We start from the raw sequence: 144,179 nt of genomic DNA on the forward strand, positions 1-144,179 counted from the left end.
ATATATAAAAGGAATTCAAAAAATATATAAAAAAGGATATATATATATATACGTAATGTAACTTTTTGGCTAATCCGCTCCTGATAGGGAGCATGTGCCCAGATTGTTTGTGCATAAATTTTAGATATTTTTTTTAATTTTAATTATATCATTGACATTTTTGTAATTATAAAATATTAAAGAAGCTCTTTACTAGATTCTCTAAGCATTATATATAACCCGAAAGTCCCACGTTGGAAATACTTCTATAGAATAATTAATTAATGCAACTAATAAGGATAATTATAATACTATTATTTCAAAAAAGAAAATATCTGAAGTCAGAATTAAGTTGGTAATAAAAAAAAAAAAAAAAGTAAGAGTTAAGTAACAAAAGAACATGGACACGTACGTCATGGAAAAAGGAATCACGGAAGAGGTAGGGTCAAGTCAAATAACTTCTCGCCAGCTCCGATTATATATGGTATCTAGTGTAGTGTAGTAGTATTAAAATTGTTATGCGCTTCGTTGCTGTCGCAGAGTAACTGTCTTTACTCTGTGAGTGAGTGCGTCTTTGATGTTACAAAGTTTTTATTAAAATAAAGACTTTTCTACCCGTACATGGCGAATTCTTCAGGTGAAAAAGGCGAAATGATCGAACAGCCTTTGCTAGATGCTTCTGAAACTCAAAAGGGTGGCTTCAGAACCTTGCCTTTCATACTTGGTATGTCGTACCTGTAACATAATAACCTTATTTCCGTCTATAATTTCTTGATAAACACCTGTAATTGCTCTTTACGGAGCTTAAATTTCATAATATTTTTGTCCATGGAGATTTTAATGAAATAGTTAGTGAGACGCATCTAAGGGTGTGGGGGAGGGAGAACCATGAAGTTTCGGGCTCGAAGCCAATGGGGGCAGAAAAAATACTTTCCCCTCTGCCTAACTGATGGGCAAGAGTTACTCGGTAACTGTGTTGGCGTGAGATACCAGGTACCTGGTAGAATAGTTGGCCTGGACACCATGGTCATATTAAAAAAGAAGAAATATTTGGGGAGTCCTATTCTCTGTTTGATCTTTTATTTTTTTTTTCATTTTAGTTAGGAAATGCTGCTTTGATCAATGAGGCGACTTTTGCTCTTTATCAAGCTTGAATTTGCTACTCCTTTTGTTTCAATTTATGTGATGCACATACATTTCTACATTTAGAAACACTTTAATTGTGAACTTCTCATTTTACCTTAATGAGATGATTTATTTTAAAAGTTTTTCGTTGTTTCTTAAACTCGTGCAACTATTCCTTATTTCTTAAGCTCGTGCCAAGTGAAAGGCGTCAAAGTGCATCACATAAAATGGGACGATGGTAGTAATGTTTTTGTCCTTGGAGATTCCAATGAAACAGTTGGGGGTCCTCTAATTCTCTGTTTAATCTCCTAGTTTTGATTTTGGTTAGGAAATGCGTTTTTTATGAATGCGGCGACTTTTGGTCTTTAACTAACTTGAATTTGATACTCCCTTCGTCCTCATTTATGTGAAACACTTTCCTTTTGAGTGTGTCTTAAAAAGAATTATCTTTTTTAATATTCAGAAATAATTTATTTTTAAGCTTCCCATGTCACCTTTATGAGATGATTTATCGCAGCACATATCTATTATGGCTTGTTTTAGATCACAAGTTTCAAAAGTCTTTCTTTCTTAAACTCCGTGCCCAGTCAAAGTGAAGTCAACCGGCGTCACATAAAAAATGGGATGGGGGGAGTAATTTTTTTTGTCCTTGGAGATTCCAGTGAAACAGATGGGTAGTCCTCTAATTCTCTGTTTGACCTTTTGTTTTTCTGATTTTGATTAGGAAATGTGGCTTTGATGAATGCGGCGACTAATGCTCTAACGCCTAATCTGATTCTGTATTTGATGAATGAATATCACATGGATATGACTACTGGGTCCAATATTCTCTACATCTGGTCAGCAACTACCAACATTGCTCCAGTTCTTGCGGCCTTTCTGGCAGATTCTTTTGTGGGTCGGTTCAAGATGATAGGACTGGGGTCTGTTGTTACCCTTGTGGTAAAGTTCATGCTTTTTAATTTCTTGTTGCTGACTATGATCTATGATGAACCTTATGGAAACTTCTGGACCTTTTATATTTGTATACTAGTGTTAGTCACTTACGGGAACCTTTCATTTGGCATTGCATACCTCGTGAGACCTGTCCTTCCCGTCCATTAGTTTTGTTTACCACACTTTCATTTGGATGAGGGCGACCACTATGGATGTCCGTATATAACTCATTTCCTCTCTTTATTTTGTTTCAACTACAAATAGCTTGTATTTCACTTAATGTATTTTCCCTTTTAAGACTTTAGGAAGAAGGTCCTTCAGATGAGATCGTCTTAGTGAACTGCAGGTCTTGTGATTTGAATGTGATAGCTTGGTCTAGTTTGTCATTGTGGTGCGCTAACTGAGACAGTATCAGTGAGGCTTAGAAAGCTATTAAGCTAGACTCTGGTGCAGTCCTCAGTCTAAAACTGGGATGTACGAAGGGCAATATGTAAGAAGTTCCAGGAAGTAACCATTTTAGCCATCACTTTTAGGTCCTAATCCTAATTATATTCCCATAATCTTTTCTAAGACACTAGTTTCAACCTTGGAGCTCTAGGTGAGATATTCTATTAGTAATATTTTAGAAAATTTGTACAAAAGGGAAGGAGACCTTTCCTCCTCTATGCCTCAAAGAGAAATGGACAAACCCCAATCTCTTAACAAATAAATGCGTGTACATGTAAGTAAATGCAAGAAGGAAAGGATTCTTCTGTGCAAAAAATTTGAGTATATTGTAAAGAGAGACTAATGTCCAAGCTTAATGAACCTAAATACGGGAACTTGAGAAGCATTTGAACGAAGTAGACTTAGCAAAGCAGCTATTAGTACACTTGCCAAAGACAATTCAGACTCCACATTCAAGGAGCACTGTTTAGCTAAGTAACTATTACTTCGATTGGCCTCACCATAACAATAATTCAACTTGTAGGTTAGAAGGCTCAGTAAGTATTTAATCTTCAGCACAATATCTTGTATTTGCCTTTGTATGTTTGCAGCACCTTGTATGACTGTAACAAACAACTTAGGGTCACATTCAATTATCCACCTCTGATACGAAGCTGCGATTAACATGAATAGCATGTAGTCTCAGCAAATGTCATTCTATGTTTACCCGAAGTTTTAGAAATAGCAGCCATAAGCTTACCAGCATGATCGCGCAAATAAAAGCACAACCTGTGTTCCCATTTGATGCGACTGAGTCATCAGTTTTTAACTTGAGGGAAGGAGGAGGTAGCTAGCAATCAACATTAATTGCTTGATCCTTCACAATTTGAGAATTGAAGGAATCATTATCACCCATCTGTTGCAAAATTGTAATATAAAGAATCATAATGATCTGCTTAAACTTGGTAAATTTACCGATTATAATTCTAGCTATTCAATGTGTTTTGAAGGGGATGTTTCTGTTTTGGCTGACATCAGTGATTCCGCAAGCAAGACCTCCACCCTGTATCGGTTCCAACAACATTTGCAGATCAGCAGAGATGTTCCAACTCTTCTTCCTGTGTTCCTCTTTGGGCCTCGTTGCCATTGGAGCAGGTGCAATCAAATCTTCATCTTTAGCATTTGGTTCAGATCAGTTGAAACGGGAAGTATATCAAGAAAATGCGCGTGCAATAGAGAGCTACTTCAGCTGGTACTATGCCGTGTATGCTTTGTCTGTCCTGGTTGCTCTCACGTGTCTTGTTTATATCCAAGTTAACATGGGGTGGGCTTTAGGTTTTGGAGCTCCTGTTTTGCTGATGTTGTTTTCAACTCTTTTAATTTTTTTGGGTACTCCATTCTACGTGAAGCTGAAGCCTAAATCGAGCTTAATCACTGGGTTAATTCAAGTGATTGTAGCCTCTTACAGAAATAGATGTCTCAGATTGTCGTCACAGTGTGAAGATATACTATACCATCAGAAGAAAGGATCAGTGACAGTTCTTCCTAGTGAAAAACTAAGGTAAGTTCATTCTTACCAATTGTTAGCTTTTCTGGTGGTCATCTTACTTTCTGTATATGCTTGAAAAAGAACCTATCAATATGGTAAATTTATATTTTGGTTATTTTGCCTATATGCTCTTTCGTCCTGAACTAAACTGTTATGTGATCCATCATTTTATTGCTGTTGCACTTCTCTTGCCTCTATAGGAAATTGTGAAGTTCATTGCTTCGACCTGTGTCAGCTGATGACCAATATAACTCAATGTGCTCCTGTCTCCAGCTTTTATTGTTTAAGGGTCCTAATGTCATGCTGTTCGATATTCATAAAGCTACTGGATGTTTTTTTGTTCCTGATATACTTGTTTGTATTGTGTTTTATCTTCAATTTATTGCCTTTAGGTTTCTGAATAAAGCTTGCATTGTCCAAGATCCTCAACTGGATTTGAGCCCAGATGGAGAAGCAACAGATCCTTGGCGTCTTTGCACTGTAGATCAAGTAGAGGAGCTGAAAGCACTGCTCAATGTTGTTCCAATCTGGTTGACGGGAGCTATCATGAACATAAATATAAGCCAGCCCTCTTTTCCAGTACTTCAAGCGACTACCATGGATCGGCATATAGGTTCAAGCTTTGAAATCCCAGCTGCCTCCTTTGGCATCTTTGCTGTCATCGCTGCTATTATTTGGATTGTCCTCTATGATTGTTTGGTTCTTCCCATAGCATCAAAAATGACTGGAAAACCTGCTCATTTCAGCACGAAAGAGAGAATGGGGTTTGGGATGTTTCTTTCCTTCCTGTCAGTCTTAGTGATGGCAGTTGTGGAAGGTGTCCGGAGAAGTATTGCAATCAAGGAGGGGTACTCGGATGATCCACAAAGCGTGATACCTATGTCAGCAATGTGGCTACTTCCCCAAAATTGCCTTGCTGGCTTTGCAGAGGCCCTAAATGCCATCGGCCAAAACGAATTTTATATTTCAGAATTTCCTAGAAGCATGTCAAGTGTAGCTTCTGCTCTATTAGGAGTTGGTATGGGAGTGGCAAGCTTACTAGCGAGCTTTATAATGAGTACTATCAACGAATTGACGGGAGGAGGAGGGCAGGAGAGTTGGGTATCAAGCAATATAAACAAGGGTCATTTCGACTACTATTATTTGGTTCTGGCAGGATTAAGCGTGGTTAACCTACTGTGTTATATTGCTTGTAGTAGAGCTTATGGTCCATGTAAAGGAGAGAACAGGGAGATGATTGAAGAAGACTAGCCATGAATGGGAATAAGAACTTCTTAGATGTCTTAGCTTGAAAGGCGACACAGTTGCCAATCCACGTACTATTACTAGTCTATATCATGTCAATATTATACACGAACTAAATGCGAAAAGGGGAGGGATTAGAGCGGGAATAAGAACCCGTAGCATGGGGATAAGAACCTGAGATCAATTATGTTTTTAGGCAATGATGAGTTATCAGTGTGCATGCCTTTATTTTGAGCATGGCTGATGCTAATGTATGTATCAGAAGATAGTTTTAGCTTGGATTATTAAATGATTTGAAGCTTTATATACTTATCTTGTTGTACAGCTTGTCTGGGTTACACATTGACACCATATTTTATAACGTGACTATGGCGGATTATATCCTCATTCCTCAATATGGAAGTCCGCAGAAAATACTACTTAGGCAATCTATATTTGTACAGCTGAAGTTATCAAGGAAAATTAAACAAGATGTAATATTTATTCTGACAGGATCATACCCCAAATATGAATGTCAATCCATTACTTGGATTTCCATTTCTCCCTTTCCCCTCCCCTTCTTTGTTCCCAATGAAATAATTTGTCTTGGTTGATTGAATCCTGTATGCTTTTTCTTGATGATAGAGAGGACAATATTGGTGTTGCAGCTTTGGATAGTCATGACATCAGAGATAGAAATGAGACTTTTGAATGTGCTATTAGTAATATTTGGAAGACTGTCGAGATTTTATCTGGCCATAAGACAGAAATGAGTAGCTCTTTCATGAGAGAGAAGTGTCATGGGAAGATATTTGGGAGCTAACCAACTTGCTTGATCATATTGACTTTGTATATAATACTAGAAGTTTGAGCAAAAATAGCTCATAGTTTAGCTAGATTTTTTATTCCTGTTGGATTGTACAAGATGCTAAAGTACATTTGTACAATGTGTTATGCTGACGCATTAATGTAAAATTACCAATTTTCGAGAATAATTTAGCAACGAATTAGATATGTTAGGGAGTTAATAATAAAAGATAAAAGAATAGGGTACATTATTAAAAAGGTTGCATACATTAGGGTGCAAAACGCAAATAACTCTCACTTTTGTAACTGGGTCAAGCTCTAAAATCTAATCAAGCTGGGTGCCTTAGATTTCTTCCCAGTTGAAGCTGGATCATTGGCATAAGCAAAAGCTATGTCAAAGAACAACAATGGCGGACCGTGTGTTCAACGAAATCAGGAACATACTTACGATCCAGTGAGATCGTTAAATCGGATGGTGTCGGAGCCTTACTACCTATTTCACTTGCTCGTTTTCTTCTCCTACATCCCCATTCGATTCTCCGCTTCTCAGCTCCTCTCTCCTGCTCGCAACTCTTTCCTTCTTAAACGAGTATTTGCCCTTTCTCTACTTGACTCTCACTTTATTTACATAAGTTTTTATGTATGTGCAGCCATATTGATACAATACAATAGATGATGAGAACGATTTTCCTATGTAATATACTTGTTTGAAACTTTTTCACATTGACTAACCTACCGGGTATGTGCTACCTCCCATCGGCTGCACAAGTACTGGGTAACTTGCGCGCCAAGCTTTAGGCATATATGAAGAAATCACGACTTCGCTAGGATTTGAACCTGAGACGTCTATGGTTTTCTCCCACTGCATTAACCACTAAGCCACACCCTTGGGTAGTTTCAGTTTGTTCACTCATACTTTCATTTGTGCATATGCTGACAATTTGCCGTTTCATTGGCAGGAAATTCAAGTGTTTGTTGCATACTGCGTCTTGGCTGTTGTGAAGGTAAAATTGTGACCTGAAAAGGAGAAATCTATGTATACTTGTTGAATTGACATTGTTGTTTTACTTTTATGCATGACAGATTGTAAAGACAGAAAGCTGGGAATCCTTCATTCATGATACTTTATTTTTTGCTAAGGTTATATTTGTTCTTTTACTCCCTTTATCTTCATATTATTCTGCTATCTGTCATCATGATGCATAATATGTTTTCAAATAACTGAATATGACTCAATTTTGTTCAGAACGAATTACTCCTTGCAAAATATTTTCCTTTTTTGATAACTTGATTTGCAAATCTTTAACTTACTAAGTTTGTGCATACTTGAACATCAAATTTATTATGGGAAATCTGGTTTTAAGTTTTATTACCATTTGCAGCCAAGTGTTCCTTTATAGCTTCCATTAAATTCTTATTATTTATGGTAATATTTAACTCAAAATTGCTTCTTTACAGATTTTCCTTACTGCCATTGCTTTAGTTTTGGATTATCACTTGGCACTCTGGTACACATTGGCATTTTTAGGTGGGTCCTACTCTAGTTTTCAGTTTCCGATAAATCTAGCTGAAATTTGATGGGAAGGTTAAAAAGCACTATGATTGTTGTCATAATGTGATCCATGTATAAGCACTATGAGGAATCTATTTAGTAGATGGATGACTTACTGACTTTCTTAACCTTTCCAATTTCATTGTTACGCTTATTTGATAATATGATGGAGCTAAGACTCGGGTTAGGACAGTAGGAGGCGACTCTGAACACTTTCCAGTTATTACGGGGTTGCACCAAGGGTCTGCGCTCAGCCCATTCCTATTTGCCCTGGTGATGGATGCACTGACTCATCATATTCAAGGGGAGGTTCCATGGTGCATGCTATTTGCTGATGACATTATTCTAATTGACGAGACAAGAGGCGGCGTCAACGAGAGGCTAGAGATTTGGAGACATGCTCTTGAGTCTAAAGGTTTCAAGTTGAGTAGGACGAAGACGGAATACCTCGAGTGCAAATTTGGAGTTGAGCCGACGGAAGCGGGAGTTGAAGTGAGGCTTGACTCTCAAGTCATTCCCAAGAGAGGTAGTTTCAAGTACCTTGGATCGGTTATTCAGGGGATCGGGGAGATTGACGAGGATGTCACACACCGTATAGGGGTGGGGTGGATGAAGTGGAGGTTAGCGTCGGGAGTCTTGTGTGACAAGAAAGTGCCACCGTTACTAAAAGGTAAGTTTTATAGAGCAGTGGTTAGGCCTGCCATGTTGTATGGAACTGAATGTTGGCCGGTAAAGAACTCACACATCCAGAAGATGAAAGTAGCAGAGATGAGGATGTTGAGGTGGATGTGCGGGCATACAAGGATGGATAAGATTAGGAATGAAGATATTCGAGAGAAGGTGGGTGTGGCCCCCATGGAGGACAAGATGCGGGAAGTAAGACTCAGATGGTTCGGGCACATTCAGAGGAGGAGCACTGATGCACCGGTGAGGAGGTGTGAGCGACTGGCTGTAGTGGGCACGCGGAGAGGTAGAGGAAGACCTAAGAAGTATTGGGGAGAGGCGATCAGACAGTACATGGCGCGACTTAGGATTACTGAGGACATGACCCTTGATAGGGAATTATGGAGGTCGAGCATTAAGGTTGTAGGTTAGGGGAGAGTGTGAATATTTCTACAGCACAATAGAGTGAGACTATCCAGTTAGGAGTTAGACTAGGAATGTCATTGGTCGTCTATTGACGCAGGGCTTTACCTTCTAGTTGTATTATACCAGCCATCTATTTCGTATTTCGTATTTCGTATTCTGTATTTCATATTTCATATCTCTTATATATTGTTGTTATTTTTAATACGCATTTTTATGGTACTAATATATCATCTCCTATTGCTTTTTGAGCCGAGGGTCTCCTGGAAACAGCCTCTCTACCCTTCGGGGTAGGGGTAAGGTCTGCGTACATATTACCCTCCCCAGACCCCACTTGTGGGATTATACTGGGTCGTTGTTGTTGTTGTTGCATCTTAACTTGGTAATTTTATCTAATTCTTTCATTGTGTCGATTTCTTCCTTCCAGTTATACACATTATAGCGCAGCAGCCTCCATATGAAGGACTAGGTACTCTTGCTACTCCAATTGTTTGGTTTACCATACTTGGATAAGCTTCCTGTAAGGTTACAATAGTTTTTTCTATAGTTATCTTAGCATAATAAGGTACACGGTGTGTGCTTATAAAAATAAAATAAAAAGGCACACTGAGTGTTAATGTAAATGTCCAGGTTCTTCAAATCATTTGACACCATTGCAGTTGGAGACTTTGCTTACTGAAGGGAATACATCACGCTTTTGGCTGGTTGGTTCTCTGCAGTTTTTTATCGGTATTTTCTACTTAGTGTTGTGGCCCTCTGAAGGTAAAAAAACATAAATGTTTCTATTTTGGTGATTGTGAATGCTTAGGAAATTTGGTGCATACTCTTGAAAGGTAGTTGTGTGAACAGAAACTTACAAGGCCTTTGAAAATCTCCTGTCTGCTATATAAGCTTTTGCGTTATCCTGTATTCCTTGAGTAGTTGAGCAAACAAACTTTGAATGTTCTTGGCTCTGTAATGTTGTCAGCATTATGTTTTTAGCTTTATTCTTGTCGTGCCCAAGTGTTCTCCGTCAATTCATACTCTTTCTTCCATATATCTATTATTTTTTTCAGATTCTTCCGCGTATCTAATACAGAAGCAAACTAGCAAATTTAGTTATAATTCTTTCAAAATTACAATAAATGAATGCGTAGATGGTGCTAAATAGAGCAAGCATGCTGCTTGATTAGAATGTATAACTAATACAATCTCCGTATTTGTTCCCTCTTATACTTTACTGATAGTCACCTTTGGCAGGTCGAATTTCGTGCTTTCTCCACACCGGCTTGTGTATGCACAAGTTCCTTTTTCCCAGAACTCTCAATAACGTGAGTGCTATGCTCCATTATGATCAAAACTATCATACAAACTTAAGAGAGGCATTTTATGAAGTGAAGTTAGTTATTTGCTCACCCAAATTTGAACTTTTTGAGAGCTTCTTTTTTGGTTGGAAATGCACTTTCTTATATATTTTCTTGAACAGATACTCAAACGCAAATTTATCTTTTGGGACTGTTGATATTGGACTCTTCCCTAATGCTGCTGAAAAAATTGGCATTCCTCTTGGTGTGTGATTGTTTACTCTACCGTTACATGTGTTAAGTGAGCTGGATTTATTGGTTTTGTGGTGTTGAAGTGCTAAACCTGTTTTGTTTGACTTTTCTATTGACTGGTTCATTTGGAGATCTAATGCAGGAAGCTTGAACCAACTTCCAGTGTACATTCTATTTGAGAATGCTATAGAGGTTGCACGCTTTCCAGAGTTTGATTCTGAGCCATATGTTTTTGGTCCTACCATTACAAAGGTATTCTCTGCTACCATATTGTGCAACAGTTTCGTCTGCCTTCCTTTTCTTTTTCTAAGCGGATCTCATATATCCTATTGCATATTTAAACTGTTTGCTTCCAATTTGTGCCTTTTTCTGTTTCCGTATATTTGACGTTTATAATTTGTGTCATTGAAACCATCTCCGGCTTGGATGATAGATTGAACCTGCTAAAGACTAATCTTTTCTTCTATAACACATCTTGCACAGTTCTGGATATAGTAAATATGCACAACTGATCAGCGAAATTCAATTGGCTCCCACTATTTTCCCTTCTTTTTGTTCCTGCATCCCCTTATTGCTTTCCTAGTCTTAGGACTAGCCAATGTTAGCCTAAGTCCAGTTCCCTACAAAAAGCTTTCATACATGACTCGTATAGTGGACCCTTCCTTGAGTAAGCCTGGGAACCCGTAAGAAGATAAGTAGAGTCACATTCTCCCGGTTAACATCTGATCACAAATTAGGTAATTGTGTGCTGGTGAAGATTTGGGCTACTTTATAATCTGGTCCAACTAATTTTTGCCGCAACAATATGTTAAATAATTCTTCTCTACTCAGGACAAGGCAAGTAAATATTCCAAGTAAATACAGAATATATCTGATATCCTAGTTCAATGAATATAAGATGTTTTTTTTTGGTAATAAAGATAGATATGGTATTAAGCAAACATATGCGTACAGAGATGTTGGTGCCCAGGTAGCACCATATTACAAACTAAGTCATTACTAGTACTAGCTATATTGTTTGTAGTATCCCTAACGAATTTATCATTACAACAGCCAAAAAAGTTTGAGATTATGTGAGAGTTACTCCTTTCATGCACTGCAGGTCATTGATCTGGCAAGGCCCATGCACTAAGCGGCAGTGAGCATGTAGTTGATACACCTTGCTTGTCTTCATCCCATATTTTTTTAACAAAATGTGGTGCTTGTTCAAAAACCTGTATTGTAGAATTCCCTTCCAAAAAGCTTCCTGAATTTGCTAGTTGATCTACTAATCTATTTTGTTCTCTGTACGCATGGCTAACTATTGGATCATGTAGCTTCCCCAGCAGGTGCCTGCAGTCAGTCAATAGATTAGCATATATTAAATCCTTAGAATCAATCTCCTCGTGAAGTGGCATCAGGTTGTGTAGTACCGCCAATGTAAGTCCCTGTAATAATGCATATATTTCTGTGGCAATAGTCGATTGAGAAGGTATGTTACCTGAGAAACCTAGAATCCAGTTCCCATTTTGATCCCTAATTATTCCTCCAATACCATTTCTATTGGATTCTGATGAGTGTGCCCCATCAGTATTTAGCTTATATATGTTAGGTTTTGATGGTATCCATTTTAGGGGAACCCTGACACGTCGTTGTATTTTATGTTGTGAAGCAACTAGGTAATAAAATTCAGTTGCTTGTTGTGTAGTAAATTGAAGATTAATAGATTTATGCATGCCTTCATGAACATTCTTGTTTCTGGTGATCCAAATGTTCCACAAACTTAAAGGTAAATAAGTACGTGGATTTAGATTGTACGGTAATTTATGGTCTTTGTAATTAACTAAAGGAAATAGTCATTCTTGTGGTGTATTGAAAGTATGCAAACTATTTATATATCTTCCCATACCCATTTCATTCCAGTAATTTTTCGCATTAACATAGGTTAGAAATAGATGACTTAAAGATTCGTCTGCTTCAGGACAGTACGCACATTCCGCGTTAGTAATAATGTTGAGATGTTGCAGAAATTGAAATGTTGGTAGCCTATTATGATTAAGTAACTAAATGAAATATCTAATTTTGGGATGTACAGATAGGTCCCATATCCACTTGAAATGAAATATTGCATTATGGTTATCAGTGGGTTGATTTTTCAAGGCTTTGTACATTGATTTAACCATAAATTTTCCATCATTTGTTAAAGCCCAGAAATACTATCAGCTTTTTTATTGTAAGTGGAAATGTAAGGAGTCATTATTAGATTTTTTATGTCATTTGTAAGTTGAAAAGGCAATACAAGTATTGGAATTGTAGATTGACTCAATTTTTATTTTTTGATGTGTCAAAGGAAAAGGCCCGCTTATTAATGAACGAACAGTAAGCCCAGCCTTTACCCACGTGTCGTCCCAAAAATTAATGTGTGCACCTGTTCCAATTTGCCATTGTAATCCTAATTGACAATATTGCCAACCTTTTAGTATGTTACGCCAAGTTGTGGAGTGATTGCTAGAGATGATAAATGTACGAATTTATTGATTAATACTTTTGCCCAAAGATTTTGGGGTGAATGGAAGACTCTCCATGCTAGACTTGCAAGTAATGCCTTGTTCTTTTGATGAAGGCTCTGAATTCCTAAGCCTCTTATTTCTCTAGGTGTTGTAATTTTCCTCCATTTTACAAGATGCATTTTTTTTCCTTGTTGTGGTAGTTCCCCATAGAAAATTACGCTGGTACTGTTCCATCTTACTAAGAATGGTTGTAGGAATGTGAATATATTTCATAATGTGATTTGGCAAGTTATTGAGGGTTGAATTGATTAGTGTAGCTCGTCCTGCCATAGTAAGGAAATTGGTTTTCCATCCTGCCAGTCTAGATTTAAAATTATCTAATAGGAATTGAAAGTCAGTCTTTTTTTTTTGGCGTGATTGGAACATTGAGAATCCTAAATACTTACCAAAATTTGTTCCTTCCTTTACTTGGAAGCATTCTATTGCAAAGTTTCTATCATTTATTGTACAGATTTTTGAAAAGAATAATTTTGATTTCTCAAAATTTATTCTTTGGCCTGAATGTTTGCTAAAATGATTGATTACATCTATAATAGCATTGCAACTTTTAGTAGTAATTTTTTAAAAAAGTATAATATCATCTGCAAAGAAAAGATGTGAGAGTTGTGGGCCTTTTTTTGCAATATTGATTGGTTGCCATTGTAGATATTCTACAGACAAGGTAATGCTACGTGAAAACATTTCCATGCACATTATAAACAAGTATAGTGATAACGGATCACCCTGTCGAATGTCTCTGGATGGTGAGAAATAAGGAGTACGTGATCCATTAATGAGAATTGAAGTTGAGGTTGTAGTAACGCAAGACATGATTAACTAAATCATAGATGGAGGGATATTAAAGTAGAGGAGTGTTTTCCTAATAAACGACCATTCCAGTCGATCGAAAGCTTTTTCAAGATCTAATTTTAGTAGCATATAACTATTTTTCCTTTAATTTTCGCAAAATGATTTAAAGCTTCTTGGACTATTATGGCATTGTCAGAAGCTCGTTTGCCCTGTTGAAAACTAGTTTGTGTTCGTCCTATTATTGCAAAGATAATAGGCTTAAGTTTATTGACAATGATTTTAGTTATAATCTTGTAAGTGGTGTTACAAAGACTTATTGGCCTAAATTGTTAGATGGTCTGTGCATGCCTCACTTTTGGTATGAGCATATGTATGTTTGATTTAGTATTGGTGGTATAATCCTAGTATTAAAAATTTCGCGACAAAATTGTTTAACCTTGTTACCTACGTCAGGCCAGTACTTTTGATAAAAGAAAGGATGAAGTCCATCTGGACCAGGTGCTTTATAGGGACCAAAACTAGGGACCAAAACTGAATATGGCCTAAGTAATTTCATTGTCTTTGAGAGGTTCGTCTAGAGTCTGATGGTCTATAAGATTTAGTAAATTAGAGTTTGAGTCAATGTTAACAGTAGTTGAGTGGTCTTGCTCAGTGGTGAAAGATTCTTATAATAAATGAGTATATGTTCTTGAATGTCCTTTTGGTCATAACTCCATTTACCTACCGAATCTCTCGGGGAAGTTATTCTATTTCTCCTACGTCTATGTAAAGTAGACATATGGAAAATTTTTGTATTGGTATCCCCTTCATTAAGCCATGTCACCCGTGATTTTAATTTCCAAAAGTCTTCCTTTATTCTAAGGATACTACTAAATTCAGTAGTCAGTTGTACTTCTAAGTTTTGTAGGAAACAACTAGTTGGATAGTGGATAGAAGATTGTATTCCTGCTAGCCTAGCTAGTATTTTCCTCTTACGATTAAAAATGTTCCCAAAGGTAGTATGATTCCAAGATGTGACTATTTCCTGGAATTTAGTAATGGTTTCCATGAGGGGCGGTGTATCAGCCCATGTGTTGTGTACCAAATGATGAAATTGTGGGTGTGACATCCGCATGGTTTCAAATCTAAAGATTTTATTAGAAGAATGTCTTTTAGTTTCTAAAGTTATTAGTAATGGACAGTGGTCAGAGTATGTTCGAGGTAAATGTTGCACTGTAGCCTCAGGGTACATATTAATCCAGTCATAATTTGCAAAAAAGCGATCAAGTCTTTCTAGAATTGTATGACCATTTTTACGTTTATTTGTTCATGTGAAACGACTACCTCTAAAACCTAAGTCTATTAACTTGCAATAATTAATACAATTTGCAAATTTGTCTGCCCTAGTAACACTAATAGGAAGCCCTCCAAACTTTTCTCGTGAATATAAAATCTCATTGAAGTCTCCCCCTATTAGCCATGGATAATTAAAATTTTCATGCAAATTCATTAAGTTGTCCCAAAGCAAATCACGTAATTGGTAAGAATTACTAGCATAAATTGCCGATAAAAGCCATTTAGGTTTAGTGGGACATACCTGGACAAGGCAGTGAATTTCTTGTTCAGACATCCTCAATTCCTCAACAACAATTAAAGCTTCATTCCATAGCACAACCAAACCTCCTACGAGGCCATTAGCGGACACCTGGGCCATGTTAGTGAAATTGAAAGTCTGACGGACTTGTCGTGACCCCGGTTCGCCCTCCGTGAACCATCGTGACGGCACCTAGTCTCTACGACTAGGTAAGCCTAAAATGCGGAAGATAAACCAATTTGCAGAAGAAAAACAATTTAAAACAGTAATAGAGTAATAAAACAGCGTTTAAAAGTGCCGCTCGGCATACATAATATTAACTCTCAAAAACTAATACTTTTTCCCAAAACCCGGAAACCCATGAATCACAAGCTACGAATATAATAAAAATGCTCTAACTCCGGAATGTCTACATCAACAGAAAAGATAGAAGGGCTATCACTACAAGATAGAATGGAAAGGGACTCCTTGGTCTGCGGACGCCGCAGATATACCTCGAAGTCTCTGGAGCAGTCGCCTCGCCTCAAGGGTGATAGGATTGGGTCGAAGTACCTGGATCTGCACATGAAAAACATGTGCAGAAAGGGCATGAGTACACCACAACGGTACTCAATAAGTGCCAAGCCTAACCTCGGTCGGGTAATGACGAGGAAGGTCAGGGCCCTACTGAGATAGAATAAAAATATAAGGTATGACAGAATAAGATAAGCAGTACAGTTGAAAGCTAACAATAAGAATTTAATACAGGAAAATAAGGAACTCAATAACTGAAACAGAGGCAAAAACAATCACAAGGAAATACCACTCTTCACAAGGATAATAATCGGGAATCTCTCAGTATCCCGAGGATCTCTAAGTACCCTCAATATATATACCAGGGATCTCTCGGTATCCTCAATATATGCTAGGAATCTCTTGGTATCCCGAGGATCTTTTGGTATCCTCAATATACGTGCTAGGGATCTCTCGGTATCGCGCACCTCAGCTCAAATCATAAATTCGTGCAAGGGATCTCCCGGGATGCCGTCCCGTAGTCCCAAAGTAAAACATGCATCAACAACACAAGGAATACTCAATTAAGCTCAATTTCGTACCAAGTAAACAGATAATTCTAACCTAACATGCTTCACATAATGCAATTAAGGCCGTTTAAGCAATTTAGTCAATTAAACATGCTTTTCTAAGCTAACAACAGGCTTAAATTGCAAGTAGTATAAAACAGGAAAAGGAAGACAATTGAAATTACTTAAAAAAAAACGGGTTTTCAATAATTAGCTCAAGTACGCACTCGTCACCTCACGTACAAGACATTTCAATTATCAAATATACCAAATCCTAAGGGGAAGGTCCCCCACACAAGGTTAGGCAAGTCACTTACCTCGAACCAGCTCAAATCAATCTGAAACCACGCTCTTGCCACGAGTACTCGACTCCAAATGGCCCAAATCTATTCAATACAATTGCATAATGTAAATAACACTTCAAGTAACTGATTCTACAATTAAATTCTGAGCTAATACGCGAAATTAGGTAAAATGACCAAAATGCCCCTCGGGCCCACGGCTCGGAATCGGGTGAAATTTACATTTTCAGAAACCCCGTACTCTCACGAGTCTATACATAACAAGAACACTGAAATCGAAGTTCAATTGGCCCCTCAAATATCCATGTTAAGGTCTCTTAATCTTAAGCCCTAATTACCCATTTGTTTCAAATTTTTCACCACTAATTAGGTCTTTAATCATATATAAACGAGTTATGAAGTCAAAAATGTTAGTGTGTTTCTAGAAGGATTGCTAGAACTGCCCTATAATTATCTAACACAGATCTAAAATGGCGCCTAAGCTCTGGATTGTGAGAACCCCTACAGTTCCAGACTATAAGATTCATGATATTAGAAATGTTGGTCGTGACTGGTGGAGTTGGAATCAGGGGATTGACAACAGTTGTTGTCATGTGATCCTGATACTCCATGACGGGAGGAAGTTGACGAAGAGTCGGAATTATCACCATCGAATATTTTCCTGCTTCGCGATTTGTTGTTACACGAAAGTTCAGTCTGCATGAGATCATTTCTGGAGGACACTTTAGGATGAATTTTTTTTCGTACTGTTCCTTTAGGTTGTAGAGATGAATTCCTTTTAACCATAAGAACTCTGTCCTTGTCTCCCCCAACTCCGCCAGAATCTCCGCTAATTCCTGCCTTGTTTGCATGTCTAGTTCGTTGGGAGATAGAGGTAGAGTGGATGGTGAACTTTCTTGTGGTGACAGTGTCTCGCTCGGGCTGCTGGGACTGGAGTATGGAGAAAAAGGGTTGAAGGAGTTGAGGTGTTGGAACCATGGAGCATAAATCTGCCACATGTGATGTGGAGGTAAAATGGCAGTAGATTGGTCATTGAGGTGGGAATCGGAATCTGGGGATGCATGGGGTAATTCCACTAGTGGGGATTCGATGTTGATGCTTGATGCTCTAATAGCAGTGGAGTTTGAGTGTTGTACCATTGATTTTGAGCGTAACCCTCCATCCCCAATCTCATCCCCTCTGTGACTATTTCCGCAAAGTGTGTGGGATTCTGAACAAGGAGAACAACTTCCTGATTGTTGAGTTCCATTGTGAACACAAGAGCGTAGCCCTGTAATCCCATCTCCAACCACGATTGAAGCGGAAGATCCATCGTGTTGGGTTGAGATGTGTAGACTAGTGGTGTGTTTATGTGTGGGAGTTGTGGGCCTTGCATATTCAGGTGTGGAAGATGAAAGAAGTGATTGTTGTCTAGGTTCCTTAGGTAAGTTGGGTTGTGATATGCTGGGAATGTTGGTCGTTGCATTTTGATTTAGTGTAGAAAGGGAAGGTGGTGCAGTGATAATATGAGGTTCTTGGCAGTCGTGGCAGTGTTATTTAGAGAAGAAATTATTAAATTAGCAGAGTTATTTTGTGTTTTAATTATGGGATCCTGGTGGGTATCACATGCAAAGTAATTATTAGGTTTGTATGGGAAATGAGGTAGGCTAGGGGCGTAGGCTACTGTAGCATGCAACTCATTGTTGCTGCTATCTACGTGGATCCTAGAGGGCTCTTTTATGGCTTGTGAATAGGAAGCCTTGGCTTCTGATGATTGATCAGTATTGCTATGATGTGGAAGGTGTATCTGATGTGGCGTGTTTAAGTTAGTAGGCGTGCTCTGATCTTTAATGCCTAGTAGCGATATAGGAGATGGATTATTATGGGAAGATGTAGAAAATTTGTTATTGGAGGGTATGGTCTGTGGCCCTATGAGTTCTATTGAGGAGTAGGTATTAGTTTTGTCGTGTTCAGATTTAATAGTGGTCTTAGTCCGTCACTTAGTGGGCTTGTTGAATTTATTTTATCCAAGTCCATATAATTACCCATATGATTTTCTAACTCAGTTAATCCATTGAATTTGTTACTAAGTAGGTTAGTATTTTGTGATTGTTGGAGGGCCACTGGAGGCCTAGTAGCGAAAGTAGACTTACCTGTAGTCATTTGTTGCCCTGGCTTCACCGCCACCTGCGCCGCCCTATTGTTGACTGTGTTGCGACTGTTGGTGTGGCGTTGCAAAGGTTTCTTTGGAATACTTACTATTTTCCACTCTGTTTCTTGAGTTGAGTCATTTTGGGTTGATGTTGAAGAGTTGCTAGTAGGTTGAGTTGGTGATTGTTGTTGTGTAAAAAGACAGTTATAATTTGCATGACCAAACTATCCACATCTTGTGCATAATAGATTAAGTTCCTCGTATAGTAGCATCTGCTTGTGATGTCCTATGAGGATATGGGATTTGAGTGGTTTTTCTAGTAGAACTTCGATACATATACGCGCATACCTGCCCCTAGTGGTAGATGAGGTGCAGGCATCCACCTTTAATAACTGTCCCAACTTAGATCCCACCTTTTGTAATATTTGCTCGTCATAAAACTCAGTAGGAAGTTCCGGTAAACGAACCCATATGGCTGAGTATGTGAGTTGTGTAGATGATGCTATGAATTTTGGCTCCCATTGTCTAACTGATAGAAAATGATTTAGAACAAACCAGGGACCTCCATGTAGTGCCTAAGCATGTTCTCTTCTTTTTGAAATTTAATGAGGAAGAAGTCAGAGCCTAGATCAATGAGGGGTAGATCTTCGGTTGGATTCCATAAGGCAAGAAGCTTGTTTTGTAGTAGGTGATGTGCTATCTTACTACCAAATACCTTAACTATTACTAAGTATTTCCATGGTGTATATAAACGGCATTTGTCTTCCGTAGTGATCGGTACAAAAATGTCGTCATCTTGATTGCTGTGAAGGCTTTCATCCAATAGATCCAGTGCGTAGTTCATACTCTGTTGTATATGAGGAGTTGTTGTGGGGTGTTTATTAGAGATTAGGGTTTGAAGGAAAGAGGGTGAAGGTGTGATTGGTGTTGTATCATCAATTTGCATCGAGCCTATATCTGGCGGTTCATTTATTGTCTTGTTGTAAGAAGCTTTTGTTGTAGAGTCATTCACTGCTGGTTGAATTTGGTATGTTTGCTGTATATGATTATAGTTTATGAAGAAAAGCAGTATAACAGGAAGTAGTATTGGAGTTTTAGAGAGAGAAACTCTCACATCTTTCTAAAGTTTGTGCAGAGCTGAAGGAAAAATGAATATAAGATGTTATGAATCTCAGATACATTCTAATATATGACTTCATTAATCCTTTTGACTTTTAATAAATTCTACTAAAAGATCAAACACAGCCACAATATGAGGCTTTCTGCCAAAATAACTCTTCATTAATATTTTTTCTCCTCCACCAGTGCAATTACGTGGAATGGAACAATGGAGCACTTCCCTCTTCCTAGCCTTATACCACCTTAGATCTCCAAGTGATTCTTTTATGCGATTGTTGTGAATTTTTTATCAAAGAAATATTTCTCTGGGCTTGTTGACCTACTAGCACACTCAATCCATCAGCATTTTATATATGTGTGTTTACTTTGAATATTTGGTTTTCAAACTTCACAATTAAATTATTTAAAAATATTTTGATAAAAACAAATTGAATTAACAGAAAGAGATAAACAACTAACAAATAGGAAAGTAAAGCATAGTGAATAAGTCATACACAGTTCAGCCTCGTGATTGTTAAATTTAGTGGCGAGAAAACAAGGTTAGTTTTGCTCTCCGAGCTATATTTGTTTGTTCTGAAGCATGATACTTAGCAATACCGTATTCCTTCTTTAGTGAAAATAGAGGTACTTGAATTTGGCATCTTAGAATCAGTTTTAACTTTTCCTTCTCGAGATTTCAGTTATCTGTATTCTGTTAATGCTGGAATTCTGTGCTGATGACATTTGCAAGTTCTTTATTGCAGAAACTTCTTTGTGGCCGTTTTGAGCTTGACAAAAGACTTCTGGATTATGTAAATGGAAAATAGGTAACGATGACCCGCAATTGCTTGAGAACCTTAAATAATGTAACAATTATTCTCAATGCCTCAACTTACATGCTCTCCATCACTGTGTATATGTAATCTTCTTTGCTGCTTGTGTTCGTTCTCAGAACCTTCTAGACTTGTTGAACATAATGTTTTCTTGGATTCTTCATGCCTTGGTACAATTCTCGTGATACTGCTTCCAGAGGGTGTATTTCTCATACTTCTAAAGCTTCATGCTTCTGTCTCTTGTTAAGTGGGTTATAAGTAGTCATCTTATAGATTTGAACAAACACAAATTTTCACCTATTAATTTGCATATACTATTTGTCTGCGTCATATGTCAGACTGAAACTCGCTCATGAAAGTGCTAGGTAGCTATTATCATGAAAAGAAAAACACATGTAGACCCTACGACACAACGTCAAGTAGTTCCTGCTCTTGCTTTATTTTGGGTGAAGTGAGAATTGTATCTTTGCTTGAACAACATCCCTATTTATTTGAAAATATATAGTTTTGTCTCCATCCAACGCATATTATCTAATCCCTTGCATAGCAGTAAGTTCAAATCCGCTTACTTCCTGAACCCTTGGAACAACTCAATATCTTGTTTGCTATCTTTTTTCCTTGGAAGCATCTTTGTTCAGTGAAAAAAATATGTTACCTGCTAGAGAATGCATTTTTGACCTCTCTTCTTCACCCTGTTCTCATTTGATCATCAAAGTTAGGTACTTGTATGGGGGGACTTTGTTCATCCAATAAAATGTAGTAGACCTATATTGTCATTAAACATAGGAACTATCCCCATTGTGTCGCATTTTACCCCAATGATAGAATGAATTGCTTGATTCCTTGTTTTATGTGTTTCATGTTTGGCATACTCTGGAACAAACAATTTAGGTTATCATTTGTCAAACATTGTTTCTCTAATTCATGGGGTTGTGAAACTACCATTTGTTATGCTCTGTAGATATATTTATTACCTTTAGCCTGAGAGAATTACTGCTTCGCAGTTAGGAATGAGATATGCTAATTTTAAGTTTATTCATGTTTTAACCCTTGTAAATGAATGTTTGGTTAACCAAAAAATGCATGGAACATTCCTGCAGGTCAAACATGAACAGTATTTGCTGTCTTCCTTTTGTTTCATCTGAGCGTTGGGCTTTTGACCTTCCAACCCCAATAGAAGATGTTATTCATTCTCATTCGGTTTCTCAAGCTACTTAATCGCTTCTGTTCTTCCTTCAAATTTCCTGTCAAAACTGTAGGCAAACATGTTAAGGGTGCTGGATCAGAGATATGATTCATACTTGACATAGTTAAAAGAGGGAAATGAGAACCTTATTATGCTGCAGTCATTAGGTCACTGGTTTTGGATTTGTACACTGCAGTTCAAATAGTGCCTTTTTGACCACAGGGAAACAATTTTTTTTTTCTCAGTTTTTCAAGTTCCTTTGATTCGGATGCATGCAAGTGAATGACATAAAACCTGCGTCTGGAAGTTTTCTATATATCTATTGTTTGGTTAAAATTATTGAACTGGATCGTATTTGCTTCTCATTTGGCTAGTATTGGATCTAGTGCCGAAAGAAGGTGAAATGTCAATAATTCTATTCCAAATTATACAAAACGTTATAAAAAACAAGTTCAAACAGAAAAACAAAAAATGTTCTTTTCTATAGTTCTAAATTTTCACTTCACAGAAACAAAATGTGTAATGTAACTCCTATCGCCTTCCCTTTGTATTTAACTGTTGTTCATTAATAATATTAATTAGTTATTGTATATTGTATAAAATAACATTTATTAGCGACTGTATTTGGATTCAAGTGTTGTTCATTAGTAATATTACTTACTTATTGTGTATAATGGAGTAACATTTAGGGTGAATTACACTAAATACCCTTGTAATATGAAGCAGTTGCAATATATCCTTATTTTAAAACCAAACACTTGGCCCAGTTGGTTTGGAGGGCATTCATCCATACTGTCATGGACTGCTTTCCAGACACGCCCCATGACCCCTTGGTCGCGCCCCATGGCGGCCTAGCAAGTCTCACAATGCCTAGCGCCATGGTCGGCCCCGTGGTCTTGGCTGGGCCAAGTGACAAGCGCGCATGCGCCTCTGTCGCCCTACCGATGCCTCTCGCCAGCGGCTGGCCAATGACAACAGCGTCGTGCGCACTGACAATGTCGAGCGCACAGATCCTGATGCCTCGCTAGTGCCCAGCTGCAGGCCCATTCCAGCAGCGCCTCGCGCACAGACCCTGATGCCAAGCACCAGCGCCCAGCCTCAGGCAAACACAACAAGTGTCGTGTGCGCCAACAACACCGCGCGCGCAGACCCTGACCCGCAAGACAAAGTTGCTGCCATCGGACTTGTTTCTACATTGTAATAAACTAAGTCCTTTTCATTGTAATTATAGGCTAGTTCACATCATTTTCATTCAGTGTGCTTCTACAGCTTTATTAGGACTAGTCATGTAACTTTGGTTTATTTTTTTTAAGCATTATTAGGGGGGATCAAGTAATCAATTTTTTGTACTGGTGTCTCTCCCCCTCGACACTGCATCTTTTGTAATCAGCTTTCATTTATCAATAAAATCATCATCATCATTCAAACTCAATTCTCTCTCAGCTTCCGCAATTGCTCGTGATATTGATTTTCCCGTACGGCACTAACAATCTAGTCTAGCGTGTGGAGGGGACCTCATTGGCGGACAGCAACCGCACTGACATCGGTTGCTTAGTCTTACGTTGCCCTTCCAAAGAACATCAGGAAGACACCGCGTAACAATACATATGATATGGGATCAATCCTTCCTCAATACTTTCTGGGTCAAGCTTGTCTTACAGGGCCCTGCCTAGTGCGGTTTACATCCCTGGTGTGATTTTTCTTGAGTTTCAAAAAAAAAAAAACTTACACTCTTATAAGAGTTCTTGTCTTACATAACTAACCTCTCGAATAAGAGAGTGTCCTCTCTGAAATTTTGGGGTTTTGAAGAAAATGAAGAGAAAATGGTTCACGTAGTGAAAGAAAAGTGGAGTGGTGGATGCAAGAACTTCAGAAATTATTGTCCCTTTTGGGACAGTTGTCTAGAGATGACCATTTTTTAATTTCTAAAGATTCACTTGGAGCAAATTAAAAATCTTATGAGAAACATTAGCGACAATTTGAAATTTTTATAAGTTATTGCAAACATAAGATGACAATCTAATACTTCATTTGTAAGATTGATCAATATGTGAACAAACATTAGACCTAAGCCTAAGATTGTCTAGAAGGGTAATTTTTTATAAGGGCTATGTTTGCACAATGTTTTTGAAAATAAGGGTAAAATCTAAATAGTAATGTTGGAAACAGACATTTGCGTAAATTAGCGTAAGAACTTGGACAGGAATTTTGTCAAGTTACTATTTTGTTCAAACAAGAGAATGCTTATTTACTGTTTCTAACGAATTTTAATGTGTTTATGTCATATTACACTACTATTTCACTCGGGGCGGTCCTTTCATAAAACAAGTAAGGATGAAATTCAAAAATAGCCAGATTTACAACTGGTCGTTCAAAAATAGCTCAATTTTAAAAGTAATCGAAATTTATGCATTTTTCATGTAAAGATAAATCTGAGTGAAAACACTGTTCAAAACCCGAAAAATACGCCAGTATATTATGCTGGAGTTCCAGCATAAGTATACGTGAACTCCAGCATATTATACTAGAGTTCCAGCAGTACACTAGAACTCCAGCATAATATACTGGAGTTCCAACAAGTATACCGGTCCAGCATAATATACTGGAGTTTGGAGCACCAGTGCTCCAGTCTCCAGTATATTATACTGGAGCCAGCAAAGTATATCGGTCCAGCATAATATGCTGGAGTTCATACACAGGTGCACCGAACTCCTGTATATTTTGTTGGACCGGTCTCTGTTGCAGCAAAATAGTGGCTATTTTTCATTGACTTGGTAAACGCTGACTATTTTTGAATGACCAGTCCGAAAACTTGCTATATCGTACTATTTTTACAGAAAGTAAAGCAACCGCTTTAGGCCCCATATTTGTGGGGGCCCCATTTTTTGTTACACCTAATAGACTATATATAAGTTTAAAAAAGAGTTCTGTAAAGTTAAAAAGTTTGATTTCTTTCTTTAACAAATATGGAGAAGAAGAATTTGCAACTACTATGATTTCTACCAAGGAAATTGCACTTGAAATGAATATCTAATCGAAATTTCGTAAGAAACGTGTGATATATAGGAAGTAACAATTTGATACGAATGTTGATAATGAAATCTCAAAATCTTTCGAAAGGTCCTTTAGAGTTGATTACTTTTATACATAATAGACAAGGCTATTTTTTTACTTCAAAATAGATTTGAACAATTCGAAGCATATGAAAATTTTTAGTTTTCAATTTGGCAGTAAAAACTAAAATCATTAGATATTGAAAATTTGAAAAAATATTGCCTTAATATTGTATGTTCCTTGAAGCATGATAATCAATTCGATATTGATGGTTTAAATTTATTTTCTGAATTAAAAGCATTAAGGAAAATAGTACAATTAGAACATAATAGTTAAAATTATACACTTAATCAAACAAAAAGATTTAGTTCTTTTCCAAATGCCTAAATTGCTTATGGAATAATGTTCATAACTCATGCTACCGTTGCTTCAGCGGAAAGATGTTTTCAAAATTAAAATTGATAAAACCTTACTTAAGAACAACAATGTCAAAAGAAAGGCTAAATGGATTAGCTATATTGTAAATTTAGAAATACTTATTAGGAGTTATTGATAATAAGAAAATTATTAATAACTTTATATCTAAGAAAAACTAAAAAAAATAGACTTCAAATAAATAATAATAAAAAAAAAAATTAAGCCCCTCATAAAATTTGGCTTTAGCCCACAAAATACGTCGGTGGTACCTTATTGCACTTCGAAAATTCTAGAGGTTAAACTTAGGTTTAGTTGACAAAAGAGTACAAATTTGAAGTACATACAAAAGAACCACTTATCTTTGCCAACCGCCACGCATAACCCCACTGCGGAATACAAACCAAAAGCCCTGATCGTCACAAGTAGTTTACTCGAGAAGTTAATGAATAAGAAATTTATATTTATATCAATATCTATATCTATATTATCATTATTATATTATTAAAAAGAGAGAAAAATGCCTTCTTCTTAAGCTAAGTGGCAGCTTAGAAAAAGTCTCATGGCATAAGTAGTTTATAATTAGTTATTTAGTTAATAATTACTTATTGGTTATTGTTTTTGAATGTATATATCTATAAAATAATAAAATAAAATATTTTATCATAGAAAACGAAATTTTAAAAAAAAAACTGTCCATTCAAATTGAGAGAAATTTCAAGTTGGAGTTTTTAATATATTTTAAAATAAAACAAAAGTTACCATATAATAAAAAACTGAGAAATTTAAAATTTCTTTGTTTTTTAAATATTTTTTGTTTTTTAAAACGAAAAAATTATTTGTTCTGAAATATTATTGAGAATAAAAGAAAAAAATAAAAAATAAAGAAATATGTATCTTTTATTATATTATAAAAAGAAAGTAGCATAAAAAATTTAAATAAAGTAATATACTACTAAAAGTTTTTATTAACAGTGCAATAATACTAAATATTGGATAATATAATAAAGAAAAATATAAAACAAAAATGTTATTCATTGACTATACAACTCTCTTTAATTTAATAGAGATTTTATTCATTAAAATTCAGATAATATTATTGAGAACAATAGGATAAAATTTAAAATAAAAAAATATTTCAAGAATAGTAAAATATATATCTTTTATTATATTACAAAAAAAAGTAGTAGACAAAAATATTAAATTCAGTAATATGCTAATAAAAATTTATATTAACAATGCAATTATATTAAATATGGGATAATATACATAACAAAAAAGTTTTTCTATGAATATATAAGTTCCTTTAATTTATAGAGATATTATCATTAAAATTCAGATAATATTATTGACAATAACAGAATAAATTTAAAATAAAAAATATTTCAAGATTAATAAATATATATATCCTCTCTTATATTACAAAAAGAAAGCGAGCAAACAAAAATATTAAATAAAGTAATATGCTCATAAAAACTTCTAATAACAATGTAAAAATTACTAAATATTGGATAATAGAATAAAGAAAAATATAGAACAAAAAAGTTATTTAATGATTATATAAGTCCCTTTAATTTAATAGCGATTTTATTATTGGCTATATCACATTGACAAATAAGATGACAATTGAAATTTATTAAATTAATACGATCTAATTTGTTCAAACATGTCCGATCATAATTTAATTTAATTAATATTTTTTAATATTGATCGCGCATCGCACGGGTACGACTACTAGTAGAGGTTAATGAGAACTCAACGGGTCCGCATAATAAAACCTCTTTGAGTGCACAAAATAATTACTTCTTCCTTTTTAGTTGTGGAGTATATTTTTCTTTTTAGTATATTACAAAAAGAATGATATATTTTTAAAAATGAAAATAGCTAATTTTGTATTTTTTATCTTTGATGAAAAGATTTTATAACTATATAAATGTTATCACATATTAAAACCATAATTTTAAAACCTTATAAGCACATAAATATTATATAATTTTTATCATAAATTTTAAAAATAATTATAATATATGCTAATTCAAACTATATATTGTGCTTTTTTTAAAAAAAATAAGGTTAGGGGAGGGAAATGAGAGAGGGGATTACAAGGAGAAAATTACCTTATAGTTAAGGTAGCCAACTAACTGAGGTACCAAGAGCCCGTTTGGAGTAGTTGATTTGAAGTAGCTGATAAGCATTATTAGGTGTTGAAAATCACTTTTAAGTGCTGAAACTGATTTAATAAATAAGCAGTTACGTATTTGGATATAAGTGTTGAAATTGATGATAAGGTGTTGCAGTATTTGATAAAAAAATACTAATAAGCTATTTTTATGTTAAAACGACTTGAATAACCTTAGAACTGTTTACACTTATAAGGGCATAATTTATTCATAATTTTAGATTAGAGATCGATTCAAATACAAAATATCTTTTTTGTCATTTTATTTTAAATACAACTTTGTTTAGATAAGATAATTTTTATGATAAATATAATTTTTTTTATGATAAGCATGTAATCATAAGTTCTAATAATTAATAAATTGACAAAATTTTCTCAGTAAAAAATAAACCTAAATAAGATAAAATATTTAAAGAAAAACACTATCTTCGTCACCACAACACTTAAAAAGCAATACATCAAAAATTTGATATGTTCTCGTTTATTACATACAGATCAAAGATTAATATACAATCACATAGATACAACTATGCAAAGGAATTGAGAATTTGTTTACCTCAAATAGTCAATAAGAATCGTACAGTTGAAAGGGGGAGGGTTGAAAAAATAAGTGAGGCAGTGAGTATCGATGTAGGAGTTTTATTTTGAAAAATAATATTTTAGGGATAAAATAGTAAAAATCTTGGTCAAACTTAAAGTGCTTATAAGCTAAACATTCATAAGCCGGGGTGACTAGCTTATGACTTTTAGCTTATTTTTAGCTTATAAACACTTTTAACTTTACCAAATGCGTAGATAAGCCAAAAAGTGCTTATAAGCTTGACCAACTTATAAGTTTAGCCAAATACCTTCTAAGTTAGAGTTTGAATATAGATTTGGCTTGAAATTTCTTTGAAGATAAGATAAAAATAACAATTTTAAAAAAATTAAAATTATATTTAGACATGTATTTTACTTGAAAAGAAGTTAAATTACTTTTTGAAACTTAAAAAAATCATCCTTATAACCAAACAATATTTTCAATTTGTTTTTTTTGGAAAAAGTGGAGAAAACTTATGGCCAATTGGAGTAATAAAATTAAAAGAGTAATTAAAAAGGGAAACAAAATAAAATTATAAGAGTAATAAATTTACAAAAATCAAAGAGAACCACCAGAATTTGCCTTCTCTTTGTTCATCTTCTCTTTGTTCATCACTTTCGTCGTCTCTCTTGAGGCAAAGCACGTTGTTTTGGAGCCATTGTTTTCATCATCTCTCTCCACAGATCTCCTAAAGCTTCAATTTCTGTAATTCCGATTATACATCGAAGATCCGTTGGTGGTGGTGTGAGGTAGTGGAAGATTCTAGAAGTTCGAAGGCAGCCTGATTGATGAAGGTCGATTTAGGGTTTTGTCAAGTTGATGGATGATCGATATGCCTCAACTGCGTAGTGGAGTGCGCAGAGGCCGTCGACCGATCGAACCAGAACCTAACAACAACAACAAGAGAGTTACAAGGCGAGCGACTGTCGCACGGACTACGAGACAGAGGCGAGCGCCAGGAAATAGAGTAGGAGGAGGAAGGACGAACAAAAATACAAATAACGAGGAGGTTAAAGAGGTAATTTTACCAGTAGATGATGAGAATGCTGTAAAGGAAACAGCGTCTGGCGGTGAAGAGGATAAGGAGACGAAGGAAGTAGAGAAGGAGGAAGAAGAAGTAGGAGAAAAACAGATGGATGAGTATGATAGTGGAGGCGGCCAAAGCGGCGGCGATAAGAATTTGGCTGCTGAGGATGAAGGGAGCACTGCTCCATTGCCTGAAAGGGTATTTTATTTTATTTATGCTCTGTTTTCGTTAACAAATTTGTCTCTTAAGTTAGATAATTGTATTGTGTATTTTTGGGTGTAATTTTAAGTTTGTACTCTGCATGTCACGAGATTGCAGATTGGGTCCGAATTCTAGTTTATAGCTTTAAAAAAAAGAAGATCCAATTTATGTGAACCTGTTTGACTGGGCACGAAGTTTAAGAAAAAAATGAATACTTTTGGAATTTGTGGTCCTAAACAACCTCAAAAAGGGCCCCAGAGAATTTGTGTGGTTATAAGAGCTTCTCATTAAGGGTAGAATTGTAAGTTTAAGCTAAATTGTTTCCAAATTTAGAAAGAGGTCATTCTTTTTGGAACGTACCAAAAAGGAAATAGGTTCACATAAACTGAAACTGAGGGAATAGTTTAAGTTATATGCAGTATCAGTATAAGTAAGTGTTACGCTATTAAGTCACCTTTACCTATTTTAGCAGACCTGTCTTGTATTAATGATTGCAAATCCCACATTTTAAGGTGGCTTACCTGTAGATATCCATTAAATTGACCTTGTAATTTTCAGTTTGTACTCTGCAAGTCACGAGGTTGCAGATTTCTAGGTCCGAGTTCTAGTTTATAGCTTTTTAAAAAGGATTTTAAGTTATATATACTGACAATGTAAAGATAGTGAATTTTAACTTGTGAAATTAGGTTGGTTATCTTTTTTACTAGATTATGAATTAATGCTAGTTAAGTGATTTACCTGTAATTATCTAAAAGTGACTTGATTGTCTCATTATTTTTTGCACCATCAGTGCATTGAACTTCTATCTGCAATTGGTGCAGGAAGTTTTGCAGTAATATTGTGTTTCTGTGGAAAGATAGTCTTTTAGGGTGTATTTGGGACTGCACTTACTTAGATTACTGGTTTGTACCTTGTGTTTGTTCTGCCTCCTTTGAATTTCATCATCAGTTTTCTCAGTGAGAATTTGTTGTTTTGAAAGTTTTGTTTGGGGTAATTGAAGGATAGGCTGAGTATGGGCTGGGTCGAGATGCTTTGGTAGGGTCTAGCCTACTGAGTGCAGGGAATGGCCCCTAGTTTGGGTTGTGACATCACACACACAAATAGACACATATTTTTTCTATTCTATTAGTTATTAGTCACTAACTTTGGTTCTGATATATTTGTTTGTGGTTGCTGGAGTTATTATACTGTTTTTCTTCCAGCTGTTCACTTCCCTGGTTTTACATTGAAACATTTGATTTGATTGTTGTATTACATTGTTTCCTTTTGCATGCAATAGGTCCAGGTTGGTGGATCACCAGCCTATAGGATTGATAGGAAACTTGGTAAAGGAGGATTTGGTCAAGTGTATGTGGGTCGTCGTGCAAACCCACCAAATCCACATGAAAGAACTGGCCCAGGAGCTTTCGAGGTACAACATTACTTTTTCCTATTATTTACTGTTTTATTTGTTGTATGCTGAAGATGATTCTCTTAATTATGCATATGATGAAATTATCATTTCTGGTTCTAGGTTGCCTTGAAATTCGAGCACAGAAGCAGCAAAGGTTGTAACTATGGACCACCTTATGAGTGGCAGGTCTACAAGTATGTGGTCATTTAACACATGTTCCTTCTGTTTGTCTTCTTATATTATTGATATCTGGTAACAAAAGATTTTCTAAGAGTTGATGCCCTTTGCTGTTGCTTCTAGTGCCCTTGGTGGTAGTCATGGTATACCACGTGTACATTACAAGGGACGTCAAGGTGATTACTATATTATGGTATGTCATCTGCAGTGTAATGGGATTATTTTATCATTCGTTTCAAGTTGCAGTTGATTCCTATCTCCATTTGAACTGCTGAATTCCTGTAATCAAATTGCAGGTTATGGATATGCTTGGTCCTAGTTTGTGGGATGTTTGGAACAATAATTCCCATGCGTAAGATCTATTTCTTTATTTATTATTTATAGTATTATAGAACATTCTTATCTTTAAACATATTGCTGTTCCTTGGACCTCAACGCCAGCCTTTTTGGTTTTGTTTTTGATTTAGGATGTCTATTGAAATGGTAGCATGCATTGCCATTGAAGCAATTTCCATACTCGAGAAATTGCACTCCAGAGGGTAAGTACATCATGCTTAGGTCAATAGTTTCTTGCATACTACATATAGGAAGCTGTTTTCTATCTTTCGATAGATTACAAATTCTGGGCATTATGGCTTACACGGTCTATTCTGACCTCCTCGAAAAGAAAAACAAAAAAACAAGAGGCACAACAGGTAAACAGTGTTTATTGACCTGATTGGTTTGTCTCACTGATATTGTTTTGAAGGTATGTGCATGGAGATGTAAAGCCTGAAAACTTTCTTCTTGGAACACCTGGAACTCCTGATGAGAAAAAATTGTTTCTTGTTGACCTTGGGTTAGGTGAGTAAATTAAAATTAGAAAGAAGAATTTTGTCTTTCGATTTGGAATCTTCATCATGCTCTATTCTGCATAATATGGTCATGCTGATCTACCTGTTTGAATGCTCCAGCAACAAGGTGGCGTGATACTTCTACTGGCTTACATGTGGAATATGATCAACGGCCTGATGTTTTTAGGTACAATATTCAGTACTTCTATATGTTTGGGTACATTTGTTTTGTGTCCGTGGCCACTGACGATCAAGAGAACCATTGCCTCAGAGGAACTGTAAGGTATGCTAGTGTGCATGCTCACCTTGGAAGGACTGGAAGCCGGAGGGATGATTTAGAGTCGCTGGCTTACACTCTCGTCTTTCTTCTCCGAGGCCGGCTGCCTTGGCAGGGATACCAGGTTTTCATTTTTCTCAACTTAATAGCGGCATTTTACTTGTAAATATCTCCTTGCGATGACACCATTTTTTTTTGTGTAGGGTGAGAACAAAGGTTTCCTTGTCTGTAAGAAAAAGATGGCAACTTCTCCAGAAACTCTTTGCTGCTTCTGCCCTGCTCCTTTTAGACAGTTTGTGGAATATGTTGTGAACTTGAAGTTTGACGAGGAGCCTAACTATGCTAAATATATCTCCTTATTTGATGGAGTAGTAGGTCCAAATCCGGACATCAGGCCAATCAACACTGATGGTGCACAGAAGGTAGGTATTTTTTGCATATATCTTTATTGCAAGCTTCTCTATATGTTGAAGAATCAGCAGCAGAAGTAGAATTTTGCTAACGTGTTTTTCATTTTCTAAAGCTTATATACCAAGTTGGGCAGAAAAGAGGAAGATTGACATTGGAAGAAGATGATGATGAACAGCCAAAGAAGAAGGTTCGCATGGGAATGCCTGCGACACAATGGATCAGTGTTTACAATGCTCGTCGCCCAATGAAGCAAAGGTATATACAGTTTGGCCGAAATATCTTTGATTTGAGCTTGTGAACAATGCAGTGGCACTGTTTGGGCTTGCAGGTATCACTATAACGTTGCTGATATGAGGTTAGCTCAGCACATTGAGAAAGGAAATGAGGACGGACTATTTATCAGCAGTGTGGCATCTTGTTCGAACTTGTGGGCCCTAATCATGGATGCGGGGACTGGGTTCAGTGCCCAAGTCTATGAACTGTCACCTCTTTTTCTTCACAAGGTCTCTCATGTCCCAAAGAGTGGTTAATCTTGAAGCATGTTCAAATTAAATTATGTTGCGTTTTTGCATGTCTAATGTGCTATACCTATAGTAAACTTATGCATAATTCAGTTTACTCCTTCAGGCTTTAGCTAATTCCCTCTGTTTATGTTTAAACATAGGAATGGATTATGGAGCAATGGGAGAAGAATTATTATATTAGTGCCATAGCAGGAGCTAATAATGGGAGCTCGTTAGTTATCATGTCAAAGGGTTAGTGTATCTCTGATAACATGCTATACATGTTTTGCACCATAATCTGTGAATTAGAGCAGACTAAACCTAGTTTTGTTGGTAATATGTCAGGTACCCAGTATCTGCAGCAATCATACAAAGTCAGTGAGTCTTTTCCATTCAAGTGGATAAACAAAAAATGGAAAGAGGGGTTTTATGTCACTGCCATGGCAACTGCAGGAAGTAGATGGGCAATTGTTATGTCTCGTGGAGCTGGGTTCTCTGATCAGGTTTTTATAATGGATTTTATTTTTATTTTTTATTTATAGGGTCACTTGCTATTTTCTTCAAATTTGGAGTTGGGTATATTTATGCTTTATATAATTTGCAGGTCGTGGAATTAGATTTTCTTTATCCTAGTGAAGGGATCCATAGGAGATGGGATGCTGGTTATAGGATCACATCGACTGCAGCCACATGGGATCAAGCTGCTCTTGTTCTAAGTGTTCCAAGAAGGAAACCTGCAGATGAAACACAAGAGACACTTCGTACTTCTGCTTTTCCTAGCACTCATGTCAAGGTTGTTTATTTAATCAATTATGCTTTTCTTGACACGTTCCACTCCTTTTGTCATTCTCTCGTTTTTTGGCCTCCTGGTTACAGAGTTAACCATTGATTTTGCTCGCTGCAGGAGAAATGGGCAAAAAATCTTTACCTTGCATCTGTCTGTTATGGGCGTACTGTTTCTTGAGGCACCAAAGTTTGGTTGGTAACTTTTCTGGGTGCCATGACATACCCTTAATGTGCCTTCAGCAATTTCCTGCTTATATTTTTAACTAATGGAGAAAATAGACGACACCGTTTCGTGCTTATCAGGCTGGCTTTTCTCCTTGTTTGGAGAGGCTATTTTCAAAATCCATTGCCATCAATGTATGTGATTATTAGCATAGGCAGTTCATGAGCTAGGATGGGAGTAATTTACATATTGGTTAAAGATTGTACAGCTTGAACAATAAATACTTTTCTTAGGCAAGTATATTTTGTAGTATTATGAACCCTGCAATTTAAAGTTTTATGAAGGAGTTTGAACACTGGGAGTCGATCTCATTTTCTATTTCTATCTTTCTTGCCCCTCTTCCTGGTTTGGTCCCATTTCAGTCCGTATATTACATTGGTTGAGTTTGTCCTGGAAATGAATTTTAACTTACCTGTATAGATCCTGTTGCTTTATATGTTAGCTCTATCACTCTTTATGTGCATTCATGATCATTTTGGCACTTTGGTCGCTGGAAATTATAATTTGTTCAGCACAGGTCTCTCTCCTCCCTGTCATACCTCTACACTACAGTAAACTCTTATCCTCAAGTACTCTTTGTTAAGTTTTGTTTCTTAGCACTGCTAAGTCGCGACCTTCTTGACACTTTGGTTACCGGACAACTGTTAGTGCATGTGTCCCCTCCACCCCCCACCCCACCCCCCACCCAAAAAAATTGCCATTTGGCTTGGATATCTTAATTAGTTGATATTTTCCAACTTCTGTCTCAGAATATGAACATAATACAGAATTGTTGTCTATCTCAGAGTACATCTTACCCGTTTCGAATTATTGGATATATATACATATAATTGTTTTGGCTTGGATATCTTAATTAGTTGATATTTTCCAATTTCTGTCTCAGTATATGAACATAATACAGAATTGTTGTCTATCTCAGAGTACAAATTACCAGTTTCGAATTATTGGATATTTAAGTTTCTGAGGCTGTCTTATAAACTATTAGCCTCGGAAAAGGGGTGGTTATCTCCAGATATTCAGGTGGCGTTTGGAATGAAAACAATGTGAAAAGTTGTTGGCCAGGACTTCTTTCACCTGGTTTTCCTTCCAAGCGGGACCTTTATTTGTTTCCTAGCAGTTCCAAAATTTCCATTCTCTTGTTAGTTGTTGTTCTGTCTTCATTCCCTTCATTTAATTTCAGGATATGAAGACATTAGCATGCATTAGAGTGATGTAATAGGCATGTCCGGTACATTTGCCTGCAAGTGAAGTCTTTGCAGGTGAGAAACTTCTAACAAGTACTTGAGGTACCATACTGAAGTGTGTACTCAATAGTTTATCTTCTGAAATTTGCAACATGGTTGCATAACTGGAGCTGCAGAAGATTGTCTATTATCACATAGCAACACGAGAGTCACTTAAGATGTGTAAGTTACCAGTCTGTTACAACTAATTGGATTTTGAGTATCTAAGGCTTTTTCAGAAGCAACTATTCTGGTGGAAGGTTGGCCTCTTGCCCATGTTACTTCTTTTTTAAACAGTATCCAATATTTCCAGCTGTTGTTAGTTTCTGTTTTGTTGCCATTCCCTGTGACAAGATGTTTAGAGTTAATGTCTATCTTTGACATGAACTCTATAAAAGTATGCGGACTCCTTTCCAGCTTATAAGCGTTGCTTGATGATGAATGCTCAGATTTTTCTTACTTTAGTTCCTTGAAAATATAAGCTCCAATAGGCTTATTGCACTTCTCATTTTATTGTATCTGTGACTCTGCACGGTATCTAGAACACTGTTTGTGTCTGGCTGGCTTTGTCAAGGTCAAATATGTAGTTAACTGATTAATTTGAATTTTCCCTGCGCTTGTACACCTTGTTGGTATTCATGGTATCTTTAGAGAAGAGAACAGATTGTCTAAATTCACGTGAAAGTGATCAGCTTAACATTGATTTTTAAGTTAGGCTAATTCAGGAAATGACAAACTAATCATGACTGTGATTTCAAGTTCTCTCTTCTCCAGGGATGTTCTCTTGATCGGCTGTTGCTTGCTTGTCTCCTTAATTACAGTCAAACATCTCTATAACAACCTCATCTGTTCCAGATTTTTTTGGTTGTTATAGCGAAGTGCTGTTATAAAGAACATATATTATAACATAGCATGGAAATTGGTTCCAAAGAAACTTGGCTTTTATAGTGAATGGTTGTTATATAGCGATGCTATTATAGAGAGGTCTAACTTTAGTAGTTCCTTAGGATTGTTTTTCACTATCAGATCTTTGTTTCAAACTGATATTACCCCTCCATATGGATCTAAAATTTTCTTGTGATTCTTGGTGGTGATACCAAGGATTCTGGGATCTGCTGAGTTCCCATTGGAGCTGTAGTCCTTTTTTGGCAAAATGGAAGTAAGCTTTTTCAAAAAGATTGTATCAGCTGGTCAAGCATGTGGAGTCCAGACTCTGTTGACTAGGGGTTTTTAGGTAATGCAAATGGCAGTTGGTTGCATTCTTTTGTTGCAGGATTTGAGAATTCTGCTGTCAATAACTAGTTCTTTTTTATATGCTTATGCTGTCTGCAGGATATTCTATATTCTGTAGGTTATATTTAGTGTGTCTCGGTTATAGACCAAGAGATTGCAGAAAATTGTGGCAACATTGCGATGTAATATTTTTTCCACAGTCCACTAACTTACCAATTTTATTTGGGTGGTGGGTGTTTGCCTGCCTGTGGCGTAATGTGGGAATGATAGCTGTTAATCCGATGAGATCTGTACTTGTGGTTGAACTTAAAATTGTTACCTGCTGACCTGTGTTTTGTATGAAGGTGGCCCTGCTTGCAAATGCAATCCTTGGCCCCTGTAGTTTTGTGGTGTATGTTTTTGTTATTGGGTGACCCAATGCCAAATATGGTACGTGCTATTCTGTGGTCTACATAGATCCTTCTCCAATCTACGTATGACTGGTTTCCTCTGTTGAGCAGAATATTTTCGTGGGTCAAAGTAATTTCCGTTATACTTGCGGTGAAGGATATGGTATCATAATATGGATTTTTTTATCTGATACTTTTTTTTGCCTCAACTCAATGTGTGGACACGCTTTGATGAGCTATGATCAATTGCTATTGCACTTTGATTGTTGAGTGGTAAATGTCTTTTTGCACCAAATGGTGGGGGTTAGTGGTTAATGAGGTAGATGCAGAACTCAGAGATCAGGGCTCAACTCCTAGCATAGACAAAGGTGATTATTTTAGATCTTGGTGGGAAAAGTTACTTGTTACTTGTGCTGGTGGGAGGTAGCAGGTAGTCGGTGGAATTCTCCCTTATTAGGAAAAGGGTTTTGAGGGGTTGTGGGGTGGGTGGGGTGGGGGGTTTAATGTCTTGTGGCTAGCATGTATTTGGAAACTTTGAGCTAGGTCAATAACCAGGATAGGCAGCTTAACATTCACGTTCAACTCACGCTTGATTGTACAAGTTTTGACGCCTTTATCTACGAAATATGGCTACAGACAAGTATCGCAAGGGTATTACAAGTGATTTTGATTATGTTGACAAACTCCTACAAAGAAACAGAAACATTTGATTAACATGTTGGATCTAAACTAAACTGTCGATATCAACAGATAAGACTAGTCACGTAGGTTGTAAATCCGGAGTTATTAACTTAGCTTTTGCTAATGGATTTCTAAAGTGCTTTTGTATTGCAGTTTAGTTTGACAATCGCCAATATGAGCGTTACCTGTATAATCCCAGTGGCATATAGTTCTGTGCAATGGAAAAGACATCAGGTGACATAGTTTTCCTACTCTTTTCACCTGCCAAATTCAACGTAATCATCTCAGTCCAACGAGAGAATGTTATGGTTAAATAAGAGATCTATAACCCTGCAGGCTTTCCTGATTTAATATTGCTTTTGGTTGTATACTTTTCTTGTGCTCTCCTATTTGATAGGCGGACCTAGTAAAATTATGCCCATCTTAAGTTACCAGAATCCAAATTCATCATCAGTAGCTTTACTCCCTCTATTACGACCACGTGCACTTTTGAGTTTCGTCTTGACAACTTATTCTAGGTTTTGAAACATTTGTACAAGAAAAGCAATATGGAAAACTAAAAGATCTCAATTGTATGATATCTTTTACTGTAGTAAAGTCCTTTTCCCCTAATCATTTAAAATATTTATTTAGAAACTAATTAATCGCATAGTCTGCTAAAGACTCACGTAATCTTTTCCCTTTGCTAAAATGTTTCCTCAATAGATTTTTCCTGGTAAGCTTTTCATAAGAAAAGCATTACTCGCACAATACTCCATAAATAGCCTTCACTCTTGCTGCTATACTCCATAATCACATTACTCATCATAACATCCACAACGTCAAGGTAGAAGAGTTCATGTTGTACAACGAATAGTTCTACAACCACCCAGTAAAATCCCACTAGTGGGGTCTGAGGAGGGTAGTGTGTACGCAAACCTTAACCCCACCCCGAAGGAGTAGAGAGGCTGTTTCCGGAAGACCCTCGGCTCAAGAAAACAAAAAGACAAAATTCTTGCTACATCTATCCAAACAACGAATAGTTCTATCTATCCAAAATTCTTGCTACATCTCTCAATATGTCTTGTTGTAATAATGACAAATACCGCTCCAAACATTCAAACCTGAGGTCCTGATTTCTAATATGCAAGACAAGAGTCAACTTTTACCCCCAACCAGAATTAGGAACATATTTTAAAGAAAAAACAAAATGTTATATCCCAGATTGGCAAGGAAAGAGCTATTATCTAAGTACAAAAGCTCTACATGAAAAGTTGGCTTCCAAATTTACAAGACTAGCTAAAGAAATAGCTATAAGTAAACAACACATTATAATTTTAATGCGACTCTTCTGCAACTTGAGAACTCCTAATGCCCCAAAATGACCTGGGTTTAAGCTTCTTCTTCGTAGCAGTAAACAGCCATCCCAATTGAGTTTCACAAGAGGCACATTCAGCAATTGACCAGGCATACCTACAAGAATATCAATTCTTACTTATCAAATCTCTTCACACAGAGATTGTGTGATCTAGCAACCGACATATCATATCTTATTGCAAGGGTTTTAAGCAGAAACCAGAGTATTTCCTTCTTGAATAAGTATGAAGACATGATTGCAATTTACCCTTAAAAGAACAAATCCCCATACTTCATTATCGATATCCGGCAGAAAGATTTCCAATAAATGCAGGAAGGTAGTCCTTATGAGTGAACAAGAAGCTATAAGCAAATGATTAAGTTTAAGGAAAGATGGCTCTAACTACTGGTTACACCTCACAAAAGATGTTGGGCACTGATGTCTTCAAAGTTGCCCCCATTTGACACCTTAGTGAGGATTAGAAACACCCATTTACTCATGCATTCTGGTCAAACAAGGTCCAATTATGGAAATAATTGACATGATTGACTGGTAAAATCAGACAACTGAAAAAACTTACCCAGGAAACCAGCTGTATTCTTTAACAGGATTGCCAATAACAGCCAACCCATTTGCTTTAAACAGTGTCATTATCTCATGCACAAAACCATGTGGATTAACGTAAGCTCCGAGAGGACCCTCACTAGACATCACCAACATATCGGTTCGTCTGGCAATTAGAAGCTACAAGGAGGAAAAGAAACAAGAATTGGCAACACAATATTTAGTTATTAAAACAGCAGAATAGCATTAGTGTCATTTTCTGCATTACCTCACAAGTTTTACATCGAATGCAGTCAAAACTCTCAAGGAGTTCAATTTCTCGTCTCAGTCTATAAGATATTCCATCAATCTCCAAAAGCTCTTGCCTTGTTGATACTGACACGGGCATCTTACTTGCAATATGAAATGAAAGAAGATCTGGCTTCATTACGTAACTGTCCATGCTTGGTGCCCTAACTATCTGTTTCCATCGGCCTGCAAAATTTCAACTCGATGTACTCAAAACCGTTTCAATTCGACCGAGAATCTAACTTCTTATTCAAATGATCCACTGGAATCAAAGACAGAAAACACCAGAAGAATAAAATTATCGAAGTGCAATTGAGACCACAAAAGTACAGAGATAACAGAGAGAAAACAGTTCAGATTTTTATAGATCAGTCTAGCCATGATTGTTGTGAAAAATCAGGCGATTACCATCTAAGACAAGTGGATAGCTCAGCGAGTCAGTGCTAAGCAAAGAGGAGTCCCTCGCATGAATAGCATAAATCACATACAGCATGATGTAAATTTCAATTAAAATACCCATCTTTTAGCCTATTGGTCTTTTTTCTAAACTAATTTTAACAGATGAGGAGAAAGGGAAGCAAGGATTTTTTCACCCAATATTTCAATGTCATAGAACAGCTATGTAGAATCCAAACTAGTGTGATCCAATTTGGAACATTAATCATCCATAATTTACTAAACAAGAGAAAGTGAAGACCACACGACCTGCTGCCCTTTGAGCAAGAGAGTATGAATCGTACATCTGGTAAACCCAACTGGGCCAGAAGGCCCTTGGAACTTCACGAAACTGGTTTAAAGAACACTTTTTCCATGTGTCATTCTTGTGAGTTGGCATAGACCTTTTCCCTAAAGCCAGCCTCACACCAACAGCCTCTCTGTTTTTTCCTGTGCCGAATGACCGAAAATTATCAAAAGGAGATCTTGCAGGTTGAATATGAGACTGCTGCTCAATATTCTCATCATCACTGCTTGTTGAGTCGTCAAGCATATCACAAGAAACAAGAGCAGACTGGTGCAACCTCCTTTCTGTGGGTGAAAGTTCACTCTCAAAACTTTCCTCGGACATTGCATCCGAATCATTTTCATTCCCAAGGCCATATTGGTCAGCTCGAGAGCCATTTATCGGTGGCATTTGATTATGTACACCAGATCTAAGGATACTTAATGGTGGCAATCTTCCCACAGCCTCCCTGGGTGTTCTCAATGGCAAATCTTCGTTGATGATTTGTATCTCCCCACAAGGCTAGATAAAAAGGTGCAACAGAACATGAAATTGTTAGGATTTAAAGATAAGGATATCCTATTTTTCATAGATATTATAGTATTCGCTGTACACTTACTGATCCCTCCACATCCATCCAGCGGCGCCTCAAACGAAAACGCTGTTGCCCACGAGTTACAACATTCACTGAACCATCCTCCAAGTGCCGATATTGCCTAATCTAAAACAGTATAAACATAACTACCCAGGATCAACGTCATAGAATAAGCCATCTTTCGATGTGTTGTTGAAATATAAAAACATTAACTCTCCATACAACGCACCTACTCTTTTTGCATGTCAATTTGAAAGGGCATGGTGATTAAGAAATCAACTTGACTAACATATATTGGTAGTAGGAAAAGAAATAATTCTTCTGGAAACGTTGGACTAGTACCAAAAACATCATGTCATAGTGACAATGGTCATGAATTAAATTGCATAAACATGAACTTTAAATTTATGAGTCATATAAAATGTACTGATTTCCCAATGGACATCAAGCATTTTACAGTGCATGTTACTGATCCATAAACATAGGCATAAATATTACCAACAAGATGCCAATCGTATAATACAATTTAGATTTCAACCAAAGTCACTTTGACAGGAACAAACATCATGTACAGGACATAGCATGCTATTTCAGATCTCAATTTCATCATTGTCATGTTTCAAGGATACATAAGGCAAACAACCATACTATTTTTCTCTGCTGCACACTTAAAGAGTGGAAATAATTTCATCACTTATACGTGACAAAAATCATTATATCAGCTGATATCATCATGTCTTATGTTCAGAAAGCTGAAATCATCCAAATCAGTAATGCATTGACGCCGGTTCTTGACAATATTTGACCAGGTAGTATATGGTTAATTTTCCGCAGGCTTTCTAATAGCAAATTCTATTTCTAAAATAGGATCTCTAGTATGACTCTTGTACTTAGTGTTTTTACTTTCGTAAAGTTTTCTGTTTTTTTTTAAACCCCTCCCAAATTAGGAGGATCTATAGTGTTTCCACACTTCCCCTCCATGGTGACTCGAACCCAAGACCTAACGGTCGTAGGTGGAGGTGCTTTTACCAACTGAGCAAGCCTCACTTGTCATAAAGTTTTCTGTTTATCAAGTACTTTCTCAGTTAAAGGTTTAAAAAAGAAGTTACGGTTGAGCTAATACTCTCGGGTTGATCATCTTGCTACTCAATAATGAATGTAATGCAAAGTCTTCATCCCGTAGGAATGTTATTCTCCTCCTCGGTGAAAGAAGGCAGAACCGTGGAACGAGGGTTTGTGAGAAAGAATCTAAAAGGAACTAAGATATTGTCTACCCTTAATTCTTTTTTGAGAATTAAGACAACAAGTGCTACCAAGAAAGCATGTTCCACTACAACGACAAGAGACAAATGTAAAAACTTAGCAATATCTTAAACTGAGAATTCCCAAAAATTAACGATACCTGTGAACTCAGAGCAGCACATCAAGCAACAAGGTCCCTATATATCAAATCAATTCCGTAATGGAGAAACCTTATTGTTGTATTAAAACTTACCCTGTATCTGAACTTACATTCATTCTGTAACAGGACAAGCTTATCATAGTGTCAAATTCTAGCCGGGGGCAGCCAAGTATATACGGGGCTTAAAGCCAAAGTTTAATATGAGGCCTAAAATTTTTAAAAATAGTTATAAGACATGTTTTTACTTAAAGTCTATTCTTCTAGCTTTTTGAGATACAAAGTTGTTAATAATCCTTTTTATAATCGAATATCTCTAATAATTCCTTTTCAATTGATAATATAGCCAACCCATTTAATCTTTCTTGAGATATTGTTGATTTTAGATAAAATTTTATAGAGCAATAGAAGTATAGATTTATTGGAAGCTTAAATTTCTTGGAGGAAGAAGGTGAGTAGAATATATAAGAGAAAAACAGAAAATATGTAAGGGTTTGTGATATATGAAATATTGAAGAAAAGAAAGAATAACTTGGACAAATTAAGAAAAGGAGAGTAAAATTTTTACACGTTATCTAATGATGGAGTAAGAAGTGAAAAATTAAAACGTCGGAAAAACTATTCATCTACTCATGTTTAAGTAAGTCAAATTATTACTTTATTTATATCTAAAGAGTTTTCTTTCCTTTTATTAAAAACTCAACTTCTGTATTAAAAGTACTACGTAAATAATTTTTTTAAACACCTATAAACCTATTATTTTTAAAAAATAGGGTCTCCCAAATTTGGGGGCCTAAGGCACAAGCCTTACTACTCAAACCATTAGAGTCGGCCGTGATTCTAGCTATTTTTAGATCATAATTGTGGCAATGCTCACCCCTTCTCTAACTTGCATCGCTTTCATAATGGAGCACCGTTTCATAGTCCCAAGGTCATACTTAAATCATTTCCACGTTCCGACATGCTTAACATTTTGTAACCCACATCTAAGACTAAGCCTAGTTGACCCGTTTCCGGACCGTCCCAGACCGGTTGAAACCCGGCCCAGGACCGGTAGTTAGGGGGCTGGGTTAGGGGGCTAGGGGTTGGTCCGTTCACCTAAATAGATCCGGTTAACCGGTCCGGTCAATCCCGGTCAACAAAAATTACTGTTGAACCGGTTAACCGGCCCGGCCCGGACCAGCCAGGACCGGATTAACGGCTAGATTTCTTAATTTTTTTTTAAACGTTTTATGACTATTGGCAATGGTCAGCTGCCTTTTGGCCGTTGCCCAACGACTGGATTGCACAAATATCCCTTTTATGGGCATTTTTTTAAGAAAAAATACTTCCTCCGTTCCAATTTATGTGAACCTGTTTGACTGAGCAGGGAACTTAAGAAAAAATGAAGACTTTTGGAATTTGTGGTCCTAAACAAGTTAAAAAGGGGTCCAGAGTATTTGTGTGGTTATAAAAACTTCTCATTAAGGGTAGAATTGTAAGTTTAAGCTAAATTGTTACCAAATTTAGAAATGTGTCATTCTTTTTGGAACGAACTAAAAAGGAAATAAGTTCACATAAACTGGAATAGAGGGAGTAACACTTTTTGTAATTACTAATTTAGCCCTTTGAAAAACTATAAATACACCCCACCCCCCTCTCCTTCATTTCTTCACTCATCTCTCATTTCTCAAACTCATATTCTCAATTATCATTCTCTCATTCTTCACCTAAAGTGCAATCAACTATTTGGCTCTCATTTTTTTTGGAATTTAATGTATTGTATTATTTATTATTTGAAGTTTGAACAATTGACATTTCTTCGTGGTAACATTGGAGTTGTGAAATCATCAAGTGTTCAATTTATTGCCGAATTCGGTGCACTTCCTCCAACTCTTTCTCTTATTTACTATTTTATTTGCATATTTAATTTTTGCTAGTAGTTAAATTTTTACAATATGTTTAATGCTGCAAAAAGAGTTTGTAATAAAGTTACTAATTGGGGTAATCGGGGAAATAGAAAAAGAGGTACTATTTCAACATTTGGTAGTAATTTAAATGATTCTACACATGTTTCTAAAACATTACCTGATAATAATATAGATTATGAACAATTACAGGAAGATTTCGGTATAGAAGATAATGAATTAGAAATTGAAGATGAGACACCACTTACACCTAGTAGTGTTGGAGTTGGTAGCAGGGGTGGTGGTCGTGGTGCTAGTAGTAGACCACCTATAGCCTCGACTACAATTTCCTATTCTTTCCGCTATGGCTCGGGACGTGCTGAATGTGCCAATATCAACTGTTGCACCAGAGAGTGCATTTAGTCAAGCAAGACAACTTGGAGACACCTGTCACTCATTGGGAAGCAATGCTTTGGAAGTTTTAGTATGTTTCAGAGATTGAATTAGATCAGAACGAAAAAATCAGGGATGTGAAGAAGTTGATAGACCAGAAGACGAGGAACTTGGAGATATATTAACACATGGTAACCCATCTGAATTTCACACGCAAGAAGATGGCCAAGAAGTTCATATTGATTATGAAGAACTTACTAAGGCAATGCAAAACCTTTGAACTTACTCTTTTTTCGTTAATTTACTTGTTGTTAAATGTAAACTTCAATTTGTAAGTTTGAATTTTGAAATAAAAAAGCACTTGCAATTTATAAGTGCAATTTTTTTCCATCTTCATTGTATTCTATTATCTTAAATTCTTAATGAAATATTCAAAATTTCAAATATAAAGATTTTAAAGCCTTTGCATCCTTTTATTCAAACACTCTTACGGTTATATTACTTTATATTAATATAAATTACGATAGTTATACAAAATACAAAAAAAAAAAAACACTAACCCGGCTTGGCCCGGCCCTTTGGATCCGTAACCCTTACGGTTCATTTTTTACCCGGATGGATCCGGACCCGTTAAGTCCGATTTTCATTAACCCGTAACCGGCCCGGATTGGAAACCGGCCGGTTACCTTGTTTCCCAACCCGGCCCAGCCCGGCCCACCCGTTAAACACCCATATCTAAAACTTCACCACACAAAACAGCTTTCATCTGAAGGATGTACATCCTTCAGTTGTTTCGTTTAGATAAAGGCAGGATCATCTTTGATATACAGATATCCTTAAAATCTATCTATCTATCTCTCTCTCTATATATATATATAAATGTGGGAATGAGAAAAGTAATGCGGCATCTCTCATTAGCTAGGAATTGTATTTATCTTTTTTTTCCTTTTTTTGGATTTTTCTTCTATTATAATTATTTACCTCATTAATTGAAAAGGCACCAAACCCACTTAATGGTTTCTTCCTCTTACACAAAATTCAATTTCAATCAAGTAACTGTTTCATTTCAACGGTTTATCGAGGAAGCCTATCAATTTCAATCAAGTAACCATTTCATTGTGGATGAATGTAGTATTCAATTGATTGAATTCAATGAATCATAAATGTGATATATTCATTCTGAATTTATAATGTAAATTATGTAACTCTTATCTATACAATAACATCCAATATTATCAATACGGGAGTTACATATGCCTATATAAATTATCCATGAAACCTGAGGCATTCATGTTCCCTACCTAATCTCCAGGTACTTTCTTTTGGTTTTGTTTGTTTCAGTGGAAGAAGATTAGCAAGTAGAATTTGTCGAAACAATGGATGACTTACATAATGCAGTTTCAACTTTTAGTTGTTGATTAAAAGGATTTTCGAGAATTCGTTCAATCAAGGTACTATTTTTCTTAATTTTGCTTAAATATTTTTGGAATATAAATTGACTGAAAGCCGTACTATTTCATCCAAACAAAAGGTACTATTTATTTGATCTTTATTTATTTATATATTTTATAAGTATTTTAGATATTGGATATTAGAAGACATTTAGGTTCAATGTTGCTGATCTCAATTTTAATTCATTCTACAAATAGTGTATTGGCTAAATTATATAAGAAATAAGAAGCTAAATAGAAAAAATTATAGGATAAAAAATTAGTGTAGCAATTTAAATGAGATCACAAATCCATGTGTTTTCGAGTAAAAATTCATGTACTTTGGAGAACATTCTAATTATATGTATGAACAACTTCCTTCTTCAAACTTTAAACTCAATAGGGGAAGAATTAGCATAGGCAATGCCCCGAGGAGGTTGCCGAGTTCTTATTTTGAAATTCATAAACGCATAAATAAAATGATCGAATTTCATTTGATAGTAGCTTCATTCACTTAGACATTTCTCTAAGTTTTTTTTATCCCTTTTTAATTTGATATTTCATAACATTGACCTTCCTTAACCGTTATTCCCTTTATATATGAGCATTTGATGAATAAAAAGCTTTAAAACTTTGTAATTTTTAGTCTCTACGAGTTACTAATATATTTCTGGAGAAGGCACTGGGGTCGTATATTTATGTATCATACTCTTAAGGAGAAGTGAAATGACACATCTTTTAGACCAGAAAAACTTTGGATCTTTTCTATCTCTCTTTTTTTTTTTTTTTTTTGCACTTTTCTTATTTTGTTATTACCTTATCCAAAAAGTCTAAAAGTGACTAATACAAGATACGAGAAAGAGTCAAGATCATTTATAATGTTGCAAAGCTAATAATCACGGTGATATACTAATGTTATAATAACTACCTTTATTGTAAAGTCTCTTTTACTATTCTAATATTGGATATATAATGTACATTGTATTTGATAATGTGGTATTTTTTTTTTTTTTGAATAAACTTTTGATCTCCCCTACTCTACTTTAATTGTCAACATTTGGCATGATTTCTCTATTTTTCTGTTTCTAGGTTATGAAACCAAATAGGAATCTTGATCAAGTTGTGGATGAGATTTGATAGCTAGAGTGATCCTGGCTTCTACAAGAACTCTGAGTTCTATGAAGTTACTTTATCCGATTTTATTCATCCATATAGTCGTTGGCAAATTCTTTTAGCAGAAGAACATAGTGACATATTCAAAGGACCTTAGAGCAAGTTATTATATTGTATATGAGCAATTTGAGAATTGGTTCACCTCTTCATTTGCTATTTTCTAAAATGGTTTTATAAAACTGGTATTACTATCACCTTATGGGAAGATGGTAGTGGAATAAACATTATGAAGATGCTAGAGACGTTTCATAATTTTTTTTTTGTCATTTCTTCCTTTCACTGTAATGGTTTATTTTTTATTTTTTTATGCAAATATTTCATGTCGCATTTACTATCAATTTTGTCGTTTTAGTACGTATAAGGGATGAAGTGTGGATTCTAAGTTTAAATTGTAGTCACAATAATATCTCTTAGGAATTTGTTGCATGAGCTCTATGGGGTCATAATTTAAATAGTTTTTTTTTCTTTTAAGATGCTTAGTTGATTATTGATCAAGTTATATCAAGGGATAAATAAATTATGTTTTTATGTAATAGCAAGTTTAACTGATTATTATAGAGTGTGGTTTTCTTTTAAAAAAATTACATGTTTAAATTTATTTTAATTTTTTTTATGATCGCGCAAAGCGCGAGCAAGTACACTAGTTTCTAATATTCTCCAACATTGAATGTCTTGGTTGGTACCTTGGGGCTGTTGGAAACATTTACAACCTCAAGGAAAATTCATCAATTGATCACACATCACCTTGAATATTATGTATGGGATCACTTTTAGTCCCAAAATAAATAAAGAAAGAAATTGTCTCTCCCACCAATCTCTAGCTAATGTAGAGGGAAAAGAAAAACACATTTCAACTCTTAGCTTAAATATCCCAAGCAACCATGAGTTGCAACATTGAAAGCCCAAAGGAAATAACAGAAACAAATAGAACTAGCTCATGCAACTAACATACAACAGAAAGAAAGAACTTTAGACATTGCTTTCACCATTTTGAACTTGCCATCAAGAAACTGTATGCACCTCATTAGTTTCAACTAAGTCAGAAAAGGATGTATTACCAACAAAAAGTTGACAATACAAATTCAGTCTGCTTCTAGAGCATGTCTTTTTTCAAAATTCAAATAAACTAAAACAGAAAGCTTTCTCCCTTATGTTTTACTTCAGATTATGTAGAACCAGAAACTTTTGAGCTTTATAACAGTTTTGGGAAATAAATGGACCTGAATTCAAATATCGTAACAAGATGCAATGCCACAAAAACCCACATGAACTTTCTTCTTCTTCTTCATCAGAAACAGTCAAAATTCATGTCACTTATTACTTTATCAGAGAAATATAATCTACTCGACTAGGTATTCAAAAAAATAACTATCAAGAAAGGCAGAGGATTCAAGTTCCACACCTCAGCAGTTGTACCAGTGGTTGCTAATTTTATCCTTCCATTAATTGGATCCTTGTGAACTCGAATCTGGAAAAAAAATTTACCAGCAATCGCACTCAAAAGTCAAAAAGAGAAACAAATTCTAGGGAAAGAGAACAAAATATCAGAGCCATTAGGCGTCCACCTACCACGCCGATAGTGTAAGGAGCATCAACTTGCCTCAGTGCCTTTTCAACAGCAGCTATGAAATTAGGCTGAACAACTCGCAGAGGAAGTGTAGCCTCGGGAAATAAAACAACTCCTAAGAAGATGAGTAAAATAAAGCACATAAGACACTATAATGAATGTTAAACTACCCAAGGCAAACCCACACAATTAATATTTGCTGCCTTTTTTTTTAATTATGATAAGGAACTTAACATATGCTGCCAAGAAATCTGAACTCTGAAGTAATTGTTGAGCTGAAAGAAAAGCTTACATGCTAATTTGGGAACAACTAATCAAACATACCATAAAATTAGCTGGAAAAATAGCATTTGACCATTTTACAGCTCTACTAGTGCTAACTGAATGAAAGCTTAAGATATTACTCCATAGATACCATCTAGAATTAACTTAAAGTTGTCAGTATCAGAAGGAAATGAAATGATTTTTTTTTTTTTTTGAGAAGGTTACAATTTGTATATTAATATAAAGACTTCACTGAAACTGTGAAGTCACCCATAATACAGTGTTGAGTGTCCATATAAAACTACACACAAAAAAGGACACTGTTCCTCCTAGTTCTTCTTACAATGAACCTAGGGCATCTAAGATGGATTCATGATCCTCCAAAGGTTTTCCTTTACACCAAAAATAAGACAGAGCTACACATTTCATCTTTATCTTTTGGATATTGTTGCACTTTCCTTCAAAGCATCTTTGATTTCTCTCTTCCCATACCGACCACCAAATACAAGCTGAGACAATTCTCCATCTCTCTTTATCTCTCGAAAGAAATCTCTCTTTATTCCAGCTAGTTAGAATATCAAGGATTCTTCCGGGCATTGCCCATGGGATTCCCCTTAGACTAATGAAGATCCTCATATCTGAATAGTGAACTTGCAATGCAAAAAAAGATGGTTGATTGTCTCTGCTTGCTCCCCACATAAGTAACACCTAGAGCACAGTTGAAATCCTCTTTTGTTAAGTTATCTTGTGTTAGGACTGCACCTTTTGCCAATAACCATGTGAAGCAAGCAGCTTTGTATGGAATTTTGACTTTCCATATCATCTTCCATGGCCAACATCCGATTTGATTGTTTGCAAGGTTGTATTCTTTGTACGCACTCCTAACTGAGAACTTTCCTTGCCCATTCCCTTGCCACATGATAAGGTCTTGGTTTGTATTGATTCCAGAGAACTGTTCCAAGACCCTATAGAACTCAGTCAATCTGTCAATCTCCCAATCGTTTAGCATTCTCCTAAAAGTAAGATTCCATCCCTGGGCAGTCCAAACCTCTGCTAAAACTGCTTGTTGTTGCTGATTTATTTCATGAATGTCAGGGAAGAGACCCTCCAGGGTTCCTTGTCCTAACTAGTTGTCATTCCACAGAGACACTTTACTTCCACTTCCTACTTTGAACTTTGATTTGTTAATCACTTTTGGCCAAAGGTTTCTAATTGATCTCCACAAGCTGACACCATATGGGCTTCTCTAGATAACTAGAAAATGGTAGAGAAACCACTGTCATGAATCTTAAATTAAGTATTTAGGGTTTCAAACTTCTGAAATGGTTAATCTAAATAATCACTAGAAAATCATGGTTAGATATAAAAGACACACGAATTTAAAAAAAAAATTAAAAAAGGAAAAGTGAAATTCATTTATGGTAAAAGACTCATGAACTGCAGCCACTTCTCAAGAAGAAACTGAGACAGCATAGGATCTAGTTGAACTTCACAAACATCATATAGTAACATACCTCACATCAAGAATTGCACAACTAAGACAGCGAGTGTCAAACACTTTGTGGTCATATTTCCTTCTCCTCCATAAATATTTTTTTTTAATAGAAAAAAGGCATAGCAACAAGGCAACCAAATAATACAAGTACCTTCAAGATAGAATAGAGGAACATTTAAGACAGCTCCGCCGTCCAAGAAGGCCAGCCTGTTATGAGTATCCTCGACATCTGACACAAGAAAATGTAAAAACAATAAGTCAAACAGCATGGAGAAATACATCATCCTGAAAAAGTAATTGAAAAATGAAAATTGAAAAGTAGAATACACCTACCACCAAGGTAAGAATGTAAGGCAGCCAAAGAGGTGTCATAAGTAAATCCACCAGATGCGGATGCTCCCGCCGAAGTACGATAACTATGATCAGCCGCCAAGTACAAAAAAAGATCATTTCATAATTGGTACTTTTGGTAAGGAATTTCTTAATTGATACTTGTAATGAGATGAAACTTCATTCGATCACATAGCTGAAAAATGTTACTCACTCTGTTTCATTATATGGCACTCGTTCCTTTTTAGTCTATTCCAAAAAGCATGGCAACTTTCTTTATTTGGAAATTCTTTAATTTTAAACCTCTCATTCTACCCTTATAAAATGTTCTTATAGCCATAGAAATATCATGGCATGTTTAAGACTACAAGTTCCAAGGATACTTTTGTTACGTGGGTTATTAAAAAAAGGGATACTTTTGCTATGTGCCAAAAGATCTTTCTTAATTTTCATGCCCAATCAAGCACCATCATTTTAAAAAATAAGAGACTGAATATATCGATCAGCACATTGGGACTATGTCAGAAGAATCAGATTGACTGGCCTCCAACTCAGATTTGAACATAATAGTGTTTGGGACAACTTCCACGCACCTTAACTATACAAACGGGTACCTACTATTTCTCACCAGCAAATCTGCCGAGTAACTCTACCTACCAAAGCTTAAGTAGATAGGACAAAATCACTTGGCACTTATTTGTCTCTGCTATGATTTGAACATGATCTCCTATGGTTTTCATCCCACTTCATTGACTGCAAAGCCACACCCTTATAAATTTTCAAATTTCTTATAAATTTCCATTTTTTATTATCAATATAAGTTTGAACCAACATAACTAATACGAGAATACATTAATGTACTTATTAAGACATGAAGCTGTGCGGGTAACATGAAAAATGTGTCCGTTTTAAAAGATCTAAGAAGAGCTAAAAATGTATCTTGCCCCCATGGCTTTGGTCTAGTGCTAAGAGCTCAGCGCATGGATGCGTTGGTTAGGCGCATGTCACGGATTAGAATTCTACCATAGACAAAATCCTAGTATTTAAGCTGAGAATGGTAGAACGGCGGGCCCATTATCCACCGAGTTTTGAACAGTGCAACACAAGCCCTCGGGGATTTCTTGGTTATAAAAGGAAAACAGCTAAACATGTATCCCTCCATTAGGTTTGAAGAATTGTGTAGCATTAGAAAGACAAGTTTATAGGTGACAAATTTAGAGGCAAAAAGAGAAGTGACTGAATAAGGCACAAAGATCCTCTTGCATTCTTCTACTACTACGATGATACCTACCATCCAAGTTAAAACCTATTCCCAAATACTCCAAGAGAGTAGGCATTCTTCTAATTTCCCAAGTCATCCAATTTCCAACATTTTCACTTCTCTCATTTTATCGAGTAGCCAAGCAAAGAACATAATTTAAAGGAATTCCTTAGTAGGAAAAGTTATTCGATACTTGTGCTGTTAGGAGGTAGCAAGTACCTGTGGAATAGTCTGAGTGCACGCAAGCTGGCCCAACACCCCATTATCAAAATATATATATAATTTAATGGAATTTTCAACAAAACAAAATTATCAGCTTCATATACTATTCCTTTCACTTTCCGTTTCCAATTTGCAAATAAATGATATAAATCTCAAAAACAAAACCTAGACCCATCTGTCCAACAACTTCCCTTGGACTCTCCAAGCACAACGATTACTCTAAACTAAAACCCCTAAATCAAAACTTTAATGACGCATCGAAATTGAAACGGAAAATCAGAGTACGATAAATAGTAAAATTTTACGTTAATTCATCGTCTGATGATTCTTCTTCATCCACTTCTTCAACTTGCAATTCCTCAGATTCCAGCTGGCGAATCTGCTCCATTTGGTACCTTTCTCTCTCTAGAATTCTATCCTCCATTTTCTTCTACTGTATTTCGATTCAATCAATTCGTGAGTCTTTTATACGAGTGGTAAAAATACACTACTACTAAGCAGCATCCGAGAACCCGCGAAGAGCAGGAGATTTGGCCGATGGATCCACAAACGACGGCGTTTTCGTCAACACACAAGTAAGTAATGAATCGAGAATTTAACGTTTAACTCGGTCAACATTATTGGACGCACATATATCATTTTTATTTAAATAGTAATAGTATTTGGTTTCTTTAAATTGCTAAAAAATAATTAATTTGATTTTCTTAAGAAGACATGATTTTTTATTACAAATCTTATTACTATCTTTCATTTTAATATCCAGATATTATTATCATAAATAAAATAAACTCCAGCATCATATTTTATAAGTTTATAATGTATATATAAATTTTACTACAGTGAAATTCTACGAAATAGTATTTTATAATTCAAATGTATTACATTTTATAAAATAGTATTTCAGTAATTGTATTATAAACTTATATTGTCTTATATATAAAAATTGTACTTTTTGGATTTACTCTTGACCTTGTCTTTTCTTTTGTTGCAATTCAAACATATCATGTAATTAAACGTATGCTTATGCAGATCTAATAATGTTTGATTTAGGAGGTTACTATGCTTTCATCACATCAATTCTACGGAATTTTAACTTTCTAGATGTATTACTTAATTGCACCAAAATAAAATATAAACTTATCAATTTAATATTTTGAATTTTCTGAAACAAAGTAAATTATTACTTAAGCCCGTCTTTTTCAAGGAATTTGATATTTTCTTTCTTTTAAGTTAATAATTTTCACTAGCTAGTTATAAAAACCTTTTTTTTTTCTTTTCAATTGAACCACCTAATTTTAATCCTAGAACTCCAGGTGGAATGTCTTGTAATTTTTTATTTTTTAAAAACAATTACTATGTCATAAGTACACCCCCACAGCAAACAAGCTCATAAGCTAACTCAAACTTCCAAAAACTCCAAATTTTGGACTCCTACTGTGTTTTTTTTTTTTTTTTTTTTGGGTATCTTTCGCTGGTTTAAGTAAAAAAGAAAATATTGAGTATATATATGTTGTATTGCCTATCATCCAAAGTTCTGTACCGAGATTCATATTAGAGATATACTTGAATTCAAAGCAATAATGATGTGATGATTCAATTTAAGGAAGGAAGGCACAAGTAATAAAAATGACACAAACAAAATAATAAGGGTAACATGTTTTATAAAATAAAAGATAAATATAATAATGTTGAACAACCGATAGAGACAAGAGATAGAAGGGAGAATGATTTTGGTATTTCTCTTCTTGGTGTGTTTTCCATAGGGTTAAAAATTCCCTATTTATAAAGGTACAAATACATTCATGTTATAAATAATATTTATTTATGGTGAATGTCTATATTTTACCCCCCCCCCTCTCTACTTTTCTCTACAATACCCTTCTTCTTCTTTTATTGTTTTATAACACGTTATCAGCACGAGACTCTAACTAATTGAGTAGCAGCTTTGGGATTGAGCATAATGATTGTCAATTGTTCCATAAACTTCCTTCCTAATTAAATTCTGAATTTAAGGTAAGTATTTTACTTTATTTTTCTCTTTCAAATACTTGAAATTCTATAATTTGATTTTAAATACAAGCAAATACAATAAATTTTGATTATAACTCTAATAAAAGTTAGTAAGAAATTATAACCACCCGAAGTGGTAAAATTTCTATGTCTTGTCATGATCAAATTCATATATGATTATCAACACAAAAAAATGGAAACCTGTCCCATTGAATTTGCTTCATTCTCATTCCCTTAAAAGAATGTGCTAGCAATATGTGATAAGTCTGAAAGATGACAAAATTATTACCGTAAAGGTATCAATGAATGTGGAAGTGGCAATAGACGAAATTATAATCGGCATCATTGTGGTGATGAGAACAATAAGAGTTCTCAAAATAATCCTTCACTCTGTGAAAGTAATGTTTGTCATTGATTTGATATGAGATTTTGTAAAACACATACAGATGATTATGGCCCATTCATGATTTGAATGTGATAACATGTGATTTATGAATACATATTCATTCCCGGAAGAATATGAACGTGCTAGTGGTAGTGAATATGTCACACTCACCTCTAGAAAGAGGTTTGAGATAAAATAAGAAAATAATTTCATTATTATGGCATGAATGGTCATTGATCACGTACCTATTGTGATTAGCCAAAATATTATGGCAATGCGATTATTGCATGGCAAAAGTAATAGAAGCAACATATCTTGCCTATAATGATTTTGACCATGACCATAATGGTATAACTTTCTACTTGAAAGAGATATTCACCGTATGAATATTGATGAATATGTGATAGTACCAAATTAATTGAGAGCTCTAGAAGAGCCAATTATTACTATTTTGGAGGAATAAAATTGATTATCAATAAAACATTGTGTTGTAGTAAGTCTCAAAGAAACTTAATTGAGTTTCTAAAGTATTTGCGAAAGCGGTTGGTTAAATTGAGACTATAAATAAAGGAAAGATTTAATATCTTTTATTACTACAATTTGTAACGGGGTAATATGTATGTGAAAAGCTACCCGCTTTATTCTCCAATTTGTACTACACAAATAAAAGAATACCACAATAAAGTGGATGTTTATTGATACAAAAACTCATATCATAATAAACTTGGAGTATTTTTATAATTGCACACATCATGGTGTAAACCTAAAGTTTATCAATATTGATAATTTATTCAGTTCACACAAACTGGTTTAGCCATGTTAATTTAAGTATGGTGTGCAAAAATTAAAGAGAATTCACATGGGTAAATACTAAAGAACTACAAAGTTCTTTACGAATTTTCTTACGTTGCTTGTTCTCATTAACTAATAGACTAACTAAAATTGGGATTAAATACCATGAATTCTGGAAATATCAAAAGTGAATATGGGCCCATTCACCTGCTATGTATATCACATAAGATGCATCTATGGGATGCTTACACGTGCGATTATTATTAACATGCAACATGGTGTTTGCCAGATAACTTGCTCAATAATTTAATTTAGAGCATATTCCAGATTTTTTATTCAAGATAGTTCATCTTAATAAGTTGGTTTAGCAAAATGATTTATTGAGTGCCTCCACTTAATAGCTAAACTATTACTTATGAGAACAAAGTTGTCTATATCAGTTTGATATACATTATATACGAAAGTATATTACATTCTCCTCTCACAAGTGGTTCAGAGTCAGGAACCAAATAATTTCATCTTATTATGAATAATATATGGTGCATGTTTTTATTAACACCATAATGCACAAAGATGAGTTCCCAAAATTGGGAAAGAAATTAACATGAGTGGAGACAAGATAAACAATTGAGAAAAAGTCACGTGGAATGAATTATCGTTTGTATATATAGATCCTCGAATACGATAATATGAACTTAAAGTTCATAAAAAGATAATTCATCTGCAATATATTGCAAAGTATGCTGGACGCATTTGCTGGCCCAAAGAAAGTAACTATATTCTCAATGCCTACAAGTTCCAAAAGCTTAAGACAACTTTAACTATAGCCCCAGTATCGATTGCCTACAAGTACGGGGTCTTATACTGTTTATTGTGATGCCTTGAGTATTGGCCTTGGAGCAGTATTGATGCAGTACGGTAAGGTGATTGCCTACACGTCCAGACAATTGAAGGTACATGAGAAGAATTATCCTATCCATGATCTCGAGTTAGTTGTTATTGTTCACGCCTTGAAGATCTGACGTCATTATTTGTATGGTGTTCCTTGTGAGATTTATACTGATCACCGGAGTTTGCAGCATCTATTCAAGTGGAAGGACCTTAATTTGCGCTAGATGAGGTGGTTAGAGCTGTTGAAGGACTATGATATCACTATCATGTATCACTAGGCAAGACCAATGTGGTGGGCGATGTTTTGAGTCGTCGGGCGGAGAGTTTAGGGAGTTTGGCTTATCTACCAGCAGCAGAGAGGCCTATGGCGATAGATGTTCTGGCCTTAGCCAGTCAGTTTGTGAGGTTGGATCTTTCGGAGCCTAGTCAGATTCTAGCCTGTGTGATTTCTCGGTCTTCCTTGTTCGATCATATCCGAGAGCGTCAGTATGATGACCATCATTTGCCCGTCCTCAAGGACAAGGTTCTGCATGGTGATGCAAGAGATGTGACCATTAGTGATGACGGGGTATTGAGGATGCAGGGTCGGGTATGTGTACCCAATGTTGATGGGCTTCAGGAGTTGATTCTAGAGGATGCCCACAGTTCGCGGTATTCCATCCATCCGGGTGCCGTGAAGATGTACCAAGATTTGAGATAGCACTATTGGTGGATGCAGATAAAGAAAGATATACTTGGGTTTATAGCTCGGTGCCTCAACTGTCAGCAGGTAAAGTATGAGCACTAGAGACCGGATGGTTTGCTTCAGCAAATAGAGATTCCGGAGTGGAAGTGGGAGCAGATCACCATGGACTTCGTAGTTGGACTCCCACGGACTTTGAGTAAGTTCGATCCATTTGGGTGATTGTGGATCGGCTGACCAAGTCCACGCATTTCATCCCTGTATGTACTATATATTCTTCAGAGCGGTTGACAGAGATTTATATCTGGGAGATTGTTCGTCTGCATGGTATTCCAGTTTCCATCATTTCAGATATAGGTACTCAGTTCACATCATGGTTCTGGAGGTCCGTACAACATGAGTTGGGTACTCGGATGGAGTTGGGCACAACATTTCACCCCCAAATGGACGGACAGTCCGAGCGTACTATTAAGATTCTTGAGGATATGCTCCATGCGTGTGTGATGGAGTTTGGAGGTTCTTGGGATCAGTTCTTGCCACTGGCGGAGTTTGCCTACAACAACAGTTATTAGTCTAGCATTCAGATGGTACCGTATGAGGCTTTGTATGGTAGGCGGTGTAGATCCCCGGTGGGCTAGTTCATAGATTATTGGGCACAGACTTGGTTCAGGATGCCTTGCAGAAGGTTAAATTCAGGATAGACTCCGTAAAACCCAGTCCAGATAGAAGAGTTATGCGGACCAGAAGGTTTGCGATGTTTCCTGTCACAACCCAAACCGAAGGACCGCAACGGGCACCCGGTGCCTTACTCAATCGAGTACCAACATAACATATCTTTCTTATTATACTATCTTGAGTAAATGAGCCAAAAACCCGTCATGAGATAACAAGAATAAAACATAAGGGAATACTCAACATATGACGACCCAACATGATATACAAACTTATACATGTGACATACGGGCATATAAGGTCGGCATGGCCATTTGTAAACTCAACACATAGGCCAACAAGACCATACAAGTATCCATAAACCTGACATCTGTCTACAAGCCTCTAAGAGTACATAAAATCATAAAGGTCGGGACAGGGCCCCGCAATACCAATCAATATATATCCAAAGCATACTGACCAAATAGGCAACTCCGGAGCAAGTGGAGTGTACCAACACCTCCGCTGAGCTGATAGCCTACTCGGAGGAATGTCAACCTATCAATTGGGACCTGCATGCATGAAACGCAGCATCCCCAAGTAAAAAGGACGTCAGTACAAATAAAGTACCGAGTATGTAAGGCAGAAAAGAATAAACAAGAACAGTAATATAAAGAGAGATAGAGGAGATACAACCTGTAACATCTGCGTGCCTCTGGGGGCTACTGACATGAAATGCATAATACATATATATACATAAACTTTTAAAAACATACGCCTCTGTAGGCATCATCATCATCATCATATTGTACTCGGCCTCAAAGAGGACTCAGTAAAAACGTACCCGGCCATCATAAGGCTCGGTAGAATCGTACCCGGCCACGCGGAGCTCGGTAAATCCAACTGATCAGTGGTTGCACAATAGGTGTCGTACCCGGCCTACTATAGCATGACTCGGTAGAGTAAAATAGATACTATATATAATGCATGCTAGACTTATGGAATCACGTTCTAAACCTTTTGGAGTGGCTTAAGGTCGTTGCACCTTTGATTAACATTATGGATATCATGCCATCAATATGAGTTTCTATAGGATTCAAGGATCATACATACTTGCTTAAAATAACTTTATAAGGAAAGAACAACATGGGCAACCTTAGTTTCTAGGAGTAGATCCATTATGAAATAGCGTTTTCATTTCACTTTAGATCATGCCAAAAGAAATAAGGAAGTTCCTTAACATACCTTAACCATGGTGAGTCCTTAATACCTCCCAAGCTACTCTTCAAATAACTCAACTCAATCTACCTTTGCATAAGGAGATTCAAAATCAGTGTTGAATAAAGGCTAAGTCTGCAACTTAAACTTGTAGCTCGTTTATATAAATTCGGGCAGCATCTCCCCTATAACAAGAGCCTCCTCCAATATCATATACCAACAATAATTACCAGAGATATCCATCAATACATAATTATCAATAACAAGACACCATAAAACAACAACAAGTCATAACTATTTTACGACGAGCGACAAGCTCCAATTGGAATTCGTATACCCCATATCATCCCTTATAGACTTTTTACTTTAACTTAATAGTATCATTAACATGATAATGAAGTCATTCATCAATAATTTCAGCCTTATACCATATATCCATAACATAGAAAATGATCCACAACTCCAATTATTCTTAATTAGCAACTTTATTCACTAGTTCATGTCTAGTTCATCCATTTAACTTAACCAATGCCAAGATAACCTTAAGAACCTGTAGGAACACAATATAATTATCTCATATAGTAGATGCAAGTCGAAATCTATATTCTATTTAGCTTACAACAGTCCAACACATCCCACTCAATTCATACCAAAAACGACGACTATAGTAGCGTCCAACACCCCGAAAATATTACAAAGAATGACTAATCCATCATTTTGCCATTATATGGTGTTTCTCCACACCATTTATCCTCCAAAAAATCCATTAAATAGCAGCAAAATATACAGCCCAAAAGCTACACAAAACAGCCCCAAAACAGCCCGAAACAAGTCGAATAATTTGAAATCATGGCTTCTGATCACCGTCCCGTGAGTTCTAGCTATTACAAAATATATTTATCAACCTTCCTTCATATTTAAAAGCTTAAATACCGAAATAAGACATTTTCTTAAATATTAAATATCTTCCAAAACTCAAACTACAAAGAAAAAAAGAGGCAATATAGCAATACTTACGTCATGGGGATCGTTTTAATGTTATCGCTACTTGATTTCGTGCCCCGGATGATAATCTTGTTGGAAACCCTTGTGGAGAGCTTGAGGGGAAGGTTAGGGGTGTTATTTGGTCGTGCTTTCTGGAAAAATAGGGAAAGAGACAAGATAAGGGATGTAAATATCCCATTTTGTTGAAAAGTCAAAAAGGTGCTACTTGGCACCATCTCATTGGCCCTTTTTCAAACACTTATATCTTTTTATCTGGTTGTTGCATAAACGAGCGGTTAATAGCGTTGGAAACTACATTCCAAGACCTTTAATTTGGTATATAATATGTCCCAAAAGACCTCATATAACACACAAAATTTATTACTCAAAAAGCTTCATTACAAGGCAAATCCTTAGTCGGTTTTTTCGCAACTTAAATCCGATTTTTCTCAAACTTTATACTTCATATACAAACATCATATATAGTCATATCATGTCTTTAAACTCATTTAAATCATGATTAAAAAGTCTCATATTCATATTAACTTGCTTAACACTTCGACAAACCTTTCTTGTCCTTGTAGAAGGATTTCATCCTTTTTGAGCTTACATCAATTGACTCACGACGTACTTTCAGGTACAAAAACATGAGTTGTAACATTATTCCTCCCTTTGGAACATTCGTCCTCGAATGTTGACTGATGCGCTTCTCATTCTCATACCATATGGCTCTTATGAATACTTTAATATTGTCCTTTGTCATCTAGGTAATTGTTCTGTGAATAAATTTAAAAACCGGGGCATTCCCCCCCTTTGGGCCTATTCTCACCTCGCGAATTATGGCCGGAGTTCTTCCAGTATCGTAACTTTGACTACCTTCTATGATGTATCCTATATGACTATGTCCTTTTATGCACGACTTTTCTCTCCTTTTTCCTCTAGCTTTTTGCCAATCTCCTGGCTTCACTTTGTGAATACATATATAGAACTATGACATGATGTCCCTCTGGGCATATATAGGTATACTTAAGCTCTTCGCTTGGTACTTTGCTGAATGTACGACTATTGCTATATTTCGTTTTATAGCCTTGGTATTATTACCGAGGTGTGCTACACAACTCTAGGTTACTTTCTCATTGTTTGTCCCATAACCTGCCGGCGCAACCCTGCCACATTAGGAACATATAATCGACCTTGATATCCTAGTACTCCATCTCACCCTGCCACATTAGGAACATATAATCGACCTCGATATCTGAGGACTCCATCTCCTGTAATCTCAAATAGTGTCTTCTCCTTTTGAGGGGTTGCATCTCTTTAATGATCTAGCATATGATCTTCATAGTGGCATTCCTTCACTCCAGTTACTAAAGAGGAGGTTTCTATGTCCTAAGTAGTAACTCTGGTACCACCTGCATCTAGTAATCGAATTCCAAGATTAGCTAGCAGATGAATCTCACAAGCTATCTCACTTTTTTATGCCTGTAAATATGATAGGCTATGAGGGCGTTGACTACTACATTCGCCTTCCCTGGATTATATAAAATATAAACATCATAGTCTTTCACTAACTCCAACCATCACCTCGGATGTAATACATTGTCACTAAGGCTCGCGTCTCATCGGGGAAGATCTGAAGTGATTTTCTTGATGCACCTAGGGACAATACTATACTTCAATAACTGCATTTTCATAACATCCCAACGTATTCATCTTACGGGGTCATTCTAATACCGTGCCATCCATGAAATCCCTTTTCTTTAAATCATTACTCAATTGAAGGCCCAAACGTCATTCTCTTAACTATCACAATTACACCCTTATTCTACTACCAGGGCAGTATTCCATATCTTCTAATTGCTCCTGTTCTTAGACTCCTCTGAGTTCATTCAGAGTGTACCGAGCTTTTTATAGCTCATGGAGAGCATCAACCCCTTTGTTTTTACGGGTTTAATCCTAAGACCTTGCCTATTATTGTCACCTTCTCACTCATATTTACCATACTTACCTTTAAATCTCGCACCGTATCTTCTATCGATTTCATAACCTCCCTTCTACATTGGTGGAATTCACATCCATACCTTAAAGCTCTACTGTAATACTTGCAACCCTGGTGCATACACAATCTGGTGGGAGCTTCATATTAACGTCTTATGAGGCTGGTACTCTTCTAATTGCTTTATCGTAGAGCTTTTATAGAATATGATTGTTGCACTATCTCTTTTATACCTATGCTATTAAAAGTGTTCCTGCTATGGTTTGAATCATGATTTCTATAATCATCTAGGTCTAACAATCGGACTCATGATGTAACTTTCGAGCTTCCTCTTCCTTCTCAGCCTTTAATTAAGCTTAGGCTATCCTCCAATCTTCAGTTTAGGGTATTAGCTATTACATTAGCCTTTCATGGACTCTATGTAGCATCCATGATATAATCTTCTAACAATTCAAGCCTTTATAGGTGACGTGGACTTAATTCTCTCTTAACTTATACCAGAGTCTCATATAGCTGTATGAATGTCAACATATATGCTGCATGGATATAACTCTAAAGTCTTAAGTGCATTCATAACGTAATTGACTCTGGATCATTGATTGAATAATTCCTTTCGTGCCTTCTCAGTGTTCTTTAAATGTAAGCAATCACTTTTTCCTGATCGTTATGCCACTTGTTGCATGAATACTTGGATTATCTTATTGCCCACCAATACTTGAATTTCCTATAACTCATATGATCTCAAATATCACTTTTGACTTCCCGTTCATTAGTCACGATAGGTGTCACTTTCTTATGGAGTGTATACCATATTGTAGTGAGACTGTTGTTACAAGACCATTTCTTCTTTATATCGTTATGCTTAAGTTGAAGCCTTCTTCCTTATTTCCTCAGCTAGTCTTTCTTTGTAGTACTTAAGGAGACCTTCTGGTTCTTGTAAAGTTACGATCTTGTTATACTATGTACCCGAAGGAATTTTCGATGTTCTTACTCGCCTATAAACATCCTTAGTTACATACATTCATGCCCTTGTGCTCGTAGGGTTACTTCTAAACTCAAATTTTTGATTGTCTCCTTAGTGGCACTCTCCATTATTTCCGTAACACTTATACGGTACCTTTAGTAACCCAACTCCTAGCTGAATATTTCTCAAGGTTACGACATCATATCTGCGAGACTAAATTTACTAGATTAAGATTCACTATATTTATCTTGCATGATCTGCTGATTTGCTTATAAGCTCTTGTATAGCCATAACTTGGCTCTTCCTAAATCAACTACAAACCACTCGTTGGTCCATTATCATATCTATATTCCGTGTAATCTCTCTTTAGTTATTTATTTTGTCTTAAGATACCTCTCGCACTGGCTCCTTATGTATCAAGCATTCATTTGCACTTATTTATCAATATCATCGGGTGCGTAACCCTTACTGCTTCTCTCTGACGTCATGCTTGCATACTGTTCAGGAGTCATATCATATCTATAGGATCTGAATAGATGCAATCTCATTCAATTCACCCTTTTACCGGTTCCTCATTTACTATTCCATAGTTACCTCTTCATCTTGGTATTTTTTTAACATCTTTACTGACATCTTACTCGCCTTGCGGTAACCTCTCTATACTAGGGATAATTGAATTTATTACGCACAAGGGTGACACTTAATGTAACTGGCACACTTAGTCCCTTAAGCTTAACTTTGCTCCACGTGCTTGCTTTAGGGAAGCATCTTCCTAAATGAACCTTAAAGGTTATTCTTTTCTTGTCCATTCTATTATTGTCGGAATGTTATCTCTGAAATTCACATGATATCAACTATTATAAAATCCTTCAGTCCCTAATTCATGTTCGGTTTATCTTGTTCACCAGCCCATACTAATTTCTACTACTCTGGGGTCTAACCTTTCCTCCTGGTAATCACGTTGAAGTCACCAACTCATTCTCGAAATAAGGATATGACTTTATGGCCTATACTCATTTATTGCCTCAAGTCCTGCCACCTCTTGTATTTTCCTTCACTCGACTATAGACTCTATCATCGTGTCATATTTTGATTTACTGTTATCACCCATATATCATATCTTACTCATGATGCTTCATTTACTCTCTTCTTATTCTCCGAATAGTATTTTTGTCTATCACTTTATTCTGAAACTTGAACAAAATGTTCTTTCACTTTTATCTCCCCTTGCTTTATCTCACTGGATCTTCGGAATGCCTAACATTCTTCCTTTTTTTTTACTCGGGGCTAGAGTCATACTAAGGGAAATATTTTTCCCTTCTAGGATCCCACTACCTATCTTCTAAAATTTCTGAATATTCTAGTATTCATATCTGATTGTACTATTCTAAAGTTCACCATCTAGGTGTCTCATAAGGAGATCTATTACCACATTTGCACTTCCTTTGGATATATTAGTTAATGATAACAATCCATCCATAATTTTTGGTTACTCTAACCCGAATTGAATCTTGATATCACCTTCTTCTTTTAAACTATATTTGTTAGCTCCCATATGACACAACTGAGATGGGTGTGGTCAATTGTATATATCACCGTTAATATTGAAGGTAACACCAATACTTACATTTCTCCGCCTGAATTGTAAATACCGATAATCTTCATTAACTAGGTACCTCGTACACTTCGTCATCTTGCTTGTTTTACTTACTGAAAATTGTGTCTACTTTTCGATTCACTTATTCATTTTTACTATACGAGTGGATAAATATTCTTGCCTTAGGGCTCTTTATCAAGAAGCTTACACATCTTAGAACACACATGATCTGCTGAATACCCCACATTTGCTCATCATAAGCATGATTCAAAATCGAGTTCCTCTGACTCAACTCTTCCACAACCACATTCAATCTCATACCAACTGTTTATTTCGATGAGGTATCGTTGTATTACGAACACAATAGAATTTAGAAGTTTGAATTCTTACAATTGAGCTCCACAACACGATCTAGAGTAAGAAGAAAGAGTGACAGTCCTAAATGCCCTGTAGCCTCCTACTTATAAGTGTGGTCCACAACACACCCATAAACAAGACTCTACTAGACACGGCTTGTAGACTCCCTGGGACAAAACTGCTCTGATACCACTTCTGTCACGACCCAAACCGAAGGGCCACGACGGGCACCCGGTGCCTTACTCAACCGAGTACCAACATAACATATCTTTCTTATTATACTATCTTGAGTAAATGAGATAGAAACCCATCATGAGATAACAAGAATAAAACATAAGGGAATACTCAACATATGGCGACCCAACATGATATACAAACTTATATATGTGACATACAGGCCTATAAGGCCAGCATGGCCATTTGTAAACTCAACACATAGGCCAACAAGGTCATACAAGTATTCATAAACCTGATCTGTCTACAAGCCTCTAAGAGTACATAAAATCATAAAGGTCAGGACAGGGCCCCACAGTACCAATCAATACACATCCAAAGCATACTAACCAAATAGGCAACTCCGGAGCAAGTGGAGTGTACCAACACCTCCGTTGAGCTAATAGCCTACTCGGAGGAATGTCAACCGATCAATTGGGACTTGTGGGCATGAAACATAGTATCCCCAGGCAAAAGGGACGTCAGTACAAATAAAGTACTGAGTATGTAAGGCAGGAAAGCATAAACAAGAACAATAATTAAAGAGAGATATAGGAGATACAATCTGTAACATCTGCGTGCCTCTGGGGGCTACTGACATGAAATGCATAATACATATATATACATAAACTTTTAAAAACATATGCCTCTGTAGGCATCATCATCATCATATTGTACTCGGACTCAAAGAGGACTCGGTAAAAACGTACCCGGCCATCATAAAACTCGGTAGAATCGTACCCGGCCACGTGGAGCTCGGTAAATCCAACTAATCAGTTGTTGCACAATAGGTGTAGTACCCTGCCTACTATAGCGCGGTTCGGTAGAGTAAAATATATACTATATATAATGCATGCTAGACTCATGGAATCACGTTCTAAACCTTTTGGAGTGACTTAAGGTCGTTGCACCTTCGATTAACATTATGGATACCATGCCATCAATATGAGTTTCTATAGGATTCAAGGATCATACATACTTGCTTAAAATAACTTTATAAGGAAAGAACAACATGGGCAACCTTAGTTTCTAGGAGTAGATCCGTTATGAAATAGCGTATTCATTTCACTTTAGATCATGCCAAAAGAAATAAGGAAGTGCCTTAACATACCTTAACCATGGTGAGTCCTTAATACCTCCCAAGATACTCTTCAAACAACACAACTCAATCTACCTTTGCATAAGGAGATTCAAAATCAGTGTTGAATAAAAGCTAAGTCTGTAACTTAAACTTGTAGCTCATTTATATAAATTCGGGCAGCATCTCCCCTATAACAAGATCCTCCTCCAATATCATATACCAACAAAAATTACCAGAGAAATCCATCAATACATAATTATCAATAACAAGACACCATAAAACAACAATAAGTCACAACTATTTTACGACGAGCGACAAGCTCCAATTGGAATTCATATACCCCATATCATTCCTTATAGACTTTTTACTTTAACTTAATAGTATCATTAACATGATAATGAAGTCATTCATCAATAATTTCAGCCTTATACTATATATCCCTAACATAGAAAATGATCCACAACTCCAATTATTCTTAATTAGCAACTTTATTCACTAGTTCATGTCTAGTTCATCCATTTAACTTAACCAATGCCAAGATAACCTTAAGAACATGTAGGAACATAATATAATTACCTCATACAGTAGATGCAAGTCGAAATCCATATTATATTTATCTTACAATAACCCAACACACCCCAATCAATTCATACAAAAAACGACGACTATAGTAGTGTCCAACACCCCGAAAATATTACAAAAAATGACTAATCCATCATTTTGCCATTACGTGGTGTTTCTCCACGCTATTTATCCTCCAAAAACTCCATTAAATAGCAGCAAAATATACAGCCTAAAAGCTACACGAAACAGCCCAAAAATAGCCCGAAACAAGTCGAATAATTCGAACTCATGGCTTCCGATCACTGTCCCGTGAGTTCTAGCTATTACGAAATGTATTTATCAACCTTCCTTCATATTTAAAAGCTTAAATACAGAAATAAGGCATTTTCTTAAATATTAAATATCTTCCAAAACTCAAACTACAAAGAAAAAGAGAGGCAATATAGCAATATTTACGTCATAGGGATCGTTTTAATGTTATCGCTACTTGATTTCGTGCCCCGGATGATAATCTTGTTGGAAACCCTTGTGTAGAGCTTGAGGGAAAGGTTAGGGGTGTTATTTGGTCGTGCTCTCTGAAAAAATGGGGAAAGAAACGAGATAAGGGATGTAAATATCCCATTTTGTTGAAAAGTCAAAAAGGTGCTACTTGGCACCATCTCATTGGCCCCTTTTCAAATACTTATATCTTTTTATCCGATTGTCGCATAAACGAATGGTTAAGAGCATTGGAAACTACATTACAAGACCTTCAATTTGGTATATAATATGTCCCAAAAAGACCTCATATAGCACACGAAATTTATTACTCAAAAAGCTTCATTACAAGGCAAATCCTTAGTCGGTTTTTCTGCAACTTAAATCCGATTTTTCTCAAACTTTATACTTCATATATAAACATCATATATAGTCATATCATGGCTTTAAAATCATTTAAATCATGATTAAAAAGTCTCATATTCATCTTATCTTGCTTAACACTTCGGCAAACCTTTCTTGTCCTTGTAAAAGGATTTTATTCTTTTTGAGCTTACATCAATTGACTCACGACATACTTTCAGGTACAAAAACATGGGTTGTAACATTTCCTATATGGTTGGAGAGCGAGTTTTGCTTCGAGTTTCGCCTATGAAGGGCGTTATGAGATTTGGGAAGAAAGGAAAATTGAGTCTGAGGTTTATGGTCCTTTTGAGTTATTGAGGCGTGCTGGGGAGGTTGCATATGAGCTTGCCTTACCTCCCAACTTGGCAGGAGTTCATCCGGTATTTCATATTTCGATGCTCCGAAAGTATCACAGTGATCCGTCACACGTGTTGGATTTCAGTTTAGTCCAGTTGGACAAGGATCTATCTTATGTTGAGGAGTCAGTGGCGATATTGGACAGGCAGGTTCGAAAGCTTAGGTCAAAGAATATTGTTTTAGTGAAGGTTCACTAGCGGGGTCAGCGGGTCGAGAAGGCGACTTTAGAGACCGAGCAAGATATGCGTAGTCGTTACCCTCATCTTTTTACCATTTCAGATATGTCTCTATGCTGGTTCGAGAACGAACTAATGTTTTAAGAAGGGAGGATGTAACGACCCGGCCGGTCGTTTTGAGAATTTACGCCTCGATCCCCTAATAGTTGTTTTCCCCGTGTTCATTTCTACTATTATGATTTGCCGGAAAGATTGGTTTTGAGTTTCGGAGTGTTTTGGGACATTTAGTCCCTAAATGAGAGCTTAAACTTTAGAATTTGAACCATAGTTGGAGCAGTGTAAAGACGGCTTCGGAATGGAATTCTGTCAATTTCATTAGCTCTGTTGGGTAATTTTTGGCTTAGAAGCATGTTCGGATTGTGTTTTGGAGGTCCGTAGCTTATTTAGGCTTGAAATGCCGAAAGTTGAATTTTTGAAGTTTCTGGATCGATAGTGAGATTTTGATATCGGGTTCGGAATCATATTCCAAAAGTTGGAATAGCTCTGTAGTGTTGAATGTGACTTGTGTGCAAAATTTGGGGTCAATCGGACATGGTTTGGTTGGTTTCGGCATCGGTTGTCGAATTCTTGAGGTTTCAAGTTCATTAGGCTTGGATTGGAGGGTGATTCGTGGTTTTAGCGTTGTTTGATGTGATTTGAGAGTTGGACTGAGCCCGTGTAATGTTTTAGGATTGGTTGGTTTGTTTGGTTGAGGTCCCGGGAGCCTTGGGTGAGTTTCAGATGCTTGATGGAAGTTGAATTGGACTTAGGAATTTCTGAACTTTGCTGAACCTGTTGGTTTTGCACCTGCGGAGCTAGGACCGTAGGTGCGGTTCCACAGAAGCGGTTTGGAACTCACAGGTGCGGACTAAGGCTTATGGGCAATAGGTCGCAAATGCGGCTCAGGGATAGCAGAAGCGGGAGCGCATCTGCGAAGAGTGGAGCGCAGGTGCGGCTCCTGGGCGTTTAATGAAATCTCACAGGTGTGGGTCCACAGCCGCAGAAGCAAGACCGCAGATGCGGCCCCATGATCGCAGAAGCGAAAATCGCTCGACAGATATATGAAAAATCGAAGGTTTGAGTTCATAACTTGAAAAATCAAATTGGAGCTCTGGGGAAGGCGATTCTGTGGGGATTTTGAAGAGAAGACCATTGGGTAATGATATCATTAACCCCTTTTTGATTGTATCCCATTAATTTAAACTTAAATTCATCAATTAATTTTTAGATTTGGGGTGAAAAATTGGGAGAATTGAGGAAAAGTTCTTGGGCCGAGTTTTGGGATTTTGATCGAGGTTTTGATATCGAATTTGAGTGATTTTGGTATGGTTAGACTCGTGAGTGAATGAGTGTTCATAATCCATAATTTTTACCCAATTCCAAGATGTGGGACCGGGGAGAATTTTTGAGCATTTTTTTTCCAATTTCTCGTTGTAGCTTTAAATTCATTAGTTAAATTAGTTGTTTGTAGTTTTATTTACGTTATGCTATTGATTTGGTTAGATTTGGGCCACTCGGAGTTGGAAACTCGTGGCAAGAGCGTGAGATCAAAATTTGAGTTGGTTCGAGGTAAGTGGCTTGCCTAACCTTGTGGGAGGGAGGGGGAACTCCCCTTAGGATTTGATATTGTTGTTATATGAATACCGTGTACGTGAGGCGACGAGTGTGTACACGTGCTAATTGTTGGAAAACCCCATTTTTATTAAGTAAATATATGTGTTTTCTTTTTGTTGAACACTACTTGTATTTTAAAGCCTACTATTTAGCTTAGGAAAGCATGCTTAAGTGACTTAGTTGTTCTATCTGCTTAAACTGTTTAATTGAATTCTATGAAGCATGTTTAGAATTGAAATCTTTGCTTTCTTTGTACAAACTTGAATAGAAATGTAGATTCTTTCTTGAGATTGTTGTGTGTTTACTATGGGATTACGAGACAATATCCTAGGAGATCCCCATGCATGTTTACTTTGGGACTACGGATCGGTATTTTTGGGAGATCCCCCTGCACATTTGTATTTGGGACTACGGGGCGACATCCCTGGGGACTCCCCTGTACTGGATATTTACTTTGGGACTACGGATTGGTATTATGGGAGATTTCTCTGTATATTTATGATTCAGACTACGGGACGATATCTCGGGAGATCCTCTACACATTTATGTTTGGGACTACGGGACGACATCCTGGGAGATCCCCTGTTGCTATTTCTGTGTACTAAGTTATATTCTTTCTATGATTTTATTCTTATCTACTGTTAGTATTTTAATTATACTGTCACATTTCATTCTGTTTTACCTTGTTATATATATATATATATATATAACGAGTAGGGCACTGACCTTCCTCTTCACTACTCGACCGAGGTTAGGCTTGGCACTTACTGGGTACATATATATATATATATATATATATATATATATATATATATATATATATATATATAACGAGTAGGGCACTGACCTTCCTCTTCACTACTCGACCGAGGTTAGGCTTGGCACTTACTGGGTACCGCTGTGGTGTACTCATGCCCTTTCCTACACATATTTTTCATGTGCAGATCTAGGTTCTTCTGCTCATCCGTTCTATTAGTGAGGCGGGTGTTATCAGAGACTTCGAAGTATATCTGTCGCGTCCGCAAACCTAGAAGTCCCTCTCTATTCTCCCCTTTAGCTTTAGACTTTCCTGTATTTACTTTTGACTAGACATTCTGGAGTTAGAACACAATATAGTTTTCTATAGCTTGTGATTTCATGAGATTTCGGGTTTTGGGAGTTTTGATTCAGTTTTGAAAGTGTGTATTGTATATGCCGAGCGACATTTTAAACTCTTTTATTATGTTTAACCCGCAACTTGCTAGTTTCGTATTTCATTTCTTTTTTCCGCAATTTGTTAGGCTCACGACAGTTCACAAAGAGAGAACTTGGGTCGTGACAGTAATGTCTTACTGAACAAATCTGCCAGATCATCATTTTGAATGGATTTGTTGAACATTTTGTCTCACCATTTTTTGAATATTATATGTGAAAAATAACTTTGGTGAAATGTGCTTTGTTCTGTCTCATTTGATATATCTTCTTTTTAGTTGAGCAATGCAATTGGTACCATCTTTATACAATATTGTTGGAGTCTTTATTTTTAAAGAAATACCACATAGTTGTTGAATGTGTTGAGTCACTGATCTCAACCATACACATTCTCGACTAGCTTCGCGAGTAGCTATTATCTCTGCATGATTGGAAGATGTAGCAACTAAAGTTTATTTTGTTGAACGCCATAAAATAGACATGATTGGAAGATATAGCGGCTAAAGTTTGTTTTGTTGAACGCCATGAAATAGACGTACCTCCACAAATAAATAGATAGACTATTTGAGATCGGGATTTATGTGGATCAGACAAATAATATGCATATGCATAACCAATCATTTATGAATCAGATTCATAAATATAAAATAATCACATATCAATATTCCCTCGGTGGTATCTAAAATATACTTAACACCATTCTAGTGTCTTGTTGTTGAAAAAGAACTAAATCTTGCTAATAAACTTACTGCAAAAGTTATATCTTGTCGAGTATTATTTGCAAGATACATTAGTGCCCCAATTGCACTATGATATGTAGTTTCATCACCAAGAAGCTCTTCAATATTTTCATGAGGTCGGAATAAATCTTTATTTATATCAAGTGATCTCACAACTATCGGGGTACTCAGTGGATGTGCTTTATCCATATAAAAATGGTTTAAGATCTTTTTGGTGTATTGATTGACGGACAAAAAATTCATCTTTCATATTCTCAATTTGTAGACCAAGATAAAATTTTATTTTTTCAAGATCTTTCATTTCAAACTCTTTCTTCAAACAGTCTACTGCTTTTGGAAGCTCCCCAGGAGTTCTAATGATATTTAGATCATTAACATACACATCGATTATAACAAACCCAGATCCAGACCTTTTTATGAAGACACAAGGACAAATTGGATCATTCTTATACCCTTCTTTCAGCAATTACTCACTCGGGCATTTATACCACATTTGCCCTGATTGTTCAATCCGTATATGGATTTTTGAAACTTTATTGAATAAGTTTTTCGGAAACTTTTATAAGTCTCAGATACTTTAAACCCTTCAGGGATGGTGTCTAACGTGCCATACAAATAGGCTGTGACAACATCAATCAGACGAATATCAAATTTTGTATGGACTACCAGATTTATAGGATACTTGAAGATGATTGCATCCACCACAGGAGAATATGTCTCCATATAATCAATGTCGAACCTTTGCAAAATTCCTTGTGCCATAAGTCGTGCTTTATATCTAACGACTTCATTTTTATCATTTTGTTTTCGCACAAAAAATCATTTGTATCTTATTGACTTTATTTCTTCAGGTGTTCGGACTATACGTCCGAATACTTTACGTTTTTCAAGTAAAGTCAATTCTGCCTGAATAACGTCTTTCCATTGTGGCCAATTATTTCTTTGTCTACATTCATCAACAAATATTGGTTCAAGATCCTCATATTGTTGCATTATTTCAACAACAACATTATAAGAAAAAATTATTATCAACAATAATATTATTTCGGTTTCACATTTTTTCAGTAGAGATATAATTTATTGAGATCTCTTCAGTCTTATTATTTTCAGGTACCTGGGCTTCATCTGAGGTCTTATCATTTGTTATGTCACATGGCTCTTTTTGAGCAATTGCTTCCATATTATGACCCCCTAGATCATTTGATCCTTTTCTATTTAGGAGATTTTATCTTTGGAACCGATTGGTCTACCACGTTTCAAGTGTGGCTTAGACTCATTTGCATTTATATATTTTCTAGCCGGGACATCAATTCGAATAGGAGCATTAGCAGTTGGAATATGTGACTTAGTCATCCTTGGTAGGTCAGTGGATGCATCTCGCAGTTGATTTGTAATATTTTACAAATAAATTATCTTTTGAACTTCGTGTTCACATTGATTTGCTCGAGGATCTAAATGACATAACGATAGATGGCTGCTTCTAGGCAAACCTTCTGGCTGTCTCTGCACCCCTACCCCTATCTCTTTTTCCAACTGCTTATTTTCTCCCCCTAATATTGGGTATATTGGTTCATCAAAATGGCAATCAACAAATCTTGCCATAAATTGATCTTCGGTTATATGTTCCAAATATTTTATAATAGAAGGAGATTCATACCTAACATATATCCCCAAATATTCTTTAGAGACCCATATTTGTGCGTTGTGGTGGAGCAATTGGAACATATACCTCACACCCAAATATTCTAAGATGGAAAATATTTGGCTCCTAGCCAAAAACTAATTGTAATGGGAAGACGTTATGATAACGTGTGGACCTGATCCACACAAGAGCTGTTGCATGCAAAATAACATGCCCCTATATCGAGATGAGAGGTTTTGTTCTCATAAGCATTGGTCTAGCAATTAATTGGAGGCGTTTGATCAATAATTCTGCTAAACCATTTTGAGTATGAATATGAACAACTGGATGCTCAATTGTTATCCCAGTTGATATGCAATAATCATAGGTCCGGGACGTAAATTCACCATTATTATCAAGACGAAGTGTCTTAATTGCATAATCTGGAAGTTGTGCTCTTAATCTTATTAATTGATCCAGCAACCTCGCAAAGGCCAAGTTGCGGGTTGATAACAAGCACACATGTGGCCATCTTGTAGATGCATAATATCTTAATGGTCCACATGGAGGGTGTATGAGCCCACATATATCACCTAGCATACGTTCCAAAAATGTGGGAGATTCAACTCCAACTTTAATTACTGATGGTCTGATTATCGGTTTGCCTTGAGAACATGCAACACAAGAGAATTCTTTAGTTTGAAGAATCTTCTAGTTCTTCAATAAATGACCATGTGAATTTTTAATTATTTTGCGCATCATATTATAACCGAGATGACCCAACCGGTCATGCCAAATAATAAAATCATTAGTAAACCCTTTGTTTACTATGTCATGCGATTCGACTAAATTAATACTAGTGTAGTATAATTCGGAGGAAAATACGGGAAGTTTTTCAAGCACATACTTCTTTTTCGCTTTTATTGTAGTAATATAAAGGTATTCAACCTTTCCTTCAGTGCTGGTTTTAATGTGATAGCCATTTTAGCGAATATCTTTAAAACTCAACAAGTTTCTTTGAGGCCTACTATAATATGCATCATTGACAACCAATATAGTTCCTTTAGGTAACACGGTCGCTCTTCCAGAGCCCTCAATTAATTTTGTACTATCAAATATTGTTATGATATTGTCTTCTTTCATAATTAAACAAGAGAATTATCTCTTATCTTTTAATATGGTATGCATCATAGCACTATCCAAAAGACATATTTCTTCTTTATTATTCATACGGCCAACTGAAAACTGGAAAGTTTTTATATTCTTCATAAAGAAAAAGAAAAAAATACATTATAAGTAATATTGAAAAATTTAAGAACAAAAGAAACTAAACTTAGGTAAGTAAATGCTAACAACATTAAATGTTCTATTCAAAATATGAACTTCATTAAAAAATAATTATTCTTATAATTTTTTCCAGTAATAAGTCTTTAGTTATGATGCTCAAAGAAGTCTTCAGCTTCTAAATGAATAATATGTGCAAGACCTTCAAAAATTTCATCATTACATGCAAGATTCGCTTCAACTTTATCATGATTATTCATAGGACCCGCCTCAACATCATTTTGAAAGGTCAAGTAAGTCTCAACTTTATTTTGTTTCTCTTTTATAGATGCTTGATAAAGTTTGATAAAATATTCAGGCGTATGACAAATTCGTGCCCCATGATTTTTCATACCACATCGGTGGCAAATATTATCTTTGCCTTTTTAAGGATTATTCTGAGAACCCTTATTGTTCTCTTGTTTATAACGACCACCACCATGGCCAAGCCCACGTATATTTGTATTGCCACGATAATTATTTTGTCTTCTTTCACACTTTGGATCTATCACTACCAAATTCGTTTCTGGAACTGGAGCTGATCCACTTGGGCGGGCTTCATGTTTTTTCATTAAAAGGGTATTATGTTGTTCAGCCACCAAAAGATATGAAATTATCTCAGAATATTTCTTAATGCCCTTTTCACGGTATTGCTGTTGTAACACCATATTTGAAGCATGAAAAGTGAAAAAAGTATTTTCAACTTGCCCTCATCATTCATAGGTTCCACACATAATTTTAGTTGGAAAATTATTTTATATACAACATAATTATATTCACTTATAGTCTTATAATCTTGTAGCCGCAAGTGCATCCACTCACAATGGGCTCTTGGCAATAACGTGGCCTTTAGGTCGTCATATCGTTCATTCAAACTAGTCCATAATTGAAATGAATCTTTTAAGGTTAAAAATTTACTTTTTAACCCTTCTTCGATATGATGGCGAAGGAAAATCATGGCTTTCGCCTTATCCTGACTTAATGCTTCATTTCCTTCTTTAATAGTGTCACCAAGACCTTTAGCGTCAAGATGAATTTCAGTATCAAGTGCCCATGATAGATAATTATTTCTAGAGATGTCAAGTGCCACAAATTCAAGCTTTGACAATTCGACATAGTGAAAGCTATCATAGAAAAAAAGTGAATGAGAATGATAATAATTATTATTAATGAAAAAAATTTCAATGTAGAATATAATCGTGTATTAGTATTTTCTATATATAATTGTTAGAATAAACAAGTATGTGTAGTGTGATGATAAGCTAGTGCTTAATATTACACACAAGAACTTTAGAAATGTAGATATATAACCAGGGAATAAATAATTTGAAGTAATCTCATTAATAGGTATTGGCATATTTGTTCTACTTAGAAAATGTTTCAATAAGTTAAATAGGCATAAAACTAGATGATATCAACTCTGCCAAGTTTTAACATTGAATACTATTCATCTAATAAGTTAAGTCCTTAATTTTAAAGTCCTTAATTAGTTTGTACACTTAGGTCATAAACTAAAGTTGAAGACATGTTTAAACCTTTTGAAAATTTTGCAAGAATTCCTTCTAAATGCATGTTCTGTTAGAATATTTGGATGTGGGCTTAATTAGTTTAATCATTGTAATTCAATTTAATACTTATCTATTTATGTGTAGGTTTAAACTTCTTCATAGTTTAAATAACAATTTAACTGAAGCTTATTGTTTTTTCATATCAAGGCAATTATTATAATCATATCAAACAAGCTATGCATATGGTAATTAAATTGCAGGTTAAAGAAGATCCTAATAGAAACTTTATAAACATAAGAATGTATACATTCAGAAAAGAAATTAACTATCTCTTTTTGGAAGAAGATAAAATTCGGATGAAGCAGATAACCTCAGTTGGTTAGAACCTTGTGCTGATAACGTGTTATAAGATAAAAGATAAATATAATAATATTGAACAAGCAATAGAGACAAGAGACAGAGGGGAGAATGATTCTAATATTTCTTTTCTTAGTGTGTTTTTTATAATGTCAAAAGTTCCCTATTTATAAAGGTACAAATACATTCAAAGTTTATAAGTTAATGTACTTCTTAATTGAGTACATAAATACAAAATATATTAAATGAGCAGATAAATGCATTCATCTCAATCACATGCATTCATCTCATTTATAATAACATGGAGTTTTTTCCCCAAACGCGAGATATTTGGCTGAAAAATTCTTTTCTAGTGGGTAATTTTTGTAAAACTTCCAAAAATATGCAAATTACATAAGTGAAGTGCGATTTACATGCGTCTTGAGTTAACTTAAATTGCCTTTTAAAATCGTGTAGTTTGTGAATAAATCGAAATTGAGAAATGCAACTTATAAATCATATTCAAGAAATGCGTCTCATAAATCACAATTAAAAAATGCGTCTTATAAATCACGATTGAAAATGGGACTTATAATTATAATAAAAAATAAAATTTATCATCACCATTAAAAATACGACTTGTAAATCGTAATTGAAAAAATAGGATTTATAAATCTTAATTGACAATAGGCACAAATGTAGTTGCAACTTATAAATCATAACTTAAATTGTAAATAAATATGACATATAAATTGCAATTCAAAATGCGACTTATAAATTACAACAGATAAATGCGACGTATAAACACAAATATCACAATATATAAATGCGACTTATACATTGCTATATTGCATCACCTAAATGTGACTTAATATTGGACTTATAAATGGTATTTGCAAAAAATGTGACTTGGGTTGCACCAAGGGTTCAACTCATTCTTACTTACCCTGATAATGGATGCGTTAACACACCATATTCAAGGAGAGGTGCCATAGTGTATGTTGTTCGCTGATGATATAGTCCTGATTGATGAGATGCGAGACGTCGTTAATGAGAGGCTGAAGGTTTAGAGACAGACCCTTGAGGCTAAAGGTTTCAAGTTGAATAGGACTAAGACATAATATTTGGAGTGTAAGTTCAGCGATGCGTCGAGATGTCACGCACCGTATGCGTAGTGGGGTGGATGAAATGGGGGTTTGCATCTGGAGTCTTATGTGACAAAAAAGTGCCATTGAAACTCAAAGGCAAGTTCTATGAGCGGTGGCTAGACCAGCCATGTTGTATGGGGCAAAGTGCTGGGCAGCCAATAATTCTCGTACCCAGAAGATGAAAGTGGTAGAGATGAGGATGTTGAGGTGGATGTGCCGGCACACTAGGCAGGATATGGACGATAAGATGCGGGAAGCGGGGGTTAGATGGTTCAGACACGTGCGAATGAGAAGCATAGATGCCCCAGTTAGGAAGTGTGAGCGGTTGGCATTGGCAGGTACGAGGAAAGGTAGAAGACGGCCTAAGAAGTATTGGGGTGAGGTGATCAAACATGACATGATGCGACTTCAGATCTCCAAGGACATGGCTCTGGATAGAAAGGCGTGGAAGTCGAGTATTAGGGTTGTAGGTTAGGAGGGAGTTGAACGTTTTTCTATGTTGTTCTAGGGGCAGGGCTGGCCTGATAATGTTTCGCCGTGGGTTGGTGGTGGTTTGTGTAGTTTCCTCACTATTTTTTTATGGTATTATTGCTGCCTATTGTTATTGCTTTTAAATATACGTTTTTTGTTTCTTGCGATGCTGATACTGTTTTTCTGGCTTCTATTGCTGTTACTAGCTATTGTCTATTGTCTATTGTCTATTCTTTATTTTCTTATTCTTGAGTCAAGAGTCTTTCCGAAAATAGCGTCTCTAGCTCTCTAGCTAGGGATAAGGTGTGCATTGCATACACTCTAGCGTCCTAAATCCCACTTGTGACATTTTATTGTTGTTCTCCCATATCCCACTTGTGAGATTTTTATTGTCGTTGTCGATGACTTATAAGTCGCTAAGATCATACACTCTAACGTCCTAAATCCCACTTGTGACATTTTATTGTTGTTCTCCCGTATCCCACCTGTGATATTTTTATTGTCGTTGTCGATGACTTATAAGTCGGTAAGATATGACGTATTGGTCACTTGTTCCTAATTCGTAAATGCGACTTAAATATCCCCTTTTACCTCTTTCGTGTTCAGTCTTTGCCCATAATCACCATCTCATCCACACTGCGTTCCAACTTGCAGACCTTAAAAAAAGCAGCAGCAATGGGCCGTTCGCTATTCTCTCATTTCAGTATGGTCACTTATTCTGCTCCTCGCTTCGCCTCTTCCACGTATTCATCTCTCTATCTCCTCTGTTTAACTGTTAATTTTCCCTTTCTCCATTCACTATCTTCAATTTTAGTTCTGTTTTTATCAATATTTAGCAGGTTACGCGGATTAAGTTCAGGTAAATACTTGAGAAGATCACAGCTAATTCGTCAACGTAATTTACAAGCCGGTCGAGATTTCCGGTGCCTTTGCAGTGTAGCTGTCTCTGAACCTGTTAATTCTGAGTCTTCTTCAAGCCCTGTAAAGTAATGCAGATCGCAATTTTTGCTACTATAACTCTTTTTTATCAAAGTCTACTCGATTGTAATGCAACTCAGAAAGATGAAATATTTACTGAACAAGAAAAAAAGAAGAAAATTTCTCTGCATTGTTTGATGATTTCAATTTGACAGCTTGTTAATTAATGGGCTAGTTGATTCATTTTTACGCTCTTGGTTAATGTGTGATTTGTCAAATTAGCCGTGCTTTAATCATTTTTATGACTCTGGTGTCCATGTAATGTAAGCTTGCATGGACCTCATACCATTCCATCGAGTACCTGCTATCTCCCACTGGCACACGTACTAGGTAACTCTACCCATCAAGCCGGCAATGGGGATAAAACACCTAGTATTTTTTTCCCTCCGCTGAGATTTGAGCCTGAGATCTCACCACTAGGCCACACCCTTGGATGCTAGTGCTTTGATCATTTTTCCTGGACTGCATAACTTGTTTATCCATCTTGAGGAACCTGTCCGGAAAGTTTAAGGTTAATTTTGTTACTTTTTGGTGATTTTTGAGTTGACTTGTGTCAGTCATTGTTAGTAAGCTAGTAAATTTACAACAGTCAGATTTCCCCCCTCCATTTACTATTCACAGTAATTCTTGGATACTCTTTGGCGCTTTTTACCAGAGATAATATTAATCCGCAACAATCAGTGATTGGTATGGTTATGCTGCTCCACAATGCTAGTAGCTGGTTTCTTACATGAGTAATACTTACACTTTTTTTGCACTTTTAAATTGTTTTGTATGATTTACATGTCTTATTCTTAACTTTTGGTCTTGTTGCATTGTGTACTCATATTATGTGGTTCCATATATTGGTACTTCCGAACGTAGAAGCTTGTGGCTGTTAAGTTTGTTTTCTCAATATATTTTAAACCTAGTTTAACTCGTGGAAATGAAACATACTAAGAATGAACACCTTCATCAAGAAGTTATGTAGTTGTTGGGCATGCACCAAGATATGGAGAAATGTATTGCTTGTGGTTGATGGTACCAAGAGGCATTATCTGAACCTCAAGTGAGTGATTTTGAAGTAAACACATTTATGTGTAGCGCTACATGCTTAGCTGGTTATATTTGAAACTTCAGATCGCTATGATAGTATATGATTTTCATGATTAGAATGTTTTACTTTTGTTATTTTTTCCCTTTAAACAGGAAGAGAATAGTCTCTGGTGTTCAGCCTACAGGATTGATACATCTGGGAAATTATCTTGGTGCCATAAAGAACTGGATACGCTTGCAGGTTGGCTTCTTTGTCATTTTTCTTACGGTTTCAGTCGGAAAAGAGTATGTCAAAGAATTTTTAACTTAGCTACAACATAATCTAAGCAATTGAATCTCTCTTTACTTTTATTGTTGGCGTCTTATTTAATGTTGCTTAATATCTATTAATGCTTTGTTTTGCAATCTGAAGCGAAGGTGTAAGTGCTTCCTACTAATGTAGCATGTTGAATGGTGCTTGAGGTTTCCACCTTTAGCTTTTACTCACGAACATTTTGTGTTCACAAAGTTTGTGGATTTGTCTCGGTGTAGTCAAATTCGTTTACCCCATAATGGGAATTTATATAGCATCAATCTAAACATTTGAATTTCTACAACTAGTTTGGTTATCATTTCCACATGAGATCTGTTTCACAATGGAGCCAGTATCAGCCTGGGAAACTCTGTTGAATGAACCTTGTTGAATCCACACTTCTTAGTCATCATTTTTCAACATCTTTTCCGCAATATGTTACTGCGGATTGGCTATCAAGGTCTGACAGTCAATGTGTAGGGCTTCCAACGGACACGCTAGCGCGCTGATCAACTCGTTATAAATCAAATATCTGCTGATCTCTTTGAGTTTTTCTGCATGTTGTGTGGGTGACGATGCCTCAATCAGGTTTTTTGTATGGTGAACTCCAATTGCTAACACAGTTTGATGAGAAAACAGTGGATGTTATAACTGCTATGAGTTCCTGTTTTTGTCTGGATTCTTCCTTCTTATTATTCGGATAGTCAATTAAATGGCATATTTGTAAAGAAATTCTTGAAATCCCTTAATGCTAGTATTCAGTTGATTGGAAATTACAGCGGCTGTACATATAAGACGTGTTAAGAGATTTACGATCATTTTACATATAAAAGAAAACAGATTTGCTACTAATCTTTTTTCTATTTGTATGAGAAATATTATTATATTTTCTTTTACAGAAATTTCAATTTAGATTTGACTTACTCTCACTGACGAGGTTGCTCTTTTCAGGATACATATGAGACATTCTTCTTCATTGTGGACCTTCATGCGGTATAGTTCCAATTTGCCAGACTATTCCCCAGTCATATATTGTTTCTTTGGAATTTTCTCATGCTGTTTTACATTTTGTGGAAGATATATATGAACTTGCATTATCAAGTAATAGTTGTATGACTCACTCCTCTCCTTTATATAAATTTAATCAGTTACTTTATACTCTCTTAGTTTCGCAATATCACTGTGATTATCTGCTTAATTTGCTAACCCTATTTCTGCCCAAGGAAGTTTTAAAAGTAAAGTGCCTAGATCTTTCATCATCGTCCAATTGCTCAATTGGAAGTTAGTTCATCTAGGATTTTGAATGGCAATGCAGATTCTCAGGCTTTATTAACTCAAATCCTAGTAGGGACCTCCCTTTTCCTAGAGAAAGCATATGATAGAATACCACAACAGGCCATTTGGAGGGTGATGGAGAAGAAAGGAATTCATATTAGATATATGAATGTCATAAAGGACATAATGATATATGAAGGAGCTGTCACTAGCATGAAAACAATAGTAGGAGATACAGAAGAGTTTTCCATAACAGTGGGTTTACACCAGGGTTCTTCATTGGGCCCTTACTTATTTACCCTAGTTATGGATGAGTTAACCAACACAATTCAAGATGAGGTCCCATGGTGTATGCTATTTGCTGATGATATTGTGCTAATTGACGAAACTAGCGAGGATGTCAGCCAAAAGCTTGAGCTATGGAGAAGAACCTTAGAGAGTAAGGATTTTAGGATAAGTAGAAGTAAAACTGAGTACATGCACTGCAAGTTTAGTTAGCATGAGAAGAGCGAAGTTGAGGTGAGACTAAATGGGATTGCGGTGCCAAAATGTAAACAATTTAGATATTTAGGGTTGTTGTTTTAGGGGAATGAAATGATAGATGAAGATGTTACTCATAGGATTAAAACTGGATGGTTGAAATGGAGAAGTGTTACCGGGATGTTATGTGATAAAAGGATGCCTACCAAAGTAAAAGTTAAGTTCTATAGAAGAGCTACAAGACCAGCTATGTTATATGATAGTGAATATTGGACTGCTAAGTCCAACATATCCATAAAATGAGTGTTGAAGAAATGTGGATGGTAAGATGGAAGTGCTGTCACACAAGATTAGATTAGATTAAAAATGCAAGCATTCGGCAAAAGGTGCAAGTAGCGTGTATTAAGGATAAAATGAGAGAAGGTCGCTTGAGATGGTTTGGTCATGTCCTACGTCGACCTACAGATGCACCGGTCCATAGGTGTGAAACTATGGTAGGACTAATAAATCTTTCTTCTTCCAATTGAGTAGGACTTGTGACTAGGTGAAAATAAGAGTAAATGGTCTCGTTTGTTTTTTAGTTCTCTGAGAACATTATGCCATGCTGATACCCATTCACTTGCTTATGCACATATGACAAATCTAGCCCCAAAATGCCTCGCTGTAACCCCTACCACTGCGTGAGAGGATAAGGAAACAAATAAAAGCTGGTGAAGGTAATATTGTTTCAGATTTTTCCAGATAACTTTGCCATATGACGCACAACAATTGCCAAGGTCAACAAGGGATACAGCTGCTATTTATTTAGCATGTGGTGTGGATCCTTCTAAGGTCTGCTCTTTATTTTCTCTGACATATATATTACATTGTGGCCTATCCCTTGCATTGTGATTATTGCGACTTTGCTTCCAGGCTTCAGTCTTTGTGCAGTCTCATGTCCGTGCTCATGTAGAGTTGATGTGGCTTTTGAGTTCTGCAACACCTATTGGTTGGCTCAACAGGATGATTCAATTTAAAGAGAAATCACGGAAGGCGGTGCGTCATTGCTGTATGCAGCCCTTTCTCCATTGCCTGTTGATCTTTCAATATCTTAATTTCTGCTTTTTACGATTTAACAATTTATATAGATTTAATTCACCAAATTTGAAGGAATTTTATTTCAACCATATCATCTGTAAACTGTGATTTGATGCTGCATGTGTAAAAAGTGAATATTGAACTACACTTTAGAGGTGCAATAATTCAAAAGTATGAACATAACCAGAGGATGTTTTGGATAAATAATAATAGTAGGTAGATTTGGTATCAAGTTTGAATACACAAACTGGGTAGAACTTCTATGGCTGGCAAAAGATAATTCATTGATTTTTCTTTGACTATATTTACAAGTACCATTGATTTCATTAGGCTCCACATAAATGTATTCATGTGAACATGATGCCTGCTTTATCTGAAGAACTACACTTTTTCTCAACACGAGTTTGCTGCTTGCCTCTTGAACTTACAACCTTTAGTGCCTCATATAATCTTGTTCTTTACACACGTATTTTAGTTACCTGATCTCCTTTCTATTTTATAGATCAGTTTCTTCTATTTTATGCAGTTAGTAGTCAAGACCAGGTTTGATAATTTTTCTGTTTCTATAAACAACATTAAACAAACATCATTTTGATGGTAACATCTCTTATGAATACGGAATAAATGTTAAGATGTCTTTGCGGGGGCATCAGAAGAGCCTATAATTTGATATGAAGATCTCAACTGTATTTGATAGGCCAAATTTTCTTTAAGTTCCATAACCCAGTATGAATACCCCTTAGAGTATGGATACTTGAAGATATTATTAACAAGCATGCTTTGAAATGTTATTAACTAGCATGCTTTTAATGGGTATGCCTTTGGACCCCTTATCTCCAGCAGAAACATGTATGTCTGCTTTGGGATTCTTACTTTTCTCATTTCTGACGTTAAGACTTCTTACAATTGCTGAAATATCTGATCCATATAATTAATGCTTGAAATCGGAACCAAGAAATTGAAATGAACCTTTGGGATTTTTGCACAAATAGCCGGCCGGATTCAATGTTTTTCCCTGGCTGATATACATAGATTACTGATTATACATGGTTATACACATAGTTATACTTGAACTATGCAAATATTATACATCTGCAGACTATTTTTAGTTTAAGCGGTTGGGTAGACGGCTATTTAGGTGAATTCTTCTAAACCTTTTTGCCGGAATGACATAAAAATCCAGACTGTGGTTGCTGGTTTTATCTCCATCTCTTACAGAAACATCATAACTCTTTGCTTTCACACTTAAACCTTTGGCTCTTTCTTATACCGGACTGTTTTTTCAGTGTCTCTACCAGTTGTTTTAATATTTATTTCTCTATGCAGGGGGATGAAAATGTGGGTGTTGCCCTTCTAACCTATCCTGTACTAATGGCTGCTGATATTCTTCTGTACCAGGTGGTTTCCAGCTCCATACTTCACTAACCCTAGTTAATGTCTCGGATTTATTTTTTATGAATTAGAAGCTTGACTTGTTGCATTCAGTATTTTGATTACCATTATATCTTGGGGTATCCTTGGGAAGCTTGCTCAAATGCCACTGCAGTTCCCAGCACAATTTTCCGCCAACTCTAATCTTGAAAGTGTGTGTGAATATGTGTGGATCTGATGTATCAAAGTATCCTTCGGCAGTCTGATTTTGTCCCTGTCGGAGAGGATCAGAAGCAACACCTGGAGTTGACACGAGAGCTGGCTGAGCGTGTTAACTATTTATATGGAGGAAGGAAGTGGAAGAAACTGGGAGGGTAAGTCATAAGGCAGCCGTGTTATGCTCTAAATACATATATTTGGATACTCACCATCTTGTTGTTTGACTTTTTCGTGCCCCTCCTAATTGTTGATTATATTTCAACTTGTCAAAAGAAAATCACTTTATTATTTTTTTGTAACAGGAGAGGCGGTTCAATCTTCAAGGTGGATTCTCACTGAAGCCTGGTTGATACCCTTCACTTCTGTACATGCTATTTGTATAGGTGAAGAATGCTAATCAGTATGCTTTTGTCAATGTAGGTTCCTGAGCCCCTTATTCCACCCGCTGGGGCTCGAATCATGTCCCTTACTGATGGTCTTTCCAAGGTTTGAAATTTCTTAAGTTCGAGCAGCTTTTATTTGTTTCATTTTCTTCTTCTGCAAAAAGTGCTCTTCTTGCAATTGTTGCAGCCTAAAGCCATTGTCGTATTTGTTTCAGTTTCTTTAATAAATTCATGCTTCTTTCCAATATATTTTTCTAATGGAGTTCGTTGGACAGATGTCGAAGTCAGCACCATCTGATCAGTCGAGAATCAATTTGCTAGATTCAAAAGATGTAAGTAAAATTAGTTTTTTTATGGGCATCTTTTTGCGTTTAGAAGCATCTTTTATTATATCACTTTTGGAACGCCACGTTTATGCATTTTAACATCATAAAAAGCTTGAATTGGCTAATCATATTCTGAATGTGTTGTTGTAAGAAGGAAAGAAAAAGACTTTATACACAATTTCTAGACTTTGGAATCTGCAATTCCATGTCTAAGTTCATCATAAATACTTTTTTTATCTCTTTTCCTCTCTGTTATATTTGGCTTACTCCACATATCCATGTCCATTTATTGGCCTTTGATAAAAATATCTGAAAGTTACAATTAGTAAAAGAATGTCAAGACCATGTCCATTTATTGGTTTTGGATAAAAATATCTGAAAGTTACAAATAGTAAAAGAATGTCAAACTCAAGAGCAATAGTGCATTTCAGGGTCTAGTGTGAAGAAAGATGGTCCTTGGATCTAACTCAACCTAAACAACTAGATGTTGGAGTTGAGTTATGTTCAAGGTTCATTTTTCTAAACATGGTATCAAAGTCAAAGTCATCCTTATTCTTGGTTTAACCACTGTCACGCCCAGGCATTATGTTGTCTAGGCTCCAGGTGTCCGGCCTTGGGCATGCGGAGGTACTAGATGCTCACTGTGATGGTAGTGGCTTTATTAAAAGTTGAAGCAATTGGACTAAGAGTTGACATCCACATGTGACCATATTGGGATTATTTCTCTTTAGTTAAGTGTCCAGCTTCATCCCAAATTAAATGTCCAGCTTTATCCCCAATTAACATCTATTTCCTAAAGGGAAATTTAACCACATTTTATGCACGGTAAAAAGTTAAAACAACACTTTCTTTCATCTCACCACACTATATATTCTATTTTGACCTTAAGAAATCAAAATCAAAACAATGATCTCTTTTTTAAGAAAAAACCAATAATCTCATGTCCATTCTTTTAGATTAACAATTACAGTTTAAATTTCTTATTCAATACTTGTATCATGTCAAAATAGGTGTTTTGCTGGAGTAGGATAATTTATCTTATCAAAAGAAAAAGTGTTCTGTTGGAGTAGGGTTCTAGGTGTGGAGTTGTATGCATTTTTTAATAAATCTTTAGTGGTGATGACCTTGTGATATCGAAATAAAGCTTGGCTGGGGTAATTATCATGTGTTGAACATTAAACCTGTTTCATGCTTAATGTCGGATTTTTTGTTCTTTTCATAGGTAATAGCAAATAAGATAAAACGGTGCAAGACTGATTCGTTTCCTGGGTAAGCATCATTCGCTTCTGGTGCGGAGGCTTGTAGAATTTTATTTTATTTTCTCCATTGAGACTTTAATGTCTTACTTTCTTTTTAAAAGAAAAAGCTGCTCTAAAGGCTAGACCTTGACAAGGCACGTTACATACGTCCTTTGGAACAAGTATTTGTCTCAATGACTTTACTTTCTTGTGGTGTGTTATAATTTTTTCTGTTGTTTTATTTGTCAATATACAGCATGGAGTTTGACAATCCGGAAAGACCTGAATGTAACAATCTTCTTTCTATTTATCAGCTAGTTACAGGCAAGACCAAGCAGGTGAATGTCTTCATATCTAATGCTATTAATTTATGTACATTATCCTTTCGTTTCACCAGTATTATGTATGCCTACTCTTTTATGGGTGGCAGGTTGACTTTAGCATATAAATGTTACTACTTTTGCTCTATATGTTTTCTGTGGTTCCTCGCGCTCTTATTACAGTTCCTTGTCCTGTTAACTACAACCCAAAGAATTAGGAAATCAAGCCAATTCCTTGGTCCCATTTTATGTGATGCATATAATTGAGAGAGTCGATACAATTTTTTTAGTATACTAAATTAATTGGATATTAGAATTTTAAATTTTGTATTAGTTATATCCTTCCAAGGAAACCGTGCATAGCGGGAGCTTAGTGCATCTTCTGCCCTTTTTTATTAGTTATATCCTAACTTAAGGACACAATTTTTATATTCGAATGTTTGAAAAACTTTCAACATTATTAAGAACTTAAATTTATTAGACAATTTAAATCAATATCATAAGTTGGTGCTCTCTTTAAGCTGGCTTTTGGACTTTTAAGAATATGCTAAAAATATTGTAAATATATTGTAACATCAATAGGGGAAATTCATTATTACTAAGGATTAGTTAAGATCCATTAGGAAGATTTGTTCATCTGTAATTATGTACTTTTTGTGTTCCTTCCTATTCTATAGCTTAGGGGTGTTCATGGTTCGGTTTTTCCCTAAAAAGAAACCAAACCACGTAAGTCGGTTTTTCAAATATTAGAACCAAACCAAACCAATTAAGTCGGTTTTTTCTTGATTCGGTTTATGTCGGTATTTCGGTTTTTTCGGTTATTTGTTGGTTTTTTCTTAAATATAAGACATACACTATCAAACACATATTTCGGCGACCACATTTTCAACGTAACGCTATCAAATCAATTGCCCTTTGAGAAATCTATTATTTACCAAGCAATATTGGAGAAGTTAATTCTCAATGACTTGATGCCACAGGAAGTTGCAGAAGAATGCAGAGATATGAATTGGGGAACGTTCAAACTCGTGCTTACAGATGCTTTAGTTGATCATCTACACCCTATCCAGGTTTCTTCTTTCGCTTGTGATGCCTCCTGAGCTAATTGTATATTTGAGCGAAAGTTCAATTTTGTATGTCTGCCAAAATCTGACTTGAGGACTTTTCTCTATAGCAAGACAGCGAGGTTACTAATCATTTATTTTCTAATATGATGGTTGTCCCATATCTGTTGCACTCTCTTGCTCTAGTTAGAGATCTCTTTCTGTGCTGTTGGCCTTGTAGGTGAAAGCGTGCATAAAGCTCTAATTTTGCTTTCCTTTCAGACTGGTGTATGCTGTCCACGGTTGAATGTTCAAAAAGGATATAGTTATTCTTAAATGATAAGTCTCAAGTATCCATTTCCTGGAAGGAAAAAGAAATCTGGACTGTGCTTCATGATCCTTGGAAGATAAATTTTATCCTATTGTTAACCATTACTTTATTTAACAAAAGTTATTCTATTTATAAGTATCCACCTATCAGTGGGTAAGGAGCTAAAAAGAGTTAAGTTGTCGCAGCCTCGTGAATTAGGATTCAAGGTGAATAACTGGAACATTTATGGGAAAACTGATCAAGTTGCGGGTGGCTTGTAAAACTTGTTTGACTTCAACTTTTGCTTCATTTTTGACTTGCTTCTATGGTTTAGAAAGTGTAATGGAAGGCCGCTGGTGGCATATTTTTCATAGATTCCAAGCTTTGGAGGCATGCATATGTTTGCATCTATTTTTATGTTTGAATTTTCTGCTATCCTTTTTTTGACAATATACCTTGCTAGTATTTTGCATCTAGGTATTAACTGGTGACAATCTAACCCCATTGTGTTCTAACTCTTCATCTTCCTCTCGAGCATCTTTTTTATTTCAACTCACTTCTCTTTCAAATATAGGGTTATGGATTTATAGTTTCTTCCGTAGCCTTTTTCTTTTAATTTTCTGTGAAATTCTTTTTGTTCGGTTTTCTAGCAGTCTAAATTTCTGTTTAAAATGGAATAAGTTCAAGATCAGAGAATGGCATCTTCTTGTCTCTGATTCCCATAGTACAATCGGAAGTCGAAGATGATTGCAAGCCTAGTGTCTCTCCAATGTTTTATTCCTTCAAAGACACTTCTGCGTAATTCCTTTTGGTTTGTACTTTTCAGGTACGCTATGAGGAAATTGTATCAGACGCAAGTTACTTGGATGGAGTCCTGGCAGAGGGAGCCAGAAAAGCAGCAGATGTAGCAGATGTTACTGTCAATAATGTCTACCAGGCAATGGGATTCTTGAGGAGATGAACAATGTATATTTCCCTGTAGATTCCTGGATTTGCCTGTCAATTTGTGAGGTGCAAAGAAATGTGATATTTTTAAGGCGGGCATGCTACACTATTGATGGGGTTTGAACCCTCCACCTCAAATGTGGTAGGCAGAGAGCTCACTCACCAAGTGAGCTACCCCTTATCTTGTGAATTTGTTGTTACATTTGATTTCTTTCTTTATACATTAGTGCATTTTTTAGACCTTAAATGGAGGATGTACTGCTGATTTTGCCATTTTTGTTTATTCACAATGTATAACTAATTTTTGTACTCCACCTTTCTACTCATTTTACTTGAGAGTTTTGAAAGCAAATTTTATGTTGCAAGTTGCTTTTAGCTTTACACACTTACTATTTGAAGAGAAATAGTTTTTCTCGTAATGTTTTTGGCATTTAGAAATCCGTTAATAACTGCTTGCAGAACTAACGCAATAAGTTAGTGAAGGAAAGTCTTTCCTTAGTTTTCTTGGACTTGGAATATGCAGATGACACTAGTCATTGTTATGAGCCAGCAAGGTCTAAAATCAGCTTATTTTGAGAAGTGTTTTTTTAAAAATACTTTTCAAAAAAGTGCTTTTGGTGATAAACAATTTGTGATTGATTAATTAATTTGAAAAACACTTTTGAGCAGTAATTAATGTTTGACCAAGCTTTTAAAAACTGTTTAAGTGTATTTTTCTCAAAAGTGCTTCTTAGAAAAATACTTTTGGAGAGAAATTACTTTTATCCTCAAAAGTACTTTTTTTCCTTCTAAAAGTTTGGCCGAATACTTCAATATTTGGGAAAAAACACTTTTGGCCAAAAAATAGATTGGCCAAACAGGCTATAATATTTGGTCAAGGTTTTAGTGAAACTGTCTTTGCTGCATATTTCGTTTTTTGTAGGGAAAATAACTCTGTATGACCGCCTAAAATTTTAATAGCCCAAAATTTTGCACGTTACCCGAAATGTCTAGTGGAATAAATTTAATATCAAATCATAACCATTGGCACAACTATTACCGTCTGAACTAAAATCTCTCGTCTCCGTATCCGAGAAATTTAAAATAACCAGATTTTCAAGTGGTCATTTAAAAATAGTCACAGTTTCAAAAGTCATCGAAATTTAGCCATTTTTCATGTAAAGAATAAATCTGAACGAAAATACTGTTCAAAATTCGAAAAATACAACTCCAATATATTATACTGAAGCCAGCAAAGTATGTCGGTCCAGCATAATATGGTGAAAGATCATACTCAGGTGCACTGAACTCGAGTATATTATGCTGAATCGGTCTCTGTTACAGCAAAATAGTGGTTATTTTTCAATGACTTAACAAACATTGACTATTTTTGAATGACCGGTCCAAAAACTAGCTAGCCTATTTCGATACTCCTAAAAACATTACTACTATTATTTATTATACACGTTTTCCAACCTAACTTTATCTCTTTTTATCCCATTTCTCAAGAATAATTTTTGATCTTCCAAAACCCACTCACCTGTGAAGAATACTCACATTTTTTTTCGTCATTCTTCTTCTTCGTTTTCTTTCTTTGTCTATTTCCCTCTTTTCTTTATCCATTCTCCTTTTTCTGCTTCAGATCTAGATTTCTTTCTTTTTCTTCTTCATTTTATATGGAAAGGCTTCTTTGAGTACATAGAAATGTTGCTAAAAATTCAATTTAAATCTTAAAAGGATTTCTTCCATTAATATTGCGGTAATGATATTAGAGTGGAAGTAGAAGAGGTGAAGCTTTCTAGTCAAGCTTTGTGTACTTCTGATGATGTTTTATTGGTGGTTATGGTAATTTTTTTGAGAATATGAGATTTTATGGTAGATCGATGGATTATTTTTTCATACAGGTAGTTGCCGTTGCTACTTCTCCGTCTTCTTCTACTTTGGGTCATAATGGTGTTTTGTGAGTGAAGACAGTGAGTATCGATGGTGGGTCTGTGTTTAATAGGGTATATATATATATATATATATACAATTATACAATGTATTAAATATTTTATATACACATATGTAGAGTTGTACATATATGATAATTTGTATTATAGTTTTGTATAAAAGTTGTATATTTTTATTATGCTATGTATAAAAGTTGTATATACATTGTATCCTAGATTTGGCAATGCACTTTGTGTATATTGAGTGTATTCCAAACTTGTTTGTATATCCAAAGCGTATATTGAATTTTTTATACATGATTATATAGTGTATATATACTACACAATATGTATATATTGTGTATGTATACTATATAATATTTATATATACTATATACAAAACATATCGTAATTCATACATGATTGATACATATTGTGCAATTGTATTGTTGTATAAAAATTATATATTAACCGTTATATATGTGTAGAAGATGTATATTTACAGTTAAACAATATGTGAAAGTTTTATATACAATATTTTCGAGTTTGACAATGTATTCTTAGTATATTCTGAGCTGTTGTGTATTATTGTTCAACAATGTATAAAAGGTGTATATACACTTTATACTAGTGTATTGTATGACCCGATCAGTCATTTTGAGCTCTAGCGCGTTGTTCGGTAGTTTGAGATCATGAGTAGCTTCACTTCAGGTATAACGACTTGTACGTGTGATCGGAATTGAATTTCAAGAAGTTCGGAGTTGATTTAGAGAAAATTCTCATTCGGAAGTTTTAAGTTGGGAGAATTCACTAAGGTGTGATTTTTGAGTAAACGACCTCAGAATTGGGATTTGAAAGTTCCAACAGGTTTGTATAATGATTTTGGACTTGGCGTACGTCCGGATAGGGTTTTGGATGACTCGAGAGTGTTTCGGCGCCTATTATGGAAAATTGTCATTTTGGAAGGATTTCTTAAATTTGGGTTGGAATGCATTTCAATGTTATCAATGTCCGTTTGGGATTTCGAGTCTGGGAATAACTCTGTATGATGATTTTGGTATTGGGAGCGCGTCAAGAAGTGGATTTGGAGGTCTGTACGTCATTTCAGGGTTATTTGGCAAAAGTTTGAAATTTGAAGGTTTTTGGAAAGTTTAAATGGAAGTGGACTTTTTGATATCAGGGTCGGATTTCGATTCGGAAGTTGGAGTAGGTCCGTAATGTCGAATGTGATTGGCATGCAAAATTTGAGTTCAATCGGACGTGATTGGATAGGTTTTAGCATCGAAAGTAGAAGTTTGAAGTTCTAAAGTTCATTAAGCTTGATTTGGGGTGCGATTCATGGTTTTGACGTGGTTTGATGTGATTTAAGGCCTCGCGGGCAAGTTCTTGTTATTTTTTTTAGACTTGTGTGAGTGTTTGATTTGGAGCCTCGGGGGCTCGGGTGAGTTTCGGATAAGTTTAGGTTGTGTTGCGCTTGTTTTTGATGCTTCGTCGTCATTTCTTCAAGCATAAATGGTACAACATTAAGCAAATGACCTCCAAATTCAGTTTTTATTGAACCATTAGATCCGTATCGTAATTACAGAGCCATAGCAAAAAGAATTATCGAATTTGGACATCGTATGAGAGAGTTATGGCCATTTCCGTGTCGGAAAAAACTGCTAGTTTCTGGTGTGGTCGCAATTGCGAACATCTCTATCGCAATTGCGATGCCCAGTTCGCAATTGCAAACTTTTTATTGCAAATGCGACCTTTTCCAGCCATGTTCTTGTTTGCAATTACGAGGGTTCGCAATTTATCGCAAATGCGACATTTGCAACTTGTTTTTAGCTGTGTAATTCAGGTTTTTGTTTCATTTTATCATATTTTAAACCCTAGGTTCGAGAGTGAGCGATTTTGAGAGAGGATTTTCATATCAAATTATTGGGTAAGTGTGTCTAACCAATTTTCAATTATAATTTGTGATTATACCTTAGATTTAACATCAAAATTCATGAGAATCCATTCGAAAATTTGGGGAAAATTGTAAAATCTTTCAAAATGTAAAATAATAATTTGAAGGATGAATTGATATTGGAATTTGATAATTTTGATATGGTTTAACTTGTATTGGAATGAGTGTTCAGGTTTTATATATTTTATCGGGTTCCGAGGTGCAAGTCCGGGGAGTTGACTTTTTGCAAGTTGTGTAAGGATCATAACTTTGTTAATTGAAATTTTTTTCTCCTGCATTGTTTGATGTATTTAAGTCGTCTTTGGCTAGATTGGGCCGAGCAATGGTGAATTGGTGAAGAGAAAGCTAAATCGAGTATTTAAGTGGCCGAATTGAGGGTTTGAGCATAATCTTGAATCGAAAAGTGGGCTTCGAGGCGATGTAAGTCTCCTTTCTAACCTTGTAAGAGGAAATTAACCCCATAGGTGAAATAAGTCGATATGTGTTCCTATTTGTGGGGGCTACGTACGCACGTGGTGACAGGAGTCCATACGTAGCTACACTATACTTAAGTCCGGGTAGTCTAAGACTCAAATCATGCTATACTTGCGATGTATGTAACCTTCTTGTTAATTTGATTACTTAAATCACATTGAACTTGGTAAAGAAATTTTAAAAAGATAAAATTCGTTTTTCTTGACCGTTAACTGAGAATTTGCATTTTCTTGAATAATTTCCCCTTAATAAATTCTTGATTTGGTTGTTTGAATGTGTTTATCTTTTTGTGGAGCGGGTCGAACGCCTCAGCAGATTTAATAGATACATCTATGGTTCGAGCCGTTCGACCCTCGGCAGTGCACAATTTATATTTATATGTTGGATCATGCCGTACGACCTCGACATGATTTGCACATGATTGAATTGATTGCTTTGAAATATTATGATAAATGATATTGCCTCTTTCGCCTGAGATAAATTGTTAAATGATGAGAAATAAATTTGAAAATTTGTTAACTATAAAAGAATTGCTTACTTACTTCATAATATTAAGCTTACAACCGTTCTATACAACCCATGTTTAAATTATATCGTTGGCAATTTTACTTATAGCCCATAGTAAGTATAGGAGTCGACCCCTCGTCACTACTTCTTCGAGGTTAGGCTGGATACTTACTAGGCACACATTATTTTTGTACTTATACTACACTTGTTGTATATTTTATTGTACAAGCATATAAATATATTTAGTGGCCTTGTGGGAACAACGACGTGGTTAATACGGGGACTTAGGTGAGTTGCATTTCATATTACGATCTGCAGCCAGCAGAGTCTCCTTCATAGTATTTATATTTTCTTCCCTGTCCAAATTTGTATTCCGGACGGATGATGTATTTTATTCTATTTTCTCATTGATGCTCATGCACTTGTGACACCAAATTTTGGGATGATTATGGATTATTCAGTATTGAGATTGTTAAAAATATTATTATTTACTCTGAAATTTCCATCTTCTACTATTTGATTGAAGGTAAACTATGATTTTAAAGATATTAAAATGAGGACCTAAATTACGTATTTAGTTTTGTCTTGCCTGACAGCGGTGTCCGGCGCCATCACGATCTTTAATAGATTTTGGGTTGTGACAACATGGTATCAGAGCACTAGGTTCACTTAGGTCTCACGAGTCATGAGCAAGTCTAATAGAGTCTTGCGGATCGATACAAAGACGTAAGTACTTATCTTCGAGAGGCTACATAGTTGTTAGGAGCACTTCCCTTCTTGATTCCTTATCGTGCGATTTGATTCCTTTGAGGCTTATGCCTTTGTTTTTTTCTTACTCGATCTTATGCGACGTGAAGCGCTTGTTATAAATTGGGAATTGAGGAATTGTAACGATACTACAGATGTGGTGCAAGTGCATAATTGATTGGTCTATCGTCATCGCCTTGCGGAAGGCCGTTCTATCGTTTCATCTTAGTATCAACACTACCTATGATTTTGGGATATGGTATTGATTGTTATGATGATTTGTGCATTGCTATCGCATAGTGTTTGTTTAATGATAGGATGCTTGTCTATGCGTCGAGGCAATGAATGACTTGAGAGGAGGTTTTACTCAGTGCATAATTCAAAGATTCAGTATTTTACTTCCGGCGGAGGAAAGGCAATCGGACTAAGAATGTTCAGATTTGGGTTGATGGAGTAAGGGACTTGGTATTTTCGAGCGTGGTGGAATTTTCATTTGTGATGTGGTGTCATCGCCCTTGTTGAATGCGTTAAGTTCGCCTGTGTGATGGTTTTCGTCAATTTACCTTCAGGGTAGGGTATTTTACAATAGTCCCGGGGAAGCGGCTGTCAGAGATCACAGTGTGCGGTGGTTCAGGATTTAATCGGTGGTCCGGGTGTTGAGGGCTCAAGGAAGATGATCTTCAGATAGGTTTAAAGTTGGTAGCGATCTACTGGTTCAAATGCTACAGAGATGAATTTTGACTTAAGGCAACAACTGGGCAACGAAGTTAAGGAAGGACTGTCACACCTCCTTTTTCCGCGCCCGCGGGGCGCAGTGGGAGTTTTTTCCAATTAAAGGACAATCGAAACGGGATTTATTTATTAATTTCAGAGTCGCCACTTGGGAGATTTAGGGTGTCCCAAGTCACCAATTTTAATCCCGAATCGAGGAAAATAATGACTCTATATTATAGTCTGCGTACCAGAAATCCGGATAAGGAATTCTGTTAACCCGGGAGAAGGTGTTAGGCATTCCCGAGTTCCGTGGTTCTAGCACGGTCGCTCAACTGTTATATTCGGCTTATTTATCTGATTTTTAATACAATTATGAACCATGTGCAGATTTTATCTTTTAACCGCTTTATTAATTATTATTATTAAGAATGTGAACATCGCTTAAAATATGTCTTTGGACTGCGTCACATGAAATGCACCCACAATCCGGAACATATCTTATTTGACGTTTTGGGATTTGGATTTGGGTCGCATGAAATGCACACCCAAGTTTAAGAAAGTAAATTATTAAACACGCGCCTAAAGAGACTATCGCGTTATTATTTCGGGAAAGCCACGAAATTCACTAAGCGGCCCTCCTGAATTCTAAGTAATTTTAAACAAGTATTTACTGAGGGCCCCGCAATTTGTATTTTTATTCGGCGAGGCTCATCTCATTCTTATTTTTTAAAAGAATTTGCAACTTCATGGATATACATCTCGGGCCACGTCACAATCAATGTGCCCGTGACTAGAGACATATTTCGACTCCGTTGAGATTTGGATTTGGGTCACATAAATGTGCACCCGAGTTTAGGGAGATAACATTATTAAAGGCGCGCCTAAAGCAGCTAGCGCATTATTATTTTGGGTAGGGCCATGAAATTTGCTAAACGACCCATCCCGGAATCTAAGTATTTAATACATATATTTTGTGAGGGCCCCGCAATTTGTCCCTTTTATTTGGCGAGGCTCGTCTCATTTTATTTTATTTTTTATTATTATTATTATTATTTTTATTATTATTATTTTTTATTTTTATTTTTAAAGGGATGCCATTTTTACGCCTTTAACCATACTAAACCTTCAGCCTCTTTACAAATACAATCTCATAACTTGTCAAGATTTGCTAAAAGAAGTTAAGCGAATGAGTGTTTCGGGCGTAGCAACAACAGGTACTAATACTAATTTTATCCAAATAAACTGAGACAATAATAACATAACACATTGAACGTAAATAATAACAATACTAATCTTGGGACTACTAATACGATTAAATCAAATGACATCAAGTAATCAATAATAACATAACACAAAAATGAACTAAAATGCATACGGTGAAACATAAGCAGGAAATTATCATATCAATTGATATATCGCAACTTCAAACATTGAACGTAAAATTTCTTTAATCCAATACATCGAGGCTTACTAACCTGAATAAACAGAAACGCCTAGAGCCATTGACCGAACCTCAACATCGACTTCAACGGACGGACTCGACGCGCCGGACCTCGACGAACAAAGACGACCTCAACGGACTGCACGACGACAGTGAAAGAACGACGATAACATCAGCTGAAGCAGTGGTGGTCGCGTTTGGACGGTGGGGTTGCGGGCAGTGGTTGACGGACGTGGGGTGGTGGCGTTTCGAAGTTTGGACGCGAGAGGGTGGCGACGAAAGGTTGCTGGGCTTCGAACGTTGGGGGGTGCGACTGGAGGTGGAGAAATATGTTTGTGGTGGTGTTAGGGTGGTGTTTGGGGCTGTGGTCGTGAGGTCGTCGGTTATGGTGGAGGTGACGGGGTGGACAACAATGGAAGTTTGTTGATGGTTTTGGGCAGTAGGGATGTTGGGTTTGGATTGTGACGGGGTCGAACGGTGGTGATGCTTGGTCGACGGGGGAAGCTCGCAACGGGTTGCAATGGCGGACGTGGAGTGACGGGTGGTTGCTGTTGGTTTTTGGTGACGGGGGTACGACGGGTCTGGTTTTTCCGGTGGGAAGCTTAGGAGGAAGAGGTGTGGTTGCCGGTGATGGGGGGGTGTTTGGACAGTAGAGTCGACTGGTTTGGGTAGTGGTCGACGAACGGGTTGCGAGATGACGAGGGAGATGTGTCGTCGGAGCAGGTGGTCGTTTGGTGGTTTAACGTCGGGAACTGGGGAAGGTGACGGGGTCCTTTGAGTTTGGGACGCTGGGGGGAAGCCGGGATCCAAGCCTTTTTTAGGTTTCTGCTTCTTCTTCTCTTTTAAGAAGGAAGAAGAACAATAATCTTTTTTCCAAAAAAATTTCCAAAAAGTCTCTCTCCCCCTTTTCGTTGGTCCCTCGTCCATTTAGCATGGGTTTTGCCCAGAAAAATGAGCCCACGCGTGGTGGGGTTCGAGGCATATGTCCCCCACGCGTGGTGGGGTTCCCCATGTGTCCTGGACACTGTTTATTATGGGCTAGGTCCGAAAATTAGGCCTAAAACTGGGTAGTTTAAACCCGAATATTATTCTTTTGCCCGGACCCGAGAAATAGGAACACGTTGCTTAACTAGTCCTATGTAAGCAAAATAACTACAAAAAATAAGGCTAGTATTTAACAAAACTATATCTTTTTAAATATTTTTCAAGGTTTAAAAATAGCTACAAAATATTAATAAAACTATTTTTTGTAATTTTCGTTTTTAAATATTAAGATAAAATATGAGGTAATATTTTTGTATTTTTTCAAAGTTAAAAATGCCTATAAAACTTTAATAGAATTATTATTTTTGTATTTTTTCGAAATTATATAAGGTATAAAAATAAAGTGCAATTTTTGTATTTTTCAAGTTTATGAGAAATACATAAACTAAAATTTATATATATATTTTTTGAAATTTTCTTTTTGCAACGAAATAAAGTAAAAATAGTTAAAATAGCTATACTAGACCCAATTTCACATATTCATGCTAAAAATGTGAAAATTCTCGGGGAGGGTCAAAAATCACGTGCTTACAGCTGCCCCTCTTTGACTGGAAACACGAAGAGTTTTCCGACAAAGAACGACTAGCCGTGTTTTTGACCCGACCATTACTTGGACGGACTACACTTAAGGAAAGGGAGGGAATGTGACCGAGCCCTGGTATCTGAGCTGCCTACATATCCTTGGTTATACAGGAATCAGGCCACGTGTAGTTCGGAATATGAGAGAGATAGTGAAGTGTACCGAGGTGGAGAGCCGATCGAGGTGCCGTTTCGTCGAGGTTCCGGTCCGCGGTCCTGTCATTACAACAAAAATGAAAACTGAAAAAGACTAACTAAGCCTATCAGCTACTTGTTACAAGGATTCCTATCTCTTAAGTCTTCTGAAACTTGGTCTTGAGTCTTGAATGGTGCTTCTCACAGACTTTGGATTTGAACCTTGATACTTGCTAGTTGTAGGCGCTAGTTCTTGAGCAGATCACATTTGTTCTCCACATTCGTGCTTCGGATTCATTCATTTTTCTCTTTTTCTTTTTCTTCTTTTTTTTTCTTTTTGTTTTTGTGACTAGCTTTTGTTGACCCTCTCAGGCTGTTGACTCGCATTCTTGGGGCGAGCTTCTAACTTGGATTGAATGCTGTGGATTTCTGTTGTAATCCTTCTGCTCTCCAGTGGGTCACTGCTTGATCTTGAAAAATGTTTCCCCGTTCTACAGGCGGGTCCCTGGCAATCAAAACGAACAAAACAAACAAAATTTCCTAACCCAGTTTGCACTGGGGAGGTTTGTGAGTCGTTAGCAAAATCGTAACTTACTTACACTACTGATGCAATGATGAGAGTAAACTAAAGACTAGGCTAGGATGTGCATCTCCTATGAGTAAAACCAAAACTCTTGCTAGCAAATGTGTCTGCTAAAATAAAAACCTCAACGACTCAAACTAGAACGTGTGTCTTCTATGGTTGGATCGGAATGAGCTAAACTAGGAAGTGTGTCTCCTAAGGGTGAAAACTTTAGTGACTAGAAACTAGGAAGTGCGTCTCCTATGAATAAAATCTCGATTAGGAAGTGCGTCTCCTACGGGTAAAACTAAACTTTGAGGAAGTGCGTCTCCTGGGGTACAATAAACTTAGGAAGTGCGTCTCCTATGGGTACAATAAACTTAGGAAGTGCGTCTCCTATTGGGAAAAATAAACTTAGGAAGTGCGTCTCCTATTGGGGATGACTGTTTTTAGGAAGTGCGTCTCCTACTGGGTGAAACTATTCTTTAGGAAGTGCGTCTCCTATTGGTACAATAGATCTAGGAAGTGCGTCTCCTATTGGTAAAACTTAGCTTAGGAAGTGCGTCTCCTATTGGTAAAACTTAGCTTAGGAAGTGCGTCTCCTATTGGTGAAATCAACTTAGGAAGTGCGTCTCCTATTGGTGAACCTATTCTTAGGAAGTGCGTCTCCTAATGGTAAAACTGAACTTAGGAAGTGCGTCTCCTATTGGTAGAACTAAACTTAGGAAGTGCGTCTCCTATGGGGGAAATGAACTTAGGAAGTGCGTCTCCTATGGTGAAACTGAACTTAGGAAGTGCGTCTCCTATGGTGAAACTGAACTTTAGGAAGTGCGTCTCCTATGGTGAAACATATCTTAGGAAGTGCGTCTCCTATTGGTGAAACTTGCTTAGGAAGTGCGTCTCCTACTGGTGAAACTTGCTTAGGAAGTGCGTCTCCTACTGGTGAAATATTTTTAGGAAGTGCGTCTCCTATTGGTGAAACTTATCTTAGGAAGTGCGTCTCCTACTGATAAAACTTGCTTAGGAAGTGCGTCTCCTACTGGTGAAACTTATCTTAGGAAGTGCGTCTCCTACTGATAAAACTTGCTTAGGAAGTGCGTCTCCTACTGGTGAAACTTATCTTAGGAAGTGCGTCTCCTACTGATAAAACTTGCTTAGGAAGTGCGTCTCCTATTGGTGAAACTTGCTTTAGGAAGTGCGTCTCCTATGGTGAAACTGACTTAGGAAGTGCGTCTCCTATTGATGAAACTTGCTTAGGAAGTGCGTCTCCTACTGGTGAAACTTATCTTAGGAAGTGCGTCTCTTACTGATAAAACTTGCTTAGGAAGTGCGTCTCCTATTGGTGAAACTTGCTTTAGGAAGTGCGTCTCCTATGGTGAAACTGACTTAGGAAGTGCGTCTCCTATTGATGAAACTTTCTTAGGAAGTGCGTCTCCTACTGGTGAAACTTATCTTAGGAAGTGCGTCTCCTACTGATAAAACTTGCTTAGGAAGTGCGTCTCCTACTGGTGAAACTTGCTTAGGAAGTGCGTCTCCTACTGGTGAAACTTATCTTAGGAAGTGCGTCTCCTACTGGTGAAACTTATCTTAGGAAGTGCGTCTCCTACTGATAAAACTTGCTTAGGAAGTGCGTCTCCTACTGGTGAAACTTGCTTAGGAAGTGCGTCTCCTACTGATAAAACTTGCTTAGGAAGTGCGTCTCCTACTGGTGAAACTTGCTTAGGAAGTGCGTCTCCTACTGGTGAAATATTTTTAGGAAGTGCGTCTCCTATTGGTGAAACTGAACTTAGCTTAGGAGGAAATGCATCTCCTATGGGTAAAGACGTGGAATGTATGCCTCTGTTATCTGGGCGGGCTCCCAATTTCAACACTTGAAAAGTAAAGACTGAATTTATGCCTCTGTTATCTGGGCGGGCTCCCAACTTCAACACTTAAAATTAAAGACTGAATGTATGCCTCTATTATCTGGGCGGGCTCCCAATTTCAACACTTGAAATAAAAGACTGAATGTATGCCTCTGTTATCTGGGCGGGCTCCCAATTTCAACACTTAAAATAAAAGACTGAAATGTATGCCTCTCGTTATACAGGTGGGCGCCTGGAACATGAAATGCAAATACTGAAATGTATTCCTCTCGTTATTCAGGTGGGCGCCTGGTGAGAATTTTAAAGACTGAAAGTATTCCTCTCGTTATACAGGTGGGCGCCTGGTTTCAACACTTAAAAGTAAAGACTGAAACCAACATATCCTATTTGAGGGCGGATGAACCCGACAGATCCTATTTGAGGGCGGATTAACCCAACAGATCCTATTTGAGGGCGGATGAACCCAACAGATCCTATTTGAGGGCGGATGAACCCGACAGATCCTATTTGAGGGCGGATGAACCCGACAGATCCTATTTGAGGGCGGATGAACCCAACAGATCCTATTTGAGGGCGGATGAACCCGACAGATCCTATTTGAGGGCGGATGAACCCGACAGATCCTATTTGAGGGCGGATGAACCCGACAGATCCTATTTGAGGGCGGATGAACCCAACATATCCTATTTGAGGGCGGATGAACCCGACAGATCCTATTTGAGGGCGGATGAACCCGACATATCCTATTTGAGGGCGGATGAACCCGACATATCCTATTTGAGGGCGGATGAACCCGACATATCCTATTTGAGGGCGGATGAACCCAACATATCCTATTTGAGGGCGGATGAACCCAACAGATCCTATTTGAGGGCGGATGAACCCGACAGATCCTATTTGAGGGCGGATGAACCCAACATATCCTATTTGAGGGCGGATGAACCCGACATATCCTATTTGAGGGCGGATGAACCCGACATATCCTATTTGAGGGCGGATGAACCCAAAATATCTTTAAGACTTGAAAATGTCTTACCTCGAATACTTGCTGGGGATTGGGATGAACTTTCCTTTTCTACCTTCCCCACTTTTTATTATTATTCTTTTTTTATTTATTTATTTATTTATTATTATTATTATTATTATTAGCTTCCTCCTTTGAAGTCTAACCGCTGAGGATACCGACTTTCCAACCTTGTGTTGGACCCCTCGCAACTGCTAGGGATAACACTGTTGAGGAATTATTTACTTACCTGTTGGGGGTAAAATGTTATCAGCTGGGGGTACCTGACTTCCAGAAAATTTTCTAAATGGAAGGAAAATTTTCTGCCCCAGTTTGATAATATCCCTCGTGGCATGCGTTTCTGCCTCAATGCCATTTCCCTTACCTGTTTCAAATCAAACAAAATTGTTAGTTTAAAACATGGTGGTTGGTTGTGATACTCCCAACGGGATGGCTTTTCCTTTTTTCCTTCCTTGCTTTGCGTTGCACAACTTGTTGGGGATGATATTATGTGCTGGGGATAATCCCTTCCTGCTGGGGGATATCCCTCTTCTTTTGTGGCATAGCTTGGAAACTGGCATTTTCCCCGACCTTTTAGTCTAGTATGGATTTCGCCAAATCATGCTCTCCTTTCCTTGCTTTGTTCATGGGCCTTGGCCTTGAGGTTTATAACTTTTGATAAAGGCAACGGTATCCCTCCTAACACTTGTCAATCCTTCTGTCAATTCCCTTTTGCTGGGGATATCTTTTTGACACTGGCCTCGCGTTTGTTCCCTGCTGACTATACCACTTGGATGTACTAGTCAGATCTCATTTTGGAAAGCTGATGGCCTATTTTGAAGTCATTTCATACTTGTTCTGACCGGACAGACTCTATTGGGGAAAATTTTTTTATGAAAGGAGAAAGATAACAGAAACAAAATAAAAGACAAAGGAAACGATGACTCTTTTACAAAAGAAACTATAAATAAAAACCTATCAAACGCAGATACCGACTCTAATGGCCATGACATGCGTATGTGGCCTATCCTCTGCCGTCAATCATCTTTTAAGATCTTCCATTGGCGATTCCCCCTCTGATTCTCAATCTTATTCGACTTGTAGTGCCCGGAGGGTTTTCACTATCAAGTCTCTCTCATTTTTGGCTTTTCTCTCAGCTTTCATCGCCTTATGGTGCCTGTGAAGGTTTTCACCGATAAGACTCTCTCATTTGTATTGCTCTCCAGCTGGGGTTTGGAGTGTTGCCGACATGACTCTTTCTTTTGGAGAGTAGAGTCCTTTCTGTCGTGGAACAGAACGTCATGTTCGCCGGTAAGACAACATTTGTCTGACTTGGCATCTTTTGAAGACTGATCAGAAGGTCTTTCTTGGACCGTAATGTGGGTTTTGGATAGGTTAGAAGGAAAGGGTATAAAAGGCTCAAAAATACATTAATTTGGGGTTATTAATTACAACCTTCGGAATTAGATTTATTTACATCAAACGCAACATCTGCCCCAGTTTCTTGCTTGGGGATATCTTAATTGATTTTTTTTTTCATTTTTTTTCAAAACTATGACCGAGCCGTGAAGCGCCTACGTATCCTCTTTGAGGAATCAGGTCAAACGTAGTTCCCAATTCCTCTTTTTCATTTGACTTTCCCCTTTTTTTTTGCTTTTTGTTATCCTTTTTCTTTTCTCTTTTTCTTTTCTCTTTTCTTTTGTCGTTTTTTTCTTTCTCTCTTTTTCTTTTATTCTTCTTTTTCCATTTTGTTGTTTTCTTTTCTTTCTTTTCTCTTACCTACCATGCTTGCGTATTTTATTCGTTGCTACTAATTCCGAACGAGGGGTATGAAAGAAAATAAATAAGGCTCAAAGGGCTAACGAAGGATAAAGTGTTTGGGTAGCAGAACAAAATGCCTTCGTCATTCCAGTCTTCAACACATGCCAAGTGCAAACAACACAATTAAAATTTGTAGTCTCTTCTGATGGTGCTGGACTTGACAATTATGTTAAACATTTTATTTTCCTTTGTCATTTCTAAGCACCGTTGGGCGACACTCTCATTATCATGACCGACCCTCATGCCAATTTGGCGAATCTTGCTTTTAACGGTTTTCTTTGTGCTTAACTTGCCCCAGTTCCACATGACTCGAGCTCTGAATAATCTCAAACCGTCCTTATTTCCTTTGAATGCTTTGATCACCTTCCCAGGGTTTATGATTAACTTTTAAGATTAGGCCCAAACTGGGTGCGCATGTCATGTCCCTAGAATCGGCATTGAATGAAATGATAAAAGGACTAAACAAAAGACGACTGGAACTAACAAAAGACCGACTTTGTATTAGACTACCGGCGAAATGGTTTGAATAATAAAACAAACAAAAACAACCAGAATAAAATCCTAACACAAACTGGACAAAATTTAAACAAACTGCTATGACAAAAATGGAAAGATAAGAAGGTTTGACACAGGACAAAATCCAAATTACAACCTTAATAATCCGGACAACAGAAATGACAACAAAATAAGCCACTACAAGCTTCTCTCTTGCTAACCAAGGAACGGAGCGTCCTCCCACTTTATCAAACTTGGCATCTTAGCCACTGAGCTTTGCATTAGTATTGTCAAGACCATTGCCAACTTCAATATCATTACCCTTAGTCAACAAGTTCCCAATAGGACTGGAATGCTTCTATCATCAGGCCTGATCCCCGCAGAGTGTGCATCATGAGGTGCAAGTAAAGGATTCCGGGTGTCATTGTCCGGCTTACCACAAACCAACCACCTTAACTTATTTGCAAAACAAACAGGTTAGAATGGACTCAGTAAAGTCGGTCCTCATTATTGACAACATCTTTTTTCTTTTTCTTTTTCGATGTTTTTTTTTCTTTTTTTTTCTTTTCTTTCTCTTTTCTTTTTTTTTCATTTCTTTTTTGTTGTTGTGGTCGAATCTTATGGAGATTGCCTACGTATCATGACCCCGCATGAATCAGACCTTGCGTAGTTCGGACCAATAAAAGATAAACAACAGTAAACATTTTTCAATTTTCATATTAGAACAAACTGGGTTTCAAGGATTTAAAGATGACCCGCAAACTTGAAAATCAAACAAACTGCATGTTCTAATCAAAAGATTGGCAAAAAACAAAAACAAAATTCCAGCTCCCTTTCTCTGTTCGACAAATGCAACCAAATGGTTATTTTTGCAAATGTGGCCCCTTCCAAATTTCACATGAATTTTGAGGCCGGGGAGGATTATTTTGACACTTTACAAACTTGTCCATTCTTTTACGAAAATAACCTTTCGACAACTGAAAGATACTCTAAGGCTATTTCGGCAAGAACGGTTTAAGACGCGGCCGAAGCTGGCTCGGCTTATTATGACAAAATTTTCAAATGGTACTCACCTGACCGTCGACTCTTTTTTTCAAATTATAATAAAAACTTGGTGCTGCAAAACACGGCCCTTCAGCGTCTCGGGGACGAAAATTTTTAAGGTTGTGTGGGTCAACTGGACAAAAAATCCTAAATATGACCTAAAAGGTGGCTGTTTATGCAAAGTCAGCCTTCCGGCGTCCCTCTGGGGAACATTCGGCTATTTATGACAAAACAACACCTGACTTATTTATGACTCCTTTTATCATTTTTCAAATTAGAAAAGTCAATATTGCAAACACGGCCTTTCAACGCCTCGGGGACGAAGATTTTTAGGCTGTGTGGGTCCATATCTCAAAATGACCCAAAGGCGGCTGTTAATGCAAAGTCAGCCTTCCGGCGTCCCTTTCGGGAACATTCGGCTATGTCTTGATAAAACAGCGTCACCTGACTTCTTTATGACAAAATTAAAATTTGACACATATTTTTTTTATTATTATTATTTATTTGTTTTTGGCTTTTAGCAAAAGGTGGGGTTGGACCCGATGAGGGTTGCCTACGTATCTCACATCCGGTGAGAATCAAACCCGCGTAGTTCGGGCAAAAGAACTACTTTAAAAGAAGAAAGGAAGCATTTTTTTTATTTTCCCTTTTTTTTAAAAGAAACACTTCTAAGATATATTTTTTGAATTTTCATTTGCTCTTTTTTTTTATTCTAAAGAAGAAAAAGAAAATATTTTTTGAAATTTTACCTTTAATAAGAAATGCTTCTAAAATGTTTTTTTTTTGAATTTTCTAAAGAAGAATCAAAATATTTTCGGATTTTTATTTATCTATTTTATCTTTTTTGAATTTTGAACTTTCTTTTGAATTTTTTTTTGGATTATATATATACTTATTTTTGGAACAAATAATAAAATCACATTCAACGCCGGACTCTTTTTATTTTATTATTTTTATTTTTATTTTGACATTTTCATAAACAGATAAATAAATAAAAACCCATTTTAAAACAAAACCCCTCTTTTTTTATTTTCATTTTTATGGCAATGATAATTTTTTCCTTTGCTTTTAAATTAACAATGATGATTTTTTTTTATTTTTCCTTTGCTTTTAATATAACAAACTAACAAGACATTTTTCATTTTCAAAATTTCGGCAGAGTTTCGACTCTACTCGGACTTCTATGCTGTTATTTTCTCCTTTTTTCACGATTTTCTTATATGTGGAAAATGATGACAACATACAAAATCTTTTGAATTTTCATACTTTGTTTTTATTTGTATTATTATTTTTTTATATCTAATATTTCTTTCAAAAAAAAAAATGTGGCATGGGAGACATAATGATTTCCAAGACTTCTTGGATTCCGCAAATGCTGCCCATGCGTTTTTCCCAACATATGAAGCGTGGAGGACATATGGGAATTCCAAGACTTCTTGGATTCCACAAATGTTCCCCATGTGCTTTCCCAAAAAGCAAGCGTGGGGGACATAGGGAATTCCAAGGCTTCTTGGATGCCACAAATGTTCCCCATGCTTTGATTAAAATAACATCATGCTGGAAATGACCAAATGACCCATTCGCCCTTGATTAAATACAATATGTAGCACATAGGATGCCGAAAGATTGTCTATTATTTTCAGGTTGCTTGTCCTAGACGGACCCAACCCCTATGTTGAGTCCCCTAAGTCAAATGCACATGATGCAAATAAACGTTCCTACTAGGGATCCGGCATGTGGCTTTGTTATACTAGGTTCAAAAAACCTGGGTCGGTGTTCTAGACAGTGTACCCGAGCGGACAACTCGAGCTGAGGAAGGAGCTCCTTTCCGGGAACCAAAAGGCCAGCCGGCTTAGAAACTTTCCGAGCCTCTTTTATTTAGGGTATGACACTAACAGAATAGGGAGTCTCAACCAGTAAGCACATCCCCGGAGGTAAGAAGAGAAGGGTTTCGGCACAGTTTATATACAGTTCAAATAATATCAAAGCGGTAAAAGCAGCATTTAGCACATTAGGCTCAAAACATGTAATAATCAGATAATAAATAAAGCCAAATAATAACAATTATTCTAAGCTCGAATTCTTAACCCTGAACCAGTGGTTCTGGGTTATATAATCCCCAGCGGAGTTGCCAGAGCTGTCACACCTCCTTTTTCCGCGCCCGCGGGGCGCAGGGGGAGTTTTTTCCAATTAAAGGACAATCGAAACAGGATTTATTTATTAATTTCAGAGTCGCCACTTGGGAGATTTAGGGTGTCCCAAGTCACCAATTTTAATCCCGAATCGAGGAAAATAATGACTCTATATTATAGTCTGCGTACCAGAAATCCGGATAAGGAATTCTGTTAACCCAGGAGAAGGTGTTAGGCATTCCCGAGTTCCGTGGTTCTAGCACGGTCGCTTAATTGTTATATTCGTCTTGATTATCTGATTTTAATACAATTATGAACCATGTGCAGATTTTATCTTTTAACCGCTTTATTAATTATTATTATTAAGAATGTGAACATCGCTTAAAATATGTCTTTGGACTGCGTCACATGAAATGCACCCACAATCCGGAACATATCTTATTTGACGTTTTGGGATTTGAATTTGGGTCGCATGAAATGCACACCCAAGTTTAAGAAAGTAAATTATTAAACACGCGCCTAAAGAGACTATCGCGTTATTATTTCGGGAAAGCCACGAAATTCACTAAGCGGCCCTCCTGAATTCTAAGTAATTTTAAACAAGTATTTACTGAGGGCCCCGCAATTTGTATTTTTATTCGGCGAGGCTCATCTCATTCTTATTTTTTAAAAGAATTTGCAACTTCATGGATATACATCTCGGGCCACGTCACAATCAATGTGCCCGTGACTAGAGACATATTTCGACTCCGTTGAGATTTGGATTTGGGTCACATAAATGTGCACCCGAGTTTAGGGAGATAACATTATTAAAGGCGCGCCTAAAGCAGCTAGCGCATTATTATTTTGGGTAGGGCCATGAAATTTGCTAAACGACTCATCCCGGAATCTAAGTATTTAATACATATATTTTGTGAGGGCCCCGCAATTTGTCCCTTTTATTTGGCGAGGCTCGTCTCATTTTATTTTATTTTTTATTATTATTATTATTTTTATTATTATTATTTTTTATTTTTATTTTTAAAGGGATGCCATTTTTACGCCTTTAACCATACTAAACCTTCAGCCTCTTTACAAATACAATCTCATAACTTGTCAAGATTTGCTAAAAGAAGTTAAGCGAATGAGTGTTTCGGGCGTAGCAACAACAGGTACTAATACTAATTTTGTCCAAATAAACTGAGACAATAATAACATAACACATTGAACGTAAATAATAACAATACTAATCTTGGGACTACTAATACGATTAAATCAAATGACATCAAGTAATCAATAATAACATAACACAAAAATGAACTAAAATGCATACGGTGAAACATAAGCAGGAAATTATCATATCAATTGATATATCGCAACTTCAAACATTGAACGTAAAATTTCTTTAATCCAATACATCGAGGCTTACTAACCTGAATAAACAGAAATGCCTAGAGCCATTGACCGAACCTCAACATCGACTTCAACGGACGGACTCGACGCGCCGGACCTCGACGAACAAAGACGACCTCAACGGACTGCACGACGACAGTGAAAGAACGACGATAACATCAGCTGAAGCAGTGGTGGTTGCGTTTGGACGGTGGGGTTGCGGGCAGTGGTTGACGGACGTGGGGTGGTGGCGTTTCAAAGTTTGGACGCGAGAGGGTGGCGACGAAAGGTTGCTGGGCTTCGAACGTTGGGGGGTGCGACTGGAGGTGGAGAAATATGTTTGTGGTGGTGTTAGGGTGGTGTTTGGGGCAGTGGTCGTGAGGTCGTCGGTTATGGTGGAGGTGACGGGGTGGACAACAATGGAAGTTTGTTGATGGTTTTGGGCAGTAGGGGTGTTGGGTTTGGATTGTGACGGGGTCGAACGGTGGTGATGCTTGGTCGACGGGGGAAGCTCGCAACGGGTTGCAATGGCGGACGTGGAGTGACGGGTGGTTGCTGTTGGTTTTTGGTGACGGGGGTACGACGGGTCTGGTTTTTCCGGTGGGAAGCTTAGGAGGAGGAGGTGTGGTTTCCGGTGATGGGGGGGTGTTTGGACAGTAGAGTCGACTGGTTTGGGTAGTGGTCGACGAACGGGTTGCGAGATGACGAGGGAGATGTGTCGTCGGAGCAGGTGGTCGTTTGGTGGTTTAACGTCGGGAACTGGGGAAGGTGACGGGGTCCTTTGAGTTTGGGACGCTGGGGGGAAGCCGGGATCCAAGCCTTTTTTAGGTTTCTGCTTCTTCTTCTCTTTTAAGAAGGAAGAAGAACAGTAATCTTTTTTCCAAAAAAATTTCCAAAAAGTCTCTCTCCCCCTTTTCGTTGGTCCCCCGTCCATTTAGCATGGGTTTTGCCCAGAAAAATGAGCCCACGCGTGGTGGGGTTCGAGGCATATGTCCCCCACGCGTGGTGGGGTTCCCCATGTGTCCTGGACACTGTTTATTATGGGCTAGGTCCGAAAATTAGGCCTAAAACTGGGTAGTTTAAACCCGAATATTATTCTTTTGCCCGGACCCGAGAAATAGGAACACGTTGCTTAACTAGTCCTATGTAAGCAAAATAACTACCAAAAATAAGGCTAGTATTTAACAAAACTATATCTTTTTAAATATTTTTCAAGGTTTAAAAATAGCTACAAAATATTAATAAAACTATTTTTTGTAATTTTCGTTTTTAAATATTAAGATAAAATATGAGGTAATATTTTTGTATTTTTTCAAAGTTAAAAATGCCTATAAAACTTTAATAGAATTATTATTTTTTGTATTTTTTCGAAATTATATAAGGTATAAAAATAAAGTGCAATTTTTGTATTTTTCAAGTTTATGAGAAATACATAAACTAAAATTTTTATATATATTTTTTGATTTTTTTTTTTGCAACGAAATAAAGTAAAATAGTTAAAATAGCTATACTAGACCCAATTTCACATATTCATGCTAAAAATGTGAAAATTCTCGGGGAGGGTCAAAAATCACGTGCTTACAAGGACATGTGGGAGATGTCTTGTAGTGGATAAATTTCTCGAAGGTCAAGAGTGAGAAACAAAAGTCAAATAGTTGCTTAAAGAAGAGAGTTTGACCAAAATGGGAGAGTGGCAGAGTAGAATATTTGTTCTGTGGCAGGATAACTGCACGCCTTGAGGAAAGTTTAGAGTGATTTGGGAATTATGGTGGACAATGACTAGTTCTACGGGCTTAATTTGGAATATTCGCTGCTATACGGAGGGAGATTGGATGTGATAGAAAAGAGTTTGCTTGATATGAAGAGGAATACAACATGACTTTGGGTTGGGATGTATTGTCGCAATCTTAGTAATGTCACTGGGGAATGAACGAACTTGTACAACTGGTGAATGAGCACGGGCTTAGGATGGGATACTGATTTTGTAGTAATTGTACCCAGTGCAACGATGTTGGAAGATGTCGGCATGTAATTTCCACAGATGGGTTATCTCCTGCGAGCAGGTTAGCGATCGCGTGGTGTTGACGAATCTTCTACGAGGAATTCTACTGGCTATCTGGGAGGAGGTCGAATATGTAAAGGTGGCTGATGATTCAGGGTGTTCATAAAATATCAACAGAAGGATTTCGAGGAATTTGGTGGGTTGATTGTGTGAGATCATGTCAACGGGGGATAAGGAATCTCAATGGATTCAAGAGTTATGCAATAGGTGGCTTCAATCTAAGTGAGAGCCCCACCACCTACGATTGGATTGCATGGTTATCTATTTGTGAGGTTTCGGGTTATCGACATATGCTGGGTTCGAGTCCATGGTATGGTTAAATATCGAGCTTTTGCAGTGGATTATGAAAGGGGCTTGGAGTGTTCTATGTTATCATCGGTATATGGTGTAGCATTAGAGGAACATGAGAGAATAACTTCGGATTCATGGAGAAATTATCAACATGGGTATACCAGTTGAAGACGCGAATATCCACAAAAGGAGGGTATGGGATGGTTCATGGGTTTTGGGGTTAATGTGGTATCGTGAAATGGGGTCACTCAGGATAAGTGCGGATTGAGTTTGTTATATTTTGAATAGAGCCATTGTTATTTCTAAGGAAAATCTAGAGTAAATTTGAAGAAGTTGGTTCAGTTAGCAATGGTTGAATCGGCATGGTGGTGGCAATGATCAGCTCTTTCAGTGTGTTAAGTTATACATGTGATTTGTGGCGGTACGTGCGAGGCTTGATGACCGCCGTAATTGAATTTATTGGGAGGCATTCGAGTATTACTGCCTGTTATGTGTAGATGGATCCCGAAAGAGTTATGGTGGTTTAGACCACTACTTGAGGATTGTATTTTCTGCGATTATGGGAATTCAGTCGCGTGTTGCAAAGGTTCTCCGGAAACGAGTTAAGTGAAAGGTTTCCATACGATGGAGTGTTTATTCTATTAGTGGTTTGGAGTTATGATGAAATTCTTGTACTCTCGCATATTGGCATGTTAGGTGCAATGAACAATATGGGAATTGAAAGTTGAGGATCAAGGTTGCGGTTTGGTATAGACAAGAATGTTATGGGCTTGGATGAGCAGGAAAGAATTCAGATGTTTAGAGTAAGCTGTTATTGTCTTTAGCGTCACCTGAGATTGGTGTACAATGTAAGAGGCCTTGCGTACTAATTTGTGTATTTTCGGTTTGCCTTACAACATTGTATGGCTGGTGGCATGGATGTGCAGACTTTGTTACCTGGTGCAGAAGTTCGTGGTAGCGTATCCCACAGAATGATTGTATAAGTGTGGCATGTAGTCAACTAACTATCTAAGGATTTAAAACCAAGCATGGACATTGTGGTACTATCGCTAATTTGAGAATTTATGCCTGAAGGGCACTCAGTTCATTTAGTTATGGACCGTGGGAGTTTGTTTCGGATTTGACGGCGGTTCTTGTATGTCATGGAAAAATGGGGTTATTATGGATCCTTGAAATGTTAGTATCCTAGTGTAGTACGTTCAGAATCGATTTGAGGACCGTGGGTAGATCTAGATGTGAACGCGGGCTCTATATCAGGGCTGACATGCTTATTTCAGCATAACATTGTTTACGGAGGAGTCTTTGGGCCTTGGAAGTTATTTCTGTCGTCAACCATTCTGTGTAATCTCTATTGTCCCATATGGGTTATGAGGCGGTTTGAATATTCACACTCGTATTGAGATCTTGTGAAATGTCTCCAGATACGTGTCATTTATTGCACCTTAGTTGTGCTTGAGTTTCGTAGCGTATGGCGCTATCCGTCTCTCCAGGATTTGTATTATGCACTTTACGTGCTTGTAGTTGATATTCGGGGTATTTCGTAGGTATAAGCATTTTGGCTTGATGCTACTTCCCTATTTATTGTCATGTGCGGATCAGGTGGCACGCCACCACGAGTAAATGGTTGGATCGGGTGGTACGCTGCCACGGGTATGTTGTTTGGATCGGGTTGCACGCCACAACGGTTTAATGTTGAGTACAATTCCCCCTATATCTATTATTGTGTGTTTTGCTTCTCACTTTCCTGGGAAGATTCATAACATCTTTTCGGTGGTTTAATCAATTACGAGGGTTGAGTAGTTCGTTCCAGAGTTCGTTTTCCTTATGTATCATGTTCAATTTATGGCTTGTTGGCGCATTGATGGCATCAAATGAGATTCTAAGATAGTGTTTGTGGTGGCTTATTGTCGGAACGATTTGTACTGGGTGAGACAAGATTATTGAACCTGGGATTGGTGTGATCATATTTATATGAGGCACATTAAAGAGCAAATATCGTTATTTAGTCCAAAGTGAGGTAATGGTTCTTGTCGGGAGGAGAGACTCCATGAATTATGATTTGGCAAGTGGTTATGGGTTCTATACATCTTTTCTGTCGTGGCAGCATTGCAGGAGTTGAAGCAAGGCTTATATGGGTCATGAGGTATACTACAAGCTTCAGGTTAGTCTGTGCTTGGGAAAGATTTGTGTTGGCCAAATGAGTTACATGGTGCATGGTATGAATTCAGTAAGGGTATATGATCGTGTTTGGTACAATGTGTAGTGACTGATACGGTGTCCGTTGGGAACAAGCCTAGTAAAGAATTTCGGATGTTGGAATTTGGCTCTAAGGATTTTTGGCTAAATAAACTAGGGAATCTTCAGAATGGCTTGAGCTAATGTGCTCAACTGAGTTGTGGTAGCACGGGCAGGTGCACGAGGTGTCAAACAGTGATTTCAGACAACTCCAGAGCAGTCCTTAGCACATTCGAGGATGAACGTATGTTTAAGTGGAAGAGAATGTAATGATCCGACCATTTGTTTGAGCTCTAGCGCATCGTTCGGTAGTTTGAGACCATGAGTAGCTTCACTTCAGGTATTATGACTTTTACATGTGGTCGGAATTGAGTTTCGGGAAGTTCGGAGTTGATTTAGAGAGAAAATTTTCATTTTGGAAGCTTCAAGTTGGGAGAATTCACTAAAGTATGATTTTTGAGTAAACGACCTTAGTATCGGGATTTGAAAGTTCCAACAGGTTCGTATGATGATTTTGGACTTGGGTGTACATCCAGATCGGGTTTTGGATGACCCATGAGTGTTTCAACGCCTATTGTGGAAAGTTGGCATTTTGGAAGGATTTCCTAAATTTGGATTCGAGTGCATTTCAATGTTATCAATGTCCGTTAGGGATTTTGAGTCTGAGAATAGCTCCGTATGGTGATTTTGGCATTGGGAGCACGTCCGGAAGTGGATTTGGAGTTCGGTAGGTCATTTCGGGGTCATTTGGCGAAAGTTGGAAATTTGAAGGTTTTTGGAAAGTTTGATCGGGAGTGGACTTTTTGATATCGGGGTCGGATTCTAATTCCGGAAGTTGAAGTAGGTCCGTAATGCCGAATGTGACTTGTGTGCAAAATTTGAGGTCAATTAGACGTGATTTGATAGGTTTCGACATCGAATGTAGAAGTTTGAAGTTCTAAAGTTCATTAAGCTTAATTTGGGGTGCGATTCATGATTTTGATGTGGTTTGATGTGATTTAAGGCCTCGGGAAAGTTTTTGTTATGTTTTTAGACTTGTGTGGGTTTTTGGTTTGGAGACTCGGGGACTCGGGTGAGTTTCGAATAGGTTTAGGTTGTGTTGTGCTTATATTTTATGCTTCGTCGTCGTTTCTTCTAGCATAAATGGTATCGCATTAAGAAAATGAACTCTTAATTTAGTTTTTATTGAACCATTAGATCTGTATCATAATTACAGAGCCATTGGAAAAAGAATCGTCGAATTTAGACATCGTATGAGGGAGTTATGCCCATTTTTGGTCGGAAAAAACTGTTGGTTTCTGGTGTGGTCGCAATTGCTAACATCTCTATCGCAATTGCGATGACCAGCCGCAATTGCAAAAATTTTGTCTCAAATGCGACCTTTTCCAGCCCTATTCTTTTTCGCAATTGCGAGGGTTTGCAATTGCGAACCCTGGATCGCAAATGCGACATCTGCAGCTTGTTTTCAGCTATGTAACTCGGGTTTTTGCTTCAATTTATCATATTCTGAACCCTAGGTCCGAGAGTGGACGATTTTGAGAGAGGATTTTCATATCAAATCATCAGGTAAGTGCTTCTAACCAATTTTCAATTATAATTTTGTAAGGCCCAGTAAAATTCTTCCTAAAAACCAGAATTTCATGGTGCCAAGTTAGGATTATGTGTTAGAGATAGACTCCTTATGTTGCTATGGAATTTTGGATAGAACCGAAACAATTTCATGAGCCGTTCTCTATATCTACTCCGGTTGGTGAGTCTACTACGGCCGCGCAGGTTTATAGAGATTGTGTTGTCATGGTACGTGGTCAGGATACCATGGCCGATCTCATTGAATTGGGGATGGTCGATTTTGATGTAATTATGGGGATGGATTGGTTTACTCAGGTTTTGCCAAGCTCGATTGCCGAACTATAACTATGAGGCTTGAATTTCCAAACGAACCAGTTGTTGAATGGAAGGTGGATAATGTGGTGCCAAAAGGTAGGTTTATTTCTTACCTGAAGGTCGCGAAGATGATTAGCAATGGGTGTATCTATCATTTGGTTCGGGTCACGGACACCGGTGCTTAGGCACCTATGCTTGAGTCTGTGCCAGTTGTGAATGAATTCCCACATGTCTTCCCGGATGAGCTCCCCGGGATTCCACCAGATAGGGAGATTGATTTCGGGATCGATGTATGCCAGGCACACAACCTATATCTATTCCACCTTACAGAATGGTACTTGCAAAATTGAAGGAGCTGAAAGAACAATTGAAGGATTTGTTAGAGAAGGGCTTCATCCGACCGAGTGTGTCGCCTTGGGGTGCACCGATTCTCTTTGTAAGAAAGAAAGATGGATCGCTACAGATATGTATTGACTACCGTCAACTCAACAAAGTCACAATAAAAAATAAGTACCCATTACCAAGGATAGACGATCTGTTTGATCAATTACAAGGTGCTAAGTTCTTCTCCAAAATTGATTTACGGTCTGGGTATCTCCAATTGAAGATAAGGGAGCAGGATATTCCGAAAATAGCTTTTAGGACCCGATATGGGCACTTTGAGTTTCTGGTAATGTCTTTTGGGCTAACAAATGCTCCGGCAGCTTTCATGAATCTTATGAATCGAGTCTTCAAGCCTTTTCTTGACTCCTTTGTGATAGTTTTCATTGATGATATTCTTGTATATTCACGAACTCGAGAAGACCATGCCGGTCATCTCAAGGCAGTTCTACAGACTCTTTATCAGCACCAATTGTATACGAAATTCTCGAAATGTGAAGTTTGGCTTGAATCTGTTACATTCTTGGGTCATGTCTTCTCTAGAGAAGGAATAAAGTTGATCCTCAAAAGATTGCGACGGTAAAGAATTGGCCTAGACCTACAACTCCAATAGAGATTCACAGTTTCTTGGGCTTAGCTGGGTATTATAAGAAGTTTGTGGAGGGGTTCTCTATTCTTACCTCTCCGTTGGCTAAATTGACGTAGAAAGCGGTTAAGTTCCAATGGTCCGATTCTTGTGAAAGGAGCTTCCAGGAGTTGAAATCAAGATTGACTACGACACTGGTGTTGACTCTACCAGAGGGTACAAATGGGGTTGTGGTATATTGTGACGCTTCAAGGATCGGGCTTGGGTGTGTGTTGATGTAACATGGCAAGGTTATAGCTTATGCTTCTAGACAACTCAAGAATCATGAAAAGAACTACCCAACACATGACTTAGAGCTTGCGGTGGTGGTTTTTGCATTGAAAATTTGGCGTCATTACTTGTATGGGGTCCATGGGGATGTATTTACGGACCACAAGAGCCTTCAATATATTTTCAAACAGAAGGAATTGAATTTGAGGCAGAGAAGATGGCTTGAGTTGCTCAAAGACTACGACATTGATATTCTGTATCACCCGGGAAAAGCCAATATTGTGGAGGATGCTCTTAGCCGGAAATCTATGGGTAGTTTGGCTCATCTGAAGGCACGTCGAAGGCCATTGGCCAGGGATGTTTACCGGTTGGATTGTTTGGGAGTTCGTCTTGCGGACTCTAATGACGGAAGGGTGATTATGTAGAATAATAGGGCTGAAACATCGCTTGTGGCGGAGGTCAAGGAGAAGCAATACAATGATCCATTGTTGGTACAGCTGAAGGAGGGGCATAGACAAAAGACCACAACTTTTTCTCTTGGCATGGATGATGGTACACTACAGTACCAAGAGAGGCTATGTGTTCCAGATATTGATGGTCTTCGGGAAAGAATCATGGCGGAAGCTCATACTTCCAGGTATTTCGTGCACCCAGGTTCTACAAAAATGTATCATGATCTCAAGGAAGTCTTTTGGTGGAATGATATGAAAAGGAATGTGGCAGACTTTGTGGCAAGATGTCCAAATTATCAGCAAGTGAAAGCCGAACATCAACATCCTTGTGGGTTAGCACAAAGCATAGAAATTCCAATGTGAAAATGGGAGATGATTAATATGGATTTATTGGTTGGGTTAGCGCACTCCGTGCAAGTTTGACTCAATTTGGGTTATTGTGGACTGACTCACGAAATCATCACATTTCTTGCTAGTCAAATCTACTGACACAGCTGAACAATACACTCAGTTGTATATCAAGGAAATAGTCAGGCTTCATGGCACTCCAATTTCCATCATTTCCAATCGAGGGGCTCAATTCATAGCTAAATTTTTGGAAGAAATTTGAGCAAGGTTTGGGCACGCAGGTAAATCTTAGCACAACCTTCCATCCACAGACTGACGGGAAAGCAGAGCGGACTATTCAAATGCTTGATGACATGTTATGTGCTTGTGTTCTTGATTTCAAAGGTAGATGAGATGACCATTTTCCACTCATAGAGTTTGCTTATAATAACAGCTTCCATGCTAGTATTCAGATGGAACCATTTGAGGCATTATATGGGAGGAGGTGTAGATCTCCTATTGGGTGGTTCGAGGTTGGAGAAGCTAAATTAATAGGACTAGAACTCGTGTATCAGGCCATGGAGAAGGTTAAGATCATTAAGGAGCGGTTGAAGACTGCCCAGAGCCGTCAAAAGTCCTATTCGGATGTTCGTCGGAGAGACTTAGAGTTCAAGGAAGATGATTGAGTATTTTTGAAGGTTTCCCCCATGAAGTGTATTATGCGGGTTGGAAAGAAAGGGAAATTGAGTCTGAGGTATGTCGGGCCATACAGAATCATTCAGAGGATTGGTCAGGTAGCATACAAGCTTGAGCTACCACCTGATATACCATTAGTGCACCCGATATTTCATGTGTCTATGCTGAAGAAGGGGATCCGTCGCTTATTGTGCCAGTTGAGACTATTGAAGTTAATGAAGAGGTGTTATATGAAGAAAATCCATTTGCCATTCTTGATAGGCAAGTCCGGAAGTTAAGAAATAAAGAAATTGCCTCCGTAAGAGTGCTATGGCGAAACCAACAGGTTGAAGAAGCTACATGGGAAGCCGAGGAAGAAATGAAAAAGAAGTACCCTCACTTGTTTGAATAGCCATGTAATAGTTACTATGAAGTTACTTCCTATAAATTTTTTTATCACTTTTTCAATTAATGTAAAACTGTTCTTTTGGGTTATATGATGCTTGTGAGGCCACAGTTGGTATTGTTATGAGCTTTGTTACGTCGTTGGGTTGTGCATATATTTGTAAGATGTGTTTCGGGGGCTCTCTGACAGGTGGATATGCCTAGTTACAAAGGAAACTCTAGCGAATTTTTTGGGAATTTAGGGAGTTAGCCAAATTTGGGGCTGCTGGTGTGTGGTGTGAAAATTGAGTTGCATAGGGTGCTATTGAGTGAACCTTAAACCTTATTCGAGGACGAAAGATCTTAAGTGGGGGAGGATGTAAGGCCCCGTAAAATTCTTCCTAAAAATCGGAATTTCGTGGTGCCAAATTAGGATTATGTGTTAGAGATTGTTGAAATGTTCGGACTTTTTTGGATTGAACTGTACGTTAAAAGGTTAAAGGAACTATTTTGCAGAAGTAGGCATTTCTGCGGCCCATTATGCGGCCGCATAATCACTCTGTGGGCCGCAGAATGGCTGTAGAGTGAAGCAGTCTTTTTGGCCAATTTTGATGTCAATTTCGCAGCCAATTATGCGATCACATATCCATTTCGCGGGCCGCACTTTGGTCGCATAATCATCCTTGGACTTTTGCGGAGGGAGGTTCTGCAGCACATTATGCAACCACAGAACAGGTCTGCGGGCCGCATAATGGTCGCAGAATGAGGGAGACCAGCCTAATTCCCAGGGCCACTTTTTGCGAACTGCAGAACCATTATCCGGTCGCATATGTGACCGCATAACCTATTCCGGAGCTTCCTTTTATTGTTTTAAAACCCGACCCAACTTCGTTAAAATAGAGGTAAGGCCTATTTTTTAGCTAGTTTTTGATATCTTTAGAGAGAGAGAAAGAGAGTAGAAGAGAGATAAGGTGACCTTCATCAAATTTACTCTTCAATTCTTGCTCAACACCTTGAAAATTATCAAAAAAGGCACCTAGGTCTTCTTCCTAAGAGATTAAGGTTGCTAAATTTCGGATCATCTTAAAGTTTAGGGGAGCTCAATTGAGGTATGTATGGCTAAACACCCTTCTTCTTAGAATCGAACCCCTGGCGTTCGTATAATTGGTGTAAGTCCCTAAATTGATCATACTAGAATTGACTGTGTCCTAATGTGTTGTGTTGAAAGAATCATGTTCAATATTTGCTCTAAATGTTTATCCTGTCATCATGCCATTTGGGGATGTGTTTAAAATGTGGAATATGTGTTGAGAAAGGTTAAGAATTCATGTCAAGAAACGAATAAAGGTTGTTGTGCCAATTTGTATGAAAAACCTCTGTGTGCTTAGGATTTTTCAAGCTTTCCCTTATGTGTGCAAATGCCTTACATGATAGGCCTTATTTATGTTGATGATAATGTTATTTTAATGTATAAAAATGGAAACTTGAATTGTAAAATACAACCAAGTGCCAAGAACGACTTAATAAATGAGGCCGCTCGTGACAATGTATTGAAAGATGGGAAAGAAATGTGAAGTGAGATGAATGATTGAAAGGATGATGTCTCAAGTGAGATGGCCTAGTCGATCGGGCCGTGATCGGACGCCATGCCGCACACATGATGGTAACTATGCTGGAAATGATGATTGAAATTGTGGATATGGTTGATGTCTCAAATGAGATGGCTTAGCCGATCTGGCCGAGATCGAACTCTGTGTAAGAACACAGTGGTATTGTGGATTGTGGCACATGGCACTAAGATTACCAACCTAATAAGATGGAAATTGAACCGAGAACTTATGTGATCCGTACTTGATATTTTAGTATTTGTTTGAAGCTCTTATTGTACATCATGACTGCTTCCCCTTCGTTTCATTGTTCATTCTATTAAGATTGGTGTTTACTTTTACATACTAGTACTATTCGACAATACTAACGTCCCTTTTTCCGGGGGCACTACATCTTTAAATGGATGTAGGCGGTTCCATTGTAGACAATATTGATCGCAGCTAGTGGTGCATCATCATTATCTTCCTAGCGGACTTGGTGAGTCCCATTTCTTCCCGGGGTAATATATTACATCTTTTGTTTATATGTTTACCACGTTTTGAGGTATAGCCGGGGCCTTCATTATCATAAATGTCTTTTATATCTTTAGAGGCTCCTTAGACATTTATGCGGGTTGTGTATGGGTGCTAGAAGGGTCAGGTGGATTATAGTGTATTTTGGACTCTTGTTCTACTAGATTGTAAAGTGTATGTATTTTGAAAACTTAACAATAATGTAGTAAAATGAAGGCCAAATACATAAGCGGACCCTTAAAGTTGTCACAAAATTCCATTTAGAGACCTTAACTATGACCTTAACCTATTGAACACTTAATGTCTCACATAATAGTATCTATTGAACACAAATTTGACAATTCCAAACCAGCTCTAGTGCGTGTACATCAATCTCTTTTAAAGTGGCAAACTAAACCAATTAAAATAATACATGACAGGAAAATAATATAAAGGTACAAAAAAATAGTCAAAATTTGACCCAAAAAATAAGAAAGAGAAAGCAGGTGGCGGCCGGTGGAAGGGAAGGTGTCAGTGGGCGAGAAAGGTCGAGAAATTTATCGGCCGACCGTAAAGCATTTTCCGGTGAAGTCCCATTAGATATACCATTCCCTTCTTCTCTTTTCTTTTCTCCCGTAAACCATGTCTACTAACCTTTTTTTTGCCTTTTTTTCTTCAGATCTTTATTGAATGGAGAAGGAAAGGTGGTCCTTCAATCATAGATAAGCAAACGAAAACAAACATACCGTAATAAGAAAAGAAAGTAGCAAGGAAAAATAAATTGATGGTTACTGATGGTTCTTTTTAGACACCTATTTTATATTTTTTGGTGTTTAAAGCATGGGTGATTCAGACCTACCTTAGATGAAATAGGAGATGGGCAGTTCTGGTGCAATCCGAATAAGTCATAGGTAATACTTGTGGTGATTGTCGGATCTGACGACGGAGAGGGATGTGGTGTGATGATGGCCAGACTTGAAGAGAAGGGAAGGTGGCCGGAGAAGAAAAGGTATCTAGTCATTTTCCGGAAGTAATAAAAGTTTTAGGCTATTCACGCGCTTGGAAGAGATGACAAACACATATATTTACATGTCAGCAAAATGTGTTCAATAGATACACTTGTGTGTAACATCAAATGTTGAATGGGTAAAGGTCATAGTTAAAGTGTCTAAATAAAATTTTGTTACAATTTTAAGGGGCTGCCTATGTATTTGGCCTAAAATGAAATGAATTAGTAATGTTGTAAATATTTGATCCTTCTACTATTTGAACTAATGGAAACACGCCTTCTCTTGATCATAAGTGGGTTGGGTAGAAAGTGTCTAACAGGCTTGCTCGATCGGGTCCACTCGGTTGAGCGTCGATCGTGCTCCCCGAGGTTGGGGCGTGACAAATTTGTGATTATACCTTAGATTTAACATCAAAATTCACGAGAATCGAAAGGAAAATTTGGGAAAAATTGTAAAATCTTTCAAAATGTAAAATGATAATTTGAAGGACGAATTGGTGTCAGAATTTGATAATTTTGGTATGGTTGAACTCATATCGGAATGGGTGTTCGAGTTTTATAAATTTTGTCTGGATCCGAGGTGCAGGTTCGGAGAGTTGACTTTTGTTAACTTTTTGAAAGTTGTGTAAAGATCATAGCTTTGTTAATTGGAATTGTTTTCTCTTGTATTGTTTGATGTATTTAAGTCATCTTTGGCTAGATTGAGCCGAGCAGTGGTGAATTGGTAAAGAAAAAGCTAAATTGAGTATTGAGTTGGCCGAATTGAGGGTTTAAGCATAATCTTGGACCGAAAAGTGGGCTTTGAGGCGAGGTACGTCTCCTTTCTAACCTTGTAAGAGGGAATTAACCCCATAGGTGAAATAAGTCAATATGTGTTCCTATTTGTGGGGGCTACATACGCACGGGTGACTAGAGCCCATGCGTAGCTACTATTATGCTTAAATCCGGGTAGTTTAAGACTCAAATCATGCTATACTTGCAATGTCTGCAACCTTCTTGTTAATTTGATTGCTTAAATCACATTGAACTTGCTAAAGGATTTTAAAAGGATAAAATTCGTTTTTCTTGACCGTTAAATGATAATTTGTATTTCCTTGAATAATTTCCCCTTAATAAATTCTTGATTTAGTTGTTTGAATGTGTTTATCTTTTTATGGAGTGGGCCGAACGCCTCGGCAAATTCAATAGATGCGTCTATGGTTCGAGCCGTTCGACCCTCGACAGTGCACAATCTATATGGATCGGGTCGTACGACCTCAGCATGATTTGCGCATGATTGAATTGATTGCTTTGGAATTTATGATAAAGGATATTGCCTCTTTGGCCTGAGATAAATTGGTAAATGATGAGAAATAAATTTGAAAATTTCTTAACTATAAAAGAATTGCTTACTTACTTCATAATATTGAGCTTACAGCCGTTCTATGCAACCTATGTTTAAATTATATCGTTGGCAATTTTACTTATAGCCCATAGTAAGTGTCGGAGTCGACCCCTCGTTACTACTTCTTCGAGGTTAGACTGGATACTTACTAGGTACACATTGTTTTCGTACTCATACTACACTTGCTGTACATTTTGTTGTACATGCACATAAATATATTTAATGGCCTTGTGGGTGCAACGGCGTGGTTAATGCGAGAACTTAGGTGAGCTACATTCCATATTACGACCCGCAGCCAGCAGAGTCTCCTTCAGAGTATTTATATTTTCTTCCCTGTCCAAATTTGTATTCCGGACAGATGATGTATTTTATTCTATTTTCTCGTTGATGCTTATGCACTTGTAACACTGAGTTTTTGGATGATTACGGGTTATTCAGTATTGAGATTGTTAAAAACATTATTATTTAACAATTATTTAACAGTATTGAGATTGTTACTCTGAAATTTCCATCTTCTACTATTTGATTGAAGGAAAACTATGATTTCAAAAATATTAAAATGAGGACCTAAATTAAGTATTTAGTTTTGGCTTGCCTGACAGCGGTGTCCGGCGCCATCACGATTTTTAATGGATTTTGGGTCGTGTCATGTATAATATGTATAGTACGTGTACAACCTGTACATCACCGTGTTCCTCTTCTTCTTATATTATGGGTATTTTTGCTTATGTAATATTATATTTTTCTACATTGGATCACTAAATGTTTTAGATTCTTTGTAAAAGTTAGAAAGGGGATTATTATTTGTGTATAATTGGAAGATGTTTGATGGTTGTGGAGAAAACGGTTGGGTTTGATGGAATTTTGGGGCTGAAAGGATAGTTTTTGACGGGGATTTCACTAGGTATGAAGGATTTGGGATTGATTTGGCGGGATTTCAAAATTTTTTAACTACTAACATTAAGTTTAAAAGAAGGTTAGGCAATTGTTAGAGGTTGGGCTAGCAGCTATTATTGTCGTATTGAGGAGCCAGAGTCTCTCGCTGGTGTTCTGGGTTTCACTTGCTAGCCCTTATAATTAATTGATTTTGGGCTATGAATTGTATGCCTTATTTTATGGCTACCAGTTGTCATTAGTTTTCACCGAGTGGCTACAAATGAATTTCTCTTTTTTGTAGACTCCAATTTGGACATATTTGGAATCCTTGTGCCTCTTGTATCATAAATTGATTATTTGTCATGAAGTTATCGTCAATTGATCCTCGTTTAATTCTTAGTCTTTACTCATTTGCCTTTAGTAATTAAGTGTTTCATTTTCTTATTTGCATCTAATTACTAGTTAATCAATCCAAAAGCAAGCGTTTGGGTTAATCATGGAGTGATCTCCCCGTCCCTAGTATGGCTTCTTGGTGGATCGGTGATGCGACTCACGTTGAGTAATTATATTTGATAACGACCTCCTACCCTAATTGTAGAGTGCGCTTGAGCAACATTAGCTTGCATTCTCAGAAATGACGCTTTGGGATAAGCAAAGACTCCAGTAAGTAAACTCACTTTAATCCCAGAGAGTACTATAGACAACATTAATGGCACCCCGAAATAAAATTTAAAATTAATGTAACAAAACAGTATCCAGAACCACAAAATACAACCAAAAGGAAATTGTACTGAAACTATGCTTCAACATGTCCATGGTACACCGAAACTGGAATAAGAATATTCATCTCTGTGTCACTTTGGAGGATTGTATCGCTTTGGAGGAAAATATAATTAGAAGGAAAAAAAAGAAAGGGAAATGGAAAGCCTAAAGATTGCACAAATAAGAACAAAACCTTGTAGATAACACAACCAAATATACATCAACACATAAGATGAAGGTACAAAGAATCACGGAACAAAACCAATATCTTTGAAGTAGTCATGCTCAAGGGCGCTCCGGGCAGTGATTCTCTTGCTGGGATCCAGGCAAAGCATTTTCTGAAACATCAATAAGCCAGGACATTGAGTAATGGGGCCACATAGATCAGCGCAGTAGATTGAAGTCTAAAATATCATATCATATCATCTGATCATCAAACACTACTCATTGTCCACACGTAAAGACCTACTCATAATCCTAATGAAAAGAGAAGTTTCGAAGTAATTAATTGAATAAAAAACATGAAAATTTCTAATTCGCATAGAAACAAATTGCATCATAACAACCCACCTCCCAACGTCCTCCAAATAAAAAGGACAAATCAGAAGGAAAAGAAAAGAGATACGTGAAGAAAGGAAACAAAGAGGCATAGACTGAAGAGACTGAAAAAGTATAAGAATGCAGATCATGAACCAATTAAAAAGAAAAACGCGTAACACAAGCACAACAATTGGAACATCCTTTTTCTTTAAGAAAATTAATTGTCAGTCTCTTGCTGCTGTTAATGGTTCAATGTCCTTCAACTGTCTACTGATGTTGCAATTTCACGGGCAGAGATTCACAAAGCAGTTAATTGTAGATGCTTTTTATAACAACAACAACCCAGTAAAATCCCACTAGTGGGGTCTGGGGAGGGTAGTGTGTGCTCAGACCTTACCCCTACCCCGAAGGGGTAGAGAGGTTGTAGTCTTGTAGATGCTTTTTATGTCTTTCATTAAAATATCTTTTTCATTAGGAATTAATCGCAAAAGCTGGAGCTTCATTCAAAAACATGATTAACTTTCATGCTCATAAGATACAGATCCCATTTATAAAGTAACTTACACCAATGAGATCAAGGCCTGATGCATCAAGATTTGGGACTACAGTTGCCAAGTCCTGCAAGTTTAAAGGGCACCAATTAAATAATCCATACGATGTTATCCTCGGTCTAGCAGGAGTCAAATTGTTAGGGAAAAAACCATAGAGAAACCTAAATTACCTTAGGTGGCCATTTTGGGAAAGCAGATTTATAATCAGGCAGAGAAGTCACTCCAGGCCACGTATCCTCATTAGGAGTACCCATTACTCTTCATAGACGGAAAAAGTAGAGAATCATGACATCATTGGAAATATTCAATAATCACGAAGCACAAGGAAATGAAACGCTGACATTCCTTGATTCAAGAAACCTCACTCTAGCATTCCCTTTATACAGTTTGATGAAGTTAACATAAAACTTGTTAACACTGACATTTTGGTCATAAAATTCATGAAGCCAATATATGAACCTTCCTTTTCTTTTATAAGGACCAATATATGAACCTCATTAAACCCCCTAAAAGGGGAAGTAAATAGAATAAAAAAAAGTTTTAATATGGAAAGTAAACAGAATAAATTATTGATATGCATATCAGCATGAAGAAATTGACATCACAGGCCATCCGACGGTGAAGTTTACAGTACTCCGAACCATGAGTCTTGCTCATGCCCTTGTATTCTGTTCACCCAGCACCCTACATTGTGCCTGCTTTTTGAGTCCTAATTATTTTGATCGTGATGGATAACAGAGGCCAGAAGGATGTTCCATGCCTATTTCTTTCTAAGAAGGGTCAGTTAATTACAAGGATGAGAAGGGAACTTTTAGATAAGGAGTACAACCTTCCATTTTAAAAGTATTTTTGGATATGTTCTTTTCATAAGAAATAATGCCTTCATGAAAGAACTAAAGATGCATATTTTTCTTATCAGTAAGAAAAATATAAGGAGAACAACTTCCATTATCAAAGTATTTTTGGATATGTTCTTTTCATAAGAAATAATGCCTTCATGAAAGAACTAAAGATGCATATTTTTCTTATCAGTAAGAAAAATATAAGGAGAACAACTTCCATTATCAAAGTATTTTTGGATATGTTCTTTTCATAAGAAATAATGCCTTCATGAAAGAACTAAAGATGCATATTTTTCTTATCAGTAAGAAAAATATAAGGAGAACAACTTCCATTATCAAAGTATTTTTGGATATGTTCTTTTCATAAAAAATAATGCCTTCATGAAAGAACTAAAGATGCATATTTTTCTTATCAGTAAGAATTGGTTATGTATACTTTTTTTGAGAAAAGTAACAAAAGAATTGGTTATGTATATTAAAACCTGAAAATCTTGAAAAGTTCGTCAATCTCGGAGTCACCCGGAAACAGGGGCCGCTGGTTCACCATCTCAGCAAATATACAGCCAACTGACCAAACATCAACAGGAGTAGAGTAGTTGCGTGCTCCTAGCAATATTTCTGGTGCCCTGTACCATAAGGTCACCACCTGAAACAAAATATCAACTATTAAAGACCCAATAAAACAACAGTTAGATAAATATCCTTGCTCAAACTAATGATGGGTATATCAGAGCAGGAAATGCAGAAGATAAAAGAGTATCTTAAATGATTGGGGACAGACCCCTGATCAAGCTCTTTATCTTTATCAACTAAGAGACGACTTAAAGCTATAAAAAAATAAAGAAAACTCTGAAGAGAAAAAAGTTGTTCGTACAGAGAAGATGTATCAGATCTTGAAGAAAGACATTAGATGTAAGAGAAGTTTATGCTTACACCTCATAACTAGTTTCTCGTCTGTCCTAACTCCTATGGAACATTAGAAAACGGTAAAAATTTAAGAGAAGACACAACGAGAGTTTCAGAGAGCTAAAACTATGTGTATACCTCATGAGTGAAAGTTCTGACAGGAATACCAAAAGCTCTAGCCAATCCAAAGTCTGCAAGCTTTAAAGCATTTGTACGTTTATCTATCAGCAAGTTCTGAGGCTTCAGATCTCGGTGAAGAACTCTATGAGAATGACAATAAGAAATACCACGAAGGATTTGATACAGAAACATCTGCAAAATAGGAGAGATTACTACATTGATGATGGTGAACAAGAAGCCTGTGAACTTGGGAAAAATCATTAGATAGTGATACTTTCTCAATTCACATAATGAAACAATCTTAAAGAAGTATTTATGGTCATGGTGCCTCTCCCTCCCTCTTCCACAAAGATGATAAATAGAGTCACACAATTCATCAAGCAGATAACACATAATGCGAACACCTCCAAATGATCATCCAGTTTTTACTCACCTTTACAAGTCGTGGATCCTTAGAGAATTCTGGACATGAATCCATATGCTTCTTCAAATCCAAGTCGAGATATTCAAAGACTAGATATAATCGCTTCTCACTGTGCACCACATCTTGCAACCTGTAACCAGATAAGAAGAAAACTTCTTACAAATTCAAAAATAGCTTTCCATCTATAAAAGAAAATTTCGATACTGGCATCCAAGTTACAGATATGTACATGTTTGGATCTGCTCTCTAGTCTCCAATTCCTTTTGACTCAAGCAGCCCTCCTGAACTCACTAACCCCATAAGGATGCAAAATCTATTTATGCCAACCCCCCGGTTCTCCTTCCATGTATGGCTATAGTTTTACTAAACTATCTTGCTACGGTGGACATCGGCATGATGCCTACACTAATACTCACGCGCACATGCAAATGTCATCCAGAAACTCTTCATATTGCGAATGACACAATTAGTCAGTGCTATGCTCATGATCCCAATGAACACAAGCCAACCAACTCTATGTTAGGTCTTTTTAGTATAATTCAGTGCCCATGATCATGTCCAACATAAATTTGGGAATCACACACTTCCTTCACCCAAGATGCTCATCCCTGCTCATCAACATATGCTGCCCATCTTATGCTCAAGGTTTCAACCTTACTAACTTGCAAGCTCCTTCCGTGCTACTTGAGCTTTAGATTTTGTGAGTGCACATGCCCGAGGAGTGGCTAAAGGAATGATCATCCCTCACCAGCTGTGAGCATTTTTGTTACATGGACATGGGTGTGGCTATCTGATGTGTGTGCAGATTTAGAAGCCGAATTCATCATCCCCTAAATCCAGTGGCGAACCTAGAGTTTTTAACTTGTGGGTGCTCATCTGCCTTTAATCTAGAGTATCGAGTTGTAGCTAGTCATGGAAGGGGCGCTTGGTCAATCTATTTGTATGTTAATACTAGTTTCCTATATAAAATCTAGTGCTTGCATAAAAACAATGGGTGCTCAAGTACCCACTAGTCAATAAGTAGGTCCGCCAGCTAGCTCATACAAACAACAGATGAGAAGTTCAGAAGATGTCTCATCTTCTAGCTACTTTTTTTTTAATAATCATGGTGTTCAGGCAAGCTTGTGTGCACCTCGACTAATTCTGCAAGATACCTGCTACCTCCCACTAACAACAGGTATCAGATAACTCTATTCACCAAGGCTTGGATAGATGGGAAGAAATATATAGTAATATTGTACCTGAGACCATGGTTTTTAACCCACTTCATTGACCACTAGGCCACACCCTTGGGGTAGTCTCATCTTCTAGCTACTATGAGCTTAAATATTTCTAAAAGACCTCTATACTCTCAAACCAAGAATGATTAATACGCTCCTTAAATTACAAATTGTCTCTAACCATTCTACCTCCTGCAGAAGTTACAAATTATTGCACAACCCTAAATGTGTGTGCATGTGTGTGTCTATCTATCTATGACCTGGTGTCCGGTCCAGCTTGCGCGCACTCGACTAATTCCATGGGGTACCCGTTACCTCCCACCAGCACAAGTACAGGGTGACTCTATCCACCAAGGCTTGGATAGATGGGAAGAAGCCACCTCGTGTTCTTTGCCTCCGCGAGATTTGAACATGCGACCTCATGGTTCTCAACCCACTTCATTGACCACACCCTTGGGTGTAACCCTAAATGCATATATATGGAAACAAGCCTGCAATTATAGATGCATAACTTTTATAATACTTCAATCTAAAACTTTTAGTTCTTGAAGTTTCCAATTATCCAGAATCTAAGTAATACTATGATATGGTTTTATCATCCCTACTGCAAGATGTACCAAAATATAGCTCTATATCCATAACGGTAACAGCCCTTATGCAACCCAAATACACTTGAAGAAGCGCAGGATATAGAGGGGGGAGTTTTCCATAGTAAGAACTAGTACATCCAAAGAGAAGCCATCAAAGCAGTAAATATGTACAGCTAGATCAGCAATCCTCAGAGCAGAAGGAAAAGCATCTCCCACATAGGGACTCCATGTTGTAGAATTTCAGAAGCCTGATACTTATACAGCGGAACAATGGGTAAATGGAAGACGGCCAAATGCTAGAAAGCAAATTAATAGTTTACTATTGTCAAGATACTATAATAGCAAAGGCCCTGCGTAAACTGATATGGAGGGGAATTAGAAGTATGCATAAACCATGTAATCTACTTTACACTTATCGAATAACCACAGGAAATAGAAAATACAGCCTCAATCACTCTCACTGCAATCACATCCATACAGTAATCATTTCATAAGTAGTATACAAAGACCATACCACTACAGTATACCTCACAATGTTTACATGCTGCATCTCTTTCAAGAGAGAGATTTCTCTAATAGCTGTGCTCGGCACACCCTCATCTTCCTGCTCCAGCCGAATTTTCTTCAGTGCAATAGTTTCATTCGTTACACGATCACGAGCTTTGTATACTACACCATAAGTTCCTTCACCAATCTTTTCAACCTTTTCATACTGCAATGACCCCGAATATCACTATCCAAATAAGCATCAGGTATAACAAAAAGAAACTAATAATACAGATAAAACTCCTTTACCTGGTCCATCTAGGTCAAGCTGGACGGACTCCTGAAAGGCAAAGCAGGAGGAGCAAAAGAGTAACTCAGATGAAAAGAGGTAGTAAGAAAGAATTTGCCAAGTATACCTTTTACGTCTTTTTGACTAAGATCAAGTGGAGTATCTGTTTTCCTATTCTTTTAAATTTGGATTAACGTTCAGTTTGAAACTATTGAAGACATAATTAAGTAATTAAAAGTGAATTACCTTTAATAGCTTAAACTTTTAGATGAGATGGGCACACACTTTAAAATGGTATCAGGGCACAGAGGTCCTGAATTTGAGTCTCCCCACCACCTATTATCAAAAAGAAATTTTCGCGTGTTTGGCTCATGAAAATAAATAAAGCCCCATGTGATGGGGCGTGTTGAAGACAATTATGTAATTAACCGTGTATTCTCTCTAATAACTTAAACTTTTAGATGAGATAATCACACACTTCAACAAAAACTGCTACAACACAAAGCCAGGGAGCAAGCTTTTCAAATGGCATATTCATAGAAAAAACTGAATACTACTAGATAATACTTGCCAGCGGCGGATTTAGGGGGGTGGAAGGCCGGCGCGGATGTAGTGTATACTGTACGGTTTCAATTGAACTCATAACTTTCAACACGAAGTAAAAATTTATATATAAAAATTCATTAAAATTGCAAAAATAGTAAATATGAACACATAACGTTAAAAATTTAATGAGTTCAATGCTAAAATTTTTAAAAATTGAACCCATAGGATTTAAATCTTGGATCCGCCTTTGGCGGAAGGGGTTCACCAAACACCCTTCACCTGAAAATTACACTGTATTATATTTTGAATCCCTTTGACACAGCCCAAAAGCATAGTTTAGTAGTCAATGGGTTCAAAACCTTTGTGAGGTCGTTGGTTCAATTCCTACTGGCCATAGTCTCTTTTAATTTTTTAACCTTTTCTTTTTTGAATCCCCTTAGATAAAATCCTGCCTCCGCTACCTGCAGTTATAAAATAAAGAGGGAAATATATTTTGCACTCGTTTCATGCTTTGGTGTCTTGCAAGCCATTTCAATTCAAGCAACAACAATTAATGTTCCATTACAAAACCATCTTAACATACATTACAAATCAAAATAGAGATCTCCCATTTACTTAAACGGATAATCAGCTCTAAAACCCCCATCCCCACCCCCCCCCACCCCCACCCCCAGAATCAACAGGCACAGCGATCAGCAGCAAGTAACAAATTAATAGGAACTCCAATTTTTTGGAAATTAACACAAAAAGGAGATGTAATTTGGAAAATGTGAGTAGGGGTAAAGAGGGGAAACAATTGTGACTCACTTGAATAGGAAGAGAGAACGAAATCAGCGTTGTGATGCGCAGAATTGGAGATGAGAAGTTGCAGTAGCACTGGCTGAGACGGGGGTAACTGTAGATGTACTTGTACCACTGGGAACACTTGGTGGACTTACAGTCAGCTTTACGTTGTTAGAGGGAGCAGAAAAAAGATATTTCGCCGAGCATATTCTACCTCAAATTAAATTTGAATGTGTGTTTTTAGAACTATATTACAAGTTCTAAAATATGGAGTAACAATAACATAAATGGATAATTAGATGATTGAACAGTGAAGAATTCATTAAATTTGTGAAGATTCATAAGCAGGATGATCAAAGTGTATATTTTAATTAATTGAAGGTTAAAGATGCTTTGCAAAATTTTCTTCAATAGATGGAGAAATAAAAAGAAAAAAGTTTTTCATAGTGAGAGCGCCTAGACCTAGGATGCTTTAATAGCTTGATTGGATGGTCGTTATAATCGTTTTATAATGTATCGTATCGTATTGTATTATTGTACTTTATATCTTGATAGATTATTTCGTTTGTCATCGTTTTAATATCACGCACCAGCAATATGAATGATAAATTTCCAATGTTCGATAAATGATAAAATAAAATTATTTAATAATGATGAAACGCGATGATAAAGGGTAAAAAATGCATATTTTTAAGTATGTTTATATATTATTTCTTATGTGAGTTGTGGGAGTTCACACCGCTTTTGAAGTGAAAATATGCTCATTGCGTGTTTCTTATGTGTAGGAACAAGCTTATGCGGAAAAGGATTAAATAGGAGAAAAATTAGTGAAAAAAGAGCTGAAGAGAAAAGCCCTGGACAGCGAAGCGAGGTTCGCTAGACCAGGACCAGAGCAGAAGAAATTAGAAAAGTCCCGGGCAACGAAGCAAGGTTCATTTCGCCAGACCAGGATCGGAGCAGAAGAAACCAGCTTCTCCAATCCGAAATAGAAGAAGGAAAGTTCGCCCCATACAAACCCTAGTCGCTATAAATACATCATAAAACGTGCTTTTGAGGGGGAGACACTACTTTGGAAGGAGAAAAGACTTTGGGGAGGCAAGAACACGCTAGGAGCAAGAAGGAGAAATTCAACTTCACGTTTTTCCCTCTTTCTTCCTCTATCTCCATTATTGGTTATGCATTCTAGTATTGTAGTTTTGCATACTATTATGAATAGCTAATTTATTACTCCATCCGTTTCATATTAAATGAGGTAGTTTGACTCGGCACGGAGTTTAAGAAAAAAGAAGAAGACTTTAGGAGCTTGTGGTCTTAAAAGCTTAAGGGGTAAAAAGTTTGTGGGGCCATGACATTTGTGTGGCTATAAAAGCTTATCATTAAGGATTAATGGGTAAAATGAAAGAGTTTAAAGTTGAATTATTTTCAAATTTAGAAATGTGTCATTTATTTTGGAACAGACTAAAAAGGAAAGTACCTCATTTAATATAAAACGGAGGGAGTATCTAGGGTTTTGATGAAACCTTTTGGAGGATGAATTCTTGCTATGATGTTATAAATTAAGCCGTTGGATTTTTCTACTTGTTCAACTACGTATTTGTTGTTGATGATTAAATGACCATCAATCGACTTTGTCTATTTAGTATGTACTGCTAGAGAGAGAGTATGCATTTAGGTGTTGTTGAACAACATCACTCCTAACGTATGTGAGAAGATCAATACGGAGGGTCTAACAGCGAGATTGAGATAACGAAACCTTGGTGCGATCATAGTGAGCGGTAAATTAGTGTCAACTAGTGTAGTTCAAGAGAATATATCTAGTAAATTGTAGTAGTTTCTCGAGATAGAATTATTACAACCAAAGTACTCACGATAGGTAGACAATAATTAGGCGAAATTATAGGAGGTATAACGGAGAGGATTCCGACAATTGGAAAAATCATAACTCTAGGCATCCTTTACCTTATCTCCAAATTTGTCCTCGTTAATTGATAATTTTACTACTTTCTACTATTTGTTAGTTAATTAGTTAGAAACAAACTTTATAATCTTTATAATTACGAAATTGTTTGGACTTGTGTTTCTTAGGGATATTGAACAATTGTAGCTAAGCCTTAATTCTTTGTGGGATTCAACTCTGTACTCTTGGACCGGATTATATTTGCAACAACCGCATATCATTTTTAGGACTAAAGTTGGCGTGATCAAATTTTGGCACCGTTGCCGGAGATCTAACGTCGTAGTTGTGGTTGTATATATTGCAAGATTTCACGTTTGAACTTTTATTTTTATTCTACTTGTTGATTTGAAAAAATACGACATCTCGGAATTATGAGAGTTTTGACGTTGCTAATTCTACTTTTGATCCTCCTTATGTATATTGTGGAGGAAACTGCCCATGGCAAAATTATCAATATTTTCAAGAGTGAGTTATGTGCACCAACTCAATCTTATGTGTGGAATGTGTGTGATATGTGCGGTGGTCAAGATAGTCACTTTCATGGTTGTGCTTATATTTCTTATCCTCCTCCAACTCCTTAATATGATGGTTCTACTTTTTCTTATGAAGTTAATAGGAACAAAGAGCCCAGGGATGATGACCTGAAAGAAACAAGGATATGCTAAGGTGCCTTGTGAAACAAAATAATGAGAAAGAACTGCACATACCAAGAGACTACTATTCACAATTTGGAGGCTCAAGTGAGCCAACTAGTTGAAACTTATTAATGCTCAACAAGTTAATACTAAGGATGGTAGCCAGGAGCAGTGTGCATTAGAGACAAAAACTGAGGTGCCAATACAGGGGTCTAGAGTAGAACACCAACACTCTAACCAACTACAATTTAATGATGTCAATGTTAAAGAAATGGTACTAGAGACGGGCAAGGACATTGATGATATAAATTTAGTTGACTCTAGTGTAATTTGTATTGAGGAAGTTAAAAATCTCGAAGTTCAGGTATTTGAGCATGTTAGATTTCATTCTAAACACTTCTCTACATTATGTTTGGATGGTGAAATGAGAATTGATCCTTATGAGCATAAAAATAAGTCAAGGGCAGGGATCGATGAGCCTTATATGTTAAAATTTTCAAGGCCGTCTAGACAAGGTGACGCTCCTCGATCGAGAGCCAAAAAATACATGAAAAAATATTTAAACTTTGTCTCGCAAATATTTGTACCGCCCCAAAGCATAATCATAAGCTTGAATAATAATTCGCGTCGTGTTGCGACGTGAAATCAAACGCTTGCTGGGAGACACCCCGACTTTACTACTTTCTTTTATTTTTATTTTTTTATTTTTTATTATTGTATTATTCTTAGAAGGGGAGCCTTGGCGTAACTGATAAAGTTGCTTCCATGTGACCAAGAGTTCACTGGTTCTAGCTGTAGAAATAGCCTTTTACAGAAATGCAAGGTAAGGCTGCGTACAATAGACCCTTCTAGTCTGGCCCTTCCCTAGACCCCGCACATAGCAAGAGCTTAGTGCACCGGGCTGTCCTTTTTTATTATTATTCTTGTAGTGTTGTTTTTAATTTGTCTAGGAGCATTGGAAGCAAGGCAATTGGAAGAAAGCAAAAGCAAGTGAGATTGTTAGAACTAAGTGCGCGGTGCATGCACAAAGAACCAAGTAGGGAGGAGTCTGAGTACCCCATGAGCTACTAACGTTCCGATCTTCGGCCTACTAAAGAGTTTCTTTTCACCCTCTTGTATTTATGGGTGTGTATTGGGGACAATGCACAATTTTAAATATGGGGTGAAGAGACTATTAAGGTGATTTTCTATCCTATTTTAGTTGTGTTATTTTATGTATGTTGAAAAATAAAAATCAAAAATCAAAATTTTTTATGGTAAAATAACCCATCTTGGTTTTTCTTATGGCTACGGTTCTTTTCCAAGGGATGACTCTTTGAACCGGGTAGTAGTTTTTTTCTTGTAGGTAGAATTTAAAATAAATTTCGAACTTTTCCCCACGATGGACTTCCTAGACAGTTGTCACGACCCCAATTTCCCTTCTTAGGATGTCGTGATAGCACCTAGTCTCTAAAGTATCCATATACAACTGTATCCAGTAAAGAAGGAAAAATATAGAAATGGATAGGGGACTTTGAGGCCTACATATACAGGAAGGTGTACCTTGAAGTTTCCAAATTCAAACTCAGCTCACTAGTGCCGTGACTGATATGAGGTACCTGGATCTGCACAAAAATATGTGCAGAAGTGTAGCATGAGTACACCACAATGGTACCCAGTAAGTGTCAAGCCTAACCTCCGTAGAGTGGTGACGAGGTCAGGTCAGGGCCCTACTGAAAATAAATAAGAAGATTGAACTAAGTGTAAGAAAGTGTAATAATGATAGTAATGAAATTGAAACAATAAATAACATATCAAGATTTAATTACACGAAACTAAGCAATTAGTTCAACACGGAGAAAACAAATAAAAATGCTAAGGAAACAACAACCAAAGACAAGTGCAATAACGGAGCAATGCCAATAAGAGTCACTACCAAGGTACCACCTCGTACTCTTATATCACAAGAATAAGTCATAATCTTTCCTTATATCACTGCGGGAGCCTTTACATTTAGTTTTGAAAATTATTTTTCCCAAAATAGCATCCTACGTTTTAGCCCACCTTATCACACTGTATGGCTTCTTGTAGTTCCCCTACTAGCCATGCGTATCAAACTCACCTTATCTCATCGCATGCATTTCAACCCCCAAACCTTATACCATCGCATGCTTATCAATATCACAACGCATCACAAATCGCACTTTAAGTGTCCAATATCACAACTTGACAGAGAACCAAACAATAATAGTATTTTCACAGTAAAGAGCCCATGGATCAACCATAATGTACACAAGAGTCTCAACAATAATAGCCGAAATGAACAACTCAACAGAATGGTATTTTACAACTTAACACTTTGCCTCAATATGAATCACGGCCTTTACATCTCAATACCAATTTCAACAACAAGATATTCCACGATTTAACAACTTCAAGTAAAGAGTTCATCGATTAATAATGAATGCAGAATAAAGGAAATAAGAACTTAAACTAAACACATAGGGAAATCAACATGTAAGAGAATAAGATAAGTAGACATGTGAAAATAGACTAGAAATGATGACTATAATATGTTAAGGTAACTCAACTACGGCGTGAAAGGAATCTATATAGCTTAAACCAGAAATTTCCATATTTAGCTTGTGTACACACTCATCACCTCGTATACACGGCTTTCTCATATCACAATTATCACAACCAACATAAATCCTAAGGGGTAATTTCCCCTACAAGGTTAGACAAGTCACTTACCTCAAATCGCGCTAACTCAATCAACTAGAAGGCCTTCCCCTCGATTATCTAACTCAAGACGGCTCGAATCTAGCCAAAATAATTTCATACTATAAATATAATTATAGAAAACGAATTCAAACAATGAAATTAAGATCTTTGCAAAGAATTAAAAAGTCAACCCAAAAGGTCAACTCGGGCCCGCGCCTCGGAACCCGACCAAAATTATAAAACCCGAACGCCCATTCGATAATGAGTCCAACCATATAAGAATTACTCAAATCCGACCTCAAATTGCTTTTCAAATCCTTAATTTTTAGCCTAAGAAGTTTCACAATTTTATCCCAAATTTCCAACTCCAAAATGCTAATTAAATGAAGAAATTATCAATAGATTCATGTAAATGAACCAAAACCGAGTTAGGATTCCTTACCCTAAAGTTCTTTGAAGAACCATTGAAAACTAGCCTCCCACCGAGCTCTCTAAGCACAAAAATGGATTATGAATCAAACCCTCAAAATTTCCCTTTTTCTGCCCAGGCAACTCACACATGCGAACCAATTGCCGTATCTGCGGCTTTGCACTTGCGGAATTTCTATCGCAAGTGTGGTCATGACTTAGCTCAGCACCCTCCTCTTATGCGAGAACCAGGCCGCATCTGTGCATGTGCACCTGTAGCAATTACGTCGCACCTGCGCTCTAGACCGCGCCTGCGCTTCTTTCCATCGCAGAAGTGACTTCGCTTCTGCGAATACCATCCTGCTTCTATGGCCCTATCTGGGCATGTCAACTCTTCTTATGCGATCCATAACTCGCTTTTGCTAGACCCTCTGCAGGTCCCATTTCAATTTGAAACTTACCCGGAACCAAACTCAAACACCCCGGCAAGTTACATAACCACAATATAACATAGAGAAAGCATAAATTAGGGGATGATGGCTAAAATACTCAAAACGACCGGTCGGGGCGTTACATCCTCCCTCTCTTAAAAAAAGTTCATCCTCGAATAAGTATAGAGACATACTTGAAGTGGTGAAAAGATGAGGATAACGACTACGTATATCATGCTCGATCTCCCAAGTTGCCTAGTCGACCCCTCCACTGAACCTTCACTGAAGTTATGTTCTTCTACATCAACTTTCGGACCTGCCTGTCTAAAATGGACACCGACTCCTCAACATAAGACAAATCTTTGTCCAACTGGATTGAGCTGAAAATAAGTGAGACGGATCACTGTGATGCTTTCGGAGCATATAAACATGGAATACTAGATGAACTGCAGCTAGACTCGATGGTAGTGCAAGCCTGTAAGCCACCTCTCCAATCCTCTCAAAAATCTCAAAATGTCCGATATACCTAGGGCTCAATTTGCCCTTCTTCCCGAAACTCATACCACCTTTTACGGGCGAAACTCGAAGCAATACCCTCTCCCTAACCATGAATGCAACACCGCAAACCTTTCGATCTGCATAACTCTTCTGTCTAGATTGGGCTGTGCGAAGTTGATCTTGAATCAATTAACCTTTTCCAAAGCATCCTGAAATAAGTCTGTACCCAATAGCCTAGCCTCATCCAGCTCAAACTAACCTACCGGAGACTGACATCGCCTACCATATAAGGCCTCACAGAGCCATCTGAATGCTCCACTGGTAGTTGTTATTGTAGGCAAACTCTACAAGTGGCAAAAACTGATCCCAAGAACACTCAAACTCCATTACACATGCACGAAGCATATCCTCCAATATATAAATAGTGCGGTCGGATTGTCCGTCCGTCTGAGGGTGAAATACTGTGCTCAACTCAACCCATGTACCTAACTCATGTTGTACGACCCTCCAGAACTGTGATGAAAACTATGTACCTCGATCAGAGATAATGGATACCTGCACGCCATGAAGTTTGACAATCTCGCGAATATAAACCTGAGCCAGTTGCTCTGAGGAATAAGCAGTCACTACTTAAATGAAATGAGCCGACTTGGTCAATCTATCCACAATTACCCATACCACATTGAACTACTTATGAGTCCGTGGGAGCTTAATAACGAAATCCATAGTATCCCGTTCCTGTTTCCACTCTAGAATATCTAGCCTATGAAGAAACCCACCTGGCCGTTAATGCTCATGCTTTACCTGCTGACAATTTAGGCACCAAGCTACATACTCCACTATGTCTTTCTTCATTCTCGTCCACCAATAGTGCTGCTTCAAGTCTTGATACATCTTGGCGGCACTTGGATGAATGGAGTACAACGAACTGTGAGCTTCTTAGAGAATCAACTCACGCAAACCATCTACATTGGGCACACATAGCCTACCCCTACATCCGTAATACATTGTCCTCCCCAATAGTGACTAGTTGTCATTACTGTGCTTAACCGTGTCCTTGAGGACGAGCAGATGTGGCTCATCATACTAACTCTCTTTGATACGATCATAAAGAGAAAATCGAGAAACCACACATGCCAAAACTCGACTCGGATCCAAAACATCCAATCTAACAAATTGGTTGCCAAGGCCTGAACATCCAAGGCTAATGGCCTCGCCGCCGCTAGTAGATATACTAAACTTCCTAAGCTCTCCACCTCATGACTCCAGGCATCGGCCACCATATTGGCCTTCCTGGGATAATACCGAATTTTGATATCATAGCCTTTAAGCAACGCTAACAACCTCCGCTGATGAAGTTAAGATCCTTCTATTTGAATAGATGTTGTAGACTCCGGTGGTCGGTATAGACCTCACAAGGGACACCGTACAAATACTGTTGCCAAATCTTCAAGGCATGAATAATAGTTAGTACTCAAGGCCATGTATAAGATAGTTCTTCTTATGCACCTTCAGCTGTCTAGACGCATAGGCAATCAACCTACTGTCCTACATCAACACCGTGCCGAGACTAATACCCGATGCTTCACATACATAGTATAAGACCTCGAACCCATAGGCAACACTAACACCGGGGTTGTAGTCAAAGCTATCTTGAACTTTTGAAATCTCTCCTCACTCTCCTCGGTCCATGGGAATGGATCACCCTTCTGGGTCAATCAGGTCATAGGTGCTATAATAGATGAGGCACCCTCTACGAATCGACGGTAACACCCTACCAAACCAAGAAAACTATGGATCTTAGTGGCTGAAGATGGTTTGGGACAACTCAGCACTACTTCAATCTTCTTTGAATCTACCCTGATCCCCTCACTCGACACCACATGGCCTAAGAATACCACCAAATCAAGCCAAAATTCACACTTCAAATTTTTTTGCATACAACTCCTTTTCTCTCAAGGTCTAGAGTACGGTCCTCAAGTGTTGCTCATGATCCTCCTGGATCTAGGAGTACACCAAGATGTCGTCAATAAACACAATGACAAATGAGTTAAGATAGGGCTGAAATACACTGCTCATTAAGTGCATGAATATTGCTGGGGCATTGGTCGGCCCAAATGACATCACAAGGAACTCGTAATGCCCATACCTAGTCCTAAAGGCAGTATTTAAGATATATGACTCCCGAACCTTCAACTGATGATATCGTGAATGCAAGTCAATCTTGGAGAACACCTTGGCACCCCGTACCTGATCAAATAGGTCATCAATGCATGGCAATATACGTGTTCTTCATTGTAACCTTGTGGTTCAACTGGCGATAATCAATACATGCACATAAAACCTTCCTTCTTCTTTACAAACAAGACCATAGCACCCCAAGGTGATACACTGGCCGAATGAAACCTTTATTAAGCAACTCATACAACTACTCCTTTAACTCCTTCAACTATGCTGGGGCTATATGATATGGTGGAATAGAAATGGGCTAAGTGCTCAGTAACAATCAATACCAAAATCAATATCCTTGTCGGGTGGCATACCCGAAAGATCCACCAAAAATATATCTGGATAATCCCTCACTACCGAAACTGACTCAATGGTAGGAGTATCAATACTAATATCTCTCACATATGCTAGATACGCATCACACCCCTTTCCAACCATCCATTGTGCCTTAAGGAAAGATACCACCCTGCTAGAAACATAATCTAAGGTACCTCTCCACTCCAATCGCGACAAACTTGGCATAAATAACATCACCATCTTAGAGTGACGATCAAGAATAGCATGATAGGGCGACAACCAGTCCATACCCAAGATAATAGAAAAATCTACCATACGGAGCAACAATAGATCAACCCAAGTCTCAAAACCACCAAGAACAACTAAACACGACCGATACACACAATCAACAATAATGGAATTTCCCACAGGTGTAGACTTATAGACAGGTGTCGACGCCCTCTTTTTCTACAGGTCGAAATCCGGTATACGACATTTGGGAGGATTCCCTTTCGAGAATTGGGTTTAGAAGTTGAAGAGTCGCCACCTAATGATTATAGTGCATTAAGACACTTTAAGAAAGAATTGAGATGAAGAACTAGAGGTTGGGTAAGGGCAAGAAATTATCTCGAGGGGAAGGTGTTAGGCACCCCTCAAGATCCTCTGGTGTGGTTCCCGGCCATGCTACAATTGTGACTTTAAGTAGACAAGTAGAAAAGAAAAGGATTTTTCACATAATTTTGCAAACAAGTTTAAGAGTTGAAGGAGTAGAGAGTTTGGAAAATTAATTTAAAAGAAAACTTAAAAATTAACAAGTAAAGGGGAGAGGGGTCCTAGGTTTACAAATAATATGGATCACATCAATGCAATATCCAGCAATCACTCCTCAGAAGAGGGTCGCACGTGATATTAGCGCACTGGTCATCATATCCATATTCTACCCATCCCACCCCGTTAAAGTATTAAAGCGCGGAAAGTTTCGTTACTTATTGCATGCTAGTACCCGTCCCAATCCTATCAGTCCCGGAGGTATTTATAACTACTAATCCTAAAGGGAAAGGGATTTGGGGCCTTTTGAGAGCTTTCAAAGGACAAAACACGAGGCATCAATCAAAACACATAATGCAAGTAAAAGGAGAAGCATATAAGCAAGTAAGGCTCAAGTAAACCTCCTTAAGTCAGATAAGCCATAGAGTTTAGCATGTCTTGCATGTACTGATTTGGTCTTTAAAATTAAAGCGATAAGCGGACTGGTTCAACACATACTTTTAAACAGGAAGTCCGCATTAGGCTCGCTCGAATGCAGTTCTTAAGGACTAGTCTACTTTCAGCTATGTGTTGGATAGAACTAACGATTTCAAAAAACGAACTAGTTATGAAGAGTTACCAGTTTTTTATCAGAGTGAAACGAGTTTCAGAAAAAGAATGTACTGTTTTGAAAAAGATTTAAAAGAAAAGAAAGGATCTTCAGAAGACATGCAGACTAGTTGAAAAAAAAAGAGTTTCACGAACCTTATCAGAAAAAAGTGAGTTTCAAAAAATGCCAGTTTGGTTTAGAAAATGTTTGTTAACTTACGAGGTTCAGAAAATCATAGAAGACTGCCAGTTTTACCAAAGTATATATTAATTTAAATGGTTGGTGCTGTTTGGAACAAATGAGACAGTTCCGACTCGAAGTTCCTATAGGCATGCTTTCTATACGTTAACTGATTTTAACACTTTTTTAACAGGAGTCTTACAAACATGGTATCTATATGCAACTTTATAATTAAGCCTACACTTTGCCTAATGGTATCATTATGTGCAGAAATGTAAACCCCTATGAGCACGGTATCTATATGCATAGTTGCAGAAAGTTTAGAAGTTAAATCCTATAGGCATGGTCTCTACGTGTGAAATTGCGCAGTGTAGAAATTAAACCTATAGACATGATTTCTACCCTTTTGTGCATGAAAAGTAATCCTCTCCCCTTTTCACTAAAATACCATGAGTTTGTACAAATTATTACAGGCCAGTAAAAAATAAGACAGAAATAAAAAATACATCAGAAATTACAGCTACATCCAAGCAGCCCAATTCAGACTTAGTATCTAACAATATGAGATTAAACCACTTTCGAGATCCATATTTCCAAAGCCTTCTCTTATCTAGGGTGTTTCAAAGATCCAAGGAGTTTCAGGAACTCCAGGCAGTGCTTACACCCAAGATGTTAATTAGAAAGAGTTACAGTGTAGTGTGGAAGAGCCTGCCCTCAGGTGTCCAAGTTCAGAGAGAGCTCATGGATCCCAAAGCAAGGCTCACAAGAGAGGGGCAGAACTTAGGTTCTAAGAATGAGTGTAAGTGCAAGAGAGGGGGTTGGGGAATGCCATGGCAGGCTGGTGGTCATGCCTAGCCACGAGGTAGGCTGGCACACCCCTGACCAAGCCTGTTCAGTCAACAAATAAGAGCACATACCTATTGAAGGTCAGACTATGGTCTAGGCAGTGATTAGGACACTGCCAGACCAAGGTCTCAAGCTTAGAATACATATAAGGGGGAAAAGGAATGGGAATTGAAAGAGTTTAGGACTCAGGGAGTCCAGTCCATATACATGAACAACAATGTCAAGGGTTCTCATGTTTTCTGAACTATAACTCAACAGACAAAGGGTTTAGGGATGGGGATTCATATAGGAGCAGGAATAACAAGCTTGCAGAAAGCAGTAAAATAAACAAAGAAAAGACTGAAGCATAAATACATAAGAGAGGGGACAGAATTTAAACAAGAAGAGACATACCAGTTGTAGAAAAGTAAGCACAAATAAAAGCAGGATACTTTCAGCAAAAACATAATCAGAGAAGAGAGCTTATGAGTTCAGAGAAAACTCGAATGCCTTTTTTTAGAAAACCTAAGTGTATTTGAGAGAAGAAGTGGTGACTTATGCTGTGTGTTCGAACTT

General features: G+C 37.1%; 6 protein-coding genes and 2 long non-coding RNA genes across 19 annotated transcripts; 5 read left to right on the plus strand and 3 right to left on the minus strand.

Annotated features, from left to right (window-relative positions):
- Window positions 1-504: 504 nt before the first annotated feature.
- Window positions 505-5,582, plus strand: LOC104235127 (protein NRT1/ PTR FAMILY 1.2). The gene is made up of 4 exons (XM_009788806.2): window positions 505-703; window positions 1,829-2,046; window positions 3,477-4,027; window positions 4,408-5,582. The coding sequence occupies exons 1-4, from the start codon at window positions 601-603 to the stop codon at window positions 5,264-5,266; spliced, it is 1,731 nt and encodes a 576-aa protein (XP_009787108.1). The 5' UTR covers window positions 505-600; the 3' UTR covers window positions 5,267-5,582.
- A 765-nt stretch (window positions 5,583-6,347) lies between these two features.
- LOC104235126 (uncharacterized) lies at window positions 6,348-22,080 on the plus strand. 2 transcript variants are annotated; one of them, XM_009788805.2, is made up of 11 exons: window positions 6,348-6,635; window positions 7,006-7,050; window positions 7,130-7,186; window positions 7,505-7,574; window positions 9,112-9,153; window positions 9,315-9,388; window positions 9,924-9,994; window positions 10,150-10,232; window positions 10,362-10,471; window positions 20,487-20,549; window positions 21,656-22,080. In XM_009788805.2, the coding sequence occupies exons 1-10, from the start codon at window positions 6,438-6,440 to the stop codon at window positions 20,547-20,549; spliced, it is 813 nt and encodes a 270-aa protein (XP_009787107.1). In that variant the 5' UTR covers window positions 6,348-6,437; the 3' UTR covers window positions 21,656-22,080. The 2 variants fall into 2 exon arrangements, with proteins under 2 accessions (XP_009787107.1, XP_070016078.1); XM_070159977.1 differs by lacking the exon at window positions 21,656-22,080 and adding an exon at window positions 11,322-11,365 and having other exon boundaries at window positions 6,362-6,635; window positions 20,487-20,512.
- Window positions 22,081-28,513: 6,433 nt separating this feature from the next.
- LOC104235125 (casein kinase 1-like protein HD16) lies at window positions 28,514-36,649 on the plus strand. 6 transcript variants are annotated; one of them, XR_011402753.1, is made up of 19 exons: window positions 28,514-29,193; window positions 30,476-30,607; window positions 30,710-30,783; window positions 30,890-30,959; window positions 31,063-31,118; window positions 31,234-31,305; window positions 31,515-31,609; window positions 31,720-31,786; window positions 31,871-32,000; window positions 32,080-32,298; window positions 32,400-32,542; window positions 32,616-32,790; window positions 32,952-33,042; window positions 33,136-33,293; window positions 33,395-33,583; window positions 33,695-33,768; window positions 34,980-35,282; window positions 36,124-36,256; window positions 36,355-36,649. XR_011402753.1 is itself a non-coding variant. In XM_009788804.2 (17 exons), the coding sequence occupies exons 1-16, from the start codon at window positions 28,792-28,794 to the stop codon at window positions 33,752-33,754; spliced, it is 2,133 nt and encodes a 710-aa protein (XP_009787106.1). In that variant the 5' UTR covers window positions 28,514-28,791; the 3' UTR covers window positions 33,755-33,768; window positions 34,980-36,649. The 6 variants fall into 6 exon arrangements, 2 of the variants coding, with proteins under 2 accessions (XP_009787106.1, XP_009787105.1); XR_713125.2 differs by having other exon boundaries at window positions 34,980-35,058; window positions 35,160-36,256; XR_713126.2 differs by having other exon boundaries at window positions 34,980-35,058.
- A 515-nt stretch (window positions 36,650-37,164) lies between these two features.
- LOC138880299 (uncharacterized) lies at window positions 37,165-47,241 on the plus strand. Its single transcript, XR_011402823.1, has 4 exons — window positions 37,165-37,559; window positions 41,578-41,638; window positions 45,849-45,958; window positions 47,027-47,241. It is a non-coding gene; the product is annotated as an uncharacterized lncRNA (long non-coding RNA).
- Window positions 38,330-52,763, minus strand: LOC104235124 (uncharacterized). 2 transcript variants are annotated; one of them, XM_009788802.2, is made up of 10 exons: window positions 52,555-52,763; window positions 50,770-50,852; window positions 50,588-50,665; window positions 48,680-48,792; window positions 48,513-48,578; window positions 40,854-40,955; window positions 40,219-40,756; window positions 39,494-39,699; window positions 39,242-39,405; window positions 38,330-38,777 (listed from the first exon to the last, which is right to left on the minus strand). In XM_009788802.2, exons 1-10 carry the CDS (start codon window positions 52,671-52,673, stop codon window positions 38,642-38,644), a joined length of 1,605 nt encoding a protein of 534 aa, XP_009787104.1. In that variant the 5' UTR covers window positions 52,674-52,763; the 3' UTR covers window positions 38,330-38,641. The 2 variants fall into 2 exon arrangements, with proteins under 2 accessions (XP_009787104.1, XP_070016101.1); XM_070160000.1 differs by lacking the exons at window positions 50,588-50,665; window positions 50,770-50,852; window positions 52,555-52,763 and adding an exon at window positions 49,704-50,191.
- A 5,196-nt stretch (window positions 52,764-57,959) lies between these two features.
- LOC138879245 (uncharacterized) lies at window positions 57,960-59,997 on the minus strand. Of its 2 annotated transcripts, none has more exons than XR_011402678.1 (3): window positions 59,896-59,997; window positions 58,906-58,964; window positions 57,960-58,232 (listed from the first exon to the last, which is right to left on the minus strand). It is a non-coding gene; the product is annotated as an uncharacterized lncRNA (long non-coding RNA). The 2 variants fall into 2 exon arrangements; XR_011402679.1 differs by having other exon boundaries at window positions 58,906-58,968.
- An 18,630-nt stretch (window positions 59,998-78,627) lies between these two features.
- LOC104235123 (tryptophan--tRNA ligase, chloroplastic/mitochondrial) lies at window positions 78,628-89,684 on the plus strand. 3 transcript variants are annotated; one of them, XM_070160059.1, is made up of 15 exons: window positions 78,628-78,783; window positions 78,877-79,026; window positions 80,207-80,294; window positions 81,297-81,338; window positions 82,842-82,931; window positions 83,013-83,135; window positions 84,504-84,575; window positions 84,810-84,922; window positions 85,070-85,091; window positions 85,188-85,253; window positions 85,426-85,482; window positions 86,699-86,745; window positions 86,971-87,052; window positions 88,015-88,104; window positions 89,214-89,684. In XM_070160059.1, exons 1-15 carry the CDS (start codon window positions 78,716-78,718, stop codon window positions 89,346-89,348), a joined length of 1,245 nt encoding a protein of 414 aa, XP_070016160.1. In that variant the 5' UTR covers window positions 78,628-78,715; the 3' UTR covers window positions 89,349-89,684. The 3 variants fall into 3 exon arrangements, with proteins under 3 accessions (XP_070016160.1, XP_070016161.1, XP_070016162.1); XM_070160060.1 differs by having other exon boundaries at window positions 78,880-79,026; XM_070160061.1 differs by lacking the exon at window positions 78,628-78,783 and having other exon boundaries at window positions 78,886-80,066.
- Window positions 89,685-124,755: 35,071 nt separating this feature from the next.
- Window positions 124,756-132,331, minus strand: LOC104236028 (cell division control protein 2 homolog A-like). 2 transcript variants are annotated; one of them, XM_009789872.2, is made up of 10 exons: window positions 132,129-132,325; window positions 131,022-131,111; window positions 130,796-130,826; window positions 130,528-130,712; window positions 128,200-128,320; window positions 127,785-127,958; window positions 127,223-127,386; window positions 126,069-126,156; window positions 125,912-125,965; window positions 124,756-125,145 (listed from the first exon to the last, which is right to left on the minus strand). In XM_009789872.2, exons 3-10 carry the CDS (start codon window positions 130,802-130,804, stop codon window positions 125,056-125,058), a joined length of 885 nt encoding a protein of 294 aa, XP_009788174.1. In that variant the 5' UTR covers window positions 130,805-130,826; window positions 131,022-131,111; window positions 132,129-132,325; the 3' UTR covers window positions 124,756-125,055. The 2 variants fall into 2 exon arrangements, with proteins under 2 accessions (XP_009788174.1, XP_009788175.1); XM_009789873.2 differs by lacking the exon at window positions 131,022-131,111 and having other exon boundaries at window positions 132,129-132,331.
- Between the last annotated feature and the right edge of the window lie 11,848 nt (window positions 132,332-144,179).

This window comes from Nicotiana sylvestris, chromosome 10 (genome assembly GCF_000393655.2).
Source record: "Nicotiana sylvestris chromosome 10, ASM39365v2, whole genome shotgun sequence".
NCBI classification, from domain to species: Eukaryota; Viridiplantae; Streptophyta; class Magnoliopsida; order Solanales; family Solanaceae; genus Nicotiana; species Nicotiana sylvestris.

Excerpts from the sequence above, each read along its gene's own strand:
- LOC104235127 (XM_009788806.2), top strand. The coding sequence starts at position 601 with ATGGCGAATTCTTCAGGTGAAAAAGGCGAAATGATCGAACAGCCTTTG. Across the intron at positions 704-1,828 it reads AACCTTGCCTTTCATACTTG|GAAATGTGGCTTTGATGAAT; the intron begins GTATGTCGTACC and ends GATTTTGATTAG. Across the intron at positions 4,028-4,407 it reads CTTCCTAGTGAAAAACTAAG|GTTTCTGAATAAAGCTTGCA; the intron begins GTAAGTTCATTC and ends TATTGCCTTTAG.
- LOC104235126 (XM_009788805.2), top strand. The coding sequence starts at position 6,438 with ATGTCAAAGAACAACAATGGCGGACCGTGTGTTCAACGAAATCAGGAA. Across the intron at positions 7,187-7,504 it reads ATACTTTATTTTTTGCTAAG|ATTTTCCTTACTGCCATTGC; the intron begins GTTATATTTGTT and ends GCTTCTTTACAG. Across the intron at positions 9,389-9,923 it reads ATACATCACGCTTTTGGCTG|GTCGAATTTCGTGCTTTCTC; the intron begins GTTGGTTCTCTG and ends CACCTTTGGCAG.
- LOC104235125 (XM_009788804.2), top strand. The coding sequence starts at position 28,792 with ATGATCGATATGCCTCAACTGCGTAGTGGAGTGCGCAGAGGCCGTCGA. Across the intron at positions 32,001-32,079 it reads TGCCTTGGCAGGGATACCAG|GGTGAGAACAAAGGTTTCCT; the intron begins GTTTTCATTTTT and ends TTTTTTGTGTAG. Across the intron at positions 33,294-33,394 it reads GAGCTGGGTTCTCTGATCAG|GTCGTGGAATTAGATTTTCT; the intron begins GTTTTTATAATG and ends TATAATTTGCAG.
- LOC104235124 (XM_009788802.2), bottom strand. The coding sequence starts at position 52,673 with ATGGAGGATAGAATTCTAGAGAGAGAAAGGTACCAAATGGAGCAGATT. Across the intron at positions 50,853-52,554 it reads TCATCAGACGATGAATTAAC|TTATCGTACTTCGGCGGGAG; the intron begins GTAAAATTTTAC and ends GGCTGATCATAG. Across the intron at positions 40,757-40,853 it reads GGATGGATGTGGAGGGATCA|CCTTGTGGGGAGATACAAAT; the intron begins GTAAGTGTACAG and ends CTTTTTATCTAG.
- LOC104235123 (XM_070160059.1), top strand. The coding sequence starts at position 78,716 with ATGGGCCGTTCGCTATTCTCTCATTTCAGTATGGTCACTTATTCTGCT. Across the intron at positions 84,576-84,809 it reads CTGATATTCTTCTGTACCAG|TCTGATTTTGTCCCTGTCGG; the intron begins GTGGTTTCCAGC and ends ATCCTTCGGCAG. Across the intron at positions 85,483-86,698 it reads ATTTGCTAGATTCAAAAGAT|GTAATAGCAAATAAGATAAA; the intron begins GTAAGTAAAATT and ends TTCTTTTCATAG.
- LOC104236028 (XM_009789873.2), bottom strand. Across the intron at positions 128,321-130,527 it reads CAGCATGTAAACATTGTGAG|GTTGCAAGATGTGGTGCACA; the intron begins GTATACTGTAGT and ends ATCTGGTTACAG. Across the intron at positions 127,387-127,784 it reads TCAGAACTTTCACTCATGAG|GTGGTGACCTTATGGTACAG; the intron begins GTATACACATAG and ends ATTTTGTTTCAG.